The 144,179-nt window shown below is 38.3% G+C and overlaps 9 protein-coding genes and 2 long non-coding RNA genes across 18 annotated transcripts in view; 8 read left to right on the top strand and 3 right to left on the bottom strand.

The window, feature by feature from the left end:
* Positions 1-8,961, top strand: part of crip2 (cysteine-rich protein 2) — a 16,397-nt gene extending 7,436 nt beyond the window's left edge. The window contains exons 3-8 of the mRNA XM_046856281.1: positions 4,076-4,133; positions 5,408-5,542; positions 5,764-5,832; positions 5,919-6,013; positions 7,598-7,655; positions 7,922-8,961. Coding sequence (XP_046712237.1) covers positions 4,076-4,133; positions 5,408-5,542; positions 5,764-5,832; positions 5,919-6,013; positions 7,598-7,655; positions 7,922-7,989 — 483 coding nt within the window. The 3' untranslated portion in view covers positions 7,990-8,961. The remainder of the gene's footprint in view (positions 1-4,075; positions 4,134-5,407; positions 5,543-5,763; positions 5,833-5,918; positions 6,014-7,597; positions 7,656-7,921) is intronic.
* A 19,402-nt stretch (positions 8,962-28,363) lies between these two features.
* On the top strand, positions 28,364-32,720 carry crip1 (cysteine-rich protein 1). Its single transcript, XM_046856303.1, has 5 exons — positions 28,364-28,515; positions 31,275-31,369; positions 31,574-31,631; positions 32,084-32,136; positions 32,322-32,720. The coding sequence occupies exons 1-4, from the start codon at positions 28,476-28,478 to the stop codon at positions 32,122-32,124; spliced, it is 234 nt and encodes a 77-aa protein (XP_046712259.1). The 5' UTR covers positions 28,364-28,475; the 3' UTR covers positions 32,125-32,136; positions 32,322-32,720.
* A 9,802-nt stretch (positions 32,721-42,522) lies between these two features.
* Positions 42,523-64,898, bottom strand: mideasb (mitotic deacetylase associated SANT domain protein b). Of its 2 annotated transcripts, none has more exons than XM_046855687.1 (13): positions 64,787-64,898; positions 57,830-59,774; positions 55,509-55,799; positions 54,874-55,225; positions 54,587-54,653; positions 53,035-53,177; positions 50,304-50,407; positions 47,990-48,065; positions 47,414-47,502; positions 46,340-46,483; positions 46,133-46,255; positions 45,645-45,829; positions 42,523-43,694 (listed from the first exon to the last, which is right to left on the bottom strand). In XM_046855687.1, the coding sequence occupies exons 2-13, from the start codon at positions 59,411-59,413 to the stop codon at positions 43,457-43,459; spliced, it is 3,396 nt and encodes a 1,131-aa protein (XP_046711643.1). In that variant the 5' UTR covers positions 59,414-59,774; positions 64,787-64,898; the 3' UTR covers positions 42,523-43,456. The 2 variants fall into 2 exon arrangements, with proteins under 2 accessions (XP_046711643.1, XP_046711642.1); XM_046855686.1 differs by lacking the exon at positions 64,787-64,898 and adding an exon at positions 62,522-62,872.
* On the top strand, positions 62,990-63,522 carry LOC124390013. Its single transcript, XR_006926677.1, has 2 exons — positions 62,990-63,060; positions 63,158-63,522. It is a non-coding gene; the product is annotated as an uncharacterized LOC124390013 (long non-coding RNA).
* A 1,136-nt stretch (positions 64,899-66,034) lies between the features above and the next one.
* On the top strand, positions 66,035-69,376 carry ptgr2 (prostaglandin reductase 2). Of its 2 annotated transcripts, none has more exons than XM_046855595.1 (9): positions 66,035-66,221; positions 66,311-66,429; positions 67,312-67,503; positions 67,581-67,751; positions 67,908-68,039; positions 68,555-68,676; positions 68,855-68,942; positions 69,051-69,090; positions 69,180-69,376. In XM_046855595.1, the coding sequence occupies exons 1-9, from the start codon at positions 66,182-66,184 to the stop codon at positions 69,242-69,244; spliced, it is 969 nt and encodes a 322-aa protein (XP_046711551.1). In that variant the 5' UTR covers positions 66,035-66,181; the 3' UTR covers positions 69,245-69,376. The 2 variants fall into 2 exon arrangements, with proteins under 2 accessions (XP_046711551.1, XP_046711550.1); XM_046855594.1 differs by having other exon boundaries at positions 67,830-68,039.
* Positions 69,377-69,603: 227 nt separating this feature from the next.
* On the bottom strand, positions 69,604-83,653 carry tmem62 (transmembrane protein 62). 2 transcript variants are annotated; one of them, XM_046855592.1, is made up of 14 exons: positions 83,144-83,653; positions 82,094-82,205; positions 81,858-81,995; positions 79,843-79,888; positions 78,422-78,563; positions 78,219-78,343; positions 77,991-78,113; positions 75,777-75,932; positions 75,405-75,564; positions 74,212-74,325; positions 73,513-73,597; positions 73,323-73,418; positions 72,135-72,253; positions 69,604-71,303 (listed from the first exon to the last, which is right to left on the bottom strand). In XM_046855592.1, the coding sequence occupies exons 1-14, from the start codon at positions 83,336-83,338 to the stop codon at positions 70,989-70,991; spliced, it is 1,926 nt and encodes a 641-aa protein (XP_046711548.1). In that variant the 5' UTR covers positions 83,339-83,653; the 3' UTR covers positions 69,604-70,988. The 2 variants fall into 2 exon arrangements, with proteins under 2 accessions (XP_046711548.1, XP_046711549.1); XM_046855593.1 differs by having other exon boundaries at positions 73,323-73,328.
* A 1,550-nt stretch (positions 83,654-85,203) lies between these two features.
* On the top strand, positions 85,204-92,991 carry LOC124389964 (ras-related protein Rab-10-like). Its single transcript, XM_046855596.1, has 6 exons — positions 85,204-85,791; positions 85,979-86,039; positions 86,147-86,285; positions 88,337-88,426; positions 88,582-88,683; positions 91,192-92,991. The coding sequence occupies exons 1-6, from the start codon at positions 85,665-85,667 to the stop codon at positions 91,273-91,275; spliced, it is 603 nt and encodes a 200-aa protein (XP_046711552.1). The 5' UTR covers positions 85,204-85,664; the 3' UTR covers positions 91,276-92,991.
* Positions 92,992-103,459: 10,468 nt separating this feature from the next.
* Positions 103,460-105,639, top strand: LOC124389967. The gene is made up of 4 exons (XR_006926670.1): positions 103,460-103,588; positions 104,811-104,916; positions 105,290-105,387; positions 105,544-105,639. It is a non-coding gene; the product is annotated as an uncharacterized LOC124389967 (long non-coding RNA).
* Positions 105,640-109,296: 3,657 nt separating this feature from the next.
* On the bottom strand, positions 109,297-112,864 carry slc30a1b (solute carrier family 30 member 1b). The gene is made up of 2 exons (XM_046855597.1): positions 111,915-112,864; positions 109,297-111,358 (listed from the first exon to the last, which is right to left on the bottom strand). The coding sequence occupies exons 1-2, from the start codon at positions 112,452-112,454 to the stop codon at positions 110,510-110,512; spliced, it is 1,389 nt and encodes a 462-aa protein (XP_046711553.1). The 5' UTR covers positions 112,455-112,864; the 3' UTR covers positions 109,297-110,509.
* A 917-nt stretch (positions 112,865-113,781) lies between these two features.
* Positions 113,782-118,113, top strand: kif3cb (kinesin family member 3Cb). Its single transcript, XM_046855591.1, has 8 exons — positions 113,782-115,516; positions 115,617-115,718; positions 115,826-115,948; positions 116,461-116,579; positions 116,686-116,802; positions 116,903-117,011; positions 117,142-117,299; positions 117,732-118,113. Exons 1-8 carry the CDS (start codon positions 114,074-114,076, stop codon positions 117,838-117,840), a joined length of 2,280 nt encoding a protein of 759 aa, XP_046711547.1. The 5' UTR covers positions 113,782-114,073; the 3' UTR covers positions 117,841-118,113.
* An 885-nt stretch (positions 118,114-118,998) lies between these two features.
* Positions 118,999-140,645, top strand: asxl2 (ASXL transcriptional regulator 2). 5 transcript variants are annotated; one of them, XM_046855589.1, is made up of 14 exons: positions 119,002-119,873; positions 128,160-128,242; positions 128,385-128,387; positions 129,045-129,153; positions 129,513-129,654; positions 134,501-134,619; positions 136,449-136,569; positions 136,788-136,928; positions 137,025-137,185; positions 137,291-137,387; positions 137,484-137,589; positions 137,693-138,314; positions 138,393-139,857; positions 139,942-140,644. In XM_046855589.1, the coding sequence occupies exons 1-14, from the start codon at positions 119,817-119,819 to the stop codon at positions 140,208-140,210; spliced, it is 3,495 nt and encodes a 1,164-aa protein (XP_046711545.1). In that variant the 5' UTR covers positions 119,002-119,816; the 3' UTR covers positions 140,211-140,644. The 5 variants fall into 5 exon arrangements, 4 of the variants coding, with proteins under 4 accessions (XP_046711545.1, XP_046711542.1, XP_046711543.1 ...); XM_046855586.1 differs by having other exon boundaries at positions 138,393-140,644; XM_046855587.1 differs by lacking the exon at positions 128,385-128,387 and having other exon boundaries at positions 119,003-119,873; positions 138,393-140,644.
* Positions 140,646-144,179: the final 3,534 nt, after the last annotated feature.

Below are 144,179 nucleotides of genomic sequence, written 5' to 3'. Positions count from 1 at the left end.
CAAATAAGGGGACTTTGCCGTACGAGACAATGCATGCATCTCAGAATGTAGAACACGGTAAATCTTAAGGTGGATGGAATACATCAGTAGGAGACCACACTGGGTTTCATTTCTTTTGCCCAAGAAAAGGAAGCAGAGGCTGCAGTGGGCACTGACGTCAAAACTGGACAGTTGAAGACTGATAAATGTTCGGGTCAGAATTTGGCATTGATGGCGTGAATCGATCTTGTCAGCACCCCGGGCTGGTGGAGGTGGTAAAATGATGTGGGGAATTCTTACTTGGTGCACATTGGGTTGTTAATACAAATTATTGATCTCTTGAATGTCACCACCTATTTGAGTACTGTTTCTGACCCTGCGTATCCTTTCATGACCATGAGATCCGTCTTTTTTAGTGGCCTTTCTAGTCATCTTGTCCATATGGATCAAAATCTAAAAGGAATACATGCTATGACATATTGAGGCCGTTATGAAAGCAATGGAGGCCTTAACCAGTGTTAATATAATGTTCCTTATAAAGTGTTTACTGAGTGTATATTTTACTGTGGCCATATTTATTCACCATTTTGTTATTTTTTTGTTATCTGAAAATGTGTGCATATATCCTTATAAAGAAGTCATAGCTAAGGATGCTCCTTCTGCTTAATTTTGATATATCACATAACTCCCAGTCATTCTGACAAACTCACTGATCTGAATAAATCAGAACATTGATCTGAACATTTTCAGGAGTGTCTATTAATGTCAGTCTGATGTTACTGAATAATTTTTGTTTATGTGCTAGAGTGGCTTTGGATTGGATTATGATTGATCCCCCCTTCTTTTTTCCCCCCTTAATGTCTTTGTGACACTTGAATGGTCAATTTACAGTTCAGATTCCTGCACCTATTTAGGTTACTGAGTATTTGATTTTTCTATTGTGCACACACCTTTTATTAGACATCATATAGACCGCAGTAATTAATACTTAAAAACATTAGCTTTATAAACAGTAACTGGTACAGCATTCAGTTTTTGTTTTACACCAAACTGCAGGAGTACCATATCTACAGTAAAAAAAAAAATTATATTTTATTAAATGACGACTGAAGGCATAAGATAACATGAACATTTATTTACTGTATGAACTGCCACACAGCAAGGGTTTGTATCATATTTGTTATATATATATATATATATATATATATATATATATATATATATATATATATATATATATATATATATATATATATATATATATTATATATGTGTGTGTGTGTGTGTGTGTGTGTGTGTGTGTGTTAGTGTCTTTGGGGATGGGAAAAGGCAGGTATATTTGCAGGAAGAGGGTTTTAGGGCCCTGGGAACGTGACACGTGTGTGTGATGACAGTGTATAAAGTAAACAAACTTAACTAGAATATATTTATTTATTTTGTATCTGTTTATTTTACTGTGGCCTTTCCATTCTTTCGTTTTTGTAGTTTGCCAAAAGTACAACAGTTTTTGGTTTTCCTGTTCTTGTGTTTCTGCCATCTACAGTTTGCTTCCGCCTTCTTTTGCGATCATCGTAACAAACATTTTGAGGTACAAGGTGGGAGCAGGACTATGTAACCTTTTATAGGAGCCTGGTCTTAGCTTGTTCCTGTTTTAATTTATGAAGGCATTGATGTAGTCTATATTGTGAGTCCCACATGTGCTCTCCTTTAATATTTATGCTTTCAGCAGCTGGATTAAAGCTGTAAGCATCTGGTGTTTTTTCGTTTAATGTAGAACCAGAGCCTTTACCATCCCTAGCTGAATGCTGGTCTTTAAGTGTGTTCTCCAATTTTGTGTATCCAGGTCTCCATGATTTGATTGCTTGGAAAAGTGGCTAACATAATTTAGTCTGGTCTGATTGGCATAAGTCAGAGTTATCCAGTTAATCAAGCAAACCTTTCAAGCAAAATTGGTGGCGGGATGTGCATGTGGTACCTGGGCCTTCAGTGGGGATTTACCTGACTTAATACCACCACTATCACGTCGCAGTCATAGAAACCATCAATACTATACAAAAACGCAATGTAACGCGTGCTATTACAGAGAGAGAGGCATTTCACATATGGAGGGTGAATACCATTTTACTAAAGCAAGCTTCAAACCTCTACACTACAACCACAACTGTGCACCTACATCATCTGGAGCAGTTCAGAATCAATATTTGCCTAATAATATGACAAAACATTTACAATGTAAATAAAATACAACCTACATACTCATAATTTGCACTGCTCCTCAGAGTCTGTAAGCCAGTGGTACTGCTCGTATTCACTGGTCTGGAAGTGGAGAACAAACCCTCTCCCGTGCTGAGACATGCTAGCTATTTCCAGGGTTGGGCGAGCTCTCCTCACAATGTCTAGCTTTTCTTGAAAACAGATTAAGTATTTCCGCAACCAAATCAATTTCTCTTCCTCCATAGGCATAAAAAAAAAAGTCTAACTCTGATGTATTAACGTGTGCAGAGCTACAGACGTGTTCTGCCAGTCGAACTTGGCTGTAACAGTTTCCCTCTGACCAACCAATCAAAGGATGGAAAAATGCTGACGCTATTCTGGGCTGGCTAGCTGGCCATGTGAGGCGAATAGGAAATCTGATTGGTTAAAGAAACAGACCCGTTGGTAATATTCTCTATGGTAAAATGGCCAGCAGTATAGACTTTGCAGGCACTGGGCATTTTAGATTGACATGGCAGCACATGGAGGCTAAAATCTGATTGGACAAAAAAAAATCTAACATCCACATACACGTACTGGAAGCATTACAGCCAAGAGAAACTCTATGAAATGAAGACAATAAACTGTTGGAAATAATTTAATACAATTTCATGGAACAAGTATTAGAATTTAGGTTGTAAATGTAGGTCAGTGCTTTTGATAGTGTTTAGGCCAGCAGAGAAGACTTTGCTGGCCCTGACCTCCTGCCACTGAGGGAAAAAATGGTGACTGCATCAGTAGTCTACATCCCACCTATCAAAAAATAACCCGGCTACAAATATATCAACCCTTGTATTAAACGTATTAAATGTGTATTAAATGTGCCTTTTATAGTTTGTCTCGTTGTGGAAATGAGTTTTAACAATTATCTCTTTAAAACTGATACCACTATACTATCCTCAGTGTATTTTAGAGATTGTTATATTTAGGAAAAAAAAAAAAGGGTTCCAAGTTTTATAAACCTATTAAAAATCTGGATATATTCTGTGTGGTTTTTAGTCAATTGTTCAGATACGGTATTGCTGTGCTTAGATTTCCACATTTAAAGACATTTTCTTCTTATAGCACTTGCGGAGATTCGTGAGGCTGTACTCTTGAGAATCATGGGGTTGTATTTCTGATGGAAAAAACAATGATAGATTTTCGTATTAGGTTGTGGGAATTGAGTGGGCATCGAACCTCCGAATTCATCACACTGATATCTGTAGCGAAAGCAAACTGGATCGAAATGGAATGAAATTAATCCCTGCCCTTAAGTGGAGGGCTGAGAAAGTCATCACACCAGAGTTCCAGTGATGGCACCAATATAGCTTGGAAAGGAAATAGACATATATTACTGTTTCATAGTCCTGATGAGTAAGAATCTGCCCTTTCTCAGACCTGACCATGTTGGGTAGAAGTGTCTGGTATGGTAAGATTTAGGCATTTTTGCCATTTTTTCCAGCAGACATCTGCTGTCAGGATCACTGGCCTTGTCCATGATTTCCTTCTGAAATCATTAACACAGCTGGCCAGTAGTTGTTCCCATGATAACCACATCCCAGGCTCATCCCACAGAAGTGATGGTTATTCGTATTCGAGGAAACAAAATCTTTCTTTAACTCCGATGGAACAGTTCTAGAAGCACACAAAAAAACCTAAAATGGAAACTCAACGTCTAACCAATTAAAGCCACAGCAAACCAGAACATGCACTCAAGTGCACACAAGTGGATTTAAGACTTCAGACGCCATCATACTTATAACAGATGGCAATATTGATGGAACATTGCAGGGTGTAAACAGCTGCCAAGTTTTAATTCATGCCTTGCTCACATTCTTCTCCCTCTTCTCCTTTTTTGCAGCATGATGGGAAACCCTTTTGTCATAAGCCCTGCTATGCTGCCCTCTTTGGGCCCAAAGGTAAGAAAGCTAATGACCATGTACAGAAACTAGTAGTGGCATCAGGAAAAAAAAACAGTGCATCAGTACCATTTTAGTAAGATTTACAGTGGTCCCCTGGAACTCGCGGGGGTTACGTTATAAGACCCTCTGCACCCCCACAGCCCCTACGTTACCTTTAGTGAATTCACTACTACTTGACAGTCACTTTAATACAATGGTTTTTTTGTGTGAAAACATACAGTTAAAATGTTATTCATAACGTTGCTGAACTGCTGCGAATTGTAAGATAATCCGCACTTGCTGACTGTGTATACTAATACTTTTAAGTAATGAGAGGCATCATGGGATATTTTATTTAGGTTATTTGTATTGGTTGCATTCAGATTAGATCAGCATCCCTTTTATACGCCTATTAATCATTCGGTTTAAATGCTATTAGATGATCCATCAGGTTGCTTACGCTGTAGGCAGATGCCTATTCATATTTTCTGACAGCATTTTTTGCTGTTTACCGTCATTAATTGTAACAGTGATTTCTTTTTCTTTTAAGATTGCTGCCTTTTTCTTCCATCTGTTCATAAGTGTGACATTTTAGACTAGTTGAATACGCCCACTTTACCCAATATCATATGGCATTTGAGAGTATCTGATTTTCTTTTTCCTTTTTTTTTGTTTTTCACTCGGTGCTGAACCAATAACATTATCCCACTGATACATGCCAATACAGAAGTGATGCATTTAATATGACCACTTAAAGTGCTTCATTTCACTTTTTCAACTGCTGTAGCTATAATCCTTTCATACAGTATTTTACATTTGTTTATAAATGTCTGCAAATGGATGGAATTGTATTGTAGCTTAATATTGTTCCACTTTAAAGTAGATGAAAGCATTGTTCAAATTGTAAGCAGCAGATTACGTATAAGGGGTGCTGATTAATTCTGACTAATGAATAGATGAAACGTGTGGATGTCTGCCAACGTGTACCAGGGTTGAAATAAAAGGAAGTGAAATGGAAGAATTCGATTCCACCTGCTCACACAGCTGATCACAAAAGATTAATGGCTTTACAGTTTTGTATGAATAAAGGCCCTCTGCTGGACAATGCACGTTATGTTTTTAAAATAATAACTGTTGGGCCTGTTTTAAAAATGTGACTAATAATAACACTTTGGAATTAAATGTTTAGTGTTTAGTGTTATTAATGATGCAATTTTTTTTTAACTAAACAGAACTTTTTTTTTAATACTTGTGGTGTTCTTTGGTGGTTTTCATTGTTGCTTTTTATGCAGGTGTCAACATTGGGGGTGCAGGTTCTTATGTGTACGAGGCACCCAGTAACCAAGACCCAGCCCTGACCACTGTAGACTCTGCACCTAAACCTGAAGAAAAGCGGGTCCCAGCACCCAGCAGGCCTCCTTCTAAAGGTATAAAAATAATTGCTTTGAGTGTATTCACATAGACTCAGTCACTCTGGGGAATGTTTGAGGCCAGTGAGCCCAGCTTTTCCCACAGCTGCAGGCCAGAGGCCAACATCAATCATTTTCCTTAACTCTCTTCTATTTGCTATTACATAGTATCCACTCAATTCAACATAATGGCACAAGATACACAAGTGTCCCTGAATTTTTCTGTTTTCTTATTTCAGCTGGAAGCATCACCACCTTTTCTGGGGAGGCAAATATGTGCCCCAGGTGTAATAAGAGGGTCTACTTCGGTAGGTTTCTGAGTCTTAAGTTAATTGTTTACATATCTATCATTATGCAACAAGATTTTTATTACAGCTTGATTTTGTTATGGCAGCCGAGAAGGTGACGTCTCTGGGGAAAGACTGGCATCGGCCCTGTCTGCGCTGTGAGAGGTGCAGCAAGACCCTGGCTGCAGGGGGTCATGCAGAGGTGAGAAAACTAGAAAAGGCTGAGCAGGCTGAAACACTTTTAGCAGCAGGATGATCTGAAAGGTTCCCATATGAGTTTTAGTTTGTAAAAACAAGTGTAATAAACCTGAAGGTTTTATTTGAATGTCTGGAAATAAGATTTTTATAGTTTCAGAGTAAATGAAGGGACAGTTACCCCAGCAGGGACTTTTTTGAAATGCAATTAACTATTAATTATTAACTTTTACACATTATTTTAATGGCTGTGAATTCCCACCCTGATTCACTGAAACCCCCCTTTTCTGTGCGCAATAGCAATAGAAATAGCATTGCTGATGAAAATGAAATGAAACAAAGCACCATCTTTTTTGGCTAAACATCACTGCACACTACCACAGTGATTTAGATTAGATTTTTTTTTTCAGCATGCCACCCTTCCTTGCAGCCACACTACACACAGCAGTATAATGGTGTATATGGACAAGCCGATGCTAAAAATGTTTAAAGTAATATACTATTGAATAAGTGTCAACTGTATCAATACCATTTGAGTCATTAAAATGAGGGTGGTGCAGGACATGAATTAGGACCATGTGACAGCAGTGAAGTGTGCAGTAGGAACGACGGTGGTTTGATTGCATCAAGGATCAGCTCTGAGCCCTTTCCTGTTTGCAGTGGTGATGGACAAGGTCAGACAGGAGTCTCCATGGACTATGATGTTTGCGGATGATATTGTGATTTGAGGTGAAAGTAGGGTACAGGTTGAGAAGAGCCTGGAGAGCGGTAGGTATGTGCTGGAGAGAAGGGAAATGAAAGTCAGTAGGAGTAAGAGAATGAGAGGGAGGGCAGTGGAGTGGTGCGGTTGCAGGGAGAAGAGATGGTGAATGTGGAGGAGTTTAGGTACCTGGGGTCAACAGTGCAAAGTAATGGAGAGTGTGTGAGAGAAGTAAAGAAAAGAGTGCAGACATGGTGGAGTGGGTGGAGAAGAGTGACAGGAGTGATTTGTGATAGTAGGGTATCTGCGAGAGTGAAAGGGAAAGTTTATAGGACAGTGGTGAGACCTGCGATGTTGTATGGTTTAGAGACAGTGGCATTGAGTAAAAGACAGGAGATGGAGCTGGAGGTAGCAGAGCTGAAGATGTTGAGATTTTCGTTGGGCGTGACGACGATGGACAGGATTAGAAAGTAGTTTATTAGAGGGACTGCGCTTTTAGGATATTTTCGGGACAAAGTGAGAGAGGCCCAATTTGAGATGGTTTGGACATGTGCAGAGGAGGGACATGGGGTATATCGGTAGGAGAATGCTGAGAATGGAGCCACCAGGAAGGAGGAAAAAAGAAAGGACAAGGAGGAGGTTTATGGATGTGGTGAGGGAGGACATGCAGGTAAGTTGGTTTGAAAGAGGCAGATGTAGAGAACAGGGGGTTATGGAGACGAATGATCCGCTGTGGCGACCTCTAATGTGAGCAGCTAAAAGAAAACGACGACCGTGATATTGTGAGAACTTTTGACTAGTTTGCCAGATGGTAATTTCAAACTGTAAAATATTTAGTAGAAAAATGTGTCCAAATCATGTGTTCTTTTTTTTTTATTATTATTTTGTCAGCACGATGGCCAGCCCTACTGCCATAAACCATGCTATGCTGTCCTGTTCGGGCCAAAAGGTACAATCTATTTTTACCCCCTAGGTGGAGCTGTTAAATCATTATTTTGTTCAGGGTGTGACGTTTTAATAGATTCTAAAAATACATCTTTGTCTGGTGATTAACTTTGAGAGGAAGCATGTACACTAGAGGAAAATAACTATTAAACTAGTTTAGTCCAGTTTATTGACTGCTCTTCGCTTTACATTGTGTATAATCAGTTATTCCACTGTTTGTGTATAAAACCATTGTTATTTGACCGCATTGTTTCATTGTGGTGCTTTCAGGAGTGAACACAGGTGGTGTTGGGAGCTACATTTATGACAAGGAGGTTAACACAGAGGCCCAGCCATGAGCTTGCATCCTTAAAACTCCCTCTGCACTACAGTCACACACATCACCACTACAAAAACACTTCCAGGCCCACACACACATTCTCCATCACATTCCCCAGCCTCCAGGCACACAGACTGAGAGCAGTGCCAACATGGACATCTATGGAAACCTCAGGCCACATAACACTTACTGACCTTTGTCCCACTTTCTGCTTGTTACACAGATATACTGTTAGTCAGAGCATCCTGTTCTGGTGTATGGTAATCTATTTAAACATTTTATAAATAGACCTTTACGTATGTTACTAGTGTCAATGTCACTCTTAAAGCACTATGGTCTGTATGGTGGTTTTTACAGATGAATGTAATGAAATGTGTAAAAGGAAAAAAAGTATTAGATATAAAGGATTTGGGTTTTTAATAGCTTACTGACAGGCAGATTGGTCTCGCTTCTCCAGCCTCTTTGCTCAGGTGCAGCGCGGCAATATTTAAGTAAATAAGTCTACCATAAATCCACAAATGTTCACCAACCCAGGTTGCAGCGTTTCTAATTCAACAAAGATGTGGGAAAATAAAGGGTCAAACCTGTTTTTACGATAGAAACCAAACCAAATCTCCAAGAGCTAGATGAGTGTCGTGGCTTTGTGAAGGGTCTCTAATGACCAAGTAGCTAAGACTGGCATTGTAGTAACTTACAATTTTCACTTATGTTCAGCTAAAATGTATCAATCATTTGTTTAAAGTATTACATTAACGTGTGCAGAATGTTCACAAATGACTTGCATGAAAACACATTACCCGTAAGAATGAACTAAAAGGAAGCTTTAAATTGAACTTTAATGACAATGCATTCTTTTGGAATGTGCTTTAGTACTTAAGGACTGTTACCGATTGTAGGATTTATTTTTAGTCGGTTAAAAAAAGAAAAAGAACAATGCTTCCATTCAAGTCCTGCTGTTTCTGTGTTCTTAATAAATTTGTATACAAATTTTTTTTTGCTCTAATTGTCTAATTGAATTTACATCTCACAATATAAAGCAATTTTATGAGTCTGTAATTAAAGGTGGCTCAAAAGGACGAGCGTTACCATGTTAACATACATTTCTTACAAATATGAAAATTCGAAATTGCTTGAATTGTTTCACGTGCCATAGTGGCACAACAGGTCGCACTGCTGCCTCACAGCTCCCAGTGTCTCTGTGGGTTTGATCCAAGTTTCTCTGGTTTCTTCCCAGAAACATTCAGGTAAACTACATAAGAATATGTGTGTTTTCACAATTTCCTGTAATCAATACCATGTCCATTGTGGATCCACTGTGTCCATGTGACAAGAACAAAAACGATCACTGAAGATGATTTAATGTTTTGTTCCATCTTTTTAAGCGTGTACTTGACCGTCAAGGTCACTGAACTTCCTGTGTTCTACTGCAATCCTCAGTATTTTTTTTTCTTGTTACACCCAATATGCTCCAAGCATTTTTTCAACTTTGCTATTTAATTTAATATTATTTAACTATAAATTCCTCATTGCTATGCTGTTAACAGAAGAACATTGTTCAGGCTGACTCTACCACACCCAGCTAGCTGCTCGAAACCAAAGGCAGACCTGGCAGTGCATTTTACAGATAACTTTTCATAAGCCCTCAGACACGTCAATCGATGACGAAACACCACTCCCAGAAAGCAGACGCTAATATACCACTTGAACATGTAAAAAATATGGCTATATTTCGTTGGTATGATTTTATTTTAATAATTTATTTTGCAGGTACACGGTTAATGCTTCAGTAAGGTTGAGGATCTTTGACTACAAATGAAGAGCAACATTTTGATATAAATAATAGATAACTTGTGGTTTTGTGCGATTTTTGAGAGAACAGCCGAAACAGATTTGCACCAGCACACCATGTTCTCTCTGTATAAGATCTTATGCAGGGGCAATGTGATACAGGTTACATTTGCAACAACCTACAAGTTTCTGAATGCATACAAAACTGGTAGCGCTACATATTTCTGATAAAGATGTGATCATCGTGGATGCTTTTACAGAGGAGTGGTAGAGTTAAACCCAATAATTTTATTAGGGAGGCAATTTAGGGTGAGGTAAAATACTGATATGAACTCCACATCTACAACTTTTCACACTAATGTTTCATTGGGGTGGTCATGGTCATGCTTTCATTTTGATTGGCCAATAGTGATCTCACACACACAAGTATTGTATGTAACATGAAAGCTGCCGTAGTGCTATTAATGTTCTCAAAGGGCATCTTGTAATTTGAATACCATATATATATATATATCTCCAGTAACCATGCCTGATCCTACAACTAAAGAACACTGGAGTGTCTGTCTGAGCTTTCTGTCTGATCAGACTCTACCCAAGGAAGTAATGTTGTGGGCTGGATACATACTCCAGAACTTTGCAGCATCCACTAGGGATGTATTGTTCTTATAACAGATGAAATGCAGTTCTGTTCTCACACACAAAAGGGTCCATAGCCGTTTTTTGAAGCCAGCAGCCAAATGAAACAGGGTCTGGCCAGATAAAGTGAGATTTAGTTTGGATGCAGCTGTGCTTATGTACACTGACACTGCGGAGGCTGATAATAATGACTCTGAGTAGTTGAAGACCTCATTCAAATGTGCTGAGGTTGTACTGTAAAATATTTAAAAGTTCAAATAAAATATAGTTTATGTCTCCACTGGAACATTGTGTCTTTGATGAATATGGCTATTTTTCAGTCACATGCTACCATGCTAACATTTATGGAGACGTTCCAGAATGGAGATGTCATCAAGCAGGGTGGAAACCATAGATTCAGCTAACAGATGGCGTCAAGGCAAAAAAAAGTGGATACAGATTGTGGGAGCTCATGTATTAATGAGACTAATAAAACCAACATCTTAAAACACCATACTGCATTTGTATTTATTTAGTTAAATGTTTTGTGGTTCTTTTTTTGCTAATAAATGTTATAAACAAGCATAACACCCTGTTAAGGTGAACTTTTGTCTTAAAATGTACAAACTCTTGTCAAGAGTACACAGTTGCTTTACACTGATGCCTGTGTAAAAGCAAAATGGGACTGGATTTTTTTTGGAGGGAAAAAACCCCTGCTGGAGCGATTCTGTAAGCTGTAGATGTTCCCCTCAGACAGTTACACTGTAAAATATTAGTTTCTCATTTTATTAACTCAGTTCTAAAAACAAGCATTTATCTGGTGCATGGTTCTTTGCTCCTGACTTGGCTCAGAATTTCCAGACACCATCTTTCACCAATACCAACATCCTTCCATTCTTATTGTAGCAGATTTGGATAGATAGCCAGGTAGAAACAGATCCAGGCTCGATTTCCTACTGTCCAACTTGTAGATCAAAAAGGTAGGTGCGCAGCTCCTTGAACGCTTCTGCCAAAACAAACAGAAGACCTATTCATCTGCTTTTCTGCTCCTATTGTCTGTCTTATCTTGTAAAGATGGTCCAAATGTAGTTTGTCATCTTTTGGAAAAAGGAAATACCTGTTTTTAGCAGTCATTTTACTTTCAATTAGTAAATAGGAGGGTGTTCCATGTTACAGTGGTCCTATCATTGCAGGATCATGGTGGGAAAAAACATCTGTATCTTCTGTAATTTATGTGAGGAAGTAATGAATGTGTATTCCTACTAGACATAATAGCATTTATTGTTTGTTTAAAAGCTACGGCTATGTGAAACTTGTGAAATAACTGGTGTTTTCGCTGGTTCATTCCTTAATTTTCTATCTCTGAGCTTCCTGTTCCTTTTCAGCATCCCATGTGTTTACTTAAAGCATTCCCATTGCAGCATTTTATCTGGGCTGCCATCCCATACCAGATATCCTCTTCATTACTTCCATCCCTCAGGGATCACAGTTGTTTTGGTTTAGGAGCACAAGCAAATTGGCTAAAAGGTATCAAGATGTACTTGTGAATGCAGTTTGTTTGCTTTTTAGGTTTCTACATTTTTTAACCTGGGGCTAGCAAAACACCTCCCAATAGAATGTTCACAAACCTATTAGACCATTACTGCACACCTACACTTTTAGATAGATAGATAGATAGATAGATAGATAGATAGATAGATAGATAGATAGATAGACAGACAGACAGACAGACAGACAGACAGACAGACAGACAGACTATATGAACATAAGTGGGACACTTTAAACAGATTTTTCCTCAAACTGTTACTATAAAGTAGAGGCACAAAATTGTATTAGGTGTCTTTGGATCAGACAGACAGACAGACAGACAGACAGACAGACAGACAGACAGATAGACAGACAGACAGACAGACAGACAGACAGACAGACAGACAGATAGATAGATAGACAGACAGACAGACAGACAGAGACAGACAGACAAACAGACAGACAGACTATATGAACATAAGTGGAACACTTTAAACAGATTTTTGCTCAAACTGTTACTACAAAGTAGAGGCACACAATTGTATTGGATATCTTTGGATTTGACAGACAGACAGACAGACAGACAGACAGACAGACAGACAGACAGACAGATAGATAGATAGATAGATAGATAGATAGATAGATAGATAGATAGATAGATAGATAGATAGATAGATAGATATCTTGCTACTGTTTCTTTGATACCTTTGCTGTCACAAAACAAAAGCATGATCATTTACCTTTTTTTTCCATCCAGTATTGTTCTGTTGTCCTGTCCAGGTAATGTTCTCTGACCTCTATATTAACTGGTTTATTTGTCACTTTTGTGTATTTGCACTTCATGCAATCATGAGGTTTGTGTTGCTGTATTGTTATGTGTTGTTTCATGGTTCTGAAGACATGACCCAGTTCACTCCTTTGTATATTTGTTCCAAGTTACATTTTATTACTTTTGTTCCCCTTTAGTGTTTTACTTTATATTACTATATACATCAAATACAAGTGGAAGTGAGATATTCCGCATGAGACTAAAGCAGCAGAAACCAGCTGCAGACCAGTTACCATTTCACAGTGCTGCATTCTTTAGTGGTCTGAAAGCGCTCCCACATAAACCCACCCTTTGCTACAGCTCTCTCACTTGGGAAAACTTTTCCCTCAGCCACCCTTTTCTTGTCTGGACAACGAATCAGAGTTTGTGTTTGAGAGCTTTCGTTTCCATGGAGATGGGAGCGTTCTCAGACGTCCAGCATTCCAGAGTATTTTAAGTGTGCTGACATTTTGTATCATACAACAGGCGTTTCAAATCTCTAATTTCCTGTTCATGATGAAAAAAAAAAAATCACAAAAAAATGAGGCACCTCTTAAAGTCAGAGGAACTAAAGATAAAAAGGGAAAATTGGTTTTCTGTTAAAACTGATCCTGAAAGAGACAAATGAAATGTAAAATATTTAGACAACTGAATCCTTTGTCCCACTACCTTGTGATTACCACCTGATTATTGGATACTTGTGCAGGGAATGAAAAACCACATGATAGATATGTGAAATAACCAGACACTGCAAAGAGTTACCATGTGAGACCACCGTTGATTGCTTTGAGTTTACAATTTTAAAATGTCAACTTTCATTGCTCTTTCCTAAAGTATGTGATTTTCATTTAGAAAAAATGGTCAACTAATAGTAGCCAATGCAATGTACAAATCATAAAATAACTCAGCTGTAGTTAATTAAATAACAAAAACAAGCACAATTATCACTTGCTGAGGCAACGTACAGAATCCTGCTAAAATAAATACATCGTTGTCCACAGTTTTACTTTTATTTAATTCAGCACACACTCACATCAGTTTCTTTTCTTCCGGCTGCTCCTCAGTTTGAACCAGCAAAATTTAGTCCACAATTGCGGTAGTGCATGATATGATGCATCATATGAACAACTGCAAATACTTCATAGTGGCAGATTTCTTCTTTCTTTCACCTTTCAAACATAATGGCATGCGGGCCAGCTGGTCTCTCTGTAGCCCCTAGGAATATATACTTCAATTGACTGACATTCCATCCAGGGTGTATTCCTGCCCTGAGTTACAGCAACCCTGACCAGAATAAAGCACTTAGTGAAGATATGAATAAATAATACAACCCCAATTACCAAAAAGTGGAATCATATCTCATAAACCCATATTTTATGCACAATAGAACACACTGAAAACATCATTTTAAATTTGATGACTCTACTACAAACTGCGTCTACAAATTGTGACAGGGGTAAAGATCATTATTGGATGTTCGTGATCTTCGGGCCCTCAGGTGGCACTGCATTAAAAACTGATATGATTCTGTAATTAAAATCACTGCATGGGCTTAGAAACCCCTCTAGAAATCATTGTCTGTGAACACAGTTCACCATGTTATCAACAAATGCATGTTAAAGTTCAATCATGCAAAGAAAAAGCCATTTGTGAATATGATCCAGAAATGTCACTGTCTTCTGTGGGCCAAAGCTAATTTAAAATGCACTCTCTAAGTGGAAAACACTTTTTGGAAACCATAGATGCCGCCCGCATTTTCCAGACTGAAAAGAAGAGGGACCATCCGGCTTGTTATCAGGACTCAGTTTAAAAGCCTGCATATGACAGTAAGGGGGTGTATTAGTGCCAATGGTAGCTTTCACCTGGGGAAAGGCACTATCAGTGCTAAAAGGTATATACAGGTTTTAGAGCAAAATATGTTTCCATCCAGACAAAGCCTTTTTCAGCTAAGGCCTTGCCCATTTCAGCAAGACAATGCTAAACCGCATACTGCATCTATTACATCAGCGTGATTTCGTAGTAGAAGAATCTGGCCTGTCCTGCCTCCAGCTTTCACCAATTATAAACAATTGACACATCATGGAACAAAAATATGACAAAGAAGACCCAGGACTGTTGAGTAGCTAGAATTATCATCAGACAGAAACTGAACAACATTCCTCTCTAAAAACTCCACCATTTGGTATCTTCAGTTCCCAGAAATATACAGACTGTTGTTAAAAAACAATTGGATGCTACAAAGGGTCCTGTCCCAACTTTTCTGAGACAAGATGCTGCCCTCAAATTCAAACTCTATTCTTTCCTTAAAATTTCAGTTTCAACGTTTGATATGTTTTCTATGTTTTATTGTAAATAAAATATGGGTTTAGTGAGATTTGCATTATTTTTTAATCATTGCATTCTGTTTTAATTTACGTTAGATTTTTTTTTTTTTTATTGGAGTTGTAAATGAATGAGCATGTTGTGTATAAACACAGTAATTTATCAGCAGATCCACTTGCACAGGTTTCCATCTTTAACCAAGTCCATATCCACCAGGCAGTGGTCAAGTCAAGTCAAGTCAAGTCAAGTTTATTTCTATAGCACTTTTCACAACGGACATTGTCCCAAAGCAGCTTTACAGAATTTAAGAGTTAAGTTGAACGGTGAGTATTTATCCCTTATGAGCAGCCATGGCGACTGCGGCAAGGAAAAACTCCCTTAGATGTTATGAGGAAGAAACCTAGAGAGGAACCAGACAACTGCAAGAACTGACCTACATTTACAACCTAAATTCTAATATTTGTTTTATGAAATTGTATTAATTTATTCTCAACAGTTTATTCTATTCATTTTGTAGCATTTCTCTTGGCTGCACTGCTTCCAGAACGTGTATGTGGATGTTAGATTTTCTGTCCAATCAGATTTTAGCCTCTATGTTTAGCCTCTATGTAGATTTTAGCTGCCATGTTTACATTTACATTTACATTTGCGGAATTTAGCAGATGCCCTTGTCCAGAGCAATGTACAAAAGTGCTTTGAGTCTCTAGCAATGAATAAATCTACACTGGTATGCAAGATTACAAACTTAATATAAATATAACTCTTGAATTCTACAAAGCAAACTTGGAAAGTGCTAATTTAAGTGTTTCAGGAAGAGGTAGGTCTTCAACCGTCGCTTGAAGATAGTCAGGGACTCCGCTGTAGGGACATCTAGGGGAAGTTCATTCCAACACCTTGGTGCCAAAACAGAGAAGAGCCATGTCAATCTAATCTGCCGAGGGCCTTCACAATCAGTAGTGCTGGCCGATGTACCTTAAACTATATTAGCAACGGGTCTGTTTCTTTAACCAATCAGATTTCAAATTCCCCACACAGGGCCAGCTAGCTGGCCCAGAATAGTGTCAGCATTTTTCCGTCCTCTTATTGGTTGGTCAGAGGGCAACCGTTACAGCCAAGTTTAACCAGCAAAACATGTATGTAGAGCTATGCACACATTAATACATCAGAGTTAGACTTTTTTACACCCACATGGCTGAGCAAGGAAGATAAGTTGATTTGGTCTCAGACAAACTTAAAAATCCATTTTCAAGAAAAGCTAGACATTGTGAGAAGAGTACCAACCCCGAAGCTACCTAGCTTGTCTCATCCCGGGGGAGGGTATGTTCGCCACTTCTAGACCAGTGAATATGAGCGAAACCACTGGCTTACAGCCTCTGAGAAGCGGTGCAAATTATGTATGAGTATGCATAATGAGTCTGCATCTTTGGTGAGTAGGTTGTATTTTATTTTTAATTTAATTTTAATTTTGTATTTAATTTTTTTATGTTTTTGTCATGTTATTAGAAAAAAAAATATTCTGAACTGCTCCAGATGATGTAGGTGCACAGTTGTGGTTGTAGTGTAGAGGTTTGGAGCTTGCTTTAGTAAAATGGTATTCACCTTCCATATGCGAAATGTCTCTCTGTCTGTAATGCCACGTGTTGTTATATTGCATTTTGTATATTATTGATGGTTTCTATAATTGCGACGTGATAGTGGTGGTATTAAGAGGTGGATTAAGTCGGGTTAATCCCCACTTAAGGCACAGGTACCAAATGCACAGCCTGCCACTGCCACCAGGTGTACCTGAAATACTTCTTAAAATAAAAGCAATCATTTCTGCGTGCGGAGGAAGCAAAAAGCATAAAAACTATCAGAGATGCCACAGAGGCTTAACGACACAGACCGGAATATTCATTCAGATTTATTAGGAAAAGTGTGTTTCCAATTATTGCACCATACCTCCATATTCCATCATTAGATTTACAGGTTGTTTCTAGAGTAATGCTTGTTTTATGGTAAATTTTTTGAGAACAGCGGTGTTTATTAACGGCAGACCACAAAGGAGCTGCCATGGTCAGAAGATAGGTCAGTGATTTGAGCTTTAGCAAACACATACTTACCATTAATCAATATCAACTTAAGTTTGGCTTTATATATATATATATATATATATATATATATATATATATATATATATATATATATATATATAAACTTAGCCTTTTTTTGAAAACATTTTGAAGAAAAAAACCCGCTGACGCTGCACAATGCTGGATTAGTTCCAATAAGAAGAGAATGATTGCTTCTCCAGGTTTTAGTTTTTTTTTCCCCCTGCTGTCACACATATTTTACTCCTGCCATATTTTCCACAGCTACTTTCAATCATTATGCTCTCTAGTAAAGCAAACCAATCAGTCAAAATAGAACTGAAAATTGTTATCATCAAGATGAAGTGAAGCCATTTCTTTAAAGTACAGTAAGTTCTCTAACTCTTTTATAGTGGACTTTATGTCAAAGATTTCATGCAGTATAATTGGTATAGCAGGCATCTGTCACTTTTAGCTCCCTTCTCTTCCAGTCTTTTCATATCCATTCTACTTAACACCAGCTCCACCTCTATTATAACGTAACCTCCAAAGTTCCAAAGCCCTTTAACTGCTTTCAACCTTGGGCTTATTACAGCTGGCTCTGATTTACATAAATACTCTAACGATACTGAATTGCAGCCACATTGGATAAATATATCTGGAAGCACACATTAAAAAACCAAACCCCAATTCCCAAACCCTATAAAAAATATCAGTAAATCTACATTTGTGTTGATTCCATGTGCTAATTCTTACCATGTGATAGCTGGGCATTGGTTAAAAAGATTTAAGTACACAAGTACTATGGTGTCATGAGCGTCTGTTCTGCATCATTTTTGCCTATAGTGGTTTATAGTGTGGGAACAAATTAGGGGAGATGAAGGGTTGATTGCAGTACTTATGCGTTCTAACAATCCTCGTACTTATGATTGTTCTGATTACAATTTCAGAGAAGGCCAGCTAAAAATAATATTGCATTAGCTTCTGAGGTTTATGACAGTACAGGGAAAAAAGAGAGACTGAGCTGGTAACTCAATGCTTGACTCTACTGTGAAAGTTATTATCCTTTTTGGATATATAAATCAGAAAAGCACTAAACTATGATCAAGTTCCAAACCTACTCGCCTCTGACTGAAAGATCTGCAGACTGGTAGAGAAAGGATGGAAAGTTGGCATGGAACTGTTGGAAAATAGGGTGCTGCACATTGATTAGACAAAATAAAAAACAGTGACTTCAGACAGTGAACAAAGAGCAACAGGGCCCTACCCTTAAGTCCTATCACATTAAGCCTGATGTCATCTATTACCACCCATTACTTGGAATGGCATGTAACTGAATCAGCTCTCTCTCTCACACACACATACACAATCAGACACTGTCCAACATTATTGCATCATTCGACTTTGGAATTTAAGTTTCTGTCAAGTTACATAACCCACAGTTCTAAAAATCACCTTTAAACAGTTATCATTATAAAGATTTTCTGTCATACAAATTATTTGCTGACTGTGGTTCATAGCAAAATTATAATATATCTATCTTTGTTTAGAAAATCTTTACTGTATTGTTGCTCACTGTGACATAACAATTCTTATAAGAACTGAACTTTGTTCAAAGATGTGATGTAATCCTATAATCAAATAACTCCTCCCTTAACAAAAGTAAATGTGAACCTCTTTACTTATTTCTAAGTTATGCAGTTGATCTGATATCACACTCATTATGCACTATATGAGTCGATACTGTTTATTGAATATTAGTATATAAACGGGTTGTACCCTACAGGTGTCTGTCCGGTTTCTTTCTTCACTGTGCTATATTTATGTGATGTTTCTGTAACCTTGAAATGTTCTGTCAACAAATGGGATGAGTTGATTTTGTGTGTGTGTGTGTGTGTGTGTGTGTGTGTGTGTGTGTGTGTGTGTGTGTGTGTGGACAAGCACTTAAAATATGGAATTAAATACTTTATAGTATATCATAGTGTATATTGTGTATTGTATATACTGATAATGAATAGTACTTATTAAAATTATATTCTAGTGTTCCTGATCACAAGCAAAAAACAGTTCTGATTCTAATTCAGATATTATTAACGTGTAAATGTCAACATTCATTTTTGTGGTTCATTCTCATAAATGTAATGGGGAAGATGCCAAAATCTGATATTTTTTATGTAAGTTGGCATAATAAAGAGAGAAATAGAAATATCTGGTAATAGCAACATGGATTCGACACAGTCAGTTTCATTACATATGGTTTATATAATACAGCACAGCATGTGCAATTCGAATAAGTTCCAAATTAAGTACCATTCACTTCAGATCATACTGAAATGTACTGATGTGCCCTAGTTTTGTTACTGGTTTTATTTGGCCTGGGAATCAGTACTACTTTAATTCTCTACACTACATTAATTTGGTCTCCGTACACTTTCTCTCTGACACATACACACACACAGATTGTCTACTGGAATGTCAATTTTGAACTAATTTGTGTGAAATCTAAACTAGTCTTGAGAATCAGTGTGCCTGTGTCTTACACGGTTGGACCAATTTTACGTTTTGTTTTTTCTTTACAGCCCTAGTTACAGATCATAAAGATTGTTACTGGGATAATTACATACTTGCTAAAAGACATATCTGTTTTGAATGACAGGATAATCCTGTCATTGTAAGCCATACGCATGAGGTGTGAGATTTGTTCACTTGAAACTTTTCCAACATGTTCAGTTGTGAGCTGCAACGCTCAGATAAGGCAAAATAAAAAATCAACACTGAAACACAGAAAAAAGGTGTCAAAAAGCAGACGATCTAACAGCAAAACCAGTCTAAATCAAATCATAGTTACATTGTAAATGTGTATATAGTACAACATCAGTACTGGCATCTGACCTCCTGACACTCAACAGGAGATCATGTGAGCATAGCCTTTCAGTTATAAAATACTATAAAAGTCTACCTCTTCATTATACAGTGTTCTCCCTGGACAGAAACACACTCTAATCTAACATCTGCATCGCCTTCATGGCAGAACTCCAAGAGAAATGGTTCAAAATACATAGTTTAAAACGCATGACAACATTTCACTTCCTGTTTTCAATCTGCTGTTACTTGTTACCATAGCACAGGAAACAACGCTAAGCAAATAATAACTGGTTGCCAGGAAACATGCTTTTCATGCTGCTGTTTGCTAATTTTATGATTTTAGAGGGAAAGTTAGCTATATGCCAAGAAGTACGCAGATATATCTGCGGCAACCTGGGAAAACCCTTCACATGGTTACATTTTAACAGCTTCTGTTCTTTTGAAAACTTAAAAAAAAGGCTTTCCTGGACTGAAATATGTTTCCCTTTTGTGTATATATTTTAAACCAGCAATGAAGGCTTAAAGTCTGGTTTCCCTCAAAAGTAAAAATGTGGATTTAATTCTAGTTGTACTGAAAGATATCAGAGATGTCGTTTATGTATTGCAATCAAAATTTACATTGCAATAAAATATTTTATATACAGTAAGTTACAAATATGTCCATAGAACCATATATATGTCTTTTTACTTGTCTTTATTCACAGCCTACAGACTAACAGACTTATTTAGCAAATACTTTTTCACTTAATAATAAAAACCCCTATTACTTTATATAAAAAAATTACAATTAACATGTGTGTGTGTTATTACAGTTCCTTGTATTTGCTTCCCAAATCATTTACTGTCTATATTATTATATTATATTATTGAACAAGTTGTCATCTATTCTACTGCTGGAAACAAAATGTAACATTAGCACAAAAAAAACCCATAATATATAGACATATTAATAAGATTTGTTGAGTGCTGATATTTGATCACAAACAGAATGTAACGTAGATATCCAATATAGCTATCCATCAGCTCAAAAAAGTGTAAGGAAATAACACAAACATGCTTTTAGACATAAGATTTTCATTAATAATAATAATGGTAGTAGTAGCAAATTACAATTTGTTAGGTTTTTCCAGATTTCAGACACCATATTTGACTTTCACAGTCCTCCACAGACTTTCACAGTCCTCCACACGCACTTTTTTGCATGAGACATTTACATGAACACCATTCTTCCAACAATTCCCCAAAATATACAAGTAGCTTTTAAATAGAATAGGATATGAAAATGCCCAGACTCCAATTAAGTGTATAAACTGCACCAGTGAATTATGAAAACATAGTACAGGTAGTCCTCTACTTACGATGGAGATACGTTACGACGACCCCATCGTAAGTCAAAAATATTTGAACTCGAAGATGATGTTATGACTGTGACAGTCTTTCCTGCTTCATGCTGATTTATCATTTTTATTTTCTGCTCTAAGCTGATGTCTTACCTCTTCTTTTTTTCACTAGCAGCAGGAGACATATTTGGAGAAAATCGTAAGATCGAAAAATCGTAAGTTGAACCATCGTAACTCGCGGACCATCTGTAAAGTGGAACATGAATGAATACAGGAATGCAGATTGATATGCACAGAGAAATAAAAATAGTAGTTAGTTAACATTTTGTGATGTCAACATGCGGTAAAATCATTGAGCAATTTCATGTTCAGCAACATACAGTATGTTGTAATTCTGAGCACAAAAGGTTAAGTAAGAGTGAAAGATACAAGATTCAAAGCCTGAACCTGAAAAATGTAAAGACAACATACTTCTGTAGATATACAGTACTAATCACGGTATTACCATGTATATCATGTAAATAAAAATCTCAAACAGGTCAGCATCATTACATAAAACGTAAACCACACATAATGAGAATCAAAGTAAAGAATCTGAGGGCCATATAAGAAGTGTCGAAAAAATGCAGAGATGAGTGACATTGGAGAAATAAAGGCTCTGCTTATGATCCAAAACATAAAAGGTTATTGGTGAACACAGTAGATGTACATTAGCATCATGTATAGGGCATGCATGGCTGCCTCTGGAGCAGCATCAATAATCTTTTGTTGTTTGTTTGTCTTCAGATTTACAGAGAAATGCATCAATATAGTGGGAAGGAACTTCATCATGTAACAGAAGAGACTGAAAAGGAAAAACCTCTCAAAACAATTAAAAGCCTGGAAGAGCGTCACAAAAAAGTGCAATAGTTTAGTGATGTCAGTGAGTCACATCTGATTTTCTCTAATCCACTTTGAAAGCTCTCTGTTCTTATACTTTTGCTCATCAAAATGGCAAAAAGTTATTTAACACATTTAGATATACTGTATTTCACAAAAGTGAGTACACCTCTCATACTTTAGCAACCATTTATTATATATTCTCAAGGGATAATACTACAGTATGTTATGAGAGAATTGAACTCAAAGCACCACATTTTAACTGCTCTAATACAAGAGACTCACATTTGTATGGTCCTGTCAAGCAGACAAAAACCTGCACAAGATAAATAGGACATGTGGCTTTTGTTGCCAGCAATTTATACAATAATGGTTGTATGCTGAGTTATTTTTAGAGTACAGTAAATCTGTACTGCTGTACAAGATGCACATTGACTACTCTAATTGAATACTCTAATTTATATTGAAGTTTCATTAGTATTGTCCCTTCAGAAGATATACTAAAATGGTTGAAATGTGAGGGGTGTACTCACTTTTGTGAGATACTGTAGATATCTGAAAATAAAAGCTGAAATTCTGATCTATTATCTTATATTCATATTTTGTTCTCAAAACAAAATATCTTTATTATATAGTAAAATCAACAGACCTGGTCTTGCTGGTCCACTTCTTTTAGATGCTTTCTGTACAGGTGTTAAGTGATATATCCACAACTCTTGCTGAAATGTTTACACTTATTTGGCATTTATTTAAATTCCTCATATTTGTCTGATCTGAAATTAATATTCTCTGAAGGATAAGCCATTCCAGAAGTTTTGAACACTTTGCCTCATGCCCCTTTGGTATTTAGAACTAAAATACATAGAAATGCAAGTAATGTAGGCCCTGATGGACAGACTAAGTAATATCTACGACACATAGCTTCTTTTTGAGCGCTTTGATATACCTCTATTCACCTATTGCCTTAATATTTATCATGCCTGAACAGGCCAAGTGTCAGTGTTAACGAATTTTAACTACCAAAAATGCCGGAACAATCACATCATAGCCATGTTCACATGACATCCAATGGTTTCCATAGTCTTTGTGCATGTTTGTGTGTGCGTGTTTGTACTGACTAATTTTCCTATTATCATTTTGCAACATCTAATTTTTTTTCCTCACACAAAGTGTAGACCATCTCAGACTTATTCACTTTATAATACGCCTGGCATCTTGATTTCAGCTTCAAACCCTTGTCACGATACAGCGGTGATACTTTTAGCCTGGAAAATATCTGTCAGTTTAGATGCTATAACGTTTGATCTTTTCAATGCTACGCTTTTCCATAACCTACTCCTGCAAGCATCTAGCTCATGAAAACAGGCCTTCAACAAAAAAAACAACACTCCATGCTAAAGTTCAAGGCAGATAAATTACAGGAAACAAACTGTTCGGATGAATGGAATGACCAGTTTCCATGCTCAGAATTCTTGCAGACAAAACAATTCTAGATTATGCATTCACAGACATGGTCCAAATGGTGTCTCAGGCTGAGTTTTATAAGGACCCAACAGTGGCATGGCAGAGCCAGATGGCCTAATCCCTCAGCCTAATAGATTAGAAACCCACTGCCTTAACTACTAAACTACCACTGCTTGGCATCCTTCACATCTGTACATGCTCTGCTGTAGGTTGGCACCTTTGCAGGAATGAAGAATGCCCTGCAGGTTCTGAGGTCAGACACTCCTGCTGAGGTTAATGAAAGGCTGTAGGCATGGTAATAACCAGAAAGATGGGAATATACGAAGAGGGAAAAAAACATTATAGAGCCACATGGTTTCCTGGATCTTGTGTCATCAGCAAAATGAAATTAAATTCAGTGGAAACATCATTAAAGGTGAATTTCCCAGCTCATAAAACATTGAGTTACACACACACACACACACACACACACACACACACACACACACACACACACACACACACAGGGCATAGGAACAAATCGAACAGAGAATAAGAAAAAACAGACTTGATGTGGTGATGAAACAGAAGTAGAGTGTAATACCCTTGAGGATGAAGAAGGAAGTGAGGTCATGCATGACTTGGGTGGCATTATACACAAATCTCTTTTGAATGGTGCCATAAGGTTTGGGTCTGATTTATTTCACCCTTACTGATCAAATACATTCTTAGAAAAAAATCTGTGTTTCCTCCTTATTGAAGTACTGTATGAACCAAAACATGTTTCAAACAACTACACAGATTAAAAAAAACAAAAAAAAAAATCTGTGTGTAAATATTTAACATCATTCATATTTCAAATAAGAACTTTTTCAGCAGCTGGGTTTATTATACAAAAGAAATATGGTTTATAAAAAAAAAAAACACAATTTTCAGGCAATCAACATATTTAAAACTACATTTACATCATTGTGTGTTTACACTATATATGTATAAATGTGTCTGTGTGTGTGGGTGCATGCCACAACACATACTTTACTGAGCATGAAAAGCAAGTGGTTGACGTAGTGTTTTTGAGCAACACATGGGTTTGGTCTGGGGCTTTGTTATCTTTACTGGGACAAGTCAACAATGATGAGGAGTGGCCACTGGAAGGTTGCAGACTAATGCAAAGTGACCACATGAATGCAAATCTTGCAGGTTCAAAGCTAAGCTGCACAGAAAAGAAGGGAACTGGTTTTCTGCGCCCCTTTGCATACCCAAAATACAACAAAAGATAATGTGTATGGTTTTATAGTAACCTACAGTTTGTATTTGTTTTAACATGATACTGTACCTGATCATGACACCTCATTACTCACATTCTACTGCAGAAATGTGTCTTGAAACAATACCTTGAGTTTGTTAATTAGTCTGAGAGGTACACAGAGCTTTCACTATTCACTACATAAACAAATCTGCTTCTCACTGCAGACACTAAGCACTAAATATCTATTCAATTATTTTAATAAAGACAATTATTAAACCAAATCCCCTTATTTCTCTTTAAGTTTAAAGCTTATTTCTATTTTTTTATTTTTATTTAAATATAACCCTTTAAAGAGGTTTAATTATTCAGTTTTCCATTGTGCTGTAAAAAAAAAAAAAAAAGAAATCCTGCCTTTTTTGATTATTAAAGCACCATTTCAACAAGGTGTATTCTTCTGAAAGTTTTGAACTGTAATTATTTGGGAGGATGGGGTGTTGTTTCAAGTACTCACAGGTCTACCAGCACACACCTATCACTGCTGAAATGTCATCCAGCACTAAGCTGGAATCAAAGCAAGCTCTGAGTAATGGAAACTCATAAACTCTAGTAATTTGAGCAGCAAATGAAGAGCAAATGTCAATAAACCCCGAATTTCAAATAAATACCAAACAAAATACAAAGGTTTTATAAGAATTCCTAAGAGCACCTGCAGCATCCACCAGCTAATTAATCAGATACAATTATTCATTAACCTTTGCCATGAAGGCATTAAGATATAACCATATCAAGGCTTAGACACTAAGGTCATTCTCAATAAAGAGTTCTTCTTGAATTTTTTTATCTGATTGTTCAGAAGGTTGATTCACTGTACATCATTGTAGGGTGCATTTGCTGTGACAGTATCATGGTCACAAGGCAAATCACAGGTTTATGTCTAATATGTTATCTACATTAACAGCTAATTCACAGGAACTTGTATAATAGACAATTTCTGTAAGAAATTGTTTATATATCAGTCATAACAATCAGTCTTGGCAGAAATAATAGACTTAACTATAAATGGAAAGAAAAGTGTTGTTCTTCAGTCAATAATTAGTATTCTTTTTAGTATTCATAGAGACAAAGTGAACAATGTTTACTTATAATCTACTCTCTATGTAAGACATTTGGACATAAGTAATGTACTGACCTAACAAAACATGGATTTATTATAACTTATTATAGTATAACAGACAATGCACATATGAGAACATCATGAATAAGACAGTAACCACAAGTGCAGTTTCAAAGGGCTCAATATCACAATATAAAATATAAAATATCACAATAATTTGTATGGCAGGATATCACGTTTCTGTTATGCATGTTTCTAATAAAATCTAATAAAAGTTTTTTATTAGATTAAATTAATTAATAATAAAATTAATATAAACTAATAAAAGGATTTAAGTCCAGGTTTAGGTGAAATTAAAAGTTTCATAGACAATACAAACATAGACTTTTTATAATAAAAATAAAAGAAACACACTTTCACTCATTAACCTTAATAAATTCATCAACTTCTCTATACACAGTCTACCAGTGAACTGTGTCTATGACAGGTCATTACATGACCAGAGGTTATTTGGAAATTATTATGTATTGTATAAATTAATTCCACACAGCAATTACACTGAAATTCTGGCCTGGCATTTTTTGTGCCATTGGCATTGAAGCATACCAGGTGTAGCAGAATTGCTAGAATTTTCAACACCATCTATACTCGTTTAGACATTCCTGCCTGTAGGTCTGTAGCTCATCTTTTGCCACACAAAATGTGTATTAAGGGTTTACTAAGCTTTCATGAGTGAATATTTCAAACCACAGTCGTCCAGTTCACTGCACTCCAGCAACCATACGAGTACCATGAACACTCACATGTCAATCACCTAAATATGATCTTATCAGTGGTGGTCCTTTTTCATTGATAGATAGGTGAGTAATCATGTGCATATTAGTAGGGATACAGTAGATAAGTGAATACCTAATAAAAGTTTATCTAAATCTAAAATGAACTCTATAGATTAGTTCTCGCTTTTACTTTTGGACAATTATACATAGTAGCATTTATTTTCTGGCCTGAAAATCAAAACTTTTGTTTTTATGTCCTTTCAGTGCATGTGACATAAAAGGAAGAATGGTCAAGATCAAAGCAGAAATAAGTTGACAGGAAAATTACATATGCTTTTCCTCTTCTTTTTCCAAAAGTTAATATAATTGGCATGCTAAAATATCCCACATATCTATAGTACATGTACATACACCTTGGATGTACTACTGTAGCCATCATGAGAATAAGTCATGTACATATTTAACCATTTAAAGTACAATTTAACTGGGAAAATAAGTGAAGAAAAGAATAAAGCATAGATATAATGAATGGACGAATCACATTCATTCGTGGAGATTACAAAACACCTCATGGCAAATGATTCATTCTTGGAGATTATATGCATAGTGTATTTGTAAAACATCTTCAATTATACACTATATGGACAAAAGTTTTGAGACACATGACACTGGGATGAATTGGAACACTGACGTCAACCCAGGCCTAATCACCCTACATCAGTGCCTGACTTTACTGATGCCGTTGTCAAATCTCCACAAATGCACTCCAAAATCTAGTGTAACATCTTCTCAGCAGAGTGGAGGTTATTGTAACAGCAAATGGGAACTAAACATTTAATGGAATGTTCAAAAAGCAAATGAATCTTATGGTCTGGTGTCCACAAACTTTCCATGTGGTCTACTGTATATTACATAATAACATGATTATATGTGTAACCGATGATTAATATATGTTTATGAAAAAATGGCACTTATCTGTCTTTTTCACTTAATCTGTTCATAATGAATCTTTGTGGAAAAGATTGAATGTAGATAATGATTATGCTTTTCTAAAGTGCATTATTCTTGTTATTGCTATAGGAATTCATGTAAAATAGTAGAATTCATGATCATTGATGCTCATTTGCAAATAAATCATGATTTAAATGGAAAGGATGCATGAGCAAAGGCCTGAACCATTAACACTAAATAAATGACAATAATTTATCCCAATTAATGAACATGTCATTAGAATGTTCCGGATGAAATAGTGTGCAATACTTCTGTAGAATTAGCAATAGGATATAAACCTTTTTATTTCATATGAAGGCAGTGAATACGCTGATCATGTCATATATGTATGGTGTATTGGGGTGGTCTGGTGTTACCATAATAATATTTATGTTGAAAGAATATCTAAGTTGACTTGACTCAATAAAACAGTAGTTATTGCGACTTGCCTTGATGAGGCAGTGGGCAAAAGACTGACATAACTTGCAGTTTTTCTCTCAAAACTCACACACACACACACACACACACACACACACACACACACACACACGCAATGAGAGCCTCCCCTTTGCTGTGTCTCTCCTCCGCTGTGTATAAAAGCGGATGGAGCTGAAGGCGAGGTCAGTGTGCAGGTGGAGGTCTAATAACTACTGCTGCTGCTGCTGCCTTCCGCCTGGAGTTATTTTATTCTAGCGAGGAAACAATACTGAAACTACCAACATGCCTAAATGCCCCAAGTGCAGCAAGGAAGTGTACTTTGGTAAGAAATCGGGTTTCTTTCTTCTTTTTTTATGATAAAAAAAGACGCAAAAATTGAAAACGATAAAGATGATTCAAGCGTTTAATAAATGTATTGCGCAATAAGGGCGCGTCAAGGAAGCGCGTGCTTGTGAAGGCATGTGTTCTCTACATTTTTGAACTCGTTTCCTGTTTAGTGAACAAGACATCCGGAAGATAGGGTTTATTTTTTTATTTTTTTATTTTAATTTCAAAGGAAATTTTGGAGAAAGAATGTCACGGAAGAACTGACCTAACTTTATTATTATTATTATTATTAGTAGTAGTAGTAGTAGTATTAGTATTATTAATGTACCTTCATAAAAACTATACATGACTAAAACAAATAATACTGTAAATAATTTTGTAAAAATAATTTTTATGGTAAATTAGGATTTGGTCTCTTGCCTAAATGTAATTTAAAAGATACATTTAAAAAGTGCTTCTTCAATCCTGCTGAGCACACACACACACACACACACACACACACACACACACACACACTCTCTGCAGGTTCATTTTGCAAAAATCACAAGGGAATGAGATGAGATAAGAGGTGCTGTTTCATGTACAACACCCTGAAGCAGTATCTTAGACAGGAAGGGTATTGCCTGAGGCATGTAAATTCACTGAGACTTATGATACAAAGCAACATCTTTTTGTCTGTAATGTCTACGTAGGCTTCAACACCATGCCATCAGAAAGATGAACTGATCCTCCAGTCTTTTTTCCCCTTCCCTGTTAAAGAACTGCTCACTTTCTGCTAGTGAAAACACCCAGCTTCAATCAGTAGCCGCTTTAACCTTGAAGGGGTTGCAATGTCTATTGCAGTTGTTTCTATAAATAAAAGTCGCTTGTTCTGTCTTCTAAGCGGTGTGTAGAAGGTTAACGGCTCACATTATTAATGTAGGGTTTGGTAGAAAGGATTTTCTGTAATGCACTCATCAGAGCAGGTGACAACAAAAGTCATCCAGCAACAGCAATAAACTGTAAGCATAGTGTATAGCATATAGAGTAGGTATAATTCAAAACATGTAGAGTTTCAAAGTACAGGGTTGCAAAAGGGCTGTATGGTGATGTCTGTTTAGCCGTGTAAGCATTTTCAACTAGTTATCAACTCGTACATGTCATTTCTTTGGAATACTGAGATAACATGCAATGGGTTCATACCTGTTATTTATTACAACACATGTTCAGATGGATGCAATCACTACATAGCTAGTTTGCTGATTAAAGCCTTAACATTCATCTTCCAGAGACAGAAAAAAAAAATAAAATCCTGCCTTAGAGGAATTCAGAAGCTCTCTGCGTTTCTCCCACAGCTACAGCAGCAGTGTGGGAGGAACAGTTTAGAACAAAGTAGAACAATCCCCCGTAGTGTCTACATTGCTGTAGAGCTCTATGCTCATGCATTAATTTTCACTATAGATAACACACACCTAAAGAGGACAGTATTCAGTCTAATAAGGCTAAATAAATGTTATTTGAGTATGTAGGTTTTTTTTTTTTTTTATGTGAAACTTCTATCTATTTTTACACTTCCTCTAAAGGGCTTTCAGTTAACACTGAAAAAAGTGTAACCTGTACAAGCGAAATCAGAGATACTATCAGAAACATGTTTACTCTAAAAGCCAGTGTTTTTAGAAAGGAAATGTCCAGAGGAAGAACAGCAAATGTCATTTCCATTCACTGTTGTCATTTTCCTTTCTGTCATCCTCTGCTGCCTTTCCTCATTAGAAGGATTTTCCATGGTAGTGTGTGTGTCTGTGTGTGCGCGTGTTTGTGTGTCTCTGTGTGTGCCTGTGTGCATTCATGCTTTGGGTGAGCTCTCCTGCTTCTTGGTGTGCGTCACTGGGAGTAACAGAGCAGATCATCTGTAAAGTCCATCACACTCAGTAAACTGATGAGGACATTATGGAAGTATACGCACCCATACTCAGTTTTGTTTATCTTGGCATACAGTATCGTGGCCATTGTGGTGTGACCATGAATTGTCAGGGTAAGAATGGTATATATAGTCTATAATAGGCGTTTTCAAAACTTTATATAGTTTAGTGAAAAAAGGAAAGGAGCTTTCAGTAAAATATATATTTTCTTAACTAAAAATATACAAATAAATAAATCAGATTATTTCTTAAATGTAGTTATGTAATCAGTTCTCCTCAACCAGGCATGATGCATCTGTACATTTGTTACTTACATTTATTTACATTACATTTAATTGTTTTCTGTGTGCTTCGCCTCATGTACAACATTTTTTCCATTTAATCTCTGTTTTTATGGTAACATCTACATGGGGTTGCTGAAAAAATCCTTTTAGACTAAAGCATGTGTAGACATTATTACTATTCTTGGCTTATCATTGCCTTGTTTTATGATATTAACTTGGGAGTTGTTTTCATGTCTTTTTATGCACTGCCCCACAGAAAAAAAAACAAATTTATTGGCCTATGCAAGGGAAATGTTGCAATTTCCCTAGAGTTCGTCATTTTGAACTGAATGACTTTTGATGTCTTATCATAAATTTTTACAAAGATAACTCAGAGAGGAAAAAATACATTATCCAGCGGAACTTATTTTATTAAACTTGGCTTGCAACCTTTCCAGGAGAAAAGTCTCAAGGATCAGAGGAATATTTAGATAGAGATGTGCAGTATATGTAGTGTCAGGATGTAAAAATAAAATGAAAATTCTAGCCATATAAACCATAGAATTACAATAGTGCTTGTCTTTGTGTTTTAGCTGAGAGAGTAACATCTCTGGGAAAGGACTGGCACAGACCTTGTCTGAAGTGTGAGAAATGCAATAAAACCCTGTCTCCAGGCTCCCATGCAGAGGTAAGAACCAGCAAATCATTACATGAAAGTCACTTGATACTTTCTCGACTCTACAGGCTGTTGATTTTGCCATCACACTGCAGTCAAAACAATGTCTGGAGGAACTACAGTAGCATCAGGGTTGTTTTAGGATAGAGTGTACAAAAAACATTTGTTTCATATCCATTTATATGCTATAAATTGAACTTGTGTTGTCTTTCTCAGCATGAGGGAAAGCCTTACTGTAACAACCCATGTTACTCTGCACTCTTCGGACCCAAAGGTGAGTGAATATTTGTCTACTGCACCTTTGAACTATAGCTTGGTCATTCAGTCAGGGTTGATTATCAACTTAATATATATATAATAGATTTATTTTGGAGTGCTGGTGTTCTCCCAAAACCACTAAGCCTTGTTCATTTTACTGACCTCAGAGAGATAATCGTTTAAAGCTTCTTATCAATAGTTATCACCTTGTGCCATCTCGCATCATTCACCACTAGTAGAAATAGACAGCTTCTTATATAACTGCATTCAATCTGTTTATCTGCACTAAAGGGATCCACCTTTTAAGGACTGGTAGGAAATATAATGATTTAATAGGGTTGTGGTTTTTGCATAGAATATTTTTGCTATAGGAAGCCAGCTGTCAGATTTTTCTCATTAACTTGAACCATTTGCTATTGTGTTATACATTAAAGTTTTTCTTTCCTCCTCTTGCTTTTTCTGTCCCAGGGTTTGGACGTGGAGGCACCGAGAGCCACACATTCAAATAAATCCAGACTCAGGTTAGTATTTTTAGAGGTAATTACCCATTATTAACTAATAAGAGGTATGTAATTGTAATTACCTACATAATCATGGAGTTCAAGAAAAAAAAACAAAGTTTAACAGTTAAATGCACACTGTTGATGAATGTTGATAACAATGTATGTTGATAATGTGGTGTTTATACTGTTGTTTTTATTTACAGGTTTCTTCCCTCTACAATCCAACAGGGAAAAGTAGAACGCCATGTTGCAAGCCTTTTTATCTATATATAGCTCAACCGAAGAATAACGTGACCAAAACCATAGCCTAGCGGTTATGCAAATACGATTTTGTGTTCTGAGCAATGAAGGCTTCCTTTTGAGATCTAGACTAAGCCTAAATTTAGACAGAAACTTATTTTTTTACTGATTAATCTCCATCATTACATTTAATCTAAAACCAGTCTTAATGCAATGTCAGAAATGAAGCCCAATAGGTTTTAGTTTGGAGAATGTCATGTAGTTTGATAAGCATAAAACCATGTAATGAAATTATTTGGATTATTCTGAAGCACAGTACAAAATCAGTTTTTGTTATTAAACATTGAGTTTCAAAAATTTCACATGAATAAGTGTTACTTTTTCATTTAAACATCTACAGTTTTACCTTTACACACATTTCTGTTTCTATTCTTTATGTTACCTGTCTGTAAGCATTTTGCATATCAGAAGAGAGCAGGGCACAGTTTTGCATCTTAAACTACAGCATGTCTCGAATTCCTGAACCCTACCCAGCACATTAAGGTTACAAACTGCATATATTTAGAAATGTATATGCTCCCAAGAGCCCTAAGAAGGCAGTGTTAATTTCAAATTAATGTCCTTCATTTTAGGAATCACTTCCTCGAAAATTTCTTCACTTCCTGCATATGGAATGCTCAAATCGGAAATGTTCCCACACTCCTTTAAAAACACTAACTCAAAAGAGGAGTCTTAAAGTGAGTCTTCGGTCTTCAAAGTAGTCCCAGAATTGACCTGTTTGAGTTACCCAGTCATTTCCATCTGTCTTTCCAACTACCCACCTCAGTGCACACATACAGCACCAACATACTCAGATGGTGGGCATTGCTATGGTAACAAACCCAAACATGACCTAACTCATGTCCTGCCAACACCCTGTCTCATTCACATGCCTTTGCCCTCTTAACAATGACCCTTTATCTCATTCTGAGAGCATGTCCATAGCGAGCCAGAGATAAAACAAAGACATCTGTCTTGACTCTAACCTCAATGATGTCTGATGTTTCACAATGTTAATACGTAAGAAGTTGTCCATGTAGACCGGGTAATCAATATTATCTTTTTTCCCCCTCCACCCTGCCAGTCTTATCAGCTCACTCAGGAAGGACATGTACTTAGGCTTGACTCAGTAATGAAATCTCACATTTTATTTGACATTTATTTAATTATTGTTTCTATTTTAACTTCTATATATTGACCATGGCATTAATATAAAACACTCTAAATTGGCCAGTGCTTCTGTCTAACCTGAATATCAAGAACATACATTTTTTTTAACAGTGAATGTTTAATCTTTATATCATTCTAATACTAACACTAACACTAATAAAATTCATATACACCCCTCGAATAAAAATATTTTTTAACACTGCTTTTAATTTCTTGACATAAAATTAATTGCAAAAAATTACATAAAAAAATATGTACAGATAAATAAAAAAACACAGATCTTGTATTAAACTAACCAAGCCTGGAAAAAGACTCTTTATTGTAGCATGTACTGTTTTACAAGCAGAAAAATAAATATACTGTTTACCTGGATATTGGTCAATCTGTTTGCTGTTTGATTAATTTTTTTCTGTATGCTGTCATTTAAAATATAACAAGCAGTCAGTTTCATTTGTGTTGTACATTTTAATAAAAACTAAATGAATATAGTCAGCTAATAAAAGGACAAAAAACAACGACTTTAAACTTTCTTGTGAGGAAAAAATCTGATATTTTACACACTTTATACCATACTTTATAATAGTGTTATGTGTAAAATCTGGTAATATGCACATTATTGTATATTTCCCCTAAGGCATGCTGCATTATGACGCTGTCCATTTTTGTAATAAACCAGATAAAAAAGTAATTTCACAAGGACAAATGAAACAATGTCCTATTCATAGCTTGAGTAAAAGAGGTTAGAGATGGAGTTACTGTAAAATCTGGTCTCCATTTCTTTAACTGATTGAGCATGAATGGTTCCCATTTCTGTCATCCCGCTTTCTAACCAACCCTCTCCTTCACTCCACAATAATGACACAGACGAACTGGAAGCAATTACTTTTGTTGGAAGGATTGGCTTACAGTGTAGCACTTCTGCAAATCCTCTAAAGGGAGCTAATAAGTTCTGAGTGAGAAGAAGGACAAACATTGAGCATGTGAAAGGTCACCACATTTTTGCCTCTGGTGTATGGATCAAGGCTTCCTTAAAGAAACTTTAAGCCTTTTGGGATAATAAAAATCATAGACAGCTCCACAGCTCTTGGCTGTTGCCTCAGTGGTGGTACAGTTCTCCAGGCCAACTCCTGCTGTCTGTTATTTACAGCGTCTAATGAGAGTTGTAAGATTAACAATGCAAACAGGAGATGTCACATATGCCTGGAACACGATTGCTGCAATTTCTGCACAAGCTGTTAATGCAAGCTAGAGAAGAATTGTGAGTTGTGGTCCAGCTGGTCCAGCTGTTCTGTTTCTGTTTCTTCTGTAAGGAGACAAAATGGTTTGGCTGATGAAAAAAAAATAAATACAAACTGAGAAGCCATTGTATATACTGTTTCCTATTTTTAATTTACAGAGGCTTTTAAAGTTTTCCCTGAAGATATGTAAACTCTAGGCTGAGAAGGTGTTTACATGACTGTAATCAGATAAAAGTTAGCAAACGGCCAATTGGAAACAAGGTCAACCAGGAGAATTTATCTCGTGACATTTATGATCTACTGCATCATTTTAAATAAAATTCCAGGAATCTAAACACTATTATTGCAGCAGTTTTGATTCAAATGAAAGGCATTGTGAAAGTCTTTTTTCCCCCCTTGAGAGTTACTATTGCTTAGAACCTGAAGTCTCGCTCATTAATAACTTTTAAATACTGCATATTTTATATGTGTCCTTAAAGCCTGAGTTACATTGTGCAGACCCTGCATTGTGCACGTCCATAGAATAGATCTTGCTGTAAACTTCCTCCTCAGTTCTTTCATTGTTTCCATGTGTTTTTATTTTATTTTTTGTTTAATTCATATTCTTCATCTATTTGTTCAAGGTTAAGCCTGAATGGAGTGTGTGTGTGTGTGTGTGTGTGTGTGTGTGTGTGTGTGTGTGTGTGTGTGTGTGTGTGTGTGTGTGTGTGTGTGTGTGTATATTCACCAGGCACTCCCTGAATCCAGATCACTTATTATTGGCATGTGTTTTTTATGCACAGTTTCTGTCTCCTCTCCAGCCTGGATGCGTGCTCTACAACATAGCAATATCCTACACATCTCCCCAACATTTCTCACTGAGCCTTCAGCCTTAAGATCACTGCCTCTCTAAAAAACCTTTGAGATTATGCCCAGGCCATAAGTGATTTATAACACCAAAAATATCTTCCTATTAAGTAAAAACACATTAATTCCATACTTTGTACCAAGTGTACCAAATATGTGACAAAAAAGCATAAATGTGTATTAAACCAGATGTTAAATGAAGCACATTTCACTTTTCATACCTAGAAGTGTGATAATAATCTCTCTCTCTCTCTCTCTCTCTCTCTCTCTCTCTCTCTCTCTCTATATATATATATATATATATATATATATATATATATATATATATATATATTTTTTTTTTTTTTTTTGTTATGTATATAATTCCACATGTGTTAATTCATAGTTTTGATGCCTTCAGTGTGACTCTACAATTTTCATAGTCATGAAAATCAAGAAAACTCTTTGAATGAGAAGGTGTGTCCAAACTTTTGGTCTGTACTGTATATATATATATATATATATATATATATATATATATATATATATATATATATATAGAGAGAGAGAGAGAGAGAGAGAGAGAGAGATTATTATTTATATATATATATATATATATATATATATATATATATATATATATATATATATATATATATAACTTTCTTTCAGCTTCTCCCATTAGGGGTCGCCACAGCGGACCATCCACATGTTTGATTTAGCAGGTTTTTACGCTGGATGCCCTTCCTAATGCAACCCTCCCCATTTATCCAGGCTTGGGACCTGCACTAAGGCTTGCGCAACCCTAATGGCTGGGGATCGAATCCGGGTCGCAGCGGTGAGAGCACCGCCTCCTAAACACTAGATCACCAGGGAACCATATATATATATATATATATATATATATATATATATATATATATATATATATATATAGTGAGGAAAATAAGTAATTAACACCCTGCTATTTTGCAGGTTCTCCCACTCAGAAATCATAGAGGGGTCTGAAATTGTCATCGTAGGTGCATGTCCACTGTGAGGGACATAATCTAAAAAAAAAATCCAGAAATCACAATGTTTGATTTTTTAACTATTAATTTGTATGATACAGCTGCAAATAAGTATTTGAACACCTGAGAAAGTCAATGTTAATATTTGGTACAGTAGCCTTTGTTTGCAATTACAGAGGTCAAACGTTTCCTGTAGGTTTTCACCAGGTTTGCACACACTGCAGGAGGGATTTTGGCCCACTCCTCCACACAGATCTTCTCTAGATCAGTCAGGTTTCTGGCCTGTCGCTGAGAAACACGGAGTTTGAGCTCACTCCAAAGATTCTCTATTGGGTTTAGGTCTGGAGACGGGCTAGGCCACGCCAGAACCTTGATATGCTTCTTACAAAGCCACTCCTTGGTTATCCTGGCTGTGTGCGTCGGGTCATTGTCATGTTGGAAGACCCAGCCTTGACCCATCTTCAATGCTCTAACTGAGGGAAGGAGGTTGTTCCCCAAAATCTCGCAATACATGGCCCCAGTCATCCTCTCTTTAATACAGTGCAGTCGCCTGTCCCATGTGCAGAAAAACACCCCCAAAGCATGATGCTACCACCCTCATGCTTCACAGTAGGGATGGTGTTCTTGGGATGGTACACATCGTTCTTCTTCCTCCAAACACGTTTAGTGGAATTATGACCCAAAAGTTCTATTTTGGTCTCATCTGACCACATGACTTTCTCCCATGACTCCTCTGGATCATCCAAATGGTCATTGGCAAACTTAAGACGTGCCTGGACATGTGCTGGTTTAAGCAGGGGAACCTTCCGTGCCATGCATGATTTCAAACCAAGACGTCTTAGTGTATTACCAACAGTAACCTTGAAAACGGTGGTCCCAGCTATTTTTAGGTCATTGACCAGCTCCTCCCGTGTAGTTCTGGGCTGATTTCTCACCTTCCTTAGGATCATTGAGACCCCACGAGGTGAGATCTTGCATGGAGCCCCAGTCCGAGGGAGATTGACAGTCATGTTCTTCCATTTTCTAATGATTGCTCCATCAGTGGACCTTTTTTCACCAAGCTGCTTGGCAATTTCCCCATAGCCCTTTCCAGCCTTGTGGAGGTGTACAATTTTGTCTCTAGTGTCTTTGGACAGCTCTTTGGTCTTGGCCATGTTAGTAGTTGGATTCTTGCTGATTGTATGGGGTGGACAGGTGTCTTTATGCAGCTAACAACCTCAAACAGGTGCATCTAATTTAGGATAATTAATGTAGTGGAGGTGGACATTTTAAAGGCAGACTAACAGGTCTTTGAGGGTCAGAATTCTAGCTGATAGACAGGTGTTCAAATACTTATTTGCAGCTGTATCATACAAATAAATAGTTTAATATATATATATATTTGCAGTTGGAGTGTAGAGATTTGGAGCTTGCTTTAGTAAAATGGTTTTCACCCTCAATAGGCAAAATGCCTCTCTCTCTGTAATGCCACATGTTGTTATATTGCGTTTTTGTACAGTATTGATGGTTTTTATAATTGCGACGTGATAGTGGTGGTATTAAGAGGTGGATCCAGAAAGTATTCACAGTGCTTTACTTTTCCAACATTATTCCAAAATGGATTAAATTCATTATTTTCCTCGAAACTCTACAATCAATACCCCATAACGACAATGTGAAAGAAGCATGTTTACATTTTTTTTTGCAAATTTATTACAAATAAGTACTATTTACATTTCAATACTACAGTATTACATTTACAATAATAAAAAAAAACTAATTGAGTTAGTATAGCTATTATTTCTTGCTTGCAGCTTAAACAAATCTGGCCATCTTTTTCTAACCTCTGTTATCAACAATACATTTCCACCCACAAAACTGTCTCTCACTTAATGTTTTTGGTTTTCATGGCATTCTGTGTAAACTGTCACTGATAACCATGTCACAATTAGTCAAAGAAATCACAGTTTTTCTTGGTTCTGGTATTTAATGTGAACATTAACTAAAGTTCTTGTCCTGCTACTCTCACAATATTAGTTGATTATATGGACAGGCGACAGTGAGTGTAGGTGATATGAAGGACACTTTTCCTCCGCTTGAAATGATTTTAACCTTTACCGACCGTGAGAAGTTTTTTATATGTAACAGCAATGGGATTTTAAGGCTACATCACTAGCATATGCTCTCTTTTTGAACTATAAGCAATTAGGATTAGTTAAGATAAGCAACTGACTCCATCTAGTGATGTGTAGAGGGCAGCAAGAATCACCTGAGGCATAATGGATAAAAAAGTATATTTCGGTACACTATACATTCATTTCTCCTTGTAACACTATACCATTTCCTAGTTTGGTTCTTTCAGTATGTAATGAGCCATGACTAATGTATGCTTCTGATGATAAATGCAAGTCGTCAGAGTAAACTGAAAGACCTACTTACTCATTTTGTGCTTCAAAGGGAGCTTTTTTTGGATATCTCAGTCAGGTTTTTATGATTTACTCACTACTGACCCCTTCCAAACCCTTCCTTACCTCAGATACACTGTCACAATGAAACTTTTTAAGGCTCTGCACAAATGCAGGGGAACTCCACAAAATCACATTTTCATAACTGCCTTAACGACCAGCCCCAATGACAAGAGTGGTTATTTTGTGTTTTGGATAATAAATAGGCATATTCTATATTGAAAAATATTATACTGTATGTTTGGGAATTCTTTGCAAATTACCTGCATCTGACAATGTTTATCATTCACACCGTTCAATATGTCACCTTAGCGTTTAATAGTGTTTTGCTAGATCTGTGGTCAGAATGAAGTCTGTAAAGTAAAACTTTAGGGAAAGTCAGTTAGTATGAATTCCACATTTTGGTATGAGTCAGAAGCAAATCCCCCTGGGGTATTCCTTTAAACAAATAACACAGTCTTGTTTTATTGCTTCAAACAAAATCTAAATTGTATCCTATTAAAATATCAGGCTGCTGGGCCTCTATGTCAGGCTGAGAGAAGTTATAATAATTTTTTATTTGATTTTATTCTTTATTATCAAAAATAAAATTAAGCTCTTTTCAGAAATACTGTACAGTGTTTGTTTGGAGCAGATCAGACAAAATCAGCATCGATCGACCTTTAAGTTGTAGCCTGATTCGAAATAAGAGATATATATGTGCTGGGTTATGGCATTAATCAAATTTTGTTCAGTATAGGAATTACAGTGAATAAACCAGTGCTTTTGTACAGCATTTCTTATCTATTTTTATTACTGAGCAGGTGAGGGGTAAGGGCCTTGGTTAGGAGCCCAGCAGCTTGGTGGTTCTGTTAATTGAACGTATGATCTTCTGAACAGAATTCCATCCTAACCTCTGTGCTACCACTGAAACAAATACATTAAACCTTCTCTGCTGGTCTAAACACTATCAGAAGCACTGACCTACATTTACAGCCTAAATTCTAATATTTGTTCCATGAAATTGTATTAATTTATTCTCAACATTTCATAGAGTTTCTCTTGGCTACACTGCTTCCAGTATGTGTATGTGGATGTTAGATTTTTTGTTCAATCAGATTTCAGCCTCTATGTGCTGCCATGTCAATCTGTCCAGGACCTGCAAAATCTGTACTACAGCTAGCTGGTCCAGAATAGCCTCAGCATTTTTCCATCCTCTGATTGGTTGGTTATTAGTACATCTGAGTTAGACGTTTTTATGCCTACGGAGGAAGAGAAATTCATTTAGTCTCGGACATAATTAAAAAAAATCTGTTTTAAAAAAAGCTAGACATCGTGAGGAGAGCTCGTCCAACCTCGAATCTAGCTAGCATGTCTCAGCCGGGGAAAGGGTTTGTTCTCCACTTCCAGACCAGTAAAAATGAGTGGTGCCACTCACTTACAGCCTCTGAGAAGCGGTGCAAATTATGAGTATGCATTTCTGGTGAGTAGGTTGTATTTTATTAAAATGTTTGTTTTTAGACAAATATTGATTTTGAACTGCTCCAGATGATGTAGGTGCACAGTTGCGGTTGTAGTGTAGAGGTTTGGAGCTTGCTTTAGTAAAATGGTATTCACCCTCCATAGGCGAAATGTCTCTCCCTGTAATGCCACGCGCTGTTATATTGCGTTTTTGTACAGTATTGCTGGTTTTTATAATTGTGACGTGATAGTGGTGGGATTAAGAGGTGAATTAAGTCCCCACTGAAGGCCCAGGTACCAATTGCACGGCCCACCACCGATTTCGCACGGCCACCACCGATTTTGACAAATAGATTTTTTGCCTTTAACCATGTGTATACTTGCCATAATGAGTAATCTTAATCAACTAAAGAAATGTATAATAGTGTGAGAACGAATCAAACAACTCTAATCAAACCGAGCTGAAAGGCAGACGGTGTAGAAACAGATTTTCGATCCCTGCACGAGTTAAAGCCTGAAACATTCTCTGACAAGACTGACATCTAGTGGCTCATTGTGACTTTTGGAAAACAGAATATTGGCCATGCGTAAACTTGTTGCTAAAAATTAGGACCTTACAAAGATTCTATTTCTGAAACATATTTATTAATTGAAAACAATATTTGATCAGTTTTAAACACAAATACTGTAGTAAGAAGCACTTCTACGTAGGTCAGCATTAGTGTTTGAGTCCCTATGAAAATAGCATAGAAAGTACTGTATACACACAAGCACACACATTTTATATGTATATATACATGCACACACTATCTATCTATCTATCTATCTATCTATCTATCTATCTATCTATCTATCTATCTATCTATCTATCTATCTATCTATCAACATGCGTGTTTGTGTGTACATTTATTGAATTTACATATACATACCTACATTTTATATATATATATATAAACCTATACAAAGCAATTCCCTTGGCTAAACAAAAATAAAAAGCAACAGTTGCTCCGTGGCAGCAAATCCTGTATTTATTTAATTACATTATTATATTAATTTTCAAAAAAAGGGAAAAAAAAAAACCTTGGCTAGACCATCTTACCACAAGGCCCCTAGCCTGCCCATGTAAAAGAGCAGGTCAGTCTCTTCACAAGTTTGCAACAAATACAGAATTTATATATTCAAAAAAAACTAAACAGTTCTGGAAGCTTCTCCTTCTCACTTGGCTCTGAGTTTGAAACAGTTTTTATTATTGGTGTTAACACCCATACACATCCACACATACATGCACACATACACATATGTGTGCAAAAACACACTTGTACATCCACCCACAAAGATGCTAACATATATACACACACACACACACACACACACAGAGACACACAGAGACACAGACACACAGACACAGACACAGAGTGCATAGCAGACTGAAGTGTGATGAGCAGTAATTGGAGCAGTTGCTCTCGGCTGAGATTTCCACAGTGTGGCTGTTCTGTGAGGATGGGGGGGAATTGAGCAGCCTCTGTTGCCATGGTGATATCACCAAGTGCTGGGCTATCAAAGTCAGTGTGAAGGCACAGCCCTAAAAATCGACAAACACGTTACGCTTCATTCTTTATCCACTCAAGCATATTTGTTCTCTTTTTTCTCCCCCCTTAATCCCAATATAACATTAAATAAATATCTTCAAACGATCTTGTTCAACAGATGCTGCATTCGGCTTCAGTTCGAGTTCCGGTCATGATGGAGACGAACAGGGAATGGAAGAGGAAGAGGGAGGGATGAGCGGCAGCACATTTGCATCATTGATTTCAAATTGTTCTATTGCACTTTCACCCTCGGTTTCTGTCTTTTCCTGCCTGACACCTTGGAGAAGCTTTACAATCCGCAAACACAGGTAGCAAAAGTCTTAAATAAACTAATAGCTAAATAATTAAAAGAACTTCGAAACTAACAAAAAGTTTACCCCCAAAAAAAAAAAAACACCAATAAAACATGTACAATGAACACTTATAATGATAATAATTATAACAATAATAATAAGGAATATATCAAAAACAATGATACTTTGTTGGATATATAAAAAAGAACCTTTGTAAAATTGATTGTCATGTCACAATTAAAAGTGTCAAAAACATCCAAAGGCATCAGCGAGGTGGCAAGAAGTAACGTAACAAAAACACCAGAGCCCAAATTTACGGCACTTTAAAAAAAAAACGAAAAGGAAAAAAAAAAAAAACGGTGCACAAGTACAGCTGTGCAAAGCTTTTGGCAGTCAACCATGAAAAAGTCACAAACACAATTCATTTAGAAAAATCAAGAGAGGACAAAAGGTCGGGATCAAGAGTGACATTCATCCGTCCTCCTGTCTTCACCAGTTTGTATGTCTTGCTGCAATGTTCAGAACACTGACTGTATGGCGGTCCGAGTCACAGCGAATAATAAGAGGTGAAGTGAGTCTGTGCTGGGTAGGTGGGTAAAGTAAGCAGGTGGAACTCCTGGGCTGTAACCAGTGTGTTACACACACACACTCACACACACACACACACACTCTTGGCTTATACTCCCTATAGCCCTATTTCTAAATGAGAAACCTGAATGCTTCTCTTTGACACTAACTCTCTGGCACACATGCGCACACACACATACACACACACATGCCTGCCACCATGCACACGCACACACACACACACACACACACACACACACACACACACACACACACACACAAATCCCTTGGCTTGTACTCCCTATAGCCCTATACCCAAATGAGAAACCCTGACTGCTTCTCTTTGACACTCATTAAGGGAGTAATTTAGTCCCTGAAGCTGCTCATGTTCAATCTGCCAAGTTATTCCTCCTCACACGGACCAGTGTATCAGGTCGTGCTGGAGAAGCGTCCCAGCTCCACCATGCAGAATAAGAGTTTTTGCTAGTGCCAGTCTTCGTCGTCTGACGAGTCTTCCTCGTCGGAGGAGTCCTCGCTGCTGGCTCGCCGCGATGCTGTTTGCTCGCCTCGCGATCCGTTCTGTTGGGAGGCCAGTAAGGCCGCTGCAGCCGCTGCCGCCGCACGCTCCTCTGCCTCCCGTTGCCTGAGAGCCGCCGCTTTCTTCTCTTGCTCGGCATGGCTCTTCATGTGAGCGCTCCGGCTTTTCACCTTATAGAATATCCTGCAGAAAGGAAAAAAAAAAAAACACAGCACACTCTTGAGTGAGCCTCCAGTCTGAGGGAATGAAGACTAAACTACACAGCAGCTTACGTGGGGCAGTAAGGTATAAATAAATAGATACATTTGTGGTAATAATGCAGGTATTTCTGTTGTTCTCATATGCACATTTCAAACAGCATTGCATTGCCTCGATAGGCACCGTTCTACACTGCGGATTTTAGGGTCATATCGTAGGGAGCATCTTTCCAACAATGTTAGAAAGGAAAGTATCTTTTAATGTACATGTTACAGGTGTAATTTAACCAATTGGGAGTACAAAACAGTATGTATAGTAACAACTTACATGTGTATGTTAAACACAAAGCAAATGGAGACATTGGAAGGGAAAATGAGAAAGTGCTTCGGGTTTTGTGCTTACTCAGCTGTCGGTGAGAGAATAAGTGTATCTTGATGAGAAATAACTTGTTTCTCAGATGTTTGTAACTATACACTGCTTAAAAAGTATTAAATAATAATAATTTCTGTATCATTTAGCAACCACCTTAACTAAAGAAGCTCTGTATGATACCGGGTACATATAAATCGTTCATTTTGGTTACTAACCCCCGAAGAGTCACTTTGTGGCTTTTCTAATGTTAATAAATGACATGTCCAGGACACATCCTGACTGCTTGATTTGCTTTATATATGTATACACGCTTTACTATAAACTGTACACAGAACATGACCGCAGCGTTTGATAAGTGGAGAGTATGAGCGAGATTCGTCCTTTGACAAAGCGAGAGCAGATGCACTGGCAAAATGCAAATGAGCAGCAGTGGCCAATGGTGAGTGGGCAGAAGGACAGAGCGTACGCGATGTTTTCATATTCCAAGTCGTACACGTGCACACACAACCTGCACTCAGTCACTAGGCAGGCAGGAGCACAGCAGAGGGCATGATATAAACAGTATTCAAAACTTTCAGTTGCTAAGAGACCGTTGATAAAAACAGTGGCGCTCATTGCCATTACTGATATGAGACCTTGTTGGAATCAGATAGTAGATTTCATAGCTCTCGACTCTTTTATACTCAGATGCAGATTACTCAAAGAAAACGTCCCTATTAGAAAACGCACGCCGTGTTCCTGAGTACATGGAAAAAAGCAGCACAAAACACAGTGATATAAGTGATGCTTCAAAGTCAAGTACATCAAGACATCCTTGGATAGTAGGATTCGAACCCGTAAGCATGCTTACATAAGCAGGAACCTCTCTAGATTTTGCAGTTGAGCCAAACTACAAAGGGAAGTGACACATCTGCCTTTAAAAACACTTCAAAACTGCTGCACATACAAAAACAGGACTGCATGCACACACACACACACACACACACACACACACACACACACAATAAAACACATTCTAACAGCTTTAAAGTTATTTTCAGCACGTCAGATGAGCAACAACAGAAGCCGGCAATGTGATCGCAAGTAATTAAAAAGGTTCATACACATGACACAGTGACTAACAGCTGCCACAACTGCACATCGTTTTGACGCCTGCTTGTACCAGTGTGGATTTGTGAAGCATAAATTAAACATTAGGCAGAGAAACAGAGCAGTCGCAGATCTCTTCAATCCACGCATAGCGAATGCGGATGAAAAAAAATTTGAAGTGATTTTTTACTAATCAAAAGATCTACTTTGGTCACTTGGTTGTTTACAAGAACATCTGGGGGGGAAAAAAAGACCAGATGCTTTTGCAGTTCAATTCTTGACTTTCCAATTATGATGAGCCTGTTGCAAACAGAGCCCTGTTCTTGTCAGACAGAAGTGGAACTGTTGTAGCCTGGTCACCTCAGGGTTTGATGTTTCTAAGATGCTTTTCTGCTCACCACAGTGTAAAGGCTTTTTAGTAGATAAGCAGACTGCTTATATATATTAATTACTGACCACTATTTAATGTCTCACCTTCCACATTTCTTGCAAGGAAATTCCCCCTCTTGTGCAGCAGCACCTTTTGTCCCGACCGCACCCTTCCGCACTGTGCTCTCTGGTCGGGGTTTGGCAGGCACTGAGGGGGCGTGGCTCACCGCAATGGTCGGATGATCCCGTCTTCCATCCTCCTGATTCCTTAAGACCAGTACTGCACCAGTCTGGGGGATGAGAGACTTACTGTCAGTCGCAGGGAAGATACCATGCACGAGATGTTTTTAATCTACAGTGAACTTTTACTACAGCTGCTGCTACAGCTAGAGAAGTCTGCTGTTATTACGGTTGTTATCCACAAGAGGGCAGCAGACATGAGTCTTACAAAAATGTTTCTGGATTTCAGTCAGCTGCATATTTTACTTTATCTTGTTCATTTATGAAAAACAAACTGCTTACTGAGCTATTTTATTAAACACTCTCATTTCTACATTTCACCTTTATTTACCCCGAGGCAACTTGATACTCACCGTTTCATTGGCCTGTAGAGATTGTGACACTCTGTCAGGGCTGCTCTCTCGCTTCCTGTCCCCTGAAACCTCCCACTTCCTGTCGTCTTCCTCTTCCTTTCGCAAATCAAATCTCTGTGAACCCTGTTCAGGACAGCAGATAAGATTACCAACCCTACCACTCCTCGCCTGTCCATATGAGATTTGGCGCAGACAACACAGGCTTACTTTATAGTCCACCTCCTCCTCTGTGGGCCGTGTTTCAGGAAGCTCTGCTTCACCATAGAGGAGCGTGCCGTTCCTGCCGATCTTTACTTGCTTCTTATAGGTGTAGTAGAACTCCACACACTGGGCCACTGTCTTGGAGTTTATCTTTGAATCAAGCATCAGAAAAATGTGTTGGGGAAAAAAATCCATAAATAAAGGAATAAAGAAATGGACAAGATGACCTCCTGTTGTATAATTCACACAAGTGTTGTGTAACAACACAGCGTGAAATATCAAATCAAAATGTAATTCCATTATAAAACTTGAGTAGCCACATAAATGTAATTGTAAATTATTATTATGACGCAAATATTGTTATGTTCCGAATGGCCTCTTTTCGAGCTAGGGAATAGGATCACACAAAAAGTCCTAAATAAGAAACACTAAATGCAGACTGAGGATCTTGAGGTTGTGAGTATTGGTGTTAGGCATGATGAAAGGAAGGTTAGAGAAAAAAAGAAAGTGAAAGAATCTTGTGTGAAGTGTAAAGTGCATCGAGATAATCATAAACTATACATAAACGCTGATTTCATTTTGATGAAGTCTGTACAACACTGCAGTCTGTATACTGTTCCATGACTCGACCCTTAACTACTGTACTAAAGCTACTGCTGGCAATTGATGAGATCATCGGTTTCACCAGTGTCTAGTGTCAATGAAAAGCGCATCGTTTCATTGTATTATAAACAATAAGAACAGCAATGACACACATTTGCATTCAGGACAGAAAAGGGTGCAGTGTTCTGAATGACTCCGGCATTGTTCGCCACTGGCTTGCTTATTAGTGCTAAACTTACGAGGGATATATATGTATATAGACTGATTTAGAAATGTAAAGGTATTATTCGTAATCTATTTAATTCTGTAATGGTGATTTGGGACGAAGTCAATTGGTAAAAGTGTAATACAAATTGAATCGAATTCTTTATTTGTTTAAAGAAATTGTAGATTATAATTTTATGTCTGAGATTTATTGCCTGGTCTTTATTTGGTAAGAATTGTGTAATCTAAGATGGTAAAAATGTGGGGTGATACCATTTTCTGCACCATGAAGAAGTCCTTCTTGTAGGTAGATATGCCTTTGTTGAATAAGCGTCTCTCCTCAGGTGTCCAGCTGTCTGAGCCTGATGGAGAGATGGAAGGACCGGGGACATGAGTCAGGCAATTATTGTGAAGTCTGAAGTAAACGAGATGGACGCTTACACACAGATACACACACGAGGCACACAGCCAGAACACATACTGGCACATAAACAATAGTGCTCCTGTCCTCGTCTATGGATTAAGCACATGCCGCCAACACGCTGCCCACACTCTCTTTCTCCCTCCCTCTCTCCCCTCACCCGCTCTGTACATCTCCAACAGGCAACCCCAGACCCACCCCCACTCCTTCACCCAGTAATCCCAGCTGCCCCTGCCCTCCCCCAGTACTCAGCTGGTATGGTTTATGGCTGAAAGACAGAGACAGCATTGCATGGAATTCCAACACAGAAAAAAAGCCTGCTGGGGCAGAGAGGCAGGAAGCCAAGCTCAGAGGTCTAAAGACGAGCTAGGTGGAAAGATAGAGGCAGCAACAAATTTCTAAATGACAACATTAAGTTAGGTACTTACCGGAGTAGTGGTAGTTTGCCAGAGGATGAGGTTTTGGAAATATGGGGGTTTTCAGCAAAAGAAGGGCAAGAGCTCCCTGAAAAAAATAAATAAATAAGAGAAGGTATGAGTGATTTCAACTTGAACCGAGATGACAACATACAACTTTCAATCATTGGCCAGTTCTGTGGAAGACAATAACAAGACAAAGTCATGGCCAGCTGTGTAGGATTTAATTATATAATAGGACAGAAGAACAAAAGAGTACAATATGGTGCACATGCAGCGGAAAGCAGAGAGAGAGAGGAGAGAGAGAGAAAGAAAGAGAAAGACAAAGAAATGAAAAAGAGTTACAGAATAGAGCCAGACACATTCAATCTCCTTGGCAACATAGGCAAGAGTATTTTGCTGGAGGCGTTTAACCAAGCAGCACCAGTCGCTGGCTAATATTCTTCTCTTCTTCTCTCTCTTTTCTCCCTGCAGCTTGACTGTGATCTGTTGATTTATTTCTCAAGCTGCAAACACCGTCCACAGATGGCAATGGCTTGTTACATTGAGCAAATAACTGAGCAAATAAGAAGCTGATTTTACTTCTGCAAAAGTGAGCTAGGTCGCAGAGACTGGATGTGATGGTGACCCACAGAGGCTTTGCACAGGAGCAGCATGCACAGCAGCAATGATGTGATGAGCAATGCTGATTGTTTGAGCAGGAAAGTGTATCTGGTGGAGTTGTGGTCAGGACCAAATCCAAACAATCAGATGAACCAAAACAAAGGAAGTAGCGAAAAAGCAAAATGGAGCCGTTTGATTGGTTGGCAGTGGAGATACAACATTAAACACAGACATATTTTCTTTAAAAAAAAAGAAAAAAGTAATAGTGTATCTCTGCTTTAATAATCAGAGAAAATACCCTATATGGACAAACAGTTGTGGATGCCTGATCATAAAATTCATTTGTGCTTTTGAGCACATCATACCACATTTAATCCCCATTTGATGTTGAAGATTTTCCACTAGATTTTGGAGTGTGCTTGTGGACATTTGTGCTCGTTCAGCTACAAGGACTTTAGTACAGTCAGGTACCGATGTAGGGTGAGGAGCCCTGGCGTGCAGTTGCAGCGCTTAGATTCAACCTGGAGAATTTTTGGCAGGCCACTCATGTTCTTCCACTCCAACCCAGGTAAACTAAATCATCATGGAGCATGTTTTGTGGATGGCTTTGTGCGCAGGGATATTGTCATGCTGGAACAGGTTTGGGACTCGTAGTTCGAGGGAATTCAAAATGTAATGCTTCTGCATTCAAGGACATCCTATACAATTGTGTGTCTTGAACTTTGCGGTAACTGTCTGGGGAAGAACCACTCAAGTCAGCTATCGCAATACTTTTGTCTATATACTTTCTTCAAGTGAATCAACTTCTTTGTTTCAGTTTTGGTCAAAATGGATTCGAAATATCTTCAGCCAGGAATATGCCCAAGTCGATCACTAAGCACCATACATACACAGTCCGCCACTCATTCAAACTTAAAGACAATCGACCTACCAGCACATTTTTTTTGAAAAACAATACACCAAACCCGAGCTCTGGGAAACCCAAGGACCCTGGAGCTCTGACGCAGCAAAACGTTTCGCTGCACCATTACGCCATATCTGCCACACTACATTTCATGTTCTTTATTTCGTTCAGCACCTTGAATTTTCCACCACACCAAAACATCGCACTTCCTTTTTAATTTTTTTTGCATCTCGTGGTTAAGTATATGCAACACTAATCAGGTGTGCACACGTTGATATCCAGCGTGTTAGCAGACTTCAATGAGAACAAAAACATGTGACCAGTTTCACAAATGCAGAAGGACAAATTCATGTCCTAACACACTACCTGGGATAAAAGAAGGAGTCAAAACAAAGCAACAGACCAGGCATTAAAATCAAAACAGCTTTGCAGCTCAAACACAGTAGCACGTGTGACAGCATGTGTCTCTGGTATTGACAGCAGGTTGCTATGGCGGCAGAGTTACTAGCTCAGCACTATCAGACTGGCCTCTGTGCTGCTGTTGCTGGTTCAGCTTTGTGAACATATAGCACACACAAACACAAATCAAGTTCCCCTCAATTGTGTTTGTGAACACGCACGCATTAAAACAGTGATTATTCATTCACGTCAGGTGCGACATTTGGCCCAATGCCTCACGTATTGTGATGCAGCCCCATCAGCTTAAATCCTATGGAAATTTCATAAAAGTACTATAGGAAAGGAAATAGGTATAGAGGACAAAGGTGATGCATGTCACTGAGATCATATTGGTGTAGCCTTACATCATCTCACACTCACCATGATATCACCCTTGCATTCATGCAGACAGTGCATGGCCAGCTCCTGATTTGTCCCTCCTCCACACATTGCACTGGAGCAGGCTAAGTGCATGAGGTCATTCACTGCAGACACAAAAAGCCCACATAAATAAACACCTATCTATTGTTATATCTTTAGATAGATAGATAGATAGATAGATAGATAGATAGATAGATAGATAGATAGATAGATAGATAGATAGATAGATAGATAAGATTTTTAAAGATAAAATAGATTAAATCTAATTAATGCAATACACTTTATTATTATTATTATTATTATTATTATTATTAATAAATTATTATTATTATTATTGGGTAATCAATTAAATTGCCACACATTTAAATTGCTAAAAAAATTATAAATAGAAAAATAAATAAAATAGTTTACATTTGTTAGACCCCAAATGGTTAATACAGATGTGTATTTAAGTGCGTGTGTTTGTTTAACGTTTATTATAAAATTTTCTAACTATATGTTCTAATTAACTGTTCTACTTAATTCAGCAAACAAATGTCTTTATTCCTTCTAACCTGCATTCATTCACTCCCTTGATATGTGAAATTATCTAGATTTTCTCACTTTAATGAGAAATTCTTGAAGCTGGACATAAAACACTAAAGAATCCATATCGCTAGAGTTAGCCGCTAACGCTAGCGCTATGTATTCTTTAGCGTTTTCATCCAATGCCAAAACAAATGGCTTATTATGGTCTTATTTATCTACTTTATTATTTTTTTTATACCCATGGCATTGTTGTCTATGTTTTCAAGTTTAATAATAATAAAAATTCGCTTAAGTCAGAGGCAGAGACTAAACAAACTTGTGGTCCGGCACATAATACATTCCTGAGGAAACTCAGATTTCAGCTATGTTCCGCAAGTAAAAAGGAACCGAACCGAAAGCCCTGTTTCAAAAGAAATTGTGTACCCCTAATATAATCGCGCACACACACACACACACACACACACACACACACACACACACATATATATATACACACACACACACACACACACACACACACACACACACACACACACACACACACACACGGGTGACAAATTCATTCACAACTATAGTGACATTTAGTGCTGATTTGAGCTCCAGACATATGTACAGGTTTATACAATTACTCTACAATGCAGACCTGAGACTAAGGAGGATTTATACATTAAGGTAGATGGAAGGACATTCCATCACAAAGGCTAATCAACTGAATGTGTTTTAATATAAAAGCTGACTAAAGAAACATACACATTAAGATCTATGGGAAACATATCTATACATAGGGTTCTAGATTTTAGTTCAAGGTGCACTTTTAATGACTGTAATACTATTTTATAGATGAGCAAGTTATCTTTGTGTGGCTCAGATCAATCACTGCTGAACAGTTTGCCCACACTAAATTGGGAGGTAAATTGTAAAACGTCTGGAGTGTGTAAACCCTACATTACAAAGACAAACGCTCATTTCAGAGTTCACTGGTGCAAAACAATCAGCAATAATCTTTAGAGGGGTGGAATATTCTTAACAAGTGGTCAAGTGTATTAGTGTAGTATACCAAAAGAACAGTATAGGACCCCTACACTAAAGTGGCCAGGTCTCTCAGTTATGCTGAGGGGGGCAATATATTCGGCTTTAATGGTTTGCCTTTATTGAGAATCAATACAAAGTTGTGCTGACAGATCATCTTTAATCTTTATCGTTGCTATATTGATAATGGCCTCATGCAAATACATATAAGGCATAAGACCTCAATAAAACTTAGTTCCAAAGCATATTGAAGTTTGGAAGTAAGCCACCTTTCTTTCTTCTAAATGTGTCACCCAGACACGAATATGCTTTAAAATGCAAATCGACACTCAAATACAGAAACCCAGTTCGTGACTACCTGTGACAAGGGAAAGCTTCTTTAGTAGCTACTCATGTTAACAACAAACTACTATATTGTGGCTGTTCTTACATACATTTCAATATTTAGCTGTTGTTAAATAAATTGCGGGTGCACTATATGGACAAAAGTATTGGGACACCTGCCATATGTGGTTCTTCACCAAACTGTTACCACAAAGTTGGAGACACACAATTGTATAGGATGTATTGTATAGGCAGTAGCATTACATTTTCCATTCCCTTGAACTAGGAGAACCAAACCTGTTCCAGAATGGCAATGTCCCATACACAAAGCCAGCTCTACGAAGCTATGGATATGTGGGTTGGAGTTTAAGATCATGGGTGGCCAGCTATAGAGCTCTGACCTTAACCCTACTGAACAACTTTGAGATAAACTGGACCCCTGACTGCACCCCAGGCCTCCTCACCCTCCATCATTACCTGACTTTACTAATCCCTTTGAGGCTGAATGTGCACAAATCTTCACAGGTACACACCAAAATCTAGTGGAACATCTTCCCAGAAAAGTGGAGGTTATTAGAACAGTGAAAAGGGGACTAAAAAAGCACATATGGTCAGGTGTCCCCAAACTTTTGTCCATATAGTGTATTTTGTAATTTATTAAATATACACACAAATGTACACTTTCCTCTGCTGTTCGTTTTGTCACACACTTTAGATTGACTGATCCACAAGACTTTGACACTACAGAGAGGTAGTTATACAACAGTAAACGAGGAAAAGGCTTTTCTACTTTCTCTCTAAAATGTACTCGAGAAGAAACGCAGAGTACGTCGTGTTTGAATAGAGCTACCTCTCTCCTGGTGCTGGCCTTTGGACTCCAGCTCAGGCAGTGGCGCCCACACCAGCTCAGCCTTGTGTGGGTCGAGCTGTGCAGCTGAGCGCTCCTTCAGCTCGGGCACCTCCGCCTGGTATCTCTGCCCAATGTTTATCCGCCTGAGAGACAATGTGAGAGAGAACGAAAGAAAATAATACAAGAAAAAGAAAGATGTATTTTACTGTTCATCCGGTGAAAGGAATCCTGAGAAATTGAAACGAGATTTGCAAAATAAAGCACTTGGTTTAAAATCATTTGAGATTTCGGCAGAGAAGTTAACTCCTATTATCACTGTTAATACTTTTCAAATCAACAGTCTGTATAAACAAAACCATATTGTTCAATCAAATCTGCCTGCCCTTCTTTAAACATAATTTGCTCTTCTGGATAAAACGTTATTGACATATCAAAGACGCTTAAAAGTCCTGTGAATTATTTTTACTTTCTCACTAGAAACGCAACATCAGCTTTTAAGAGCTATTTTTAGGATACACTCCGAGGTGTGCGTCATGTAGGTGGTAATTTAGCACAGGCTGCTTTACCACCCTGCTGGGTAATGCTGGGAGATTATCAGCGTGGAAGAGCTGCCTTTCTGACCTATAGGCCTACAAGAGTGTGGAGACTTTGGCCTTGGATAATTCACACAACATTAGTGCTCCATACGATCTATAGTCAATAATCACACTGAAAAGTAAACCAGTTTGTAAAACCATATTAGCATGCTAATATAATGTTTTGATTAACCCTCATAACACCATAACCTATCCAGAGATGAGGAAAACCCTATGTGAAAATGAGAGTCCATAAAAACTGCGATACGAGACCATTTTGTGTAGTGCGCTAACTATGACGACAATTTAGACTAATCTCAGTCAGTTCAAGTGAAATCCAACTGGTATCTACAGTTACATAGATTCAAATATTGAATATAGTTAGAGTAGTTTTATTTCTACATTTAAAATGTTAACCATGCATTATTGTGTAAGTGCGCTTTAGGACAGCTATGTAAACATTTGTAAACAACACCTGCTCCTGTTTGCAGATCCACAGATAAAGATTTCTTCAAGGATATGCATTTAACACAGTTCTGGAAAGCCTACATAAATTATCTGTTTGTTTATGCATGTGTGTGTGTGTGTTTCACTCAAGGCAAATCGGTTGATACTAGATGATATCTCATCTCTACTCTCTCTGCTGATACCCCAATGACACACACACATACAGAAACACTACTACCGCAGCCAAGACGAGTGACACTGAAACAGTCACCCGAAACTGACAGCGTTTTCAATCAAACTGAATTGAGTCAGAATAGCAGATGCACTGCTAACAATTATAAAACGCATATGCATGCACATGCAGACTAAACAATACGGTTTAGGCTGATTAGATCTATAAAAGTGATGTGTGTGTGTGTTAGAGGTGGAAGTGAAAAATAGAATGCTGTTACTGCACTTCCACTTGGATGCAAAAGTAGGTCAAGGACTCAACAGTACGTATATGAGCGTGTGACACCGTCGGTACTTACGGCTCAACGCTGACAGGAGTGGCCTCGCTCATAGCAGACAATACTGGAGGAGTAATCTCAGTGCTGTCTATACACACACAACAACAAAAACAAATGACACCATCACTGACACATAATTACAGTCAGGGCTAATTACAACAATCAACAGGATTCAGAAACAATTATTCCTGAACACATGCTGAATCCACTTTCAGATATGCACAAGTGTTTGTTCAACAAGTTCACAAAAGTAGTCATATGAACATTAAGATGCAGTACAGTAGGAGGTGCATGTGTGGGGCACTCACTAGAGCGGAGGAGACTACGGGTGGCTGATTTGGGCGTAGCGGGTGGAGGAAGGCCCTGTGTTCCTGCGACAGCTGCTGCAGCAGAGAGGATGGCCGAGAAGTAAAGGCCCGAGCCCTCTCTCACAGGGCTAAGGATGGGCGGTGGGGTGTAGGGGGGCAGCGTAAGCGGGTTATCAACCAGCCGTATTGGCGAGCGAAGGTGACTCTGGTAGGGTGTGATGCTGGAGTAAACAGGTGGCGCAATCAGAGTGCTCACTTTGGGCGGCGGGATGAAGAGCGGTTCAGGACGGGGACGCCGTTTCACTTTAGAAGATTTGCCATCTATTTCGCCACCAAGATCAGCTCCGCCATTCTGGAGTGTGAAAAGATGTTTGGTGAATAACAGCAAGAAAAAACAATATTCATTGAAACATTTTTATTAGGCTGGATCAACTGCGTGGTTATTATTTCTTTGTGTTATTGAAGTAAAGTGACGGGGGGGAAAGGAGAACATGTCTGGATTAAATTTCAAAGGATGGACAAACAAACACTAGGGATTATAGTGAAAGCTTTAATCCAGATTTTAAGTAATGGGGGATACAGTGGATCAAAAGAGATCATGGTCAGAGAATTGTAACCATTAATGAGGGATTCACCTGACTGGAGCTCTCAGACAGAGAGTTGCGTAGCGAGCGGCGACGTGTGACAATGACAGAGGGTTTGTGGTCAGTCCGGTTTGGATCACTGGGTCGCTGAGGCCAACTGGCTGACAGAGAATTTTGCTCCTGGTCCATAGAAGTGTGGTCCGTCCGCCGTACAGGAACCGACACCGGAATCACCAGAGGAACCAGGCTTTCATCTCTCGCACGTTTTGCACTCAAACCCTCCATCTCTTCAGCTTCTCGACCAGGGCCTGATGCCAGGGGGCTCCAGGACCTGTGAGACTCCTGTGCATATGTAACACAGAGGATCTTTACACCCAAACACAAAGACTAGCAAATTACAATTTTGACAACATTTTTATAGTTTATTGTAATTGTAATGTATTAACATGTTGATCACAAAAAAACTTCTAAAGATTATAAAGGGAACATGAACTCTGATTAAAAAAAAAAAAAAGGTGCTGCATTACATTCTCAGCTGAGGAACCCCACGTACCCAGTGTAATGATCAAAGCGAGAAATATCTGCAACATGTGTATTGGAAATGACTAGACAGCACACAGGCATTATATTGTTTTCAGGCTCCTTCATTACTCAGAAAAAATATTAAATTTGTAGGTCTTTTTTATGTGTAAAAAAGCTAATAAAAAAATAATTATAAATAAAAAAAAAATGTAGACCCTCTGACAATAACTTCTTTCAGCGTTTCTCTTCTAACAGAAAAATTAATTTTGCAGTTTGAAACTGCATGCCAGAAGAAGGTAGTGCGCATGCACAAATATCCTGCAGTAGCTTGTATCAAGAGCTTGTTAAGGGGGGAAAAAGGCATGTAGCTACAAGATCTCAGGCAAATAAATCTAAGCTTTGTTGTGGTCATGTAGGTAAAAACAAAGCCAAAGTTCTTATTTCTTCTCAATGAACTGCATATACACCTAATAGAAACAAAAAGTAGTTCTCTATTACCACCAGTTTTCAAATCCTCTTTATTTTAAATACAATTTCACCTGATTCTGAGGAACAGAACAAACCTCGTGCAAAGGCCTTGTTTCCTGTATTCTCTAGACATTTCCTGTTTCTTTGAGTGGCCAGGCCAAAACAAGTATGAGAACATTTCACAGCACTGAATTAAAACTAACTTCTTTACTGGAGTGTGCTTTAGGGCTATTCGTGTGCCTGGGGTCAGTAGCACAGGCACCCACACATCCAATATATCGCAATTGGAAATGCTGACCTTCTTAAAAAGAAGCTTATGTAACACCAAGTTCACACTTAACATGCCTCAGTAAAGTAAACTAGAACAATATGTAGGAATGTAGGAACAACAGAAATAAAAAAAAGACAAAACATGTCCAGACAGATGCATACATTAAAGATGCATATTTAAACAAGCACTTTTTTTATTGTGCTCTTCTAAAATAAACCTATCAATATACAAAAAGCTACAATGCAGATTAATGTGCAACACATCTAAATTTCTTACAGCGGTTGTTCATTGTTCACTCTATCTATTTGTTCAATCTATTAATATTTACGTCAGACAGCAACTTGAGTTAGGTGTGACATAAAAACTCTGTAGCATCTCAAAAACTGGTTGATATGAACTTGGTCAATTTTATAATTTGACCATTTTGTTTTTGTACCCATACAATATATTCATAACTGACCAATTTGAGCCATTTTCAGTCAGGGATGTTTAAACTCTCCTTCCAACTTCCAGCTCCACCCTAAACTTAAAGTGAGGACCTCTAAAGTCAACACAGGCACAACCTATAGCACTGTGTAATCTTTTTCCTAATACATCCTTTAACTTCTTCTTCATGGGAACCAAAAAGCACACACACAGCGCATGTATGAAATAAATACATTAAAAAAGAAAAAAGAAAAATAAGCCGTATGATTGCCAAAACGATGAATTATGATAAATAACCCTATAATATGCCGAGTATACATGCCCACATACATATACGTTCAATGTAGCAGAGAGAAATGATGAGCGTAGATCTAATGGCAGTGAACAATCACTTGAATTTGCATGAAGCGTCAGCAGAGGCAGTGGTTTGAATCGACACAAGAGCTAGAACAGCAGCACCTGTTCTATTCACATTCTGCTGAAAGCATTCTGCCACAGTACAAGAGAAACCTGCAGAACAAGTAGGCATTTCATTTGGAAATGCGTTCTGTGCGCAATCTAATCATGCAAGTCTTCCACACATGAGAGGACACAGTCATGGAATAGTTATTCTTGTTTCATCAACGGGACACAGTATTCATGCTTTCATTTCACAGTATCATCTAAAGTGTCTTGCTGCTCTTACCTTGACTGTATGTGAAGGTAAAGACTCCATCTCAGAGGCCTTCTGAGCCAAAGTCTCCAGATTGGCCTCTTGGGACACCCTCCTCTTTCGCCGCGTGCTCTGGATGACACCTGTAGGAGCGGCTCGGATGGCCTGCTTGGCTCCGGTCTCGCTTGCTTCATTGGCTCCATTATGAGAGCTCTGAGTGTGTTGCTCAACAGGCATGAGGATAGGATTCTCTGCTGCCTGTCCTCCACCCTCTTTGGAGAGGCGCCGAGACCGCCGGGGTCCAGGTTGTTGCGCCTCAGTGGATGCCTGAGGAAGTACAGGAGGGCACTGAGAAGCATTTTCCTGGGGCTGTGTTGGCTCAGGTGTGTCCTGGGATTGCACTGTTAATTGCTCAGGTTGGGAAAGCGACTGCAGTTGTTTACCAGAAGAGGAAAATTCCACTACTTGTTGAATTTGCTGCAGCTTTTGTAGTTGTTCATTTTTTTGCTGATTTAGTGATTGGGTCTGTTGCGGCTGCTGCAGCTGAGATTTTTGCAAATGTTGCTGCAATTGTTGTTGTAGTGGCTGTGCTTGCTGTTGTATTTGTATCTGTTGTGACATTTGTATTGACTGCTGCTGGATCTGGTTTAAATGCTGTGCTTGCTGTTGAGGCTGTGCCTGTTGCGACTGCACTAGTTGTTGTGTCTGTTGTTGATGTTGCAGCATTTGTTGTTGTACTAGCTGTTGTGTTTGCTGCTGAAGTTGCTGTTTATGGAGCATCAGTCTCTGGATTTGCTGCTGTTGTTGCTGCTGCTGCTGCTGTTGAAGCTGCTGCTGAATTCGACTTTGAGAATTTGTCTGGGGGCTGTTTACAAAATTCACATTTTGCAAGGCTCTGTTACCATGAAATACCTGATAATAACCTGCTGCCAAGTTCTGCCTGGGCTGCCCAAAAGCTAATTGAAAGGGCTGAAGAACCGATGTGTTTCCAGTGGTGGAGGTCAGATTCTGCTGAGGATTGAAAAGCGTCGGTTTATGGCCCTGCGGAAAGCCATGTTGTTGCTGCTCCCAGTCCAGACCACTGCTGACTTTAGAAGTGTCCCTAAAAGCGTCACCGCCTGTGTTAGCTGCCTGCTGTTGCTTTTCCGCCATCCTAATGGCAGCTGGCTGTTGCTGTGGCATTGCAATTCCTTCAGATACTGGCTTTACAAAACCAGAATGCGATCCCATGTACGGAGCATAGTTCTGAGCCCAAGTTGTCGTTGTGACACCCTGATTCCAGGCTGCGGGTCTCTGTTGAGGTTGCTGGGACAGGTCCTGGTGAGACCACTTCATCGGCATAGTCTGTTGGTAATGGCCTCGGTTTTGGTTGCCCTTCTCTGGGCTGAAAATGACAGAATTGAGAAACATGTGTGGTGCATCTGCAGTGGAGCTTTCCACACCCACAGCTTCATTGTGGCCCGTCTCTGAGGGAGGGGGCCCCATGCCATAGTAGGAGCCCTCCGTGCGCTGAGATGCTTCTTTCATTGCAACGGCCTGGTCGTTAAAAAAAGTGATGCGTTTGCCTGTTCTCTTTGGGTTGGCTTTCTGTTGAGCTGGCAAACTCATGACTATCATGAATAACGATGGTAAGAGTGGGCTGGAGCGAGCTTGTGATGGGGTAAAGAAGAGTTCAAACCTCCAAAGCACACCAAGCTCTCGCCACTGCGATTAATCTTTTACGTCGCTCTTTATTAAAAAATATATTTTAGAGGTTTTAAAGAGTGTGGGGTCATCCAAATCTGCTAAGCATAGTGGGAATGGAAGTCAGCTTTAAAATGCAAAACTGCAGCATCCCATTTGCAGAAATCACAAAGTCAACTGACAGACCCTCAAACATGTCTATTGCTTTGCACCAAGTACTCTTCTACCCCTTGTGTAACAAGGCAAACTGAAACTCCCAGTTCTTGACTGCTGTTGTGTGTTCATGAGTGACAACCTAAAGAAAGGACCAAAACCGTCAGTCAAACGTGTATGCATTTAAAAAGGACATTTTCCCACAGTTTTTCATGAATACAGAAAAGGTTAATTTAACAGTTGTGTTGCAGCTGTATCTGTAGTATGATAGTTATGAAGGTATGAAAAAATTAAGACTGCATTCAAGTTACATTGCTGATAATTTTTTGTATATGAAGTTGAAAAATGACACTTTTTATGGTGTAGCCATTTGAGTACACTCATTTCAGCAAACCACCAATGATACCACACTGAGTCACAGCAGAAAAAGTGAGAACGCAATCAACTGTATATTTGGAAAACTCAACTGTAAGTTTGGCAATTACACCGTATTAATTATCCTCTGGTTCCAGAAAGAGAAAAAGAAAGAAAAATCTCTATATAATCCAAAGCATGTGTGAATGTATCAGTCATTTTAAATTAAGCAACGAAATATGAATTGATCATATCAAATATACATCAAATAAATGTATACAATTTTAATTTGCTCATTCATATTTGCAAACCCGTAGCACCTAAAACCTTTCCTTCTACCATTTGTTTTATTTTTTAGATCCCAAAACAATTTACACTTTCATTTGTTTAACATTTGTCAGCAGTAAAACACTTCTCCATGGAAACTATTCTGTGATTTTATTAGCTCTGAATTTGCCTCTCTGCTAAACAATAAAAATAAAAAAAAAAACAGCTTTATGTGTGTGTAAAACAAAAAGCTGATTTATGATGAAACAGCTCTGAAATCTAAATCAAGCAGGTGCTGCAACCAAGACCCCGTGTCCTATTTATCTCCAATGAGGCTTTTTAGGTCCCGAAAATGTGCTGACTTCACACTGAAGATGCAGTTCCTCACTCCCAGAACCCACCTTTGTTATATGAATATAAATTAAGAATGAGCTCCTGCAAGATTCACCAGGTTGTTCATTAAAAAGCAACACCGCCATGGATTGCCTTTGCTTATGCCAAGTGAACAGAGAAAGTACAAGGGGGGAAACCCAGCATGCTCTTAGATGACACATGGCTATTTGCATTTGCACTCGGATCCTGCTGCAACACAGAACATACCCGTACAACACCGGCAACTGATTAAACTGTTCATGCATTTGTTGCATGTGCAACCTTAAAAAGGAATGAAAGGCAAGCACAGGGGGGCATGTGGACCGTCGTAATTACGGCTCTATAACATGTTCATGCAAGACACCGAGAAAGGCGTGCACAGTCGTGTGCAAATTGTTTCAATCCGAGTGCTCTTGACATTTAGAATTGTACAAGTGACAATCACCATATTATATCCTTAAAGGCTTTGGTTTCTTCCAGCCAGATGCCATTGTTTTGTATAAATCCACTACACGTGTGAAAGAGTAGAGAGCACCTAAGCTAGGGACTGATTCCCATACCACATATATAGTAAACAGTATTGTTTTAAAGCGCTGTACCGGTCTGACACAAGCTACATTGTACGATAGTGGGCTACTTGGTTTTAAAGTGCTCTTTATAAATGCCGAATGTGAGCAGTTTTCATATAGAGTATGGGAATTACATAGGAGTACTAAAACAAATGTATGTTTGTTTATTGTTTTTTTTTTAACGCCCTCCCAGCATCGATGGCTATTTCCATGGCTGGATCACGGTGGGTATAATGAGGCGTTACAGCATTTTACATTTCTGAACTTTTGACTATGGCAGAGTTCAGTAGTTACATGAAGTCCTTCAGTTTAATGCTCCATAAGCAATCTAGAATTTTCTCTGGTGATACATTTAGAAATATTCCTACATGTGTACCTTCTGGGTAGAAAAGCTGTCCTTTGTTTTTAAGCATATTGCAGTCCAATTATATAAATATCCAAATCATTCATTCAATACATTTATGCTACAATACATTTAAATACTAAAGCTAAAACATTTGAAGCAAACCGACTACCAGGAAAGGTAGGCCTACAGTTTACCCTTATTCTGAGTTTACAAACTATAGTGTATGTTATTTGTTGTTGTTTTAAAGTACAGAATGGCCTCACATTCAGGTGCAAATACATAAAAAACAATAAAAGGAACGAGCCATAACAATGGGCGAGGAGAGGTACAGTGTAGTACTATGGATTTCCTCAGAGTGCAGGAGCCATGCACAGTCAATAGGCATGTAATGTCAAGTGCCATCACATAATGGCTTTCATTAGTGAATTGTAATTTCGTCAAAGCGCCATGCTTGAAATGGAAATGATTCTTATCTTTTATTCTCTTTACTGTAGTGTAAACACTGGGACAAGAGCCCGTGGCCATGCCGGAGCTCCCTGTTTCCGAGTCCGGCCAGCTCAGCACGATTTCCGAGAAGTCTTTTGTTGCAGAAAAGGGATTATACAGTCACTAACACCGGGTGTACTGTTGTATAAAGGCCAAGATAGGATGAGGACATTGTGTTGGAGTAAAGGCAGAAGCAGCAGAAGCACCAGCACTGCCTGCCTTCAGCTTCTGAGTTGTCAACTGTCTGTCTGCCTGTCTGTCTGTAAAGCCCAACTTATCGACCATCGCACATGTAACCTTCTGCAATGCCAAATCTAGTCCATGTTTCCTTTTTATTTAACGCTAAAAACTGAACTCCAGCAGACGGAGCTCGGGGTTGTTTACAAAAATCTACTCGATGGACTGTTTTAAAGTGGCCTCCATTTTGGTAAACATAACCACGATCTAGTTTTGCAGACGCTAAAAAAAAATAATAATAGTAAACACCACTCTTACCGCTTTCTTCAGAGATCGCAGTGAAAAAAAGAAGGAAAGCAACTCCTGTGTGTCCATGCGCCAAGCTGTAGGGAAAAGCAATAACCCAGAAATGACTGCATGCACATCCAGGGTTGAGTCATGCTATGCTGACCTCACTCCCGTATTACTCAAGACTTTCTCAAAAGAAAAAAAAAACAGTCACAAATCGGTGAGGTCCTGTGCAAAAACGTTGAGCAAGTAGGGATCGGAAGAAAAAGTGCACGCTGTGTTGTTGGGGTTTTTGCTATCTTTCTGCACAAACGTCGCCAGGCTCCGTGTTTTTGTCAATTTTTTTTATTTATTTATTTTTTAAGGCGCAGTCCAGAAGCACTACCGAACACCACGTTTCTGTTTCAGCTCCAGTCTTGTGATCCTCCAGTCCGCTTGGCCTCGCCCACTTCCGCTACCATATAAGGACATTACTTCCAGATAGGGGGCGTGGTCAGTAGTACAGCGAGCGCGCCGAGGTCGTGCGGGAAATTCCGTCAGTGAGGGAAAATGCGGTGTTTAAAGTCTGGGTGAGGAACCAACTTTCCAAAGAACTCTCCAACACCACCAGCTCTTAAACCATTACTGTATATTAACGATCCAGACCCTTTTTTTTGTTGTTTTGAGGGGGAAGAAAGAACTAAACAAACAAGAATGAGTGAAAACTGTAGGCCCTAATCAGATTATTGCACACAGCAAGACCTAAAAAGACCTACAGAAGACCTAAAAAGACCTAGAAAGACCTACAGAGACCGACAGAAGACCTAGAAAGACCTGGAAAAAACTTAAAAAGACCGACAGAAGACCTAAAAAGACCTAGAAATACCTAGAAAGACCTAAAAAGACCTACAGAAGACCTAAAAAGACCTAGAAATACCTACAGAAGACCTAGGAAACCAGTGATTCTCTAAAACTATAGTGTTTGAAACCTTTCAGATGGAGCATTTCACATGAAAATGAAACTTAAATAAAACAAATACAATTCCTGTTCAGCTACGAAACATGCTCTTCATACATGCCATAGAAAACAAGTTTAGAATCCATTTCAACACTAACTGGTTTAATTCCTAGGTTTTTGTACTCCAGGAATAACAAGTTCTCATATGCCTCTAATGGATTATAATTGAACATCTGAGTTGTTTTCACACAGTAAATCTAGAGGGCCTGTGGATTCCTTTCTTACACCAAATGGCTAGAAAACGTGCAAGACCCCTCCTGCTGGGAAACTTCAGGGTGGCCTACTGCTTATACAGTATGGCCATGATAGATGACCTTTTCCCAGAAACTGAAAATAAAAAATGGTCAGATTCTTTCAAATGCAGCATTACACCTATGTTCTCATGTCCTGCTGATACGACATAACCCAGGAAGGCCAAGTACGAATTAAACGATTGGTTGACAGATACAAAATGTATAGTATTTTATAGTTTCCTCTCACTTCAACTGAAAAACAGCAACCAGAAAGCTTTCGAATCATACCACACAAAACACACACACCGTTGCTATACCTTGCAGGCTACATAGGCGTTCAGAACAACAGCTACAGGCATGACCAAGCATGCTTGCCAAGAGAAAGGAGACACTGATCCTCAATAGCTATGTGTCAAGAGTGTTGCATGGTGTGTCTACTGTCGCTTAAAATAAAGTGCAAAGCCAACATTCATTGCAGTCCTTTCTGAGATTATACTACACTCCTTGAGACTGTTTTGTGTGGGTAAGTGAACTAATGGATGAAATGTTCAAATGAGGAGTAATTGTTAAATATTGTGTAGTAGTTGTGCGTTGGTTATGCAAATGTAAAAAAACCTCAACCCCTTTCCAAAGATATTCCATTACTTAGCAATATTGCATATTACAAATTTGCCACAAGCATGCACACAACTAGGAAGGTGTCAGATAGTTATAGAAAGTATGATCTCGCAGTTTGGTCTGACAAACCTCAAGCCCTATAAATACAATGCATGCTGATTTATTCTAAAAGTGGGGAAAAAACACGTTTTGTTTTTCATTAAATAATCCTACATTCTTTGGCCACCCTTGTAAGGTTCTAGTCTGCAGGAAACATCTGCAGTAGCTTGGTCCTGTACTTCTGTCATGTGAACAAGGAAACAACTGAAGCATTAGAAACGAAGATCAGGTTTTTATCTGCCGAGCATTTCTTTTTTTTTTTTGCACCAAGCTGAACTCGTCTCTATTTCGAGCCACACCGAGTTTAAAAGTGAACACGCAGGAAATATCAGGGTTATAATACTGTACCTCAATATTTCACGTAGCACTTCTGCTGTACACTCTGCTTTAGAGCTCTTAGTTTCAGGGGCGGAAAAACAACTTTCAAGCGTCACTTCCTAGTTTGTAACATGAGCACATTGCTTTAAAGGAAAAATCCGATATTATAAACGATTTCGGTTCATTTAAATAAATTTAAATATTCATGAACATTTATATCCTACACTAGGGGAATTCTATGCAGCAATTTGTCTATGAACTGTGCATCAATTACACTACTGAATTACTGAACTGATTTATTGACTGAGCAACTTTTAAAGCCATTTTTCCTAAATACATGTTTTTTTTTTCTTTCTCATTACAAGCTATAATATATAACTGTAAAATGGTATACAGGCCAGTATATCACGGCTATTGAATCAGAAGCAGTTAGATTTATTGTTTATCACACTGGAGTGAAGCTGGATAATCTGTCAAATCCAGATTGCGATATCTGACCTAAATCATGCGCGTCCACCCCCCGGCCCCCGCGCAAGTACGCACGCACACACGCACACACACACACGCCAAAAAAAAAAAGAACACTGCCTGTCGTCATCATTCAGCGACCAAGTTCAGTGTGGGATGTCACGTGACTTCCACGGCGTCAAAGCCCGTCCGCTGAGTCATAACGTGTTAGGTGGCTGAAGTTCCTCACGGATGAGTGTGTTTTAGTTAGACAGTCTGCTCAAACACACCAGGTCAAGTGCTGTAAGATGTTAATGAAATCTTTGACTGGGATTAATTTCACTATTAAATTCACACCTATTTACTCCTGAAACAGTCGAGGAAACGTCCAAAATGAGTCAACTGTGTTTCTGAAATCATCTGAAATAAACATTTAAAAAAATATTCTGAAATACATCTGACATAACATTTTCTACTGCACACTTAATTACATAAGTTTATTGTAGCTTTTTTTTGCATTAAATAAACCCCGTTAAGTTAAACACAACCGTTAAAATAAATATATGAACAATATTTTAGATTGTGTTAATCGGATTTCAAGATAAAATTGTGTTTATGAACCTTTATTTTGGAACATCCGGCTTGCAACACACCGGAACTCAATCAATCCCAGTCTTTGAGTCTGTGCTTCTACATCCTGAACATTGTAGTGTTGTGCTCAATAGCACGCATGCGCAAGGTAGCGCTTTTTAGGGGTCCGCCCTGCAGGCTGTGTCTCAAATCTCCTGCTTTCACACTAAATAGGACGCCAAATTAGAGCTTCAACTTTGTTTTAAGTTGACGTTGGTGGTGAGTTTATGCGGTTTGGGACACACGATGGTGTTGAACTGAATCTAGGCCAAATATTTATGGTTGTGTTAAGATTACGTTACATCAACTGTTCGCTTTGCTTAGTGATTATTAGACATTTTTATTAAGATGTTAACGATACAGAGAGTTGTTTTATCCTCTCGGCCAGGTAAATAATATTATATTTCCTAAACCATAGGCACTTAAAGTGAATCTAATTATAAAAGTATGCTGAATGTAATTTTGTTTGTGCAAAAGGGAAAAACGGACATCCATCACCTGATAACTTCCGTGTGGAAGAGACGAGTTTGTCCACTGAGCTGAAACAGGGACAGGTTCTTATCAGGACCTTGTATCTGTCTGTTGACCCCTACATGGTGAGAACATGTCTCTTCATGTTTATTCATAACTATGTGTAATCAGGGGTTTGGATTACTGTGCATATTACATTTTATATATATATATATATATATATATATATATATATATATATATATATATATACACACACACACACACACACACACACACACACAGAGTATATACAGTGGTCCCCTGGAACTCGCGGGGGTTACCAGCGAGTTCCAAATATTTTTTCCCTTGGACCACTTTCAGTAGATACTGAACAATGCAGACCAGGAACAGCGCACAAGTGCTGCAGGTTTGGAGATGCTCTGACCCAGTCATCTAGCCGTCACAATCTGGCCCTCGTCAAACTCAATTAAATCTTTAGGCTTTTCCTGCTTCTAACACATCAACTTTAAGGACAAAATGTTCACTTGCTGCCTGATTTATCCACCAACTAACAGGTGTCATGATGAAGAGATAATCAGTGTTATTTATTTCACCAGTCATAATAATAAAAATCATTTTATGCCTGATCGGTGAAGTTTGTGTAAAATACATGTAGAATAAATATTTTATATCTACCCCAATCTGCTCACAGGGTCTAAACAGTCTTCAGCTCTATGGCATGATGTAGGAGTTTATTTTTCTTAAGTTATACACAGTTACACAGAGTTTTACACACTTACTTACACACAGTTTAGAAAGAGCTCAGAAGGTATGTTTGTTCCGACACCTTGGAGAAGTAACCGTAGATCTTTTGTGAATGTAGGTTCTTAACGACATTGGCGGCAGGTCGCTGTCCTGCTGCAGAATAAATCTGTGGCCAATCAGACACCTCATTGATGGTATTGCATGATGGATAAGTTGGATGATGATGGTTGGCATGATGGATTTTTTGATGACATGTCCAGCGTTGTCGCATGAACGATGATACTGGTGCTGACTATCTGCAACCATGGAGGCTGGAGGAGTGTATTGATGGCGGTGGGGTTGGTGTGGTGGAGGCCAGCAAGAATGCAGAACTGACCGTCGGTGACATTGTCACCTCCTTTAACTGGCGCTGGCAAACCCATGATGTGGTTCATAGTACCTGTGTACAGAAGGTATTTCTTAGTGTCACAACATGCATTACAAGACGTGTGTTATATGTGAAACCGCATGACACACTTGTTTCTCGCAGATTGACCCGACAATGGTTGATGGCCACTTGTCATATGTTCTGGGTGCAGTAGGTATGCCTGGACTCACTGCTCTGCTCGGTGTTCGAGAGAAAGGCCATGTGACCCCCGGTGCTGGACAGACCATGGTAGTCAGTGGAGCATGTGGAGCTTGTGGATCACTCGCTGGACAGGTTGTTTCCATGATCTTGCCTCATTTGATGTGTTAATTTGCTGATGTGTGCGATTTGAATGTAGTGTTGGGCTGTTAGATTGGCAGATTGGACGGCTGTGAAAGAGTGGTTGGGATCTGTGGATCTGATAAGAAATGTCACACCCTGGTATCACAGCTCGGATTCACAGCAGCTGTGAATTATAAAAAAGGGGACATCTCAGCAGCATTGAGGGACAGTTGTCCCAATGGAGTGGACATTTACTTTGACAATGTTGGAGGTCCTATTACCGACACAGTCATATCACAGGTAAGCCTTCATTATTTACTATTTATGTACCATGTACTTCATTATGTACTATATATATTATATATACATATAGAAAACACATTTCTGACACTACAGTTATTAAGACTTTAACTATCTGATGTTATTGCCACCTTGTTTAATTGAAACCCTTTAAATTCACTCACACATTATACAGAAAAAAAATTTTGGACACATGACTGAGATTTGTGTGTGCTTTTCAAATTTCTTATTCCACATTTAGTCCCTATTTGCTGTTATTATAACCTCCACTCCTCTGGGTAGCTGTTCCACTAGATGTTGGAGTGTTGTTTTGGACATTTGTGCTTATTTAGCTGCAAGAGTGTTAATAAAGTCAGTTTAAATGTCAGTTGCTTCCCTTTCAGCTCTATCACTTACTTTTTAAGGTAGAGGTTACAGCATGTAGATAAAGTGTGTACAATTGTGTGTCCGTTTTCTCACACCGGTAGTGGTGGTTGTGTTAAGGAGCTTTTACTTATCTCCAATCTGTGTTGTAGATGAACAGTGGTGCTCATGTGATACTCTGCGGGGAGATCTCTCAATACAATAAAGACTTGCCTTACCCGACTCCACTGAGCAAGGAGACTCAAGAAGCTCTGAGTTGCAAAAATATCACCAGGTACCAACCTAGACCATGCTAACTCATAGCCATTAATTAGTATTAAAGTATTGGACCAAAGATCTTGCAATCATACCAAGCGAAAAAATGTGTAAATATTAGTTCAAACTATTTTTTCTGCTTCCTTCTTTATGCGTCATTCTAATAACAGGAACATGTTTGCTTCATTTACATTTAGGGAGAGATTTATGGTTCTGAACTACATGGATAAACATAAAGAAGGAATGGAACTACTGAGTCAGTGGGTGAAGACTGGCCAAATTAAAGTAAGAAGGCTGACTTTGTAAAGCAACATTAATTACTGGCAAATATTTACACACAAGGGTAATGTGCAAGTGCTGCAGAATTGATTTTTCAGTTTCATTTGACTTCAGGTTTTGGAAACTGTAACAAATGGAATAGAAAACATGGGAGGTAAGATCCAAATCTGATCAAACTTTTTTAAAAATTACTTTCTTACATTATTATTATTCTTCAATTTTCAACTTTTTTTACAATTGCAGTGGCTTTTTGCTCCATGATGACTGGAGGCAACATTGGGAAGCAAGTTGTGAAAATATCAGCCTGAGTCACACTCTTGGTGCCACACTCCTGGCTTCTTCCCTCCCCCTTTCGTGTCTACAAGTGTATATAACTAGTGCCTTAAAAAAGGTTCAGGCAACCGTGATGCCATAAATAAAGAAAAATTTCTAAGGACAAACAGCATTATCATCAATTGCATACTTCTAGTACTCACTGGTCAATCACTTTCTCACCTATTAGTGTGTAATTTAAGTTTCCACTACTTGAGCAGCAATTGTTCGCATTCAAGATACTTCCTATATGAACCACATACAAGGAAATAGGCCTTTACAAAAAATAAAAATCTAATAATTTAATATGCATGAAACAATTAAAAGTATATTATTTAAATATTCAAGTACTCACTTTACAACTGCAAAAAATATTTATTTGAATGCACCTGCAACCAAAAAATAATCTATTTAAAACCCTTCACATTTTTGATCATCGAGAGCAGTTAAGTGATTATGATCCCCAAAGACTTGAATTGACCAATAATTACTTATACACAGATCAACAAAAACACATACATGAAAAAATATATACCACAAGCAAATTTACCACAGCATGAACAATGAAGTACTTTTTTTTTTTTTTTTTTGACATTTTTGTGGATTACACGTTCAACATGAACGCTATACCATTCTCTTTTTGTCTCGTGTTGCTTGATCCAGCTGAGGTGCAGAATGAGAAAAAAAAACTCTTGGAACTTCAGTGTATACACACATTGGTGATTGTCTTTTCCTGCAACTTGATCACACAAAGTTATACATTCAGTTTCTCTTCACACTCACTAAACCAGTGTTATTTATTTAGTGAGATCGGTGCTCTCTTGCCAGTGCAATACAGTACACTAAATGAAGCATATAGTGTTGTGATCTGTACAGACGCTAGCATACAGCACAGGCGCACATGTAACTTCTCCATAGAAGAGACTCTGTCCTTTGCTAGTCTAATGTAAAATAAATCTCATGAGGTTACTCTGTATACGCCTTCACACATTGTCTGTGAAATAGACAAAACAACCACTCAGCAAGTTCTACAAAAATGGTGATGGGATCTGATTGGAGCAGAAGCCGCAAGAACTCTCAATGTTGCATGTTAGGTTTTTGGATTCACAGGTGCAACATAGGGTGCAGCATATTCCATTAAATCTTTTTTAGCAAAATTGGTATCGGTCTTCAGATACCAATTTAGGCATGTTGTGTGCATCTTCCTGTTTTTATTTTATTTAAACCAGAGAGAGTGTTTTTACTCCAGTTCACACTTATGTGTTTTCTTTGAACCTGCCCACAACGTTTTCTACTAAATTTAGTTGGTCTTTTGAAAAATATAAGCATAAAATAACAAAAAGCCTATGTTAAACCTCTGTAGCCCGGACCAGGCAGTTACTAAGAGTAAACGAATAAAAGCTCAAAAGCATGAAAATGAAAAACATCACACTGGCAAGACCTTTTCTTAGCATTACATTTCTGAGGCACATCTCTACTCCCAATGCCATGTGAACCTTTCTGGCCAACTTTTTTTTTTTTTTGAACAAATGAAAAAATATTATCAGTGTTGTGTCTGTACATTTAGAACCTAAAATCCAAATAATAACTGAATAATCTGGTACATGAAGGTATGGAACTAAACAGGACAGAAAAATACTTCAACAACCACATGCTATTGTATATTACCAAGTAGCAGAACCAAAGCTAGTGTCAGGGAAAGAAAAAAAAAAAAGAAAAAACCCTGTCCGGGTTTTGCTGTCATAGCTGCGAGTTACTCCTCTTAGATAGATTTGGAGCTGGTCCTCTCCAGACTTTGTAGATGAGCAGCAGACCCATTAGCAGAGCCCAGGTACGCACCGGAGACAGGAAGAAAGCCATCAGGCCGTAGGTCTCCAGCAGGAAGTAGCAGGAATATGCCTGCCAGATGAAAAGAATCAGCATGCCCACGTGTACAGCCAGAGTCCCCAAGCGGGATCCCGGCCTGCAGAGGTGAGAGTGAAAGGAGCAGCCAACGAAGCGCTGGTGCAAACTCCAGCAGAGGTAGCATGTCAGGGGCATGTTGAAGAATATTAACTGTAGATGATCATAAAGAAAAACAAAAGCCATAAGATTTAGACTGTGTCTCCTAAAGCGTAGGTTCTGGGACATGTCTCCAGAGTACTTCCTGTCTTACACATTTTAGTGTTTCTCTTTTTGTAAGACACCCACTTAAAATCATCAAGAGATATTCATGGCTGATTTATTTAAAAAGCAGAAGAAAAACTACATTTTAAAGTCATTTTTAACTACTTATATATACACCGAATATATCTGGCTCTATGTACCATAGGGGAAGTGTACCACAACAACACTGAGAATTATAGTTATGGAGGGGAATTTCATAGAAGTAAAAAATCAAAAGCCTAAAAAAAAAAGCTTTGCCACCTCACAACTCCAGGTTCCCAGGTTTGATGTGTGTCTTTTGTCTAAACGGGTTTCTTTGTTTTCCTCCTACATCCCAAACATTCATTTTAGGTAGACTAGTAAATGAAAAATTCCCTCTAGGAGTGAATACGTGTATGTCCATGATGCCTTGCTATAGAATTTCATCCCAGTCAGTGTTCCTGAGATCCACAATAAAGTGAATCAAGATGCGAACAAACGCACAACTAAACTATACAACTAAACTACACCAAATACACACACACACAGTCTCGAATACCTGAATGCTTATGCAAGAGGGAAAATCTTCTGAATGCTGTTGTTGGCCCCACATTAATTGTAATATATAGATTAATTAACAGCTGCTAAAAATATGAGAGTCACCAAATATTACAAGAATGATGTGTATTATAAATCAATGCCCCACAGTTTCACCCACCCGTTTTTAACCTTCTTACTTGGTTCCCTTTTCAAAACTCGTACCTGCAATATACCCACAACATAGGTCAGACTGCCCTGAAGGAAATGCCCGTCCACGAACACACCGAAAGCAAAACAAGCTCCATAGTGTCCATCAACCACTTCTCCAATAAACCATGGACCTGTGAAAGACCAGGTAAAGCAGGTTCAATCCAGAAACTAACACAAGACAATATAAGCATATGGCAGATTGTGAATGTGTTGAGGCAATACAAAAAAGTGTATATAGCCTCAGTGATGTGAAAATGTGCAGTATCTACTTATGTACCGAAGTTACCCCATTTGCAACAATTGTCCAGTAAATAGATATTTTTATAGTGATTCCAAGCCTGTGCTTCTTAAATTAAATTCAGGAAATTCTTAAATCTGATTGGCCAGAAGGTGCTGATATAATACTTTCATAACCACACTAGTTCTGACAAAAATGCTGGCTAATTCAAATTGCAGGTTTATATGAATGTGCTTGTTTGTTACTATGGTAACAGCTGATTCACATGGACTTAGCAGATGCTCCACATAATACAAGAGCTTTTAGCAGATTAAATATACATGCTCTCTTTTAACAAGAAAAATGGATCATTGTCTTAATTGTGAGGCTTCTGTAAGGCAACACTTATATAACATTAATGGAAGGAGTCCTGCGTGTCTCTGGGTGTTGTGTAACAGTTAGGTGTTATGTAACAGTCTGTAAGAAGAGTCTTCAGGTCAGTGGACATTGTACTTTCTGTTTTTGCTCTAACATAACAGCTTTATCTCTTATAAACTTCGACAGAGAGAAAAGAATAGAGGGTGGTGAGGGATGGACTGTTTATAGCAGTTATAAGTGAAAACAGGAACCAAGTTGTTTTATGAATTGAAGGGCACAAAACCTAAATGAAGGATGATTTTAGGTTCTTCACAATTGTGTTAACCCTGCTACTCTGTTCACTAAACTCTAACACCCTCCCTTTACACATTCATTCTTACTCTTCTGATGTCTGTGTATGCAAGTATGGCTCAGGTCAAGCCTCTAAATTGTTGTTGTAGTGACAAAACCTGATGTCATGGCTTTTTCTGTCTGAGCTAAGTAAGAAGCTTCTAATACTATTCCCATATTCTAATATTCTCCACTCCAAGCTTTTTGATGAAGCACATAAACAGATCCATTAAATAAATAAGTGTAAATATAATATAAAAATGGGATTAACTTACCTAATGCTGTACACAGATTAAACAGCAGCAAGGTGTAGTAGAAAGTGTTGATGTTGCTGACAAGATGTAAGGAGAAAAACGCTTGAGAGAGCAGCCCTGAAAAGACACGGTGTATGTGGCATAGTATTCACTGTAAATCACACTAAAGATTCGCTTTTTTTTTTTTGCCATATTTCCCACGGAGACGCACCTCTGGCAGCGGGCATCTGCTTGAATCTGAAGACAACAAGGACGCCCACGTTTAGCAACACGACAGCTACAAAAAGGATCCGTGCCTAAAAACACACACAGATATCCACAGTATGTCAATAACATAAAATAACATGCCATATTGGATGCATTTGTGTGAATGTATTTGGTACTTTATTTCATCTACATATCAAGCTTTATTACCTGCTTTTTTTCGTAGCAGAAAAATAACTTCCACTGTTGTACAACAGTGCCAGAACTTTGTAGTTTCAATACTTTGTATCAACTTCCCAATTTGAGGTATAAAATGTCTATTCATGCGCGTTTCCCAGCTGAACATTGACCACAAAGTCTCCATCTTGTGACTGGCCACTTAAATGTGTAGTCTATGTAAATTGTGTAGCTTTTAATGGCCCCCACTACATCATGTCTCTATTTCTGACTTGCTGAGGAACAGATCGAAAAGATTCAAGAAGAATTTACCTTATTTGTTCCTTAAAACAGTACATTTCCCCAGTTGAAACATTTGATATGGTTACTGTGTTCTTTTGTGAATAATATATGGGTTTATGAAACTTGTAAATCATTGCATTCTATTTTTATTTACATTTAACCAAGCATCCCAACTTTTTTGGGACCTTTTTGTGTCTTTATTATTATTATTATTATTTTTACTTATTATCATTATTATTATTATTACCAGTATGTAATGATCGGTCAGGAGGATGAATGACTGTAGGAAGCCAAAGCTGGGTGTGAGGTCCTCCTGCATAGTAAAAAGCTGCTCTTTCACCTTGGTCTGACCTGCCAAATTCTGGGCACACATAAGGACACACACAGAGGAAGGTAGTAAGTTGTAAACCACAAAGACAAAAGAAATGTGACTGAAGTGCTGGATATGTGTTTTTGAATTCCCCACATTTAACTGATATTTGAGTTCATTCTTAACAAAGCTTACTCACTCACTCACACGCGTTTCCCTCAACGCTAGACACAGCAAAAAATAAAGCAGAATAATGTACAGCAATTGATCTATTGTCTAATTCCACCGTCATGTGTTAACACTATAATAATTAATTATAAACTTTCTTCTAAACAGATGATTACAAGATTTTGTGAAATTTTTTCATGTATTTGATCAGGGTGTCTGATGTTCTTTTGGTTTTACATTATTAGAGATTAAGGTGTTTTTTTTTAATAGTGCTTTATTCACTGTTCCATGAATTCGGCACAATAAATACATTCCGAATATTAAGCCATAATTCAGGCAACAAAACTGTGAATCTTAGTTACCATATAATGACAAACGGACATAGAAGGATTAAAAATGCTTGATCAAATATACACTATATGGACAAAAGTTTGTGGACACCTTAACCTGTGATTTTTAAACATCCCACAATCCACTTCCTACTGCTGTTATAACAATCTTCACTCTTCTGGGAAGATGTTCCACTAGATTTTGGGGTGTGCTTTTGGAGATTTGTGCTCATTCAGCCATAAGGGCATTTGTCGAGTCAGGAACTTGATGGTGGGTGAGCAAGCCTGGGGTGCTATCAGTGTTCCAATTCATCCCAAAGGTGTTAAATAGGGTTGAGGTCAGAGCTCTATATCAAGTCACTCAAGATCTTCCATTATAAACCGTGTAAACCATATCTTTATGGAGCTCACTGTGCACAGAGGTGTTGTCAAGCTGGAACTGGTTTGGGTCTCCTAGGTAAAGTGAAGGGAAAATGTAATGTTACAGCCTTTAAAAATATCCTATACAAATGTGTGCCTTCAACTGTGTGGTAACAGTTCGAGAAAGAACCACATATGGCTGAAAAAGTCAGATGTCCCTATACTTTTGTCTATATAGTGCATTTTCCCAAAGCTGCCCGACCTTAAACTTACCTCTGCTTTGACAGTAATTGTATGCAGTCCAGTGGAGTAGATTTTAGGATCCCAATGCAGCACATACAGAGGCCCTCCTACAGACTCTGCTTTCCCCAGGACCTCACCATCTACACTCACATGCACCGCTGTAACTGGAGCTTGTGAAAAGACCAGGATCCTGCAGCGCACAAAAGCAAAAACAACTATCACCACTAATTGCTGTCGAACAATTAACCCCTACCATTAAACTAACAAGGAACTCTAACAAGCAAGCTGCTCTGTAAAGTTAAAGTCAATTAATGTATGCAACAGAACAGTGTATATATTGTGAAAAGATGATGGGCAGCATTAATGCTTAAAGACTTGAAAAGACACACACAGAAGGGACACCTGATGTGTGTAGAACTATAGATGCGACCCAGAGGTTCCACTCCTGGATGCAGATACTGAGCATCTTTCGGGTTGGTGATTACCACTGCTGGCCAGTCTTCAAATGTCAGATCTGAGAAACTCAATAGGTCGTGGTCAAAGGCCAGGATTCTGTATCTGAGGACAGGAATAAGACAGAGGTCTAACTTAAAAAAAATATAATATATAATATACCAGTAAACTGTCTGATATACAGGTACATTTCTTTGTACTGCTAATGTTTAAAATGTATGCATGCAGTTCCAGATTTATTTTAAATAAATAGAAAATGAGCTTAATATTAAGGCACTTGTACTTATATCGTATCACTTCTGTGGTAAGAGCAATTTTAGGAATCTCTCTACATAAGTCCATGAAATGGATTAAAAAGTACTTTTTTAACACTAGAAAAAAAAATTCTACTGAAGTCCCCCAACTGCAGTAAAGAAAAGAAATGTAATTTATACTTATTACATGTACTTTACAGCACAATGAAATTTTTTGTTTGCATATCCCATGATGTTAGGAAACCATGTAACAGTGTCCCTGGAGCACAGAGGGTTAAGGGCCTTGCTCCAGGGCCTAAAGCTGGCAGCTTAGCTATACCAAGGCTTTAAACCGCTACCTTCCGATACATAACCCAGAGCATTAACCACTGAGCTACCACCTTTCCAGTAAGTTCTAATGTACTTACAGTGTAGGTATGGTATGCAGTAAATTACTTAGTTCTTGGCAGACAGATTTTAACACTATTTTAACAGTATTTTTCCATACTGATGAATCTCTTTGTATGCTTTGATCAGCATATATATATATATATATACACACACACACCTCGGTTATTAAGTCACGGTTCCGTTCCGCTCTGTTTTTTATTTACACAGATTATCATATTTAACATTTGTGATCATTAACATTTCAACTTTTTATATTTTTAATACATTTTAAATAAAATTACTACCTGGTTAAATAATATATAAAATAATATTTTATAATATTTTATAAAAATAAAATAGAATAAATCAAATGAATGCAATACAAAATGTTATTATATTGATTAAATTGAGTAATTAATTGAATTGTCACAAATTAAAGAAGATTAATTAAATAAAATTTTATTATGGAAATATTAAATAATTTACATTTGTTAGACCCCATTTGGATAACGTTAGCGCTATGGGATTCTTTAGCATTAATGTTTGCATGCACAAAACTTTTTTTTATTTTATTTAAAGAATTAAAATTTTCTTTCGTTGTGTATGTTTAATAAAAAAATAAAAAAATAAAATAATGAAATAAAAAGGCACTCAAAGTGCGAGGCAGAGACTAAACAAACTTGCGGTCCGCCACCTAATACGTTCCTGAGGAAACTCTAGAGTAGTTTAACAAATTTTAACTATGTTCCGAACATAAAAAGGATTGCAGACCGAACCGAAAGCCCTGTACCGAATACGTTCTGATATGAATACGTGTACCGTTATACCCCTAATATATATACATTTTATATCTATATATTCAAATACCAACTCTGTTTGGTGTCAGGAATGTTTGTTTGACAAAATAAATCCTGTGTTTATGCTAATATATGACAATTTCTCATTTTGCTCCAGGTTTGTCCCTTATAAGTCACCACTGCCGAACCAATAAGGTGTAGCCTGTGCAGCCTTGCTCTGTTCAAATAAACAAGATCGAACACAGTAAAATGTATACAAGTGCTTTTTTATTTTTTATTGTGTTATAATATTGTAGTTAGAAACCAGAAAAACAATCAGCAGATGGTCCTACATTTTTCTTTTATTACAATTTTGTATGACGGGTTGCTGTGAATCAGGAACTCGGATTTACACAAGAAACTAATGGTGGTATTTGTCTGCTAGTGTGAACATTAAATAAAAATAATAACTGAAAAAAAAGGCCTGCAATCTAAAACCATATCATGTAGGACCTGAGGAAACACGGATACAGTCTTAATGCATTGTGCAATGTTTTGTAACGTTCAATATAAAGTGATTGGCATGTACATAATTTAGAAACCCATCTGATATGAACACAAGGCAGGAGAAACAGACAAGACATAAGGGATAATAAATCAATTGCTGTACAGTATACGTCCCAATTTTCTCCTGTGTTAGTAGAGAATGGTCCATCTGGATCTGTGCGTGTGTGTGTGTTTTCACACAGCCCTGCTGGTCTTACCTGCGATTTTCCATCCAGTCTGCTAGCTCCAGCTCCAGTGTTCCTGTAGAGTGTCTGCTGTGGAGGACAGGCATCAGACCCCTGAGCGTATGAAGATGCCCACACAGGTATGCCACTGCCTTGCTGCAAACATGCACTATAACAGTTAGCTTACACATTCTTGGCCGATCTGCAGAAGCACATTTCCTATAATGCAAGTTCACTCACGGAAAACCAGCAGTTCCTAACCTCATCAGGGCTCTGAGTCCAGGTGAAGAGGAGATGACAGTAGACGTTGTGTAGTGTCCAAACCAGATGGTCTGATTGCTGCTCTGACTCTCCTGCTTAAATTTAGCCAGTATATCACTTTGACCCTGTGGACCAGATAATCATCCAAAATCAGACAAATGAAGCCGGCATACATATGTATTTCAAAGCCACCACAAACCTACTTGATTAAGTATTCCAAAGAAGTTGTAGGGACGCTTGGGCCCAGGAGTGAGGGTGGCATCAGCACAGATAAATGAATAGTTCCCAAAGAAAGTGCTGTGTACATAGTGGAAGGATCCAAGCTTCTGGTTGGCAGAATACTTCCTAAACAACAAATCGAAGAATTTCTTACTGTATGGTAAACTGCTCAGAAAATTAGATGCACTGATGGAATCTTATACCACAGCGCTTTCTAATTCTCAAATCTGATTGGCCAGACAGTGATTTTCAAAACAGGTGGACAGGTGGATAATTTTCAAAACAGGTGGACAGGTGGATAATTTTCAAAACAGGTGGATAATTTACCTTTAGATCTCAAAAGCTTTAAATAATGTAAACTCAATTTGAATTGTTTAAAATGTTTATAAAAAAAGCAGTGTAATATAATATGATAATTATTTGGAAAAGCGTTCTATGAGCAGATCTTTTAATTTTTGGACAGAGACTCCGGCATCAAGTGCTTTGTAACTGTAGGTGGTAATGTTTATATCCTTCATGACGAGGTAAAAAAAAAGAGAAGCTGTTGAGGAAGAGATTCTTTATGGCTTCTATAGCATAAGTGATTAAAAGAATTCAAATCGTTTTGCAAAATGCGCCACAACAATAAAAAAAAATTATTTATAAAAAAACATTTAATAATTGCTATGGCATATGAAAAACATGCTGTTATGGGCAAACAATCAGCCATATGGTGGTAACAGTTTGTAGATACCGGATCATCAGACACACATGTGCTCATTCAGCAACAAGATAGAAATCAGGAATGATACAATTTTTCCTTTTTTTTATTTATTCTACAGACCAGTCATAAAAACAATTCACTGGGTATAGTTATGCATATAAAAATTTTCAATCTGTTGTTAAGGAAACCAGGGGTGCAATCGGCTATCAAGTTTATACCAAAAGTGGGGTTGCGGTCAGGGCTCGGCACTCGAATTTTCTCCAAATCAACTATGTTAAATGATGTCTTCATGGACATTGATCTATACATGTGCATGGTCATGCTGGAAAATGTTTGGCATTTTTTAGGATTTCAGATCACTTGTGTACTTCACACTTTGTGGCAACGCTTTCAGGAAGACCCATGTACAGTATAGGTTGGGTGTCTACAAACTTTCAGCCATATAGTGTATCATAGCACTTGATTGTTCATCATTTTCTCTATAACAAACCCTTACTCTGCTGTTCTTCCCAATCAGCCCATATTAAGAACATTCACTTGGCCATTTTAAATTCTAACTAAATAAGCCTGTAAATATGACAGATAATTGTAAATGATCAGGGTCTGCCATGCTCATGTTATAAATAACAGCATGGAAAAGCATTTCAGTAAACCAGTGTAAAGCTGCTTAATAGCTGCAATAATCAAAATGTTTGCACAGACCTGTAATAATTGTTTACGCTATCCAGAGATATAATGTTCATGGTATCTGAGGGGGAAAAAAAAGAAGACCGGGTTTAGAGTACATTTTCAATAAAGCAAAGAAAAAAGATGGTAAACCACTGGACTAATGAGAGCACTTTCCTAGAACCTTGTAATGCAATACTAATTACCGTAATTTCCAGACTATAAAGCGCACCCTTATATAAGCCACTGAATTTGACACAGATTTTTTTTTTAACATAAATAAGCCGCACCTGTCTATAAGCCCCTTCAGTGTCTACACTGAAACTAATGAACTTTACACAGGCTTTAACGAAAGACACTAAATGCAATATGTTGCGCTTTTATTAGGAGCATAGCGGTATTTTGGGAATAGCATGTCACTGCATTCTTCCGCTATTACTGCATGTGTGGAGACCGAGGATTATGTCCTTATTATTTTCTGATGCTCATTTCTAAGTTTCTTTGACTAACCCGTAACACTGTTGCCAAGAAAAATAAAAAACACAAGTTTTGGAAACCTGTCTGTGCTTATATGATTTCTGTTGCAACTGGAGTTAGCGAGCTCTCCCTTCACCCAGACTCAACGCGTTACAATGGCTTGTATCTAAACATTAGCCTACCAAGTAAGTCATTGTCCACTGTCCTTCTCCTTCCTTTCACAACTACAGTGGTACCTTGACCTACGAGTGCATTAATGTACGAGTTTTCCGAGGTACGAGCGGTCACTCTGCCGATTTTTTTGCTTTGTTACGCGAGCAAAAAATTAAGGTACGAGCTCGAGACACCGCTGCTAGATGGCGAAGCGAAGCCAGAAAGCGAAGATTGTGACGAAAATTAGGATAAGCAAAGAAGAAAAAGTAAAAATTTTGAGGATTAGGGATACGTAGTGTACAGAAGTGATAAAAGTAGTTTTCCCTCCGCCTCCGCTTATCGCCTCTACCCCCCCTCCACACACACACACACACACACACACACACACACACACACACACACACACACCCACCCACCCCACCGGCGTTTTCGTTAGCTCAAATCATCTCATCTCCAAGGAAAATACACTGAATAAAACTTTATTATATCTTTACATACTCTTTCTATTATGTTTCTATACAAGATTTGTTATTTAGAAAAGGTTTTTTTTTTATTTAATAACATGAAACATAAAAACAGGGTGTCATTTTGAGGGTTGGAACGGATTAATGCCATTTTAAGTATTTTCAATATGGAAAACTGATTTGATGTGCGAGCAAATTGAGATACGAGGTCGTCCATATCGTGCACCACCGGTGGAAGTTTTTTCTCCCGAAGCCGTGCAGCTCAGAACACAGGTAAAGTGCGTTTTTTCGTTTCCGTTCGGAAATTTCATTGGTCTAAATGTTATGTCGCTCAGTTTTTTGGCTTTAAGTTTGTGAAACTGGGAAAAACCCAGGAAAAATTTTGAAAAAGCCGATTCGTTGTTTAAGCCGCGGGAAAAAAGGCTTATAGTCCGAAAAATACGGTACAAGGTCTGGAGGTAAATGATCGGTATTGATGGTATTAGAGCTAAGCTCATTAGGGGGGTTACTAAATGCAAAGTCTTTATTAAACTGTTAACATGTTCAAGAGAACAAAACCCCCGAATGTTTTTAAATATAGTAAAACCATATGAACGACATCATGTTCTACAACTCATGCTCATAACTTCTCTTAAAAAAAATCTAGAAAAAAAAATTTCAATACTAAGAGCCAATGGGTATTCATCCCATACAATAATGAACAAATTGACATTTGTATACTTTGTGGATGCAAGCAAAAGTGATTAAATGTTATATGAAAAACATTGCTCTAACTGCAATCGAATGTAGGTTCTACAGTATGTTTCAGCCCTCATTCAAACAATGTAAAAAAAAAAAGTACAAGATTATTAATTTTTTTTTATTATTCAAACTTTTTCATTACTTAGCACATAGCAGCAGTCTAAACATCAGTAAGATCAGTGTTCATTATTGTATAACAAAAAAATATATTCTCACCATGGTTTCCACGAATGTCTATCCATTTTGTCCGTTCCAGCACTCGAGATTTCTTTAGGACGTTGTGATAGGCCTGCCACTCGACCTCGTACTGTAGAGAGCCAACTTTATCCTCCGTCTTTGCATCTGTTAAGTCCCCTGGTAAATATTACGTAAAAGGTATTAATGCACCAGATCCGAACTAATGTCACAAGTCACAACCAGAATCCTTGTCAGACTGTGTAAAATCATCTCACCTGTAGCAAGTACAAGAGCAGGTTTAATGACTTCAATAGTGTCTGTACAGAACTTTTCGAAGTCCGGGATGCGCCTTGGATCGCGAAAGCGGCTTATATGAATGTCTGATATCTGAACACAGCAACATCGAACAGAGATTTATTATACAATACTATGCATGTAAAATAATTTAACAATTATAAACAAGAAGGATGTCTCAGAAGCTTTGATTTAGCCATCTATTGGTCTGGAGACCAGTTCCCACTGTTTACAGTTCTGCAAGCTACATAGTTACAATTGAAACTTATAGATCAAATAATATTACAGAAATACTTCTATAAATCACTAAGCCCATAGCCAGCAAGGTTCTTTAAAAAAAAATTTCATCAACTAATTCATCTTGGATGCTTTTTCTGATAGTAGTATCAAGACACTTGTCCTCAAGTTCAACTTATTGTACAAAAAAAAACACGGATGTAGGTGTATTTTAGAATTTAAAGTACCCTTAGGTGTGAATGTGCAAATAATTGTGGGTGTGTGTCAAGTCGATTCAAGCCAATTGGCTTTTGTGGTCATTTCAACCATATACTACTTGTAATAAATCAGGGGGCTACATGAACACAGAACTAATGAAGTGCATGTGTGCAAAGAGCAAAAGTCCACAGTTACTAAAACAGGACAACAGGCACAGTAAAGGTAATGCACAGTAAAGCATTGGCTGTTATCCAAAGAAATGTCAACGAGTATACATTTGTAGTGTGTGTGTGTGTGTGTGTGTGTGTGTGTGTGTGTGTGTGTTGCCCTGTGAGTCTTGTATTTCCCTGTATTCTGGATAACCTCCGGATCCAAACTGACCCAACCAGGTCAAAGTGAAAGACAAAGTAAAGATGAATGAATGAATGAATGAATGAATGAATGAATGAATGAATGAACTTACAGCACATTGGGGCAACTGAAGATGGTAATTATGTGTATGTACCCTTTATATTCAGTAGCTGCTTAAGGATTCCTATCTTTATATTCAAAACCAGGAAATACTCAGGTGCTAAACTTTACTCGTCCAGACTCACCTGCACAAACCAGAAGATGTTCTTCAGCTCCGCGTCTGGAAACGGCGCCTCGCCTTTCTTCTTGACGTGCTCGCCGTCTGACTGCGCCAAACTCCGTTTAGGATGCCAGCTAGTGTCGTAGCTGTCTAACACCCAGGAAGTGAAACACGCCATCACCAAACCGGCAACGACCAGCACACCGGCCAGCCGGAGCATCCTGACCGGAGCGCGAGCACACTCAAACCCTGTCCTATAAATCACTGCTAACACTGACCATGGCCGCGCTCAGCATACTGCTTAATATAACAACCTACACCTCATCAAATCATAATAATCCCCGGCTGATCAGTGGCGGTGAGAGGATCAGATCAAAGCATGCGATAGTGCCAGTAATCGTGCTGTCATCACCGCTCACAGCTCACACTTCCGCCTTTCTGGAGTTTTTAGCTCAGCCCACATACCGGCGCGCGCGCAGGCCAGACACTTCACCCTGCATCATCACTTCCGCACAGCGGAAATCCTGCTCAGGGAATGCCGAGGTTACAGCAGTCACCACTTTATTATTCTTCAACAGAATTTTTTATTTTATAATTTTTTTTTTTACAAAAATTGAAATGCAAATTTGATAAAAAATATAAACCTTTAATTTAATCATATATATTATTTACTAATAGCAATATTAATATATACGAATAATATTAAATATTGAAAGTTTAAATATATATATATATATATATATATATATATATATATATATATATATATATATATATATATATATATATATATATATATATATATATATATATTTTTTTTTTTTTATAATAAATATTTTTGTATTACAATTTAATTGATATGGAAATAAAATGTGAATACTAATGAGATCAAAATATAGACCCTTTTTAAATAATTATATACAGTGGAGTAGATAAGCATTAATAAGTAATACAATAAATATTTTATATATTGAATTTAATATATTTGATATTTTTGAATTGAATGTATTTGATGTGTTTTTACTAAATATTTTTATAATCACAATTATATTCAGTTAGATCTACAAGTAAGCATGTCTAGTGCAGAGATAACCATATTAGGGCCTGCAGGCCAAAGTTGGCCTGTGGTGACCTTTGATTTGGCCTTTAGAATAGACAAAAATGAATTAATCTCATTTGTAAAAGATTTGAAAAATAAGGACCTCTCTTTAGAGGTCACTGCATAGCTGTATCAGGCATTGAACTCTATTGTACAATTAACTGGATTGTTTCTCATTGTAATATTAATTTCACTGAACTAGAACTTAATAGAATTTTAAAAGTAAAACAGCATTATTTGAGCAGATTACAAAGTACATTTTTCTAGTTATTTATTTATTTTTAAATATCATTGAATCATAAATTAGAGAACCCGTGACTGCAATTATTTTAATGTCATGTTGCATCATAATGGAACATTAATTAATCCCATAGCCCTCAATAAAGTTTGATTTTTGGCCCTTTGTAGTACAAAGTTTTTGCACCCCTGGTCTAGAATACCATTGTCAGAGGAAAGAGTTAAAAACCAAGCAATAACACTTCACACCCTTATTAGAGTGTGCTTATGACTGAGCTATCAAATGCATAATTAAACTACAGCAGAGGTGGCAAAAGTAAACACATCCTTTACTTAATTAGAAGTACAGATACTCATGTTTTGAAATACTCTGGTAAAATTTTAAAGTACTGACTACACTTTTTTACTTAAGGTAAAGTAAAGATGTTTGGGCTCTTACATGCACTTAAGTAAAAAATAGTCTTTACTTTGGAAAAGCCTAATAGGGCTGTCAATAGATTAAAATATTTAATCGTGAATAATCTCATGGTTGTAGTGAGTTAACTCACGATTAATCGCAACATAATCCCACATTTGATTTGTTCTAAAGGTACCTTAAATGAATAACATTTAAAACTTTTTTTTTCAGAAGACGCGCATGCGCGATGCAAATCGCCTTTTCTTGTTAAATTGTAATCAGATACTGTAGTATACGCATGTGCAGCTATAATGCACATGCGCAGTGTGAATTGGGCAGAACACGGATCGGGTTTAGTGACACTGCTGGCTAATAGCGTCTGCGCATGCGCAGTTGTGTCTTTTTTTTTTCCGCGTTGAATAGAGTTCCGTGAAGGCGTAACTGTTTTCGGTGTAAATCGCTGGTTTTAGTGATTTCCCATAAAAAATACGTTCGTCGTGTTTCCGTTCGACAAAATCTCGCTGTGCTCTTTTGTTAAAGGCGAGTAGGTATGCTAACTAGCGAGTTCCTTCCGTCTTGCTAAGTAAGTGACCCTGTGGAAGCTACTAGCTAGCGGCTAGTGCAGCTAAGTAACTTTGACAGTTAGGAGGCGAACACCGCGCTAAGTGTATTTGTCAGTAAAGTTAGTTAGTTAGTATGAGTTGCTCTTGGTGAAGTTACTGATTTGGATTCGAGGCTCAGAAAAGGTGGCCCGCTTGATTTCCACTTGGATTAGCTCACTGAAGGAGTGTCCGCTCTGTAGTTCCATGTGAAATGGCCAAGAAGACCTATGATTTACTGTTCAAGCTCCTGCTCATTGGAGATTCAGGAGTTGGCAAGACATGTGTGTTGTTTCGCTTTTCGGATGACGCGTTCAACACCACGTTTATCTCAACAATCGGTAAGGATCAATATATATTTAGGCAGCATACAACCTAATGCAGTACCTGTCGCCTGTCTGTTAAATGTCTGATCTGAAGAACCCCAAAGCAAAGAATTCTTTTTATCCATTGTTTATAATCACTTCATTAAATCAAAGCTCACTTGTCAGGTTTGTGTAGTAACATTTATAACATCTAACTTTGCAGGAATAGATTTCAAAATCAAGACTGTTGAGCTAAATGGCAAGAGGATCAAACTTCAAATATGGTATGTTTTCTTGATCAGGTGATCAACAACAGAACAAAACAAAAACCATCAAAACTCTCTTTGATCAAATCATAATCATACGTCAATGTCACTTTCTCCTATTTCAGGGATACAGCTGGACAGGAGCGTTTTCACACCATCACAACCTCTTACTACAGAGGAGCCATGGGGATCCTGCTGGTTTATGACATTACCAACGCCAAAAGCTTCGAGAATATCAGCAAATGGCTGCGAAACATCGAGGAGGTGCGACATTAATTGAGAAAATCTTCTATGGATTGTAGTGCGGCATGAAGGTTGATCGGCGAGAATTACCAGTGCACATGCTTAATGTTTGCGAATCATGACGCTGATTACATTCCTAAAGCAATGACATAACGCTTGTAAAATGTCTTCTTTAAATGTCTGCTTTGTCATTTCAAATAATGTCATTGATGTTTACATAAACCTCAGAATGCCTCAGGATGTTCTTCCTCTAGTGACTTTCTATGCATTATGCATTGCATTATCAGCCATGTTATTTTTATAACACATCAATAAGATAAGGTTATGCTACGTACACACGTGATATATTTTCATGCTTCTTTCTTTAAAACAAACACAAAACTCAATAGTCACGATAGAAAAATCACCTAATTGACAGACCGAAATGAACCATTTTATCCCAGCTGACAGCAGGGTGGATGTTACATTTACACACCACTAGGTGATGCTGTTGCGTAGGTGACCGCCTACTTTTGACCGGTGACAAACCCCTATTGTCTGGCTTTGTCACTGTAGTCATGCTCACATATTACATTTCATGAAGTATTTTCCAGACTGTGAAGATCATTGTAGTGCTGCAGCTAGCGATTATTTTATTAATCGAGTATTCTACCGAATATTGCAACGATTAATCGGGTAATCGGATAAGTAGTTTCTTCTTTATTAAAGCGCAATACTAAACATCCAAGAGAAAATAAAACAGGTCTCCTTAAATGAACAAGTAATTTGTTTTCCTTTTTAGAAAAAAAAAAAATATTGCTGAAATTGTATGCAAGAATATTGCATACAATTAGTGAAAACTAAGCCCATTTAGTGCATTTGATTGCCTTATTACTTATTACTTATTATTTTTAGTTCAAAATCATTCCAAACTTTGGAAACTTTGTCATTTTCTTTGGCCTGCTTCATCTGTCTTGTTCCGTCTCCTCCAGAGCTGATTGTGAGACAGAGTTCTCTCCAGGATCCGGAGGCTCAGTTTAATACCATGCGATTCTATTGATTGTAACCCATTTCACTTTTAATATGTAAAGCATTCTGGCACTACAGAGGGAGTGACGCTGCCTGATTGGCAAAAAAGGTGGAATTTTGAGAAATAAACTCGGAATTGTGATAAACTCTGTGTGACGGAAACAGGATTTTATATCAATGTTCTCCTCGCCCATTTCCTGTTCCTCAATTATTAGTTTTATTCTGCAGCGTCCTCTGTGTTTCCTGTCCAAAGCGCTCCAGAGTTTAGCGGGTGGTGCATCAGTAAAAATGCTCCGTGTGGAAACGCGGTGCTTTGTGTGTATTTAACTTGAGTAAACGAAGATTTAAGGCAAATAATTTGCCTCAATGATTTTTTTGTATTTGGATTATTCGTGTTACTCGAGGAATTGTTTCAGCCCCAAATGATTGCATATCAGAAGGACTGAAGCAGAAGGCACATCAGGGCACAGTATATTGGGCCATGTACAGTACACAGTAAAACGAAACTTTGTTCCTTCAGAAACAAGGTGCAATGTAAAACAGCATGAACTAACTAGAACTGCAGACTGAAATATTATCCCTGTGTTACTGGACATATACATACGCTAAAGTACATACCTTGAGCGTGGAAACCATTTAGTTTTTTTTTTTTTTCCCAGAAAGCATGACCATGCTTTGCTAGGGGGCTTCTGTTTATTTTAAATGGCAGATATTAGTAATTGTCAAATATATGTCAAGTATATATGCACTGAAAAGCATTATAAATATTGGTTCATAACTCTCCTGTGACTCTCTCTGTATTTTAGGCTGAGAATCTACAAAGGTTGCTTTTCTATCAGTGAATCTAAAACTGCAAAATGAAAACTTTACAGTACGATGAATGCATTAGAAACTATTAGGTGATGAGGTTTAGAGGCAGTACAGGTGTAAAATCTTTGTTTCTGTAAGCAAAAATGTTACAGGGTATGTCTTGTATGTCAGAGCAGATTATGTTTTGATATTGCTAGAATTCACAAAAGTGTGTTTTTTTTTTCTTTTAATGTGTATCTTATTTATTCTTCTAGCATGCAAACGAGGACGTGGAAAGAATGCTGCTCGGTAACAAGTGTGATATGGAAGACATGCGTGTGGTCCCTAAAGCAAAAGGAGAACAAGTAAATCTGTTCCTTTTTTTTTTTCCTGAGTTTACGCTACACCTAGAACAGCTGAAAGATGAATATAGAATGCAGGCTTAATGGCTCGATATGAGTTTTGAGTGGCATTCGGTTCAGACTTGCGTAATCACGTCGTTTTCATTGTTTGTTTTCAGATTGCCTCCGAACACAACATCCGCTTCTTTGAAACGAGTGCAAAAGCGAACATCAACATTGAAAAAGCTTTTCTGATGCTTGCTCAGGACATTTTGCAAAAGGTAAATCCAAGAAACTATAGGCTGTGAAAATTATATTTATTTTTATATATATATATGAATGATGAGAAGTTTGTGGGCACTTAATATCCATATGTGTTTTTTTTTTGTTTAAGTTTTTTTTTTTTTTTGGGGGGGGGGGAACACATCTAAAATTGTATTCATCTTTTCTGTTGTAATAATTTCCACTCTTGTGGGAAGAATTGCCACCAGATATTGGAGCATGGATTTGGGAATTTGCTCATTCAGCCACAACAGCATTAGTGAGTTACGCAGTGATATGATGGTTATGGAAATTTGTTGACACATAAGATTCATATGTGCTTTTTAACATCCTATTCCACATTTAGTCCCCATTTTCTGGAAAGACGTTCCACTAGATTTTGGAGTGTGCATGTGGAGATTTGTGCTCATTTAGCCACAAGGGTTTTAGTAAAGTCAGATACTAATGAGGAGGCACAGGGTGCAGTCAGTCTTCAATTCATTAAAGGTGTTCCAATATGGTTGAGGTATATGAGTCAACTCAAGATCCTCCTCTCTATCTCACATAAACCACATCTTCATATACCTTTGTGTACAGGGGCCTTGTCATGCTGGAACAGGTTTGGAAATGTAATGCTTCTGCTTTAATAAACGTCCTATACAGTTGTGCGCCTCCAATTTTGTGTTAACAGTTTGGGGAAGAGCACATATGGCTAAAAAGGCAGGTGTTCCAATACTTTTGCTTATATAGTGTATCTATTTGGGGACACCTGCCAGTGTTCTAGATCATCATACAGGTGCCATCAGACTCCTCAACATACAGAACTGAACTGTACAAAACTTACACACAAACACACTCTCTCACTCAACCCCATGTTACTGAACTATTACAACCTGAACTCAACCCACATTTAATACTTATTTCACTTTAAACATATCCTTGTCTTCTAAACCACCCATATTTTATTACTGTATTTTTCGGACTATAAGCCGCTACTTTTTTCCCACGTTTTGAACCACGCGGCTTAAACAACGAAGCGGCTAATTTATGGATTTTTCCTGGGGTTTTCCCGGTTTTACAACTTCAAGCCAAAAAACTGAACCCCATAACATTAGACCAATGCACTTTCCGAACGGAAACAAAAAAAACGCACTTGTGTTCTGAGCTGCACAGCATCGAGAAAAACTTCCACCGGTGTTAATTTTTACGCACGCCGATGCCAAAAGATAAACTCTCGAGAGAAATACAGTAGTTGTGAAAGGAAGGAGGAAGACAGTGAACAATGACTTACTTGGTAGGCTAATGTTTAGATACAAGCCGTTGTAACACGTTGAGTCAGGGTCAGGGAGAGCTCGCTAACTCCAGTTGCAACAGAAATCATATAAGCACAGACAGATTTCCAAAACGAGTGCTTTTTTATTTTTCTTGGCAACAGTGTTATGGGTTAGTCAAAGAAACTTAGAAATGAGCATCCGAAAATAATGAGCACATAATCCTCAGTCTCACACACACACACACACACACACACACACACACACACACACGCAGTAATACCGGAAGAATGCAGTGACGTGCTATTCCCAAAATACTGCTCTGCTCTTAAAGGAGCCACGACATATTTCACCCGTTACACCGTGTAACAGACACTGTCTTTCGGTAAAGCCTGTGTAAAGTTAATTAGTTTTAGTTCATTAGTTTAGTGTAGGCTTATACACAGGCGTGGCTTATTTATGTTAAAAATAAAGATATTTGTAAAATTCAGTGGGTGCGGCTTATATAAGGGTGCGCTTTATAGTCCGGAATTACGGTAATCATAATATACTGTTCACATGCTGTTCTGCATCTCTCGATTGCTGCTATTGCTGTTTTGCACAACATTGTGTTCATGTATACAATTACACTGCCACACTGTTTTGTGTTGTTTGTTTGCACTTTCTTTATCTAGCACTGTTTGCACCAGGTTGCACTTTATGTGGCAAAGACAACTTAATTTAATCCTTAGCTCTGTGTTCTGTTATGTGGTTCTATGTTGTGTGATGTAGCACCAGGGTTCTGGAGGAACGCTATCTCATTTCACTGTGTACTGAATCATCTTGACTTGACTTGGGGTGTTCAATGGGCAGAGCTCTGTTAAAGTTTGTCTGATGGCCCTTGTTTTGCGCACTGGGACGATGTCATGCTGGAGCATGTTTGGGCTCTTTAGTTCCAGTGAAATTATAATGTACAGCATATAAAGGCATCCTATACAATTATGTGCTTTCAACTTTTGTACTTTAGAGGCCCACATGTAGGTGTGATTGTCGAGTGTCCACAAACCTTTGGCCACATAGCGTGCTAGGCATGTTATTAAAAAGTGTGTAGAATAATAGTCTGGCTGTTTTTCCAAAGACACATGGGGTGAACACACATGATGAACGTGTTTCTTTTCAAAATTGTCATTAGATTCCAGCTGATGTTATACCTCGACATAAGGTCTTAAATTGTGGCTTTACCACAGTAACAAAACTATGCTTTAATCTTCCTTTCAGACCCCTGGAAAGGAGCCGACCAATGAAAACGTTGACATGAACAACAGAAGTGGCTCTGCAGGAGGGCTGAGGTGTTGCAGTTGAACAGCAGTCTCTCCTGCTTTGCTTCCAAAAACCCTCACCCCATTTACAATGCACAAGTTTGATCTCTTACACCTATGTTTAACCTAAATGCTCATTTATGCTGGACAAGACCTTCATCTCTCACTGTACTTTTAACTGAAAACAGAACCTAAATTTCCCCTAATTTTCTGTTAACAGTATTAGATCAAACAGGACCTTTGTTACTTTAGTGATGCTCTGACAGCAGCACTGTGTACAGGGAAACCGAGTCGAATAATCACATCGGTAAATACAAAAAAAAGGGACACGTAACATTTAACATTCATGTTATTGTGAACTCTGTGCCTTAATGCCGTTTAAAAAGAGTTCAGAGTAGCTCATTGGACATTCTTTTTATTTTTTTATTTTTTATTTTTTTCGGGATAGCAGTCGACTTACTGAACTGTGAATGAGTGTCTTACATGACACTTCCCCCCTTCTAACATTCGAGGTTGTGCCTTATAACCTGCAGCAACGAAGTCGAAAAAACTGTTCTCTGTTATTCCACAGTGTCGCGTTTAAATACGCACAACGCACATGCAATGCCTTTAAAGGCACAGACTGGCCTGATTGTCATGCTCTTTATCGTATTAATAAATTGCACGTCGAACAAGTCAGCGTAAGGTATCGCATTCAATAGAAATACTTCATGAGATTTATGTTTGGTTCTATGGTTAGTCATTTTTCTTAAGGATAAGTTCAAATTAATTGTACGCACTTGTTTAATGAACAAATGCTGCTCAGTCCCTCTGTCGTTTTATCTGTCTGCGATTCCGCACTTTAGGGACTCTGCTGAACAAGTGAGTCCCAGATTCAAAGGTCTATTCTGGTTATATGTGTGAGATTTTAGGCTCTTGAAATGATCCATGCCTAATACAATGTTTGGCTGCTCTTTGGTGTGTGTGTGTGTGTGTGTGTGTGAACAACAAAATTTTTATATATATATATATATATATATATATATATATATATATATATATATATATATATATATATATATATATATAATATAATTTTTTCTTCCCTTTCAGGATTTTGGGGTCAGTAGGCATCACTTCCCTGTCCTTTTTTGCATTAATTATAATTTTCATTACACAATTGCAGTGGGGTGCAGAGGACCTTTATTTTTTTGCTGATGGTGATGGGAAGATCAGAATACATTCATATTTCAGAGCAGTGACTGATGACGTACTAACTGTAAAGGTATTTTAAAATGTCAGTTGTTTGGGTCGTTAGTGGTTTTTGTCAGCTTTACTGAGTTGGGTGGAATTTTCTAAATTTCTTCTGAATATTCTCGTAAACAGGCATTACTATTGTTCAGTAAGTGTTGACAGGTATACCTTGGCTTTCTCTCTGTATCAAAATAACAGCTTTATTATTATTATTATTATTATAACTTCTTACTGGTATATTTAGCACTTTTTTTTTAACTGATATATGATGCAAGTACACTAGTTAATTGACAAGATGACTTGAAAACTAGTTGTGAAGGTGGACACTGGCCATCCGACATCAAACACAGGATCCTACTTGGTTACTAAGTATGTACTTTCCTAGTTTTTATAAAGGTCTAAATTGTGACTGGCCAGTGTCCTCCTTTTGTTCAGGCTAAGAACTGACATTGGTTTACATTTGAATAACTAATTCTGTAATAATAGAAGATCAGAATGACAAATAAAATGTTTCTTGGAACTAGAAGACTTTCTGCTCACAGAATTGTGTAAACTTAAAAAAAAAAAAAAAAAAAAAAAAACAAAGGGAGTGATGGGTTTTGGATGGTAGTTTCATAGTGCAATAAACTTACTTTTCAAAAATATACCTGTTTTTGTTTATGGTTGCCTGATTCAAGCAAACTCATTCCAGCAAAGTACAAAAACATGCGTTTTATATTATTATACTACTATATTATTAAATTCCTTATAGAGCACCATGGGGAAAAGAAATGAAGTGTTGCAGTCTGTAGTGTACAGGAAAATCGACAGTAATAGCTGCCTAGTATTATACTCAAAAGATGTTGGCATAATGACAGCCAACAGGCAAAATATATATATATATATAATATATATATATATACACACACATACAGGGGAAACTGGGGGTGTGTCCAAAATGGTCTTAGACCGTAACCCCCACAAGTTCCGAAAATCCGTGAATTTTGGACACACCCCCGCAGCCCCTATGGTAATTCAGGTAATTTAGCTGGCCATTGTCTCTTTAGTACAATAATGTGTTTAAAAAATAAGTCTCCCCAAATGGTAGGTAGCGCATATATATTTAAAAAAAAAAACAACATAACAGACAAGATGAAACACTGGATGTTCATTTTCTCTCTAGCTGTTTGCAAGTAAGTGCAAATATTTATCCAAATCTAAAATATACAGATACCAAATCAGATGTTGTCCAAAGATTAGAACACGTACAAACATTAGAAAAAATGCAACAAACTATGTTAACTGAACAACAAAAAGCTTTCTAAAAGCTCTTATCATTTCTATATTACTAATGGTCATGTAACCTGTTTTGTTTTAATAAAAAAGATATATAATTAACACATTAAAACCTCCAGCATATCTGTTTATACGAATACGAATTTTTGATTGCCACACCTTCACCAGGTCATTTGTGAAGATTTTTGCTGCCATCTGGCAAACGGCATTTTCCCCCTGGTTTGGCATACTTTTTGGGATGATACATCTCATACTGTTTTTGTCTGATCAACCCATAAAACTTTTATCAGCCTATTCTTTGTTTCTGCTTAATGAATTGATTGGGCTGGTTTCTTTGCGGTGGTTGGCGTAGGATTTTTTCCAACAGTCAGACCATCCCCATGAGACATTTAATCAGCAGCCCATTGGTTCTTTTCTTAATTGACATTGGGCTCACCCAATCACATCTTTAAAGAACTCCCCTCTTGGGCTCTGTGTGACTGTGTATCTGTCATAATAGTCAGAAAGAGATGGAGAAGAAATGAAAGAGGTGTAAGGAAATTGTGTGAAAAAAGAAACAGGCCCTTCAAAATGTGTCAAAATAATAGACGTTTTCTGCCGCAGCAGGACCTTCATTAGCTGCGATGGCTGATGATGATAGTGGTGGTGGCGGCTGCACTGGCAAAAAGCCCTTTTTGCAAGCCCTTATCAAAAGTTCTTGCAGAAAGCATAACACATCTGCCACAGAACAGTGAAAGGGGACAATCTGCCTTTGGGCGCACCATAGCTCAAATATATTCCATTTCCTCTTATATGCAGAGCGAGTCAAAGCTGCTCTCGCATTCTGATTCGTCTCAATCACCCTTGGAGGCAAACCTGACAATTAAATTCCACTTCTCAGAGGCCGGACCCAGAGAGCCACTTTGTTCAGGTGGCAGGTGAAAAATCTCTCCGCTTGCTTGCGAAAGGAGATCCCTGCGGAACGGGAGAGGCCAGGGCCGATCGGGCAGGAGCTGGATTATCTCTCTCAGCCACAACTTCCCTAGCCAGTTCAGAGTATCAGTATTACTGAGGGACCACATTCTTCTCCCATAACAGGTCCTTCCCCGTACAGGGGATTTCCTCTGGACAAGAGATCTGCTACCGCATTCATTACTCCCAGGACATGAGTCGACTGTAATGATTCATTCATGCCCAACACCATGAGTTCTCGTGCTAGACTTTGAAGTCAAGGAGAACGTATTTCGCCCTGGCGATTTATACATGCCCCCGCCGTCGTGTTGTGCTTCGTTTGTGCTGACTGGAGAAACTGCACAAAATGTTTCAAAGCTAGAAACACCGTTAACAGTTCGAGGATGTTTATGTGCGTGTTCTGTAGCGAGACGGGCCATTTCTCCACTGGCGAGAGCATGCAAGCAAAGTGATTAAACTACCACTTTGCGGTTGAGGTGGCGCTTCGGACATAAGTGTGCCGCTACCCAGCACTGAAACTGTGCACTGAAACTCTGAATGGGATTCTCTTCCCTCTCTGGAGGAGGGAGCGACAACCACAAATCGACCTGATGTGCTCCTCTGACAGAAAAGCCTGATATTGGTCTGAGTTCTGCCTGAGACCCAGGTAGATTATTTCCTGCATGGGCACCAAGCAGCTTTTATTGTCTTGTTTATTCAGAAGCCTAAGCCTTTCAGGTGAGATACAAGCATTTGTCCAAATATGCTGACACTTTAAGACCCGCTGTTCTCAGTGCAGCCTCTGCACATTTGGTAGAGATCCTTGGGGCTAGTGCCAGTCTAAACGGAACTGTTAAAAATTCGCAGGCTGTACCCCGATAGACAAACCTGAGTAATTTCCTGTGTGCCGGGTAAATACTTAGGTGAAAGTAAGCATCCTTCAGATCTACTGATGTAAACCAGTCTATGGGACGAGTAACACTGTATAATGCTTTTAATTTGAGCATTTTGAACTTGTACTTGTTCTGAGGTGTTTGTTGAGGTTCGGTAAATCCAGAAAGGGATGGAGACGCACCCCCCCCCCCTTTTTTTTCGTGAACGTACCGGGAGTAAAAACCGTGCTGTTGACCTCCCGCGCTACCGATCTAATTATTTCGTCCTCTAAAATTTTAGCCGATTCCCCTTCTGCTTCTGCTGACCCTGTCACACTGTTGGAGAGTGCAGTTCTTACAGCGAATTGCCGACGACATTGTATTGCAGCAGCTCCCGCTCACAGACGACATGGTGGCGCCATCTAGCGGTGGAGCTGTGTGTTTTTGTTTGTTTTTTACACGTCTGTGCCCTCGGCTGGCTGTCTGGATGCACAGAACACATTTTTATACTTGAAAAAGAGAACAATTGCAGAACCTTCTGACCTCTCTCTTGAATATCCCCGCTTGTGGAGAGGGGAGTAGTAACAATTTGGGCACGGGGTGAACTGGTGCCAACACTCCAACCCGGAGAACCTCCCTTTTCTGAACATTGTTCTTGACTCACTGCCCAACACTTCTTCGCTAGAGGGGGATTACAAGACTCCTGTGCTAAGTAGAGGAGTGCTACAGAGACTCCGTGAGTGCTGTAGCCCCCCTTTTGACTCAAAATCAGACCACAGGTTAGGTTGCCCGTTTTTTTTCTTTGCTAAGGGTTAGGGGGTGTTTTTGGCGAGCCTCCATCTGCATTGACTGCTGGGTTGGGGGGCTTAGGGGCCCTGAACCCTGGCTGTGACGCATTAGTTCGGGTGGTGGGCAGCAGGCTTTCTGGGAAAGCATGCTTCAAATGCTTCCCCATCCTTCGTAGGTCGCACTGCTTGCGAATATTTGACACCACAGCCCCTAAAAGGCCTTTCAACTCTACTGGGGCATCAAGAAACTCCACCGGGGGGCGGACATCCCCAAATCCTTCATACTGTGAACCTTTAGTCTAGTGAAACCCTTAACAGGTACTCTATGTGAAAAGGGTTTGTCCCAAAAACGCTGCATTTCTGCGACACATGCAGGGAAGGCTGGAATCAGCTGCTTAACTGGGGAAGCGCAGCCTCTTCCCATGATATAAATTCCTCTCAGTGCCCTGGTGCACTTGTTGAGATGGTCAGTCGATAGAGAGCTTTTTGGTTGCTCTCCCACACATCTCATTGAGGTCATGCTCACCTGGCATAGGGAAAGGGCCCATAGCACTTCCAGGCCTGGAAGGAAGATTGGGAGGTAGAAAAGCATCCTCCTCGTCTTCCTCCAAAACTTCCTCCAAAAGACGAGCAACCTCATCATCTTCTTCCTTCTCTTTTTTGTCCATTTTTTGTCTTCATAGGGTTTAAATCCAAGAGTGGAGTAAGGTCAGGAGACACTTCATCCATCAACTCTCCCAATCTACACCGTGCCTTAGAAGCAGCCTTGTCCCTCTCCGTGGGTGGCGGAGAGAGACATGGGTCTCCTTTATTTGCGAATACGACTCGCATTCACCGCTCTAGAACCCTTAACGGGAAACGAGATTAGTTTGGGCAGCACTCGGGATTAGTGAGCACAGCCTGTGCGTGTCTAACTCCCAAACACGCTATGCACAGGGAATGAGAGTATTTGGATCATATAATAGACCAGCATGCACATGGTCGTGAGAGATCTTTCCCCACCGCCATGCAACTGGATGGGCTCGCAGTCGCCATAACAGAGATGCGAACACCGGGAGATAAACGAGATCACCACAACATGGCTCTCGAAATCGGGTCTTGGCGCGATTATTCTTCCTTACCCCACAATGTGAGGTGAAAAAAGAACAAGCAGAAGAAGAATATTCACCATAACAGTAAATATTTCCCTCAAAAAGAAGCACCCGCGCTCGGAGACGTACCTCAACGGCTCGTCTGTGAACATTTTAGCAGCCACCCTTGAGAGGAACTGCTGAGGATAGCTTCCAAATAAAAGGGATCTTCATGGAGAAGAGAACAAGAATGAGGCAGGGACCATCAGCAGCTGTGTCTATAGGGAGGCGTGACTCCTGCATCACTGTCATGATTGGTCTGCCAACCAACAGACGTGGTGTGATTGGTGCTTACAGGATTGGTCACGCCCAAGGCGATTCCCATAGTGAGATACCAAACGGAGGTTTGAAAGAGAACCAACAGCAAACACTGCTCCAATATTGCCCTCTACTGGACTAGCGAGGACACCATCCTGTAAGCACATCACAGTCTCGTTTACAAAATGAGAATCTCTTACCATACTTCTGGCCTAATAACACAATCACATATACACTGATCAGCATTAGCTGCACGGATAAATGTATAATTATCCAGGTCACATAGATAGATTCAGCATCTCAGGATTTTCTCCACCAAATCTTGAGCCGAAAACTTTGCCCAGGACTTCATTCTCATTAGCAGCAACATCGATACCCACAGTCAGAGTGGCTGCGCCAACTGGGAAGCCAAAGCTTCTTGGGGTCCACGCCTTCCTGTGTTTTAGAATGCAGCACAACATTTTTTAATCTCATGTTTTATAACTTTATATAATTTATAACATATATTCTTAATATATAAGAAGACAAACCTGCAGTACTCTGTAGTACTACTTTAGAAAGCATAGGGCCTAAGCATCTAGTAGTATTAAACCCAGGTCCGTCCTGCAAAAAGTATAGTGTTAATTACAATAACACACACCCAGGAACATGAGACCATTTGTTTAGACTTAAGTCATTTTTATACATTTTAATGACTGCTGTTTATCTCATTAAGTATAAAAAAAAAGTGAACCAACAGCACAAAATGACCTCCGTAACTCGGTATTATGTTTTTTACTTCTGGCCACTGTTTTTTTTTTTTCTTTCTTTTCACCTGCTTCCTAGTTCATTATTTTCCAAAATATTATCAAAATTGTCATGTGAAACAGGAAAAGGAAGGAGGGATGATTCTAACAGAGGAAGAATAGACAATAATATGGTGGAATCAATGAAAGCAATGCTCCAAATCACAGAGATAGAGAGAGTTTGGCTTGAAAAACTTGATATTTTATTGCACCCTCTCAGAATGCACACCATGGTAGGATGATGTTTCTTGTAGGTTGGAGAAACTGTGGAAAACAAAAAAAGCACGCCATTACCTTTTTTTCCGGGGCTGCTATTTTATTAAGGACTACTGGAGAAGAATACATATTGCTTTACAGGATATTTTTTGAATGTGTGAGACCTTTTGTCAGTGAAATCTTTGGTAAACCAAATACCCCAGAAATAGTTAAAAAAAGATAAATAATTAATAAATATATTGACCATGGTGTTGATGTGCTTGACTGGCCAGCAAACTCACCAGCTCTGAATTTTGTCAATTATATTATTGGCAATAGGAAAATGAGAAACAATAGACCAAAAAATGCAGATGAGCTAAAGAAACCTGGGCTTTGAGACCACCTCAGCAGTGCCACAGACTGATCACCTCCATGCCATGCCGAATTGAGGCAGTATTTGAAGCAAAAGGAGCAATATACAGTAAATGAACATACTTTCCAAAAGGCCAACAATTTACTAAAAAAATGTTTTTTTATTGGTCTCATAAAGTATTTTGAGATTGAGAATTTGTAAGTTTTTGTTAAATGTGAGCCAAAATGATCAAAATTAAAAGAACCAAAGACTTAAACTACTTGAGTCTGTGTGTAAAATTGAATTAATGAAATAAATGAACTTTTCCACGATATTCTAATTTACTGAGATGCATCTTCATGTTCCTCAATTTAAAAGGATTGCCTTCGGAACATTTGTACCGAACCGAAAGTCCTGTGTATATATATAAATTTATATAAAATTTAAAAAAAAAATTCTATAAAATTTATATAATTTGGTCCATTTTGACCAATTATACATATGGATATTAGGGCTGTCACTCGATTAAAGTATCACTATTAATGGCATGATTGTCATGAGTTAACTCGTTCAACATAATCACACATTTTTATCTGTTCTAAATGTACCTTAAACGAATACTTTTCAAGTTTTTAATACTCTAACATGGGCATGGACCAATATGGATGCTTTATGCAAATGCATGTTTATTATTAGTAAAACCATACCTAGGGCATAAAGACCAAATATACTTGTAAATGTTTTAATGTAATTATGGTGTTTTAAATTACCTAAATCATCAGGACACCAAACGGAACCTTCGTTATGTTTCCACATGGATAGTTAATGAGGTGATACCAGAGAAACTGTACGTCTTCTAACTTACATAAGGATTACATAATCAGAGAATATTTGGTTTGGGTATTTACTGAGATTCAGGTTGTTTTATTTATGTGTCTGTCTTTATTTATATGAGTAGACCCTTTTATAGATTTGAATGATGTGTTGCTCTTTTTGGTACAATAAAAAAAACCTTTTTTATTTAATATTGGCTTTTTGAGGAAAAAATGCCTCAAAATGCACCAGTGTTCCTGCAGATTCTGTGTCCATCGTATGTTGTGACCCTAGAGTTCACTGTTGCTAAAATGCAGCTTAAAATATATTGTCTAGAGAAAAGCGTCAATTCAAACATCGGCGTCCACTGTTTATTAAATGTTGGTGCGAGAACGTGCCTAGCGTCGTGCAGGAAGTGGATAGGATTAGTAAGGAGGAAATGAGAGCAGCTAATAAGAGGATGAAGATTGGAAAGTAGGACCAGGTGACATACTGGTAGAAGCATGGAGATGTTTAGGAGAGAGGTCAGTAGAGGTATTAACCAGGTTGTTCAACAAGATTTTGAAAGGTGAGAGGATGCCTGAGGAATGGAGAAGGAGTGTGCTGGTACTGATCTTTAAGAATAAGGGAGATGTGCAGACCTGCAGTAACTACAGGGGAATAAAGTTGATCAGTCACACCATGAAGTTATGGGAGAGAGTAGTGGAATCCAGGCTGAGAGAAGAGGTGACTATCTGTGAGCAACAGTATGGTTTCATTCCAAGGAAGAGCATCTGTCTCACATAGACAAACATAGAGATGGAAGCTTAATGAATTGGGGTTTTGCAGCATGGAAGGTTGGGATACCAAGGTTCATTTTGATAGTTTAACACCATGCAATTCCCTCTGGAATGCAGCTCAATGGAACCGACTTCACCGTACAACAAGACGATAAGCCAAAGCCATTATTTAGAGAGCAAACAATTGCCTGTCCAGTTACCGCACCTAAATCCTATTGAACTGCTCTGGGATGAACTGGATCACACAAAATACATTTTCAACTTGTAAAGAACAACACTTTGGCAAGTTTTACAGGAGGCATAGCAAAGTATTTCAGCTAAATGTTTGGAGAAGCAAACCATCCAGACACAAGGCACAAGGGTGTTAGTAAAGTCAGGTAGGCAGGTGAGGTGAGGAGGCCTGGGGTGCAGTCGGCGTTCACATTCATTCCAAAGTTGTTCAGTAGGTTTGGCTTTTACTCCAACTCATGCTTAGCATATCTTGATGAAGCTGGCTTTGTGCACAGAGGAATTGTCGTGCTGTAAGATGTTTGGGTCTACTAGTTCAAGTGAAGGAAAAATGTAATGCTACTGCATTCAAAGACATCCTGTACAATTGTGTGCTTTCAGCTTTGTAATAACAATATGGCTCGAAAGATCAAATTTCCCAATACTTTTGTATATAGTGTAAATAAAAAAATAACCTACATTTTCAAAAACTTCATGTTTCGTGTCTGTGCTGTTTTTTCTACTTTCCCCCACCCCCTTGTGTTGGCTCTGTACTATATATATACAGTGAGGAAAAGAAGTATTTGAACACCCTGCTATTTTGCAAGTTCTCCCACTTAGAAATCATGGAGGGGTCTGAAATTGTCATCGTAGGTGCATGTCCACTGTGAGAGACATAATCTAAAAAAAAAAATCCAGAAATTACAATATATGATTTTTAAACTATTTATTTGTATGATACAGCTGCAAATAAGTATTTGAACACCTGTCTATCAGCTAGAATTCTGACCCTCAAAGACCTGTTAGTCTGCATTTAAAATGTCCAACTACACTACATTTATTATCCTAAATTAGATGCACCTGTTTGAGGTTGTTAGCTGCATAAAGACACCTGTCCACCCCATACAATCAGTAAGAATCCAACTACTAACATGGCCAAGACCAAAGAGCTGTCCAAAGACACTAGAGACAAAATTGTACACCTCCACAAGGCTGGAAAGGGCTACGGGGAAATTGCCAAGCAGCTTGGTGAAAAAAGGTCCACTGTTGGAGCAATCATTAGAAAATTGAAGAAGCTAAACATGACTGTCAATCTCCCTCGGACTGGGGCTCCATGCAAGATCTCACCTCGTGGGGTCTCAATGATCCTAAGGAAGGTGAGAAATCAGCCCAGAACTACACGGGAGGAGCTGGTCAATGACCAGTAATACACTAAGACGTCATGGTTTGAAATCATGCATGGCACGGAAGGTTCCCCTGCTTAAACCAGCACATGTCCAGGCACGTATTAAGTTTGCCAATGACCATTTGGATGATCCAGAGGAGTCATGGGAGAAAGTCATGTGGTCAGATGAGACCAAAATAGAACTTTTGGGTCATAACTCCACTAAACATGTTTGGAGGGAGAAGAATGATGAGTACCATCCCAAGAACACATCCCTACTGTGAAGCATGGAGGTGGTAGCATCATGCATTGGGGGTGTTTTTCTGCACATGGGACAGGGCGACTGCACTGTATTAAAGAGAGGATGACCGGGGCCATGTATTGCGAGATTTTGGGGAACAACCTCCTTCCCTCAGTTAGAGCATTGAAGATGGGTCGAGGCTGGGTCTTCCAACATGACAATGACCCGAAGCACACAGCCAGGATAACCAAGGAGTGACTTTGTAAGAAGCATATCAAGGTTCTGGCATGGCCTAGCCAGTCTCCAGACCTAAACCCAATAGAGAATCTTTGGAGGGAGCTCAAACTCCATGTTTCTCAGCGACAGGCCAGAAACCTGACTGATCTAGAGAAGATCTGTGTGGAGGAGTGGGCCAAAATCCCTCCTGCAGTGTGTGCAAACCTGGTGAAAACCTACAGGAAACGTTTGACCTCTGTAATTGCAAACAAAGGCTACTGTACCAAATATTAACATTGACTTTCTCGGGTGTTCAAATACTTATTTGCAGCTGTATCATACAAATAAATAGTTTAAAAATCATATATTGTGATTTCTGGATTTTTTTTTTTTTTAGATTATGTCTCTCACAGTGGACATGCACCTACGATGACAATTTCAGACCCCTCCATAATTTCTGAGTGGGAGAACTTGCAAAATAGCAGGGTGTTCAAATACTTATTTTCCTCACAGTACAGACCAAAAGTTTGGACACACCTTCTCATTCAAAGAGTTTTCTTTATTTTCATGACTATAAAATTGTAGATTCACACTGAAGGCATCAAAACTATGAATTAACACATGTGGAATTATATACATAACAAAAAAGTGTGAAACAACTGAAAATATGTCATATTGTAGGTTCTTCAAAGTAGCCACCTTTTGCTTTGATTACTGCTTTGCACACTCTTGGCATTCTCTTGATGAGCTTCAAGAGGTAGTCACCTGAAATGGTTTTCACTTCACAGGTGTGCATTGTCAGGTTTAATAAGTGTGATTACCTGCCTTATAAATGGGGTTGGGACCATCAGTTGTGTTGTGCAGAAGTCAGGTGGATACACAGCAAAATACACAGAAAATAAAGAAAACTCTTTGAATAAGAAGGTGTGTCCAAACATATATATATATATATATATATATATATATATATATATATATATATATATATATATATATATATATGTATATGTGGAGTCACCTGGTAATTGTAATGGAGGCCTGGAAAAAAGGACTAATGAAGAGCAAGAGTCTGACCAGAGGAGGCGGAGCCTACAGTTTAAAAGCAGAGAGAGAGAGTGTGAGAAAAATAAATAAATTAATAAATAAACCTGGTTGCTAGTTACCCACCCTGGTTTTAGAAAATGTAGGAATGTGCATGCACCTACATTTTACCACGTAGGTATCACCATTGTTTAGACACCTTAGGTTAGAGGTGCCACCCCTTGTATGTTTCTGATAGCATAGCCTAGTGTAGTCAGCTAGTCTGTTGCTGTTCTTTAGTCAGGTTAAGCTTTCAAAATACAGCCTAGAGTAGTCCGTTTTCCTATGTTCATTTCTTTGGCACTGTCCATGTTGTTTTGCTGGTGGGACTTATTGTTCCTACACTCCCCTAGGCCTAGCCAAGGTGGGAACATAACACTACATAAGTTATTTTAACTGATATTTTTTGTCACACAAAAGCATACAAGATGCATGGGGAGGCAACAAGTCATATTTGCTTCTGTCAAAAATAGGGTCATAGAATTTTTGTTATTTTTTATTTTTTTTGGGGTGGGAGGAGATTTGCCAGATCTGCTCCCAATCAAGAGCTTCAGAGTGAGGTGAGCTAAATTTTATGACAGAATTGTATACTAATATTAGTTTTATTTAAGGTCATGCTATCCTTAACTTATTAACATTTTATATACTCATTATTTACTTGCCTCAGGTGATCAATGCATACATGGCCCACATAGTAAAAACAGACAAGACAAAAAAGCACTTTATCGATTCATTTGAAATGCCTTTTGAAATGTCATTTGAAGCCTTCTTTTGGATCCCCTGGTAAATGACTCAGAAAAACTCCAACAGTGTTTGTAGTCCACAAGGTAACCAGTGAATCCATATACACAGACCAGGCATAACAATAACATTGTAACATTGTCATCGGTAAATGAATTGCACTGGAAATCATCATGGAACTTGTTTTTGGGTGGGATATACTGGTATTAGGCAGCAAGTGAACATTTTGTCCACAAGCTTGGGCCAAATTGTAATTGTTAGAAAACGGGGTCAAAGCATCTCCACAACTACAGCTCTTGTGGGGGTTTCCTGGACTGCAGTGGTCAGTATCGATCAAAAGAGGTCCAATGAAGGAACAGCATGAACTTCTTCAGAGATTTGAGCTACAGTAGTCTTACAGTAGCTCAAATCGCTGAAGAAGTTCATGCTGTTAATGCTCGACGGCTCACAACTGTTTTAGCAGCAAAAGGGGGACCAATATGTGGTTGGCATATTTTTACTTTTCTTATACCTTTTAGGGCCTTCATCAGAAAACAAGGCTGCCAAATATCCAGGTGGACAGCCAGCACAGATGCACACAGTTGTCAGAAAGATGCTGCCTCATGTGGAATATTTGTCCTGAAAGTAATTTTGTTTGTCATTTCATTTGTCTTTTCAGTCATTCTAGGTCTACTTTATTATGCATATAAAGTTTTTCAAAACAATGTCACAAAATTCTTTGGTTTCTATTGTATTAAGTTTGGTGGTCTATTTTAATCATCTTCTAAGCAGTGATAAATCAGTTATAAATTTGCCATATTAGTATGCAGAGAAACTACTGGCATTTTCTAACAACACTGCATAAGTAAATCAGTATCGAACACATTGCCATGACCCTGCTATATAAGACTGGTACTTTTGTTTAATTCTATGGTTTTAACTTATGTAATACATTATTTAAATGATTAACACATGCATACAATTATTGACAAGTTGTATTGTTTTTAATGGTGACCAGAGGACCTTACTGAGCTGTGCCACCATTGAGGGGAGAAGAGAAATAAGCAAAGAAAGACAGTGATGAAAAAACATGAACAACCGTTATCATCTACTTGGGTAAAATGCTGTTAAAATAAGGCAGGTTATGACTGTGTTGTGATCATTCTGCACCCCTTGTACATGGCATCTGTCTTAAAATAGAATATTGTGTATGTGGATTCCAGCTCAGATGTTTTAGATATTCACCTTCAAATGTTTCCTTTGTTGTTACAGATTCAGTGTGACGTGTGTGTGACCATTTGTTTCACATGCAGTGTGTTCAGGAGCCCGATCCTATCAAGTCCTACAGCTGTGCAAATTTTAAGATTCTCCTCCCTTCTCCTGTTATTATTGTTAAACTATTTTAGTATTGAAGTTACCATTAAAACAAGGCATTTTTATGATGAACATAATTTTTTAGCACATAAAAACTTTCATTGATTTTGTTTATTTCATTACATGTATATTACATTATACACTTTACTAGTAAATGGGATTTATGTTTAACATTTGTGGTTAAATTTAGTGGTTACATTCGTGACTATGTAACCACTAAAGGACACCTAATCAGATTTAAATGATCAGACTGGTGTGTCAGGTATCATCAACCACATTACAGTATGGTAATTATTTGAATGGCTTTGTTGAAAACATTAAAGTCATTGTGTGTGCAATAGAGGGAGGAAACAGATTTAAATAACAGGTACTAGTGCCTTTTCAGATATGGTGACCCTGCCATTAAGTCTGTTCCTGTTGACATGAGACTCAAATATTTTTCAGATGGTTAGGCATCACCTGAGTGAATATGGAGAATTTAGTCATTGAATGTAAAATAGAGGAGGGTCATGGATTTCGATAACCTGTATTAATGCCTTTTTAGATATGATGACCCTGCTCTAAGTTTGTTACAGTTCATTGGAGACCCAAATACGTTTTAGGATATGAGAGAGAGGGTTGGTGTTAGCCTTAATTAATAAATAGCATTCAGGGTGGTTTAAAAAAAAAAGCAGTTATCAAAATAGAGACAGCAAAAGCATTTGAATAGCTTTGTACTGTAAATGAGTCTTTTCTAAACAGTCCATCTGTTTCTCTGCAGCACGACAGCAGACTGTTCTCCAGACACGTTCAAGATAACGTGCATGGCGCTCGGCGATTTTTAAATTCGGTTTTAAATTCACATCACATATTTGATATATATTAATAATTTAATCAAAATAGTCAAACATAAATGCATGCTGCATTAATCGCGTGTTGATTAAATTAGTGCCATTAAAATGAATTTGCGTTAATCGCGTTAATTCGGACAGCCCTTCTGACTGACGCAAAACAATTCACAATGTTGGGAACGAGCGAATATCAGTATGTTATTAGTATGTAATCTAGTGTTCAGAAAGCAGGAAAGCATCATTTCACTGATAAAGCAACTCAATTATAGCCAATATGTTAAATTAGTCAGCTAAAAAAGTTGAAATTGTATCCTCAAGTTGGACATGGTGTTAGTCATTCAGCAAAGAGCAGCTGATCAACAATCTACATAAAAAAAATCCTGTTGCAGCAAAAATAAACAAATAACATTTCACCTGCAGAGATCTACAGTACATGATAATAAAGTGTGTTTAACTGAAAGCATTGTACTTCTTCCCCTGAGCACATTTTATACAGACGTTTCAGCATAAGACCAAAGTTATTTAGTGTAGATGTTGCACTAAATCTAATTATATTAGAATTACAAATTACAAATGTTAATGTAAGTGCATTTACAACCTATAGATCATGTCTTGTTATAGAGCAGGTCTTTTTATATACAGGAACCAATTAAATGTAAAAGCAATTCCTCAGACCCATCAGTACACATTTATTGTATGAACACATTTATACTGTATTAGACAAGACCAATAGAGAAAGTGGTATCTCAGTAGCTAAAATGTTGGACTTCTGATTGAAGGGTTGTGAGTTCAAATCCCAGCATGTAAATAGAAATCACAGGGCCACTGCTGGGCCCTTGAGCAAGGCTCTTATCTGCTCAGTTATATAAATAAGATCATATTATGTCACTCTGGATATAAGGGTATCGGCCGAATAGCATAAATGTAAAATGTATTAGACCCACAAGGCTTTCGAGTTCCGAACATTTCGCTGACAGACCACTTTTGGCCATCGTGACATTATTTATAGGCTTACCGGTTTTGAGCTTTTAAGATGTGGATGAAATCTATTTGCTTAAAAGGACTTGTTCAATAGAATTAAGAAGTTCACCTTAATACATTTAGTTTAACAATTGAACCTAGCATTTAGAAGAATTGATGCAGGTTCCACTCATACTCCTACTTCTACATATGTTTTGTAATTTTGAGCAGTTGCTGTGGGAGGTAATGCAGGAGTATTTGGGTCACTTTCTATGTTTAGTCTCTGTATGAGTGCAGCAATCCAGCAGAGATCACTACATAGTACAGTTTGTAATGTTTGCATTTTTTGGTGTTAAGACATAATTGGTTAAGGTGGGTGTCAGATTCTATAATAGGGTGTGTCTTATCTCTACATCTGTTTGTGGTTTTTATGGACAGAATAACAAAACACACCCAAGGATGGAGAGATGTTCAGTATACTTGTTCTTTGTAGATGATTTTCTGAACATCTGACACACACTTAAATGTTTTGTCCAAAGTGTGTAGGGGCTGGGATAAAAAAAAAAAACAGGCATGTTTGAAGTGATGGGATTTTCTCAGAAAAAAGTGGGATGCTCCCTAGGAGTGTTACAGAGCCTCCAGAAAATATTCAACTCCTATAGATTATATTGCTTTTTACTCTATTGCAGAATCAAATGTGTGTATATTAGAACTGGATTTTTCATTTCAATTCTAAGTTATCTCTCAACAGAAATCAAATTAATTTGAATTATTTGAGAAAAAATTGTGTAATTGAAAGTATTTAGATAGATAGAAAGATAGATAGAAAGATAAATAGAAAGTTTTGGGAACTTTGGGTGTGATGGTCATGAGTTTAAATTCCAGCCACACAAGCTGCCACTCCTGGACCCCATAGCTGCTCAGTGTATTAATAAAATACATGTAAGTTGCTCTGAATAAGGGTTCTGCCAAATATCATAAATGTCAATGTTTTAAAAGGCACCACAAAGCTTTAAACTTTCTTACACGCACTGTAAAATCCTTTATAATAACGTGGGAAAAAATATGCCACAACACAGATACTGCTAAGATCAGGACATCCTTGTAAATGGTGTCCAAGAAGCAGAGCTAAAATGCTACATGAGTTGCACTGCTTATTGCCTGAAATAGTAGAACCTGTGCAGACTTCAACAATATCATCAACAAGAAGCCATTTAATGAAGCCATTCTCGGAATTTGCTAGGAGGCATTTGACAAAATCAAAGAGTGTTTGAAAAATGGTTGTGAGCCATTTGTATAAAATAAAGCAGTATGATTGGTACAGACCAAGTAAAGCTCAGCACCCAGATTTCTTTTCAACAATAGTAACTGGAAAATATTGCCGTCATTAAGAGCAACATGTCTCAAAATGTAAATCTTGGAAAATGTTTGTATCAATAGGACAATGATGTAGAATGATCTTCAAGGGATGGCTTGGGAAAAAAAAAAAAAAAAAAGCTTTGGGAGAAAATGTCAAAATCAAAATGTTAAAAAGCAGAAGCTCATCTATCCCTAGATCATTGTCTCTTATAAGTGCAGTGTTTAGATTCTTTGTTAAGATTGAAAGCATTTCACTACATAAATGATTTTCCATCCTTCCTCCAACTACTCACTTGGGCTCTCCAGCTTCCACTGCTTAAATAGGCAGGTATATCAATGTAAAATATGACACACAGTACTGATTAAATACTTGCCTCAAAACATAAAAGTAGATTTAAATCAACAAACAAATAGAAATATAATGAGAAAAACGAATGCTGAATACATTTCAAATAACTTCTATGTATTTAATGTGCATAGAGCATGCATATTACTGTGACAATTTACAAAACTGTTCTGTTTATCCATGGATTACATTAACTTCATTGTACTATGAAGTATGAGGATCTCACTCGACTGGAATCAGGTCTATTCTGATTTGATCAACTGTAACAATGGAGTCAGATATATCTAACACATGCTTTCCACGCATATAGTACTTATATCAATGAATGTCTGATAAACAATTCAACCTTACATCACAAGACAATAAAACCATGATTACTGTAAGTGGCAATCATTTATTTCTTTATTTTTTGAAAAGGTACACAATAGCAGACATCACAGTCGGTCTTTTATCCTAGAGGATTGATTGGAGGACTGTGCAAGGACTGAATAAGGGCTATTCTCTATTGTATTTTTGACACAGTGCCCCATACACTGCATTATTGATTGCATCATGCTGCCCTGGTTAAGTTGTGTTCTCACGCTAGCTGTAAACTTTTGTTTCTTAAAAACCCATTCCAAACACTTAAGGGGGCTTGGATATTTTCAAGCCATTTAAACACTTTAACAAAGTAATTAACTGAAGGGCATAGTATATATGTGTATCTGTTCTCAAGGTTTATCTGAGACATGTATTTTGACAGCTGTATTGAAGATAAGATGTCCTACAGAGCCAGACACTCCCTAGAACATGCAACATTCATGACCTTAATAACATAACCTTTCATGTAAGCACTAGTAGCGGGTGGTATAAATATTTTATTTGGCACAGATGTAGTTAACTGTTAATCAGATTATAAGAGCTGGCATCTAGGCACTAAGTTAAGACACTCTGATGGAGAGGACTTTGTTACTTTGTTTTTAGAACTGACATTACAATCAAATCCTTTTAAAACAGACTGCACACAAAACTCATGACAAAGATAAAAGGATAATACAATGATAATGCACGGTGTAATTATATATAATTTTTATTTATATTATATAAGGCACATGGATAGTGTTTTACTATGAGGAAGAAGTAAACATTAATACCATAAAGTGCTCCAAATCACACATTCTTAAAAGAAACATTTCTAGAAATATTTATATTCATGACAAAGCATCCATGCCACCAAGAGGTATAAGAGGTATTGTATGTAGTATTAGTTAAGCACGTTTGGTAAGTTGGAAGTAGTAAAATAAAGGTATTTGGGGTTTTTTGACACACAAGTGATATGATCCTGTTTCACTGATTGCTGTAAAATTGCATACTCATAAACTGACCAAACCTAGACTGTGGACTCTAACTCCGTCTGTAGAAAAACATCAGGATTTTGCCTAATATTCCAGCTAGCGGTGGAGTGTTGAGGAGTATTTTGACTTGATGAGTCATCTGTGTACACGAGCAATGATTCAGACCCTGATTTCCAACTCTTGTCACAGCAGAGCTTCAGGGTACACTGACTGTAACATGGCAGTTCACACTCTGAGACAGTGGGAACTTTGTTATCTGAGAACTCAGGCTGGACTGTAGTAGCATGGATGCCTTCTTCATGGAATAAGCTTTTGATGCGTTTGGCTGTGTCCATGTAGGACACTGGGTCATGGCACTTAACATGTGCTGTGGCAATGATTCGGCTCCCAGCCAGCTGCCAGATGTGCAGCTCATGCACTGCTAGAACACCCTCAAGACTCCTAAGTTTTTTGTTCAGCCTTTGAATGTCAACCTGCTTAGGCACAGACTGCAGCAATATGAGGGTTGACTCCTTCAGCAGTGGGAAGGTAGTATAGAGCAAAATGCCCACCATGATTATGCAAAGTATGGGATCCAGGTAGAGTACCCAGCATGGTCCAGCTACAACAAACGCACTGGTGCCATTGCTGAGGATCAAGTGGTTATTTACAGGCAACTTTTCAGCACAGGGGTTATGGATGCACAGGTTAACACATTTCTCCCGATTGTCACATGACTGCCACACATATGTGAAAATGAGCGCGTTAACCACTACAATAACAGAGCCAAGGGCATCACCTAGCACGTGCAGGAAGACTCCACGCATGTTGAGGTGGGCAGATGAATCCAAATCAGGCTCCGTTTTTGCAGTGAGACGTTGGCATTCAGTGGGATTTCCATGGTGCTTTTCGAGGTGATGTCTGCAGAATATGAGAACAGGGAATTTCACAATTAATAATCAAAACAGTAAAAAAAAAAAAAAGCGTATTTTGCATTCACGTTTAATACACACACTTGGGTGGCTATTTCCAAATCACTGTTTATGTACGATACTGGGTGTATTATAAAAAACTGACCAGAATCATAAAGTGTGTATACCAGAAGAGTAAACATGGTCAGAAAGGGGAAAAATAAAAGTTTATCAGATGAGGCAAGTGTATATAAAGATTACTGAATTACTGTGTGTTTTTCAGAAGAGTACAAAGTTTATCCGAAGAGTAAAATGTGTCTATAAGAATGATAATGCCTTTACCAGAGAAACGTGTTTTTCAGAAGAGTAAAGTGTGTTTATGGGAAGAAGAAAAAAACAAAAGAAAAGAAGAGAAGAGTGTGATTAAAGATCAAATTAACACCAAACAGTATTTGTATAACTGAACTCACTGCAATAGCAAATAATTACAAATGAATAAATGAGTAAAGACATGTAGGACAGTTTGCTTTATAAATGCATAAAGACCTGCTTCAACTTGAACTGCATGGTCCCCTGGGCCAGGACACTGGGTCTTCACCAGGAGATTGTAAGTCTCTCCTTCAGATGGCTCTGGTTTCTCGTACTTCTTGTTACTTGTGCTGTGAGAGTGTCCATGTCCGGCGTACCCATGAAACATGAGAAGCCCCAGCACATTCACAACCAGCCCGGCCACTCCGACCCACACCACCACCCGCGGCTTCTCAATCTCCTGCGGCTCGGTGAAGCGCTCCACAGCCTCCATCAAGATGGTGAAGCAGAGCGCAGTGAGGAACACGGCGTTGACCAGCGCGCCCATGACTTCAGCGCGGATCCAGCCGAACGTGTTGAGGCTCGTGGCCGCCGTTTGCGCCGCGAGTCTCACCGCGAGCAGCGCCACGAGCAGCGCGATCACATCCGAGAGCATGTGGAAGGAATCGGACAGCATCGCCAGCGAGCCGGTCACCCGACTCACCACCACCTCCAGCACGAAAAAGCCGAAAGTTAGACAAAGCATGCACAGCAGCCTCGCCTGCTTCGGGTCCAAAGCCATCTTTTCGCTGCAAGCGTCCAGAGAAACACTGGATTATATCATAGTAACAGTTGAACCTTAATAAACACTTCATCCATCCGGGACTCGCCTTTGCGCACCGCACCGTGCCTTTTGAAATGCACTGTCACTGTGCGCCGTCACCAACGGCAACGATGCTACAAACACATCAATGCACACGATCTGAAAAAAAACAAACAAATGGTACATCTGTTTTTTCCACAACAGAAATGTGATCAGCTCTCGTGCATCAGATTACTCCGAATTCCGTTTATAATCCACCTTTACACACGGTCCGGTTTACTTTCTCCACACGGACCTCTGAAACACGCCTCCGTCTTTTCTTATTGGGTGAATATGACGGGACGTTCACAGCTGTCTGAATCCCAAATCAGCACCCAGTCCCCATATAAACACACTACTTAGGGTACAGAATACTGCCTTTTACACTTCATATAGGGCATTCTATATCTGATAAGGAGGCATTGGAAATGCAGATAATAGATAATAGAAATGGCTGCTATAATAATAATAATAATAATAATAATAATAATAATAATAATAATAATAATAATAATAATAATGCAACCAATTATTCCCATACTTAATATAAACCGAAAATGGTACATGCAATAAATAATATTTTCATCCTAAATCTAGGTTGCATCCCCCCTCTCTCTTATATTAATATTTTAATAAGTTATTAATAAAGTATTGCTGTGTAGGCAAAAAAGTTCAACATCTGTAAGCAACATTTGCTTTAAAACTATCTTGTTGAGAAGTCTTTACTCACTAAACTATCTACTAATCCTAAACACCATCACTGTAGATTTAGGATCTGTCCTGGGTATCATGATTTGGTCTTGTGGGGACACTGGGCTTCAGTCTATTGCATCATGACTTGATCATCTGTGTAAGATTACAATACAAGACATTATATATAAGTAAGTGCACTTATATGTGCAAATAAATCGACAGATTAAAGATGGTAGGATCACACTGCTTCACATAAGGAGACAGCTTATTTGGGTAAAACCCCAAATTTTTGCCAACCAGTCTGATCACACACAAAAAAAAAAAAAATCACCAGTGTGCTGACCAACACTATAATAATAATAATAATAATAATAATAATAATAATAATAATAATAATAACTAAACTATTATTGTTATGATGATTATCATCATCATCATCATCATCATCATCATCTATATTATTATCATTATTATTATAATTATAATAAAAAGCAGTTTTTTAGATCCTGGAGGTGGAAGCGCTGCTCTACCTATCAGTGTGAGTCTCGACGCTCTATTGTGTGTGTGTGTGTGTCTGTGTGCTGCGTGTGTGCTGCAGGGTGTGGTGGATGGAAGACGGAGGTGGGAAGCTGGATCCCGCTCGCTCTGGAACAAATGCCATTAGTGTATCTTTAATCCGCATCTTTTCAACAATCAATTTGTTCAGTAAATCTTTTTCAACTGAATGCTGTATATATTTATGGATCAAGATTTCCTTGTGATGGAGAAGATGCTTTCTGGACTCCGTGCGAAGTTGGGCGTTTTTCCTGTGGACGATCAGATCAGAAGAGGATTTTGCATGTAGCGACAGCATCTCGTGGCGCACAATGTCGAAAAGAAACAGTGTAGTGATGCTGCGGCCGCGCTCCATGTCGCTGGGGAAAAAAGCCGAGACGGTGAAGGTGGTGGTTCGGTGCCGCCCTGTAAACAAGAAAGAGGAGGCGATGAGTCATGAGAGGATTGTTGAAGTGGATGTAAAAATGGGCCAGGTAAGCGTCCGGAACCCGAGAGCGGCCGTCAGCCTGAACAAGACGTTCACTTTTGACGCGGTCTATGATATGTTTTCCAAACAGAACGACCTGTATGATTACTCGTGCAAACCTCTCATCGACTCTGTGTTACTGGGGTTCAATGGAACTATATTTGCCTATGGTCAGACTGGCACCGGGAAGACATACACCATGCAAGGTTTGACCATGGATCCAGATAAACGGGGGGTCATACCAAATTCTTTTTACCATATCTTCACACATATTTCGAGATCCCAGAATCAGCAGTACTTGGTCAGAGTGTCATATCTGGAGATATATCAAGATGAGATCCGGGACCTCCTTTGCAAGGACAATAATAAAAAGATGGAGCTTAAGGAGAATTCGGACTTGGGCGTTTATGTCAAAGGCCTGTCCTCCGTGGTGACAAAGAACATCAAAGAAATTGAGCACGTGATGAATTTGGGAAACCAGTCCAGGTCTGTTGGATTTACGAAAATGAACGAGCAAAGCTCACGCTCACATGCCATTTTTCTCATAACTATCGAGTGCAGCGAAGTTGGCGTCGATGGCCAGGAGCATATCCGGGTTGGGAAGTTGAACATGGTGGACTTGGCTGGTAATGAACGTCAAAGCAAGACAGGTACTCAAGGCCAAAGATTCAAAGAGGCTGCCAAAATAAACTTGTCACTCTGTGCTCTTGGAAATGTTATCTCGGCACTGGTGGATGGGAAAAACTCTCATATCCCGTACAGGGATTCCAAACTCACACGCCTTCTGCAGGACTCTTTAGGAGGGAACTCGAAAACTGTCATAGTGGCTACAATAGGACCAACAGCCTGTCACTATGAAGAAACTCTCGCCACCTTGAGGTTTGCAAACAGAGCGAAGAATATCAAAAACAGGCCAAAGATCAACGAGGACCCCAAAGACGCATTGCTCCGAGAGTTCCAAGCAGAAATAGCTCGACTGAAAGCTCAGCTAGAGGAACGGGGGATGCTGGCAAAGGAAAGGAGGAGACGTAGGAACAGTGTCAGGATGAAGAGAAGCATGAGCACTGGCGAGGTGGAGACACCTAGAAATCGTGAGGTGGACGTTGTGGAGATGGTGAAGGAGGAGAGAGCTGAGGAATACTGGTGGAAGGAGCAGATGGCCAAAAGCTCTGCCAATAGCAGCCCGGAGTTTAGGAGGAAATTAGGCACCTTGGATGAAAAATCACAAACCATGGAGGATTTGCGGAAGGAACAGCAGATTATAGAAATTCTGATAGAGAAATACAAGGTTAGCGCGCGCCCATATTTAGACACTTTTGCATTCAATTTTGATTTCAGGCAATTAATTACAGATTTATTTAGATCTTGTTTGCTGTGATTTCCTTTAGGCCTTGGAGAGCAAGCTTCTGATTGGAGGCAAAAACATCATTGACCACACCAATGAGCAACAGAAAATGTTAGAGATAAAGAGACAGGAGATTGCAGAGCAGGTAAAACCTGCAAATATGCACTAACCATTGTGCCCTTTTAATTCATTGCCTAATAATAGTTCATGGTAGGCATAGATTTTTAAGTGTATATGTGTCATTTCTCACAGGAAAGACAAGAAAGGGAGATGCAGCAGCTGATGTTTGAGCAGGATGAGGAGACAGTGGAACTAAAAGAGACCTACTCATCTCTGCAGCAGGAGGTGGAGCTCAAAACCAAAAAGCTTAAAAAGGTAAAAGTTGCTTTTGGCCAGGTCTACATAACCTAAAACAATATTTTTTTAAACATGGATAGAGAAAAATATTCATCCCAACACATTATACAAGCCTTAACAAGCCTTACAAAATGCTAAAGTTCATTATAGGGCTTAGGTTAGCATTCACTTTTTTTTATCACTTTGTATGAAACCAAACTACATCCAATCAGATCTATTTCTTTCTTTAGGAACATTATAGTATGCAGTTCTTGTACACAATTAAACCAGATTAACTGTAGAACTTTTAAAGCTTTTTTGGCTTGGCCTCTAGGGGAACATTTAGCAGAATGCAACAAAAGGGTCTTTTCATTATAGAGATGTTTCCATGGCAGCTAAGGAAGCTGACGCTCTTCTGTTTTATTAACCTATCACTCCATCAATAATCCCCTGATATTTTGTTAAATCATATGTCATTTTTATAATTTAAAGCTGCTTAAAGACAATACATAAGAAACATTTTGATAACTCTGTGTCTTGTCTCTACATAGATGTACAGCAAATTGCAGTTAGTTCGAGCCGAGATTGGTGACATCATTGATGAACATGTCACAACGAGACAGGAGCTGGAGCAGACATTAAATGAGCTGACAAGAGAGATGAAATACAAGTACTTATCCCACAGTTCCACACTGAGGTTCCTCACACAATGAGGTTCTAAACCAAAGTGAAATAACTGTTTTTGCCTCACTGTTTGCATGTAATACATTTTGCAGGAATCTCATCATCGACAATTTTATTCCTCCTGAGGAGAAAAACAAGATTATAAACCGCCTTCACTTTGACAGTGAGGAAGACCAGTGGAAAGTCTTACCCCTTCTCCCCTCTGAAAAGTTAGTCAATTCACTGTATTTTATACTATTTCAATCAAATATGTAAATACTGATTGGCGAACAAATGACCATTTCATTTCAATGAAAATGTATCCTTCAGCTATTCTACTTGCATCAGACAAAGACCAATGTCTGCAGTCGGATACAAGAGGCCAATCAGCCAATATGCACAAGTTGCTGTGGCAACGGGATCTCCTTCCAGATACAGGGTTGGTACAAAATGACTACACTGTATTTTTTTTTATTTAGCCTTCTTACAGTTTTTAATTTTTCTTTACAATGAATATTTATCAGCATTATGGATGATTATCCACTAAGGCATTTGTTTACACTACACAGGCAGAAAATGTTATGCTTCTGGAACTAGATATGACATCACCAATTATGGTCCCACTGGACCTACATGGGGCAGAGATGCGGACAAGAAATCTTCTCTGTGACTCTGCTCAGTACAGGAGAACGACAACAGCATCACGCGTCATGCGGGCCAGATCATGGTAAGTGCCTCGGATGAGGAAGGTTTGTTTTGACAAATATGGCAACCCCGGACAACATGGTACCCTTTGTTAGATTTATATTGAATGAAGGCAGCATAGTGGCACTTTAATTAATCATTTCGGTCCGGTAGCCTATTTTTATCTGAGGTTTGATTGCTGATTGTCCTTGTTTTCTTGTCTGGGTTGCCTCAGATTGTTGACAAACTTACAAGTAGGTGGATTGGTTACTCTTAATTGTTGCTAGGGATAAATAAGCATAAGTGTATGGCATCCCATTCATGGTGTGCTCCTGTTTTAAGCCCAGTGTTTCTAGCAAGTGCTACAAATTCACAATGTTTCTGGGCAGGATAAAGCATTTTCCTGAAGGTGAATGAATGTATGAATGAATTTGTTAACATGACCCATAGTCTATTTTTTTCTCTCTCCTTTAAGGTATCAAGGTCCAAGTCTGCCCACGTCTTCATCAACCAGCACAGTAGCTTCTGAGTCTCAGGTTCCACCTTCTGCCATGGGGGCCTGTGCCAGTGTGCTTCAGCCGTGAAGTGTTAATCTAATAAAAAAAAATATGGCTCTCTTGCAATTAAGTACATGCAGAAAAAAAAAGCTCCGCAAGATCTGTTCGCCTTTTTTTTAACAAATTATGCTTTATTGCAAGATCTTGCTGCCTTTTCTCGTTGCACAATAATTTTGTATGAGCTTAGAATCAACAAAGCACAGTTTCTTCCTGTTTGTCTACATGTGCATTGCATAGTCTTGTAATGTCATACTTGAATACAATCAACGGCAACAGTAAATGATTATGTTGCATGATAAACAAATGACTAGCAGTTCAATCCTGTATTGCAGTTAAATGTCATATACACCACTGATTATGATTTTGTGCCATTACTGTATAACCAGAGTAGTGAAAGCCAGAGAAGAGGTGACCATCTGTGAGCAACAGTATGGTTTTATATAGAGGAAGAGCACCACAGATGCATTATTTGCTTTGAGAATGTTGATCGAGAATATAGAGAAGGTCAGAAGGAGTTGCATTGTGTGTTTGTGGATCTAGAGAAAGCGTACGACAGAGTGCCGAGAGAGGAGTTGTGGTATTGTATGAGCAAGTCAGGTATGTCAGAGAAGTATGTGAGGGAGGTTGGACTGCATAAAGGATCGGCTCTGGGCCCTTTCCTGTTTGCAGTGGTTGACAGGTGAGGTCAGACAGGAGTCTACCTGGTTGAAAAGAGCCTGGAGAGGTGGAGGTATGTGCTGGAGAGAAGGGAAATCAAAGTCAGTAGGAGTAAGACAGAGGGCATGTGTGTGAATGAGAGGGAGGGCAGTGGAGTGGTGTGGTTGCAGGGAGAAGAGGTGGTGAAGGTGGAGGAGTTCAGGTACCTGGGGTCAACAGTGCAAAGTAATGGAGAGTGCGTTAGAGAAGTGAAGAAAATAGTGCAGGCAGGGTGGAGTGGGTGAAGAAGAGTGATAGCAGAAGTGATTTGTGATAGAAGAGTATCTGCACAGAAAGTTTATAGGACTGTGGTGAGACCTGTGATGTACGGTGTAGAGACAGTGGCATTGAATAAAAGACAGGAGGTGGAGCTGGAGGTAGCCGAGCTGAAGATGTTGAGGTTTTTGTTGGGAGTGACGACGATGGACAGGATTAGAAATGAGTTTATTAGAGGGGCAGCACATGTAGGACGTTTTGGAGACAAGGTGAGGGGGGTGAGATTGAGATGGATTGGACATGTGCAGAGGGGGGACATTGGGTACATCGGTATGGATGGAGCCACCAGAAGGAGGAAAAGAGGAAGGCCAAGGAGGAGGTTTATGAATGTGGTGAGGGAAGACATGCAGGTAGTTGGGTTGAAAGAGGCAGATGTAGAGGACTGGGGGGTATGAAGACATGATCCGCTGTGGCGACATCTAATGGGAGCAGCCGAAAGAAGAAGAAGAAGACTGTATAACCAGAACATTAGCGACCTCTCGAGGACATAACGATACTACAGCCTTTTATTTCGCACATACAGAACGTCAAATCTAATACATTGCATCATTATTGGAAAGAAAAACAATTTCCATAAAATATTGAAATTAAACGATCTAAAATGGATAATAAAATTGAGCATCCTATAAGCAGCCTTATCACTGGGCAGAGTGCTTAGAAACAGCATTCAGAAAATCTTTAGTTTAGATTTTCTATTCATAAGACTTAATACATACAGTTCAACATACTACTACTCTCTGCTATCCAATCAATAACAATGTAGAAAAAAATTATCGGATTACCCTACATTTTAAAATACAAATATTTAAAGATTTTAATTCTTAAAACCCAGTGCATGTTGCTGCTGCTTCTATGGACGTGTCCTGTACAGTAAGGTGACGTCACGGGCCAGGTCACGTGACCCGCCCGCTTACAGTAAGTACCCAATATGGCAGAAAAGGCAGGACTCGCAGCGTAGCCGAAGCAACATTTCCATCTTAACAGCGGCACACTGGCGCGTTAGGTCAATTACCGGGGAGCCGACCGCCGACATGAGGGAGAGACAAAAGAAGAAAAAAGGGAGGACCTGGGCAGAGGCCGCGAAAACGGTAAATCTGGACGCCATGGGACGTTTGTTTGTGCTTGTTATTTTTTCTTGTTTTTTTTTTTTCACACTTTCCACAAGCTGTATTCTTTCCTACCTGTATTCCCACTACTCCCGCCTTCTTTGCCCTGATTGGCTGGTTGCTGCGCTTTCTTGTGTTGTGATTGGTTGGCAGGTTGTAGGGTAGGGTGCGTACCGAGCTTCCATAGAAGACAGGAACTGTTCGAATACGTGTGGGGAAAGAAGAGCTGGGAGAAGTGTGTTTGAGTTCATGACCCGCTGTTGCAGGCGGACTGAGTGCGAATAAAGGGCCTGTAAACCAAAAAAAGAGTCTGTCCATTGTATTTAATGTACACCGACCATACGCATTTGTTCCTCCGGTTTTCAAGCCTCCTTATAAAACTCTTTATTCGGGGACTGTTGATGTCCCTGCGCATGACGTGTGTCCCTCTAGCTAGGCTAGGCTAAGCGCAGACCTCTTATATGGCTAATTCGATTAGCTAGTGAAATAAAACATAGCCATTAAACGTATCCGCCAGGTTTTCACAGAGTTTTTATATTTCCTATAATCATGTCATGTAGTTTTATCGTTCTTGTCGCCGTGTTGTGAATTAGCACGTCTACTAGCCCGCTAGCAACATGTCATACTGTAGGTGGAAGTCGAGGTAAAGGAGACACACAGGTGGATTGCAGTGCAGATGTGAAATGAGGATAAGTTTTTAAAATAAAACCTAATACCTGTTTCTTTCATATTTAAACAGGTCGTTTAAATAAAATTGTCCTTGTTAAAAGTAGAGTGAAAGTTCAGAGTGAAAGCAAGTGTCAAACTGGAAAATACTGCCGTGTTGTGTCTCAAATGGGACCTACAACTGAATATAAATTAAATATATATAAATATTTTTCAGCATGTACATTATTTTTTAATGTATTTATCTAATTATCTAATCTTATAAGGGTATCTGTGGTCACCTTTGTTTTAGGGGAAACAGATCATGTTAATGAGTTCCTCAGAAGACGTCACAAACTAATTTAATTTATTGTTAATTTTTGAAGTAACATCAATATACTATTTACTTCATTTACTTGTAATGATCTAAATTGGTTTAAAAAGTGTGGGTGGGACAAACAATGGGGACTAGAAATTGACAATTGGGAACAGTGGGGATCAGCGATTGGTCAATGCACACAGTGGGGATCTGTGATTGGTCATTGGGAATCAATAGCCCTCAATTAATGTTAAATCCACTTAAGCTTTTTTTTTTAAACTCAAAAGTATGATCATCTAATTTGAACAAAACATTAATTCAGACTGGTAAATAAGCGAATCCTTTTTTTTTTTTTTTTTTTGCATTATTTAGACTGAGAAAAATGACCACATAAAAAAATCATGATCGCCCAAAATTCATGACCCGGAGAAAAATAATGTTAAATATGTAATTGTCTAATATTTTAAAATGTTGATATTATTTCTTATTAATAAACTCAAATGATTTTCACTTTACCCTGCAATTGAGGAGTCTCATGTGCATGTCAGAAAGGAGAGGAAGGGGAGGGGCTTTTTTCAGAAAGTCTCAGTTAAAAACAAATGCGCAAATTATACTTTATTTAACGCAGGAAGAGAGAGAACTTTGGAACTAGGATTTGGTGACCCTGGGACATCGGGAGTTGTTTGGAACCAGTGCAACCTTGTTTAGAAACCCTTGCCATTAGATATAAGAGAGCAGTGGAGTTGTGCGCAACTAGTGATCATTACGGCATCGTTACCAGTTAGGTCGTCATGATTGTGTCCCGTTTGCTCATTCGATTACAAAACGAGTGCGTAATTTTGAAAAAACTGCTCAACACGGTGGTGCTGCAGCTCGAACCGCCTCAATATTCTCTGGTGTGTAGGACAAACTGGTCCTAACAATTGCCGATGTCCCAGGGTCACCATCTCCCACTTCCAAAATTTTCCTTTTCCCTGCACCACCCTGAATGTCCTTTAGCTCATCTACTGTTGCTTGGTCTCATACTTTCATAACGCAAGAATGTGTAAAACATTTGCGATCATCACAGATCCAACACCAGCTTCTCCATGCCAGAGCCTTTAAACATGCAGAGGTCTAATGTACAAACTCGGGATCCAAATGGTGCTGGTACGTCTCTAGATGGTTCGGGATGTTGCGGGAATGGCATCCACTTCTTTAAAGGTCCATAATCTTCATGAGGTGGGACGTGACTGGAGCTGGTGCAACCTCAGGATGCCTCGGGATGGGTAGAGAAAGAGAAGCAGTGGAGAGGAATTAGCGTAGCTGCTGTTCATAATATTAACAGCACAAGTTGATCATGTGCATGTGATCAGATGTTCTGGAGCACAAGGTTATGAAGTTGATGTGTGTTATATGTAGGCCTTGCTAAAAAATAAGTTTTTAATCTGCACTTAAACTGGGAGAGTGTGTCTGAGTCCCGAACACTGTAGGGAAGACTATTCCAAAGTTTAGGAGCTAAACGTGAGAATGCTCTACCGCCTTTAGTGAACTTTGTTATTCTAGGAACTACTGGAAGTCCGGAGTTTTGAGATCTGAGGAGCGTGATGGATTGTAGTGTGTTAAAAGACTGGATAGATACATAGGAGCTAAACCATTTAGTGTTTTGTAAGTAAGTAGCAGTAGTTTGAAGTCGATTCCAAATTTAACAGGAAGCCAATGTAGGGACGATAAGATTGAGGTTATATGGTCATATTTTCTTGATCTTGTGAGAACTCTGGCTGCTGCATTCTGGACTTACTTTAGCTTGTTTATTAATGATGCAGGACAACCACCTAGTAATGCATTACAATAGTCCAGTCTGGAGGTCATGAATGCATAAACAAGCTTTTCTGCATCAGATATAGACATGTTGCTTAGCTTAACAATATTTCTAAGGTGAAAGAAGGCTGTTTTTGTAATATGGTTGATGTGATTTTCAAAAGACAAGTTGCTGTCTAAATTGAGCTGTTTGGTCTGGTTGCGATGAGTTATATAGCTGGGTATCATCAGCATAACAGTGGAAGCTAATCCCATGTCTTCTGATAATATTTCCCAAGGGAATTATGGATATTGTGAAAAGCAGGGGACCTAGAACTGAACCTTGTAGCACCGCATAATTTACTTGCACTACCCTGGATAGCGTTCCATTTAAGTTTACATAATGGTAACGATCATACAGGTAGGATCTAAACCAGCTTAATGCCTGTCCCTAAATGCCGATGTAATTTTGTAGGCAATCTAGGAGAAGATCATGATCCATAGTGTTGAATGCAGCACTAAGATCTAGCAAAACTAACAGAGAGATGTAGCCTTGGTCTGAAGCTAAAAACAGGTCATTAGTGATTTTATCTAGAGCTGTTTTTGTGCTATGATGGGGCCTAAAACCCGACTGAAACTTTTCAAGGATATTGTTCTCTTGTAAGTAGGAACATATCTGGGCAGACACAATCTTTTCTAAAGTCTTAGACATAAAAGGAAGATGTGAAATAGGTTTGTAACTTGATAGTGTTTGGATCCAAATTAGGTTTCATAAAGGGGCTTAATAACTGCTAACTTAAATAGTTTAGGGTGCGTGCACTGCTGAAATCCAGAGACTCCACCTTCAGAGCAGGGGACAAGATGGCCTTAAAGACAGCAAGGGCCAAACTGTCCCGTGCATCAGAGAGGCGAAGCGTGCACTTGCCAAAAGAATCTGTGGCCACGTTAGTGGAGACATCCGGCGCATGTGGCAGGGCATCCAGGCGATCACAAATTACAAGACAACTTCACCTGCTTGTGACTGTAATGCAGAACAACATGGCGGCAAGGAAGATCACCCCTCCTCCTAGTGACCAGGTGCTCTGTCTGACACAGCTTAAGTGGGGAAAACTCTATGCAGAGTTAACCCACGAATGTCTGCTGGACCAGACAGCATTCCTGGCAGAGTGCTTAGGGAATGTGCAGAACAGCTAGCAGATGTCTTTACCGACATCAATATCTCCCTGAGCAGCCTCAATGACTAATGTCCCATCGCACTTACACTCATCATGATGTCGAGAGGCTCGTCATGAGGCGCATCAAGACCCAGCTTCCACTCTCACTGGACCTCATGCAATTTGCGTATCGTCCAAACCGTTCCATGGACGATGCTATCTCCACAACCCTTCATCTGGCTTCCACCCACCTGGACAATAAGGACTAATATGTACGAATCAATCAGATTGAGAAGCTGAGCCTACTGGGCCTGAACACCTCCCTCTGTAACTGGATCCTAGACTTCCTGACTGGGAGACCTCAGTTCTTCCGAATCGGAAACAGCATTTCCAGCACCACCACACTGAGCACTGGGGCCCCTCAGGGCTGTGTGCTCAGTCCACTGCTGTTTACTCTGCTGACTTACGACTGTGTAGCAATGCACAGCTCAAATCACATCGTCAAGTTCGCTGATGACACGACCATGGTGGGTTTAATCAGCAAGAACGATGAGTAAGCATACAGAGAGAAGGTGCACCAATTACCAGCATGGTGTGGAGCCAACAACCTGTCTCTGAACGTTGACAAAACGAAAGAGATGGTTGTTCACTTCAGGAGAACACAAAACGACCATTCTCCACTGATCATTGATTGATCCTCTGTGGAGATCGTCAAGAGCACCAAGTTTCTTGGTGTTCACCTGGCAGAGGACTTCACTTGGTCGCTCAACACCAGCTCCATCACCAAGAAAGCCCAGCAGCGTCTCTACTTTCGGAGAAGGCTGAGGGAAAGCACATCTCCCTCCCCCCATCATGACCACATTCTACAGAGGGACCATTAAGAGCATCCTGAGCAGCTGCATCACTGCCTGGTTTGGGAACTGCACCGTCTCGGATTGCATGACCCTACAGAGGACAACACAGAACTGAACTAAAACTCATGCACACACGCGCACGCACACACACACACACACACACACACACACACACACACACACACACACACTCACTCAACTGTGTGACTGATCTGTACAACCCGGACTCAACACACACTCGTACTCATTTTACACATCCATGTCTTCAGCACCACCCATATTATATGACCTTATTATTACCAACTGTTTTACATGCTGTTTACATGCTGTTTACATGCTGTTTTGCACAAATCTTTTTGTTTACATTTTGTTTATTACAAGGTACACTCCTGTACTCAGTTCTCTTTTACACACTGCACTCTGTAACATACAGTAGGTTTACTGGCAGAGCTATTTTGTGTATTTGTCCTACACTGTCTTGTGTTGTCTCGCACTGTTTGCACCAGGTTGCATACAATGCACTTTATGTGGCGAGGACACTTACTAGTGTCTTCTGTTATGTAGCTTTATGTTGTTAAATGTAGCACCAGGGTTCCTGGAGGCATGTTGTCTCATTTCACTGTGTACTGCGTCAGCTATATATGGTTGAAATGACAATAAAAGCTTCTTGATTTGACTTGAATTCCTCGCTGGTAAGTGGGAAGAGGTCCTGGCACTATGATCCTCGTTGTGGGCGATGTGCTGCGTACCGTCTCCACCAGGATCCTGAAATCCCTCTTTAAGATCTCCGTTCGCCTCAGCCTGGTGTCGTTCGTTTCGGCATGGAGGACGATCTGGCATGGAGAACAGTGATTGGGCCTTGGAAAACATATGTTAGTGATTGGTCAGTGGGAAACATTTGAAATCGTGCTAGTCACTGGGAAACAATGGTGACCAGTGATTAAGAAAAAAACCTTGAAAATATTAATAGCAAAAAACTAATGCATTTGCTTTAAAGAACATTACTGAAAGATTTAATTTTAAGGGAAAACACTCACCATTCTGTGTGAAGCTACATTATTGTATTTTCACAAGGCAGTATCCTTTCGCTAAAAGGAAATGAGTCATGCTTGGCTGAAGTCATTGTATTACTAATCTCACCACCTCACTGTTACAACTGGTGAGAACTACACCGGCACTGCACCATTGACTGACCTCATAATCAAAGCAAAGCTGCAGGTCAGAGATGCTTGCATTAATCAAAGAAGAGAGAAACACAGGCATTGATCGTCTTTTGTATCTAAAACGGATCTATTTGAGTTTGCATTTCGATAGCAGCACCGCGTAATCTTATATCGTGGTCATTATTCTTTCAGCAGCAATTGTGAATCATCTCAAACACACAGTTTGTTTAAGAGGTTAAAGCAAAATAAGAGGGAGGTGGAAGTTCAGTGGTTTAGACATTAGACTTCTGATCAGAAGGTCATAAGTTTACATCGCTGCACCACCAGGCTGCCACTGTTGGACCCTTGAGCAAAAGTCTTTGCCCTCATCTCAGCTATATGTATGAATAAGATAAATGTAAGTCACTTTGGATAAGAGAGTCTGCCAAAATGCCCTAAATGTAAATAAAATAAAGGACAAGACTTCGCTACAGTTATATGCTAGCACAGTCTCAAGTTATGCTTGCCTGTCAGCCCACTTAGGCTTTTTATTAACTTAACTTAAAATTATGATAATGTATTTTGTACAATACATGAATGCAGACTGGTAAAAAAGCAAATAGACTTTTTGCTTTATCGAGGCATACAAAAACAATTACCACACAAAAAAACCCATGAGCTTTCATGACCCACAGAAAAACGACCAAATTACTGTATTCCCAGACCTGCCAAGCTTTACGCATTTTTAAATAAGACTATGCTAGTATGTCTGTTAGCAGTCAAAAATACAGCAAAAGAGCAAGCAACAAGAAATGCGTTAATGGACATAAATATGGTATGATTTGTGCAGGTGTTTAAACTGACACTTCACAAAAAAGCCCTGCCCTCTTCCTGCCCTTTCCCCTTTCTGCCATTTTCTTGAGACTCCATAACTGCTATCGGGGTAAAGTGAGACTCCTTTGAGTTCATAAATCAGAAATAAGTTCAACATGTTCAAATATTAGACGAGTATATATATACTTGAACATGTTGATCTTATTGTCAGATAAAAACACCTGCACAAATCATTATTTATATGTCTATTTTGACCGATAAGAGACATACTAGCATAGTCTGACGCAAAAATGCATAAAGTTTGGCAGGTCTGGTAATACATATATAATATGTATTATAGTATAGTATTATATGTAGTATAGTAGTATAGTAAACCTCATTAGATATTGTGGCAGGATAATAATGTATACAGTGGAATCATTTTGAGATTTATTTAATAAGTCTTTATGTTTTATTTAATTTATAGACTGCTATTAGACTTTTTCAAAAGCTGGTCTACAGCTTTTGATTCACTGTACCTTTGCCTGTGTTTTCATTGTCTTTAAATACTTAGACTTATTGTAAAGCACTGCAAATTTGATCTGACCTTCTACTGCACTAAACAAAGCCATAATACATCATCCCTTTTTTTTCCTCTGATGTAAAACATTATTAACATCTGATTAACTTCGTTTTCGATCAGTAACATGTTTAAATGTGAGGGGCCTGACTGATGATATATTACTCTCTCCACATCCTTTACTCTGGAAAGGTTGTCTAACATCCATTCAAGCTAATTAATGTTATCCAATAAAAATAGTTCCTAGCAGCATCCAAACCACTTTAGGAAAGTTCAGTAGAGTAAAGGTTCTCTGGTTTTTAGATGACTAAGGTAAAAACAACAACAAATAAACATGCTGTTATTGTAAGAAAGAGCGCCGAAGAGAGTGTTGAGGATGTACACAATATAAAAATTGGAAGCACCACTGGGCATCTTTGGCCATACGCTCCTGAGCAAGGCCCTTACCTCTCAACTGTTCAGTGTGAATGAATTAAATGTAAGTCTCTCCGGATAAGGGCGTCTGCTGAATGCCATAAATATAAATTTAGTCAATGAAAAGTTGGCACAAACAAATCCAAAAGAAGGGTATAATCAAAGTGGGGGACAAAAGTAAAATCGGGGTCACACACAGACTCGGCGATTAATAAATGACAAGCAAATGGCACAACTCTGTGTGCTTTTTTTTTTTTTTTTTTTATAAAATAAGTGTCGGCAGGAAATGAGCATGACCTAAAAGAAAGATTTTGGAAAGGGTGCCCTCTGGTGGCATGGTGGAGAACTATCCCTGATAGATGTGTTCGTTATATTACCTTTCTACTAAAACTGATAGTCCTCTGTATAGTTGCGTATGAAAAACTGTAAGCCTGGATATATCATCTACTTTTTTCAGGTCCGCGGTTTAGTATTTCACCTACTCTCTCAAATGGAATTGTCCTGTATTTGGGTTGCATCATTTTAAATCCATCCCATTCTCACTCTCCTTTTTTTTTCTTTTTCCCAGGTGCTTGAGAAGTACCCGAACACACCAATGAGTCATAAAGAGATCCTGCAGGTGATTCAGCGAGAGCGACTCAAGGAAATAAGGTGAGATTTTTTTCATTCACATTTTGTGTAGGCCAGATACGTTTAGTGAGCGCACACACTCACACACACACACACACACACACATATACACATCTAATTAATACATTTTTTTTTTTGTTGCAATGATCCTTTTCTCTTCCAGAAGGTAAGATTATATGAGAGTTTATCCCCCTATTTATCTTACACTAACTTCCATATAGCAGGCATTTGCATGCTACGTATTAACATTCCCTAATTGGCACAGCATGCAAAAGGCATTAAAATCCCACTAAAGGCAGACTCACTGGCTGTAGCTCTCACGTTGTTGCTTTTTCATGACGTCCAATAAAGGCAGAGTCACGATTATTCTCCTCTACTGTGTTACTGTGTGTTGGTTTTTCACCCCTGTTCTTCCATCCCAGTCTGAACCTCTCAGTGTTAAGTTCTAGTGCGAATATTTCTAGGTAAATCAATACAGAGGCTACATTCTAAAGTTATGAATAATAGACGACGATTGATTGATTATTGGAGCTTCATTTACGGCTTTTGTCCAGTCGAGTTTTTAGTTCAATACATTTGCGCGCTCAAGAATACGCGTTTATGTTAAAGGAGGTGACGGCAAAAATTGTTATTTGCATGCTGTGTCTTAAAAATAATGCTTATTTATTTGCTGTGTGTGTGTGTGTGTGTGTGTGTGTGTGTGTGTGTGTGTGTGTGCTTATTAAACCATAGCTGTTATTGGAATGACTTGAATTTTCTATAATACAATTTATACGTGCACATACAACGTGTTACACTATACTACTTATCTTGTTATATGCAGTGGGACATCCCCCCTCGCCTGCCTCAACGCCATGCTCCACACCAACTCCCGCGGTGAGGAAGGGATTTTCTACAAAGTCCCTGGTCGAATGGGAGTCTATACATTGAAGGTGACTAAGCACAACATTGAAACCCGAACCTAATGGAGTGAAGAAAATACTTTCACTATGAGTATGGTTCGAAACAGGAAGATGTGTTGCAACATAACGTGCTTAAACAGATCTTTCATAACCACTGGTGCAATGTTCATCGCTCGTTGTACGTGTGACTGTGCCATCACACCGCCCCATCTATTAGCTAGTGAGAACTCAGCCATTGTAATTGCATTTGTTGTGGATGATCGTCGGTAATGAGTGTTTATGCATAGCGAACACGCACTGTAATTGTGATTAATCTAAAGAGAAGCACGGTGACTCATTAAGATAAACCAGACTCTGACGTCTATGCATTTGTATGCCTGTTTGAGCAGAAGGACATTGCGGATGTGGTGAAGGAGCTATCTGAGGAGGCTTCTGAAGACAGCAGTGATAACTTGTCTGACGCACGGAACACAGAAAACAACAGCAGTGGCAGCAGTAAAGAGGGCAGTAGAGGAAGGTGGAGGAGAAGAGGTACACCTTTGTCTCATCTTACTATTTCCTAACGATCGTATCTACAGTCACGATAAAGCAAACGCAATTCATACAAATGAGTACCGATTCTAGACAATGTTGCTTTGGCAAAAGATCAGGCTTAATACAACAATATTGGCATTTAGAGACAATTACATGTGTTAGATAGAAGAACAATAGAAGTAGCTTTTGTAGCTTTATGTTGTGTGGTGATGTGTGATGTAGCTCTATGTTTAATATAGCATCAGGGTTCTGGAGAAACATTGAAATGAAACAATGTGTACTGCATCAGCTATATATGGTAGAAATGACAATAAAAGCTTCTTGAACAGCAAGGCTATTTTATGTTATATATTGAAGACTTTTGGTTTAGAGTTAAAAAATGTATGGGTTGATGGACCAGAAAACCAGTTCTCCCTTCAGACTTCTCTTCAGGAGATGAAACGTATGCTTCATTGGATTCAACTGGTGATTTGACTAAGCCAGACTTGGCTATGTTATTTTCACATGATGAAGTTTTGCATCGTCTGGCTGCATAATTGTTTCCCTCAACTTGATTGGACATATTTCTCTGATTGCTAAATTGGCGAACAGACTGTTTCTGTAAACTCCTCCATGGATTAATTTTGTTGCCTCCATCATGAGTTACGTCATCAAGAAAGATTAGTGAGCCCACGAGCAGTCAAGCAAAAACTCCAGAATGCTTGAGCTTGTATGTTTTGGGTCATTAGCAGAACCTTTCTCACTCCACATTCTTTCTCCACATTCCAAATAGTTTATTTGCTATCCTTGTATCGGCTGTGCTGATGCTTGTGCAATATTCTTTCTTTTTTCAGGTTCAGAATGGTTTGCTTTTCTCCCATAGACAGCTCTCTGGTCTTCATGTTGGTATATCGTATTTAATAACAAATGCAGTGAAACCTATACAACCAAGAGTAGACATTTTAAGCGTCGTTAAACATTCAGTCAAAGGTGACAAAACTAGGCAACAAGAAACACTTGACAGTCATGTGCCAATATTTTTGATTACTGGAAAAATGGGTGGGTTCTAACAAAAAGTGCCTTGTTTTTTTTGTGTGTTTTTTTTTGTTTTTTTTTTTTTTAAGTAGCCGGAAATGAAAGCGATTGTCCCCTTTTTTTTATTTTAAAAGGAAACGTCTTCAGTGTATACTAAAAACATTCGAGTACTGTATACCAGATACAAAGAGTTATTTTATATGAACAGATTAAAAAAAAAAAAAAACGCTCCGTCCCCTTTTTCTTCCTTTCTGATAACAGCCACACCCTTGAACATAGTTAAAAACAAATTGCAATCACACAGTGAATGTATCGTTTTAGTGCAACATGATGTTTCACTCACCACTCTATTGGTTTGCTTGTGCCACTGCTGTCCAGTAGTCTGATTATAAATAGTTTTGACCTATAAAGTCCAAATGATCTTCTTCCTTAAAGCACTGAACATACCCTACTCTGCAAAATGCTCTGGACCAATCATCTATCAGGGTACAAGGAATCCATGTATCATTCAGTGGCTGTCTTCATACGAAGACTTAAGACCCACCTTTTACTATGACACTTATCATATTGTTTAAAAAAAATAAAAAAAACACCTTGCCCTGTATTTTTACATTTGCATACCCTTTGCAGCCCCTCACAGTGTTTTTATACCTGATGTCTTTTTGATAGAAACTTGCATTTTGTAGGTTCTATATAAGGTCATCTTGTAAGTGCTGTAGATATATATGTAAATGAAATGTAGTGCATGGAGGAGGGGTTATATTCACTTTCTGTTGCTAAGTCAGCATTTAATTCTTAAAAATGTAATCCCCTGCTGATTGCTTTTCACTGAAGAGATGTAAGAGCAATGCAATAAAGCTTTTGCTCTCCCAGTGCCATCTGTGTATTGCATTTCGTGTTTTGTTTTGTTTTTTCCCCAGTGTGAGATTCTGTCTGGTACTGAATCTTCTCCATAATTATCTATGATGCAGCCACTGATTCTGATGCAATGAAAAAATTAAAAGCTTTTGCAGCTTATATACTGTATAAATCTGTCATAACAAACTGTGCACATTGTGACCTGCGTTCTCAATGTCTTATTATGCCCTAAAATTGTCTGGTAAAAATACCTTTTACCTTGATTGCAAAAGTACTAAGCAAAAAAAAAATTGTGTGTATATATGTGTGTGTGTGTGTATATGTATATACATACATACATACATACATATATACATATATATATATATATATGTGTGTGTGTATATATATATATATATATATATATATATATATATATATATATATATATATATATATATATATATATATATATATATATATATATATATATATATATATATATATACAGTGCCCTCCACAATTATTGGCACCCTGTTTAAGATGTGGTCGTGGACTTCAAAAATTCTCCTTTTTTTTTAAAACAACATAGAACCCAAATGCAAAAAAAGACCTTTTATTTAAGTACATTACTTTGGTGGTAAAAAAAAATCACACATTTAGAAAAAAAAAAAACTTGAAATCATGTGTGCCACAATTATTGGCACCCCTGATGTTAATACTTTGTACAACCTCCTTTTGCCAACAAGACAGCACTTAATCTCCTCCTATAACATTTCACAAGATTGGAGAACACAGAGAGAGGGATTTTTGACCATTCTTCTTTGCACAATCTTTCTAGATCATCCAGTGTCCTGGGTCCTCTCTTATGCACTCTTCTCTTTAGCTCGCCCCACAGGTTTTCGATTGGGTTGAGGTCTGGGGACTGAGATGGCCATGGGAGGACCTTGAGTTTGTGACTGCTGAACCACTTTTGCGTAGATTTTGCCACATGTTTTGGATCATTATCCTGCTAAAAAGAACCAATGACGACCCATCTTCAGCTTTCTGGCAGAGGCCATCAGGTTTTTAAAATATCCTGGTACTTCAAAGCGTTCATAATGCCCAGTTCATAATCCCAGTTGAAGTCCCAGTACCGCTTAGCAAACTCCAGACTAGTGAGAAAAGGCTTTTTCCTTGCATGCCTCCCAAACAGCTTGTTGGCATGTAGAGAGCGTCTGATGGTTGTTTTGGAGACTCTGTGACCCCAAGATGCCACTCTTTGATGCAATTCTGTGACGGTGAGCTTGGGAAATTTTTTTACTTCTCTTACCATCCTCCTCACTGTGCGTTGTGGCAAGATAAACTTGGGACCTCTTCCAGCCTTGTTTGTCACTGTTCCAGTTGTTTTAAACTTCTTAATGATTCCTCTGACTGTAGATACCGGCAAGTTAAGGCGAGTGGCTATTTTCTTGTATCCATTGCCTGACTTATGAAGGTCGACACACATCTGCCTTACTTGAATGGTGTGTTCTCTTGTCTTTGCCATGTTGACAAATGGGTAAGAGAATTAGGCCTCTGTGTCACGTCATATTTATACCCCAGGAAACAGGAAATCATGAATTACTAATTAAAAGTCCCTAGATACCCTGACCAACCTTAGCAACTACAGAAAATATATAAAAAAAAAAAAATTAAATTTTTCAGAGGAATTGTTAGGGGTGCCAATAATTGTGGGACACATGATTTCAAGTTTTTTTTTTCTAAATGTATGATTTTTTACCACCAAAGTTATGTACTTAAATGAAAGGTTGGATTTTTCTTTTTTGCATTTGGGTTCTATGTTGTTTTAAAAAAGGAGAATTTTTAGAATATATATATATATATGTATATATATATATATATATGTATATATATATATATATGTATGTATATATATATATATATATATATATATATATATATATATATATATATATATATATATATATATATATATATATATATATATATATGTATGTATGTATGTGTATATATATATATATATATATATATATATATATATATATATATATATATATATATATATATATATATATATATATATATATATATATATATATATGTATGTATATGTTATTTATGCTGAGTTTTTTTTTTTTTCTCCTTTATGTTCCCATTAGTCAGAGATCAACCTTTAAACAGGAAATGAATTTTTTTTTTTAGAGACCACTTCCTCAACTGCATATACTTGAGAACTATAGAGAGCTAGTGTGCTAACAGAGCAATTAGTTTAGTATCTCCTGTGAATCTTTATATCACTGAACAATGCATTCTATGAAAGTTGGAGACAACTGCACAAAATACAGTAAGTGCAATATCTGTGTTTGTGCTTTTTAGCATATCGTTGGAAACGTTTGTCAAAGGCTGCAGTGCTGTAGTGCGAAAAACAGGAAATAATCATCCGAAAAGACGTTTAGCAATCGTGCTTGTCGGACAGATTGTTTAAAAAAATAATTTTTAAAATTCTCTTAAGGGTGCTATTCATTTCTTATGCAATGTTTTTTTTTTTTAAATCTGGCTTTATATTACTACATTTAAGAGCACAAGGAATGGATAATATGTAAGTAATTGAAAATTGTTCTTTATATACTGTATACATATACGTATAAAACTTCCAAAACGGCATTGTACTTTCGGCTCTTTTTCAAAACTCCTCAGCAGATGTTTTGAATGAATTGTATGTTAGGCTTTTTTTTTCCTTCTGCAGAAGGGTGTGAAATACTGATAAGAGCAAAATGCTCATCCTAAATAATTGAAATTATTGCTCAGCACTTTTACAAGATAATGATCTGTTACAAATTGAGCACTGTGCATCTGAGTGGAAGTGGCCTTAATTAACTAAGAGAGAGAAAGAGAGAGGGAGCAAGGAAGAGAAGTAAGCGTGGGTATGTTTTTGTGTGCATCTGCCGACTTGCACAAGTTGAAAGCAATGTTCTTGTTATTTTTTTAGGGCCAGCAAATCTGCAGTCACAGCCATCTTCCCCACAGTCTCGCTGCTCTTCTCCTTCAGTCTCCAGCAGCAAACTCATCTCCTCATCCCAGAAACACAGCAAAAAAGCACTTAAGCAGGTGTCAGTTTAGTTGTTATATTATATTGTGTTACATATGTATATTCTGTGTCTGTGGTATTAGTGTTATTAGTGTGCGTATTGTAATTTCTTACCTTTAAATAAATGGATGCCTACATGCAACATGCAAAAAAAAAAAAATATATATATATATATATATATATATATATATATATATAGATATAGATATAGATATAGATATATATATCACATTTCAGCATCCGTTTAATTATATCTTCCAAGGATCAATACTATAGAAATGAAACTTGGATATACTTTAGTGTAGTCAGTGTGCAGTTTGTATAGCAGTACGGATTTACTTTTCTCTAAAAAATTACTCAACATGCAGCAGTTATTGTCTAAATAACTGCCAACAAAAGTAAGTACACCCTAAGTGAACATGTCAAAACTGTGTCCAAAGTGTCAGTATTCTGTGTGAGCACCATTGTAGCACTGCCTTAATTCTCCTGGGCATAGAATTCACCAGAGCTGCACAGGTTGTTGCTGTGATCCTATTTCACTCCTCCATAATGACATCACGGAGCTGCCGGATGTTGGGCACATGGCGCTTCTCCACCTTCCGCTTGAGGATGCACCACAAGTGCCAAATAGGGTTCAGATCTGGAGACATACTTGGCCACTCCATCAACTTCAGCTTCCTCAGCAAGGCAGTTATCATGTTTTTGGGATCGTTATTATGTTGGAAAACTGCAATTCGGCCCAGTTTCTGAAGGGAGGCGGCATGTTCTGCTTCAGAATGTCACAGTACATGTTGGAATGTTGCCATGTTAAACATCCAGTGGTCAGTATGAGAAAATTGAACTCAAAGCACCACATTTTAACTGCTCTAATACAAGATGCACAAATTTGTATGGTCCTGTCAAGCAGACAAAAACATAAACACGATGAATAGGACGAATGTTTACACGACGTACAGCCGTTATCACTTAGGGTGTACTCACTTTTGTTGCCAGTTATTTAGACAATAATGGCTGTATGTTGAGTTATTTTAGAGAACACTGTACTGCTATACAAACTGCACACTAACTACTGTAAAATATATTAAAGTTAAATTTTTATAGTATTGTTCCTTGAGAGAATATATATATATATATATATATATATATATATATATATATATATATATATATATATATATATGTGTTTATGTATTAGGGCTGTCAATCGATTAAAATATCATAAAAAATCTAAACTTTAAATGATTATTTTTCAGGTTTTTAATACTCTAATCAACATGGCCATGGATTAATATGTATGCTTTATGCAAATGTATGTTAATTAATTGTAAAACACTATGCAACATAGGGCATGAAGACAAAATATTAATGTCATAATAAATGTTTGAAAGTAATTTTGGTGTTTTTAAATTACGTAAATCATCAGGACAGCAAATGGAATTTTTTGCTATGTTTCCACACGGACAGTTTTAATTGCTGAAATTTGAATCATGGCGGATTTTGGTGTTTGATTTGTAACTTGTTGCCTCAGTAAAACAAATGTTTAGTGATTTAAAAAATGTTTTCGGTGGAGTTAATTATTTAAAAAATATCTGAGTAAAGAAAGAACGCAGTGAATAAATGTGTGTTGCGTTAAAGGTTATAATTTCTCCTCTTTATATTTATTTATATTTGAAATAAAAATGGTCAAACAGAAATGTGCTGTGTTAATCGCGTGTTAATAAAATCTGTGCTGTTAAAATTTATTTGCGTTAACTTTTGTGTAATTTATATATAGTGTCTCATTGTTTTATATAGTTTATATAGTTTTATAATCATACTGATTATAAAACACTATCTCTTGCATTTTAAGGCTCTAAAACAGCAGCAGCAGAGGAATCAGCGCCGCCAGTGTGCGATCCCCACAGCCTCCAGCCCAAGACTTTTACTTAAATCTGTGAAAAATATGACTGATTCAGCACCCTCTAAAACTGGTACATTTGCTAATTACATTTTTTTTTTTAATTCTGAAATTTAATCAGCTCAAAAAATTACGTTTTCACAAATATATATTTTCAAATCCATATCCATTTATTCCATTTATATTATGATGTATTACTATTAGTACCACTACTACTGATAATAATCTCTTTTTATTTAACTTTACTTTCAGTTGAATTGTCTAGTAAATCTATGCTTCTTACTATTGTAGCCTGGGAACTAAAACAGACCGAGCGTTGTCCTGCCAGTCCTCAGAACTCCACATCTAGCTCCTCCTCCTCTGTCAAAGCAGACACGTGCCACACTGTCGCTTCCAGGAAGATGTCTCAGCGTTCCAGTCGGCTCAATGCCCGTAAGAGTTTTCACTTTTGCATCTTTTCATTTGTATTTTTTTTGTTTGTTTTAATTACCCGTAGTCTTCTAACCCGACATTTCTCCTCTTTCTTAGGCCAGTTGAGACGAACCAAGTGTGAGATTGACGTGGAGACGCCTGATTCCATCCTAGTCAACACTAATCTACGGGCCATAATCAATAAACACACATTTTCCGTGTTGCCCTCCGATTGTCAGCAGAAACTTCTGAATTTACTGCCAGAGGTTGACCGGCAGGTATATAAATAGAGAGGAATATTACACTATTGCAAACATTGGAAATGCATGATAGTTGGTCATTAGATTGTGTATTATACTTATTCCAATCATCCTGTGTTCTAGTCATGCATTGATGGAATGCTGAGAATAACTAGTTCTGCTTTGAACAACGAGTTTTTCACATCAGCTGCACAATCGTGGAAGGAAAGGCTAGCCGAAGGTAGGTTTCTTATTTAGTGTTTATACATTTAAAAAGCATTTTAGTAAAATATGACCTTAATTTGATGCGTAACATGTGATGTGGTGTTGCCTGCAGGTGAATTCACGCCAGAGCTACGACTAAGAATGCGGCAAGAGTTTGAGAAGGAGAAGAAAGTGGAGTATTGGAAAGAGCACTTCTTTGAAAATTTCTACGGAGAGCAGTAAGTGTTTGTTATATTAAGTGTATATTTGTCAAAGCAGATCAAAGGGCATGTAGGCGTGAAGGGAGTATAAAAATTTATATCAAGCCCATTTTTATTTCAGGTCTGGATTAAGCCTTGAGGAATCCAGAGAGCTGATAGAGGACGAAAACAATTCTACGCCAGCTAAAGACTCTCCCCAGCCTGGAAAAACAGAGTCTCGCACAGAAGCACAAAAGCCAAACCACACTGATGAAGTCATCCACAAGGAGCTGCGATCCAGAGAGGTGAAAACCTCAGTGGCAATAAGCCGTCCAGAACCAGAGTCCTCCCATGCTGACCCAGGCATGGAAAGTCATTCAGCTTTTAATAAGACGTCTTCCGACACGAAGACTGCATCTGGGACACAGGAGGAATCTACACCTCCTGCAGAAGAAGTGGTAGAACCATTAACATCAAGTGTAGAGGAAAAGGTGTCCAAGGGTAAAACGAATAGCCCAACATCTCCTCAAGAACCTAGCTGTAAAGGGAAGGATACCATAGAGAGTGAGTCAATAAAGGCTGAGGGAGTTGTGTCACAAGTGTCTGAAGTTACCAGTGAGCCACTAAAGCGAAAACTCTCCAGCGAACAAGAGGTAGCAGAGAAGAAACCACGGCTTGCAGATGGTACAGCTCCAGCGCCAACAGAAGCGCCACTGCCAGCAGGAACTTCATTAACTGCACAACAGAAAGTGCCCCCTCTCAAAGTAGGTTTTACTTCTTATTCACATTTGTTTTATTGCATGTGAATGTTGGAATCTGACGCTGTTTCTCAATGTTTCTAGATCCCTGTGTCACGAATCCTGTCTGCCCCTGGAGCTTTAGGCCAAGTGTCTCCAAGGACCCCTCATCCTTTGACACCACCCAGTATCCGCCCAGGATGCACCGGTGCACGCACCTTAGCCGACATCAAAGCTAAAGCCAAACTAGCTCGGGAACAGCGAGCTGCGGCAGCTGCAGGAGCAAACACCGCACACAGAGGATCCACTTCAGGACCTAGCTCCTCTGGATGTACCTCCACACCCTCACTAGTCCAGTCTCTGTCAGAAGAGTTTTCACCAGCAAGCAGTAGAAGCCAATCTGTATCTCCAATAAAGATTAACTCTGCATCTCCTGTCCCTGAGAACACTGGAGTTCTCTCACAAACATCTCTTTCCTCAGGTGCTACTGGGCAGGTGGACCCTAGTTTTGTTCAAAGCTCCAGCACAAACCAATTTTTTTCTAAAGAAAACAAGTCCTTTCTTGGTTCCCAGGGCACCCAGCATGCATCAAATCCTCATGTGAAGGAGCATGGTGTTGTCCTCTCTGTTGGTGGAATGCAGATATCGCCTTCAAATATGTTGCCATTCAGTCAGAAAGCACAAGAGGGACCTTCTCCAGGGCCTTCAGTGATCAAAACCAGCTTCTCAATTCCTGCCAATAATCCACTGGTCGCTCAGCTCCTTCAAGGTAAAGAAGTTCCCCTGGAGAAGATTCTTCCAAAAACACCTGCCAAGATAAATGCGCAGCATTTGACTGCTGTATCACAGGATAAAGGCAACCAGGCTGTTAGGACATCAGGGATGGGATTAGAGAAACCTGTAGACACACAGGATTTTAGCAGATCTAGAATGTTGCATTATTCAAACAGACATGGGAGCTGTGTGGACAAGTTGGACAAGAACACCCAGGAGCAGGTTCTCCATGTTCTAAGACACAGAAGTCAGCAAGGCCGAATCTCTCAGCCGTCCCATTTGGAGCCCAGTCTGCTCGGCTATCCAGAGAACTCTAATGACCAACCGGGGTTTCGACTAGGCCTCATTGGACGAAAAAGGGTGTCCAAACCTGCCATGACAGGACACTATTTACTAAATAATTCCACATATGGCAGAGGGTCTGAGAGCAGCAAACGACCTCATCTGGCCAACCTAAAGAAGGAAAATGTAGACGGAGAAGAGAAAGCCGGTCGTCAGACTTCTTTCAAAGGGCATTCTAGCCTTTCTGGTGTTAAAGTTGAACAGCAAGGATGTCGCATCACAAGACCTGATGATCCGAACTGTCCTCAAACGAATGTAGAGTCTCAGTCACGGAGTTGTTTGTCCAATGAAGAAGATGGTGGCACTTCAACAAGAACCAAAGAAATATCACCACGATTGCACCTTGACATCAGTAAACAGGGTAACTCAGGGCCACATCATTCGGGTGACTGTAAGCCACAAGTAACATCCTTCCAATCACAGAGGTCACAGGATGGACAAGAAACGATGACGGGTACTTTCTATGGTGGCACTATCAGCATGTCAATGCCTCACTCAATAAATCATAGCGTTGCTGATTCTGGTGCCTCTTCTACAGTTACTTGCGGTAATGAGAACACCAGCGAGGGGATGATGTCATTTTCCGTGACTGTCACTGCTATACCTGCCGGTCGCCTTCTGGATCAGGGCAAGCGTGAGTCCTCACCTGAGCAGGCCTTTATAGAAGCTTCAGGAATGGAGGACGTCCAGTCAAAATGCTACTGTCGGCTAAAGGCCATGATCATGTGTAAAGGATGTGGGGCCTTCTGTCATGACGACTGCATTGGACCCTCCAAACTGTGTGTGTCCTGCTTGGTGGTACGATAATGGTCATGAAGGCAAAAGGTGATCTTAAATTCAGAGTAAGTGCGAAGCCGTTCAAGCGAATGGTTAAAAGGTCACTGTTTTGACGTGTCCATAGGAGTTTAATGCTGTTCAACTCTGGCTTTCCAGTTTGTGTACATTTTGTACATAATTTGTGCAATGTTAGAGTACAACTTCCTCTCGGTTTACTTACTGAAAACTGAGCACTTTGTTCTAGATGCAAGTCTTCTTGAATAGTGGCAATATATACAGTATCTCACGAAAGTGCGTACACCCTTCACATTTCAGCAACCATTTTATTACATGTTCTCAAGAGAAAATTCTTTAGGCAGTAAATCTATACTGCTATACAAGCTGCACATTGACTACTCTAAAATATATCCAAGTTAGATTTCTATCAAATTGTCCCTTGAGAAGATATAATAAAATGGTTGCTGAAATGTGAGGGGTGTACATACTCTTGTAAGATTATATATATATATATATATATATATATATATATATATATATATATATATATATATATATATATATATATTTCTATACAGTAATCCCCTGCGGTGGTTAGGTTCCAAAACCACCCACGAGAAACGGACGCCACCCCAAAAATGTTATTTTATGTATACAGTACTGTACTGTATTAACATTTTACTTTATATTGTTATAAATAATTTAATATTTTTTTATTAACAAATTTCATTATTTCAACATAAAACTCCATAAAAACAATTCTCTATTAGTTTTCTGGAGAGACCTGGAAAAACAGGCAAACAAATTAGTTATGTGTCAAATGCAATTCGCCGATAAACCTGGGGTGCAATATTCGATCTGCGGTAAAGCAGGGGATTACTGTATATATATACACACATATATACATTAACAATATTTTATAATTAGAAATGAAAGTAACTGTATAATACTATTTTTGTAGATCTGAATATCATGACCATCCCATTCTGGTTTTTTTTTTTGGTTTGTTTTTTGTTTTTTTATTTTTTACTTTTCTAATACTGTGCAGCTTGTTGGATCACTAACAATAATAATGAGTACTTATTCAACAAGGGCATTTTGTTGAATAGGTAAGGCCTTAGTAACTCAAAGATCCAGATAGCTAAAGTACCAATTACTTTTGAGAATTACTGTGAAAAAAAAAAAAAGATTATTTTAACGACTTGCCTTACGTCTAGGCGAAAAGTGGTACTCTTCGATTCGAGTAGCATCAAGTGGTAGATAATAAACATGAAGTTATTTATGAAGTAGAAGGGACTAAATACCACAGGCTAGCACTAATCTTCAATCACTTTTTTGATGTATCATGGAATTTAGGAACTGGATTGTTTTGGTAAATGAAAGTGGCAATAATTTGTACATTTGTTATATTTATTAAACGAATCGTCAGAATCATCGAAATTTGAGAGAATCGAAATCCTTTATATTAGCCTTCTTTTTTAGGGTTGCACTTTTGTACAAAAAGAAAACAAAAAAAGTAAAAACATGGTAACTTGAACGTACTGCTCACTGTGTAGCATGTTGTGAGTAAATTGATTATAACGGGAGCTGAAGCACTTCTCAATGAAATTATCTAATGTTCCCTCTCAGGAGCAAACCCAGGTCTTTAGTCATTTCACTATCTGTCTAAACGTTCGCATGTTTTTTTTTATTAGCGAGGAGCGTGAACTGACAACGAATAACCAAGACTGCAGTCAAGTCTTGACTTGACTTGAGATATTCTTTAAAACGATTTCAAAAGAAATCACAGTTGTATGGGTTTTTCTTAAACAAAACGTAGTGATTAATTTAAACCAATGTACGTGAGAAAATTTTTTCTTTTAATTGTGTATATAAACACTTTTCTGAGATTTTTATCCACCTTAACGACATTTTTACCTATGACACCTTTATAAGACAATTCACATGACACTGCAGAAAAACTAAATCGGGACAATATCTTGAATGTAGTCTAATTTATCTAGTATTTACTGGTATAAGATCACAACGCACCAGATATCGATCTGTCTGATGTATGAAATCTATTTTAAACCTTTTTTATTATTATTATTATTTCAGGCTCAGAATTTTCTTTCAGCAGATCATCTCGCTTCTATTTAGAATCTCGAAAAGGACCAAAATGACCCGCCATAGAGCAAGTATACAGTAATCCCCCGTTTACGTTTCAAAACCGCTCGCCACCCCGAAAATGCTATTTTATGTATACAGTAATGTACTGTATTAAATTTTTGTAATTAATAATTATATTTTTATTAATACATTTCATTATTTTAACATAAAACAATTCCCTATAAGTTTTTTGGTCTATGGTGCTATCCGCGAGACACCGGGAAAATCAGCTAAACAAAAGCGGGGGATTACTGTATTTCATAATATATAGCTCAAAACTGTTTCATGTTATATATATTTTTATAATAAGATATACTGGATACAATTGGACAATATTCAAACTGTTTTCACTTGCGAGACATATTTTAGTGCAGTGTCTTATATAATACTGGACAATCCCTATCAAGATGAACCGGAACCCTCTGATGCGTGTGTAGTATGTAATATACTCGACATGAGCATAAAGCTGTGCATGTTTCCACCTGGTTAGCAGCCACGTTTGTGAAATTTCTGCCTCATACTTTCAGACATTTTTTTAGTTTGTTGGTATTATACCAAAGTCAACTTGTGGGAAAGAGATAATCAGATAATAAGCAATTTTATTTGTTTGATGTCTGTTTAGTTTTGAAAAGTAATATATTTTAATTAATATATATTTTAATATAAACAAAAAAAAAGACTATTTGCAATCGATTTTAGAATAAAATGAACAGGGTATTTACTACGTCTTCTTCGTATTTGCTGTCCCATTTTGTAATGCCTCTATCCAGGGTGTACATAACACTTTCTAAGAAAAATTCTTTGTACCAGAATTCCCACAAATCTATTTTATGTGATTGAATCTTACCTGGAATTCATTTTATGTTTTTTTTTCCCTCAATATAAAAATAGCTATATGTGGCAATCAGTTCTTCTTAGACATTACAATCAATAGCTGAGGATATTTCCCCTCGCTTAATCTTCCTTTATTTCCAGCTCCACTGTGTCGTGCTTGCCTTGTGTGCTATTTGCCTAGAACTAGTTTTATGGTGTGTCTTTGGGTGTGAAAGTCTGTAGGTGATGGTTGTTGTGTGAGTTGGTAGTTGTACTGATATATATGCAGTATGAAATACATTGTGTGTATTTACACACAGAGACACATAAAATAACTGTGCAAATTTTTCCCCATTTTTAGGTGTTGGAAAATATTGATTTGAATTGAATAGAAATTGATTTAATTGAAAAGCTTATATTAATAGACCCTTTATGATCAGTCCTAAGGAAAATGATTATATATTCACTTTAACCCAAACCCAACCACCACCACCCCTAATCAACTTGGAGTCAATAATGGTTATAAAATGAGGCAAAAAAAGTGCATCTTCTTCTTAGGGACATGTTCTTCACGCAAACTATGACGTCAAATGCAATCCTTGTATCATAATTGTGGCAATCACAGAACCCCTAACGGAGTGTGCCTCCTTTTAATGTGTGTTTTTTTTTAATATTCTACATTTCTATGTAAAATAAAGGTGAATGTAATATACATAACTGTAATCATTAATTGTAAGTAAAAGTGTGTTTTATCTATAAATAATAAGAATAAAATGCATCAGGTGAGTAATATTGGTGTCTGTTTTAATTTTTCTCCCCACAAAGAAGAACCTTTTTATTTATTTATTTTTTTTCCATGTAATTAATGATGATTGTATAAGACTATATTTGTGTTTGTGTGTGTGTGTGTGTGTGTGTGTGTGTGTGTGTGTGTGTGTGTGTGTGTATATATGTATATAAGATCTGTGGCAGTCTTTAGGAAAATTATTTATGGCTCTTGTGTGATTCAACCCGATTTGAATTTGGGGCTGTAACACCCCA

This window comes from Silurus meridionalis, chromosome 8, assembly GCF_014805685.1.
Source record: "Silurus meridionalis isolate SWU-2019-XX chromosome 8, ASM1480568v1, whole genome shotgun sequence".
Classification (NCBI taxonomy): Eukaryota; Metazoa; Chordata; class Actinopteri; order Siluriformes; family Siluridae; genus Silurus; species Silurus meridionalis.
This window is presented reverse-complemented; position numbering and strand designations above follow the sequence as displayed.

Excerpts from the sequence above, each read along its gene's own strand:
- slc30a1b (XM_046855597.1), bottom strand. The coding sequence starts at position 112,454 with ATGGCTTTGGACCCGAAGCAGGCGAGGCTGCTGTGCATGCTTTGTCTA. Across the intron at positions 111,359-111,914 it reads ACCATGCAGTTCAAGTTGAA|CACCATGGAAATCCCACTGA; the intron begins GCAGGTCTTTAT and ends CACCTCGAAAAG.
- mideasb (XM_046855687.1), bottom strand. The coding sequence starts at position 59,413 with ATGATAGTCATGAGTTTGCCAGCTCAACAGAAAGCCAACCCAAAGAGA. Across the intron at positions 54,654-54,873 it reads CCGTAGTCTCCTCCGCTCTA|ACAGCACTGAGATTACTCCT; the intron begins GTGAGTGCCCCA and ends GTGTGTGTATAG. Across the intron at positions 50,408-53,034 it reads AGGCCAGCACCAGGAGAGAG|TGAATGACCTCATGCACTTA; the intron begins GTAGCTCTATTC and ends TTGTGTCTGCAG.
- crip1 (XM_046856303.1), top strand. The coding sequence starts at position 28,476 with ATGCCTAAATGCCCCAAGTGCAGCAAGGAAGTGTACTTTG. Across the intron at positions 28,516-31,274 it reads CAGCAAGGAAGTGTACTTTG|CTGAGAGAGTAACATCTCTG; the intron begins GTAAGAAATCGG and ends TTTGTGTTTTAG. Across the intron at positions 31,632-32,083 it reads TGCACTCTTCGGACCCAAAG|GGTTTGGACGTGGAGGCACC; the intron begins GTGAGTGAATAT and ends TTTCTGTCCCAG.
- ptgr2 (XM_046855594.1), top strand. The coding sequence starts at position 66,182 with ATGTTAACGATACAGAGAGTTGTTTTATCCTCTCGGCCAG. Across the intron at positions 67,752-67,829 it reads GTGGATCACTCGCTGGACAG|ATTGGCAGATTGGACGGCTG; the intron begins GTTGTTTCCATG and ends TTGGGCTGTTAG. Across the intron at positions 68,677-68,854 it reads AGTTGCAAAAATATCACCAG|GGAGAGATTTATGGTTCTGA; the intron begins GTACCAACCTAG and ends ATTTACATTTAG.
- LOC124389964 (XM_046855596.1), top strand. The coding sequence starts at position 85,665 with ATGGCCAAGAAGACCTATGATTTACTGTTCAAGCTCCTGCTCATTGGA. Across the intron at positions 85,792-85,978 it reads CACGTTTATCTCAACAATCG|GAATAGATTTCAAAATCAAG; the intron begins GTAAGGATCAAT and ends CTAACTTTGCAG. Across the intron at positions 86,286-88,336 it reads GGCTGCGAAACATCGAGGAG|CATGCAAACGAGGACGTGGA; the intron begins GTGCGACATTAA and ends TTATTCTTCTAG.
- asxl2 (XM_046855586.1), top strand. The coding sequence starts at position 119,817 with ATGAGGGAGAGACAAAAGAAGAAAAAAGGGAGGACCTGGGCAGAGGCC. Across the intron at positions 129,655-134,500 it reads AGGAAGGTGGAGGAGAAGAG|GGCCAGCAAATCTGCAGTCA; the intron begins GTACACCTTTGT and ends TTATTTTTTTAG. Across the intron at positions 134,620-136,448 it reads GCAAAAAAGCACTTAAGCAG|GCTCTAAAACAGCAGCAGCA; the intron begins GTGTCAGTTTAG and ends TTGCATTTTAAG.
- tmem62 (XM_046855592.1), bottom strand. The coding sequence starts at position 83,338 with ATGCTCCGGCTGGCCGGTGTGCTGGTCGTTGCCGGTTTGGTGATGGCG. Across the intron at positions 81,996-82,093 it reads TGCTCTTGTACTTGCTACAG|GGGACTTAACAGATGCAAAG; the intron begins GTGAGATGATTT and ends AATATTTACCAG. Across the intron at positions 71,304-72,134 it reads ATGTTGTGGGTATATTGCAG|TTAATATTCTTCAACATGCC; the intron begins GTACGAGTTTTG and ends GATCATCTACAG.
- kif3cb (XM_046855591.1), top strand. The coding sequence starts at position 114,074 with ATGTCGAAAAGAAACAGTGTAGTGATGCTGCGGCCGCGCTCCATGTCG. Across the intron at positions 116,580-116,685 it reads ACAAGAGAGATGAAATACAA|GAATCTCATCATCGACAATT; the intron begins GTACTTATCCCA and ends TACATTTTGCAG. Across the intron at positions 117,012-117,141 it reads GATCTCCTTCCAGATACAGG|GCAGAAAATGTTATGCTTCT; the intron begins GTTGGTACAAAA and ends TACACTACACAG.